This window comes from Callorhinus ursinus, unplaced genomic scaffold (assembly GCF_003265705.2).
Source record: "Callorhinus ursinus isolate GAN/ISIS: 27379988/994484 unplaced genomic scaffold, GSC_fseal_2.0 scaffold35, whole genome shotgun sequence".
Classification (NCBI taxonomy): Eukaryota; Metazoa; Chordata; class Mammalia; order Carnivora; family Otariidae; genus Callorhinus; species Callorhinus ursinus.
Genome location: NW_027397097.1, coordinates 4,319,528 through 4,463,706, shown reverse-complemented (window position 1 = coordinate 4,463,706; position 144,179 = coordinate 4,319,528). Strand labels below are relative to the sequence as shown.

At 42.9% G+C, this 144,179-nt stretch overlaps 4 protein-coding genes across 10 annotated transcripts in view; 1 reads left to right on the top strand and 3 right to left on the bottom strand.

Annotated features, from left to right (window-relative positions):
- NEU3 (neuraminidase 3) overlaps window positions 1-14,817 on the bottom strand; it is a 28,946-nt gene extending 14,129 nt beyond the window's left edge. The window contains exons 1-3 of the mRNA XM_073879713.1: window positions 14,127-14,817; window positions 9,345-9,556; window positions 2,111-3,161 (exon numbers count right to left, since the gene is read on the bottom strand). Coding sequence (XP_073735814.1) covers window positions 2,111-3,161; window positions 9,345-9,556; window positions 14,127-14,151 — 1,288 coding nt within the window. The 5' untranslated portion in view covers window positions 14,152-14,817. The remainder of the gene's footprint in view (window positions 1-2,110; window positions 3,162-9,344; window positions 9,557-14,126) is intronic.
- A 10,157-nt stretch (window positions 14,818-24,974) lies between these two features.
- On the bottom strand, window positions 24,975-50,541 carry SPCS2 (signal peptidase complex subunit 2). Its single transcript, XM_073879711.1, has 5 exons — window positions 50,383-50,541; window positions 35,741-35,824; window positions 34,333-34,492; window positions 32,556-32,691; window positions 24,975-25,749 (listed from the first exon to the last, which is right to left on the bottom strand). Exons 1-5 carry the CDS (start codon window positions 50,494-50,496, stop codon window positions 25,563-25,565), a joined length of 681 nt encoding a protein of 226 aa, XP_073735812.1. The 5' UTR covers window positions 50,497-50,541; the 3' UTR covers window positions 24,975-25,562.
- Window positions 50,542-50,620: 79 nt separating this feature from the next.
- On the top strand, window positions 50,621-112,519 carry XRRA1 (X-ray radiation resistance associated 1). 7 transcript variants are annotated; one of them, XM_025894148.2, is made up of 19 exons: window positions 50,798-50,857; window positions 53,157-53,212; window positions 56,500-56,597; window positions 60,734-60,918; window positions 64,257-64,328; window positions 65,500-65,572; window positions 68,554-68,651; window positions 73,340-73,473; window positions 85,392-85,520; window positions 86,206-86,423; window positions 94,222-94,262; window positions 97,517-97,642; window positions 104,646-104,739; window positions 105,590-105,705; window positions 107,310-107,657; window positions 110,233-110,431; window positions 111,197-111,312; window positions 111,524-111,629; window positions 112,034-112,519. In XM_025894148.2, exons 3-19 carry the CDS (start codon window positions 56,504-56,506, stop codon window positions 112,285-112,287), a joined length of 2,403 nt encoding a protein of 800 aa, XP_025749933.1. In that variant the 5' UTR covers window positions 50,798-50,857; window positions 53,157-53,212; window positions 56,500-56,503; the 3' UTR covers window positions 112,288-112,519. The 7 variants fall into 7 exon arrangements, with proteins under 7 accessions (XP_073735811.1, XP_025749933.1, XP_025749930.1 ...); XM_025894145.2 differs by having other exon boundaries at window positions 104,646-104,994; XM_025894146.2 differs by lacking the exon at window positions 64,257-64,328 and having other exon boundaries at window positions 104,646-104,994.
- A 4,165-nt stretch (window positions 112,520-116,684) lies between these two features.
- RNF169 (ring finger protein 169) overlaps window positions 116,685-144,179 on the bottom strand; it is an 82,291-nt gene continuing 54,796 nt past the window's right edge. The window contains exons 5-7 of the mRNA XM_025894158.2: window positions 140,599-140,717; window positions 123,565-123,664; window positions 116,685-122,890 (exon numbers count right to left, since the gene is read on the bottom strand). Coding sequence (XP_025749943.1) covers window positions 121,706-122,890; window positions 123,565-123,664; window positions 140,599-140,717 — 1,404 coding nt within the window. The 3' untranslated portion in view covers window positions 116,685-121,705. The remainder of the gene's footprint in view (window positions 122,891-123,564; window positions 123,665-140,598; window positions 140,718-144,179) is intronic.

Below are 144,179 nucleotides of genomic sequence, written 5' to 3'. Positions count from 1 at the left end.
GCATGTGACTGAGGGCCCTCCCCCGACTCCCTTCTTGGATGGCGCCAAGGAAGTCTTGCTATTTTCATACTCCTCATCCTTTAGACCTTGTTGGAGAAGAAAGCCATCCCCACTGTTCCTATCTCTTTGGGAGTATGGTGCTTGGGAAAGCTTTGCAGAACAAGAAGCTTCCAGTACTCAGGAGAGGGCTGCCCTTCCCCGGTTCCTCCCTGTACCACCAACTCTGCCGCCCCCTCCACTGCCCACTTGACAGGGGTCTTCTCTGACAGTGGGCTTCATACAAGGCAGCAGAGAGGAGTATGCATTATCTCCCCCAACAACTGAAGGCCCTACATGCCAGACTAAATGCGAACCCCCTCTAGCAGGCAAATGGAGCCACAGATGCCTTTCAACCAGGGAATGGCAACAGAAAGCACCTTACATTATGCACAGGCTCTCAAGAACATTTAGATAAATGTATAAATGAGTGAATGAGTGAGCATAACTGTGTACTGGGTGGATAACTTTGACAAATGGAAGAGAGGTTAAGGGAATTTTAAAAAGTCACTCTAAACCATGGACTTAAGCCTTATGCAGAAGTATGTGAAGTTAATCTCCTACTTTCATCCTGGAGGGCTCTCCCCCATATGACAGGTGCAACTGCAGCCTCCAGCCTCCTGGGCTATATTCTACAACTAAGACTCGCTCTCTGGGCCATTACTCAGCACCAAATTTAGTTATCTGATATAAGTCAAAGGTATTTCTTCTCCTAAAATAGGGAGAAAAACCAAGTCTTTCATGATCAAACTTCTGTTACAATAACAGGCTATGGGGGAAAGATTCTAAAATAAGAGCAACCAATCTAGTATCATCTGAGATACCCAGCACTGGCAAATTTCAGCCCCAAACCCATCAAACAAAGGGGCACCCCTACTTCACAAATAGTGATTGTAGTAGGTACAAAAAAATAGGCCTGATTCAGAGGTCTGGGGTCCAGAGACCTTTCTAATAAGTAAAGCAGTGGCTAGGCCAGAACAATATTCTGAGAAAAAGAGACCTGAGGAAAACCCAGTGGCCTGGCCAAGCCCTGGGACAGCTGACTCCAAGCACAATGAAGATGCAAGTAAGACAATGACATCAGGAGCTACCATAACCCCAACTTAAAGCCCAACATCTACAAACCAGCTGCATTGATTATCTTGAATTTTCTCCCACTTCTAGCCCCATAAACTGTGAGCTCTTTGAGGGCAGAGACCATGGAAAGTTCTAGCCAATGCTTTAACGTCCTAATCCTAGTACAGGAACCATCCTAGTACATGAACTTCAGGGTCATCTTTCATAGGAGTAATGCCCTCAGAAACAATAAGTACCATTATCAGGGGCCACTGGCTTTTTCTTATTTTCTCCCTAGGAAATAAGGGTTCTGGAGGAGGAAGGGAAGATTGAGCAGAGCTGCAAAGCTGGAGAAGGTAGGTGACCTCATGATTCTGTTGTTCTGCCCAATTCCTCTAAGGACAGAGAGCCTGCAGAGTTCTGAGCCTGATTAGAAGGGTGAGGGTGTGTTTGTTATTAAAAACAGAACAAACCATCCAGATCTTCCTTTGTGCCAGGACACCTGTTTGTGGCCTCACACCTGGATGAGTGGCGAGTCACTGGAAAAGATGAGTCCTCTGACTTCCACTTAGAGATCAGAGTCCTGTCAAAGACCCATGAAGCCAGGACTTGCTGATCATGGAGCATGTGAGCACTCTGCCTTTCCTAGGAATGGGAAGAAGAAAAATCACAGAGCCAATCCTCTCATTTTACAGATGGAGACGACCTGAGGCCCAGAGAGTTCAGGGGACACATCCAAGATCCCAGAGCAAGCCAGTGGCACCACTAGGACCACATCATGGTTTCCCAACACATAGTTCTTCCCACTGCAGTAACTACAGCACAATTTTCCTTTTGCTCTTTGGAGAAGTGAAAAGAGGTGGTGAGCAGCATGTTAAGTTTTTAGATTCTCTGTAGACTTCAATAACCTCTATTAACCTGGCCTCCATCATCCTGTGGTTGCCTTCTGTGGTTTCCTTTCTAAGGAAAATTGGGTTCTAAGCCAATTTTTAGTTTTCAGTTGGCTCAGAGCTCTTACCAGGGCTGCTGCAGTCCTCATTCATGTGGCTCAGGATCTCTCGGTCTGTAAACAGGCGGAAGGCAATCTGCTCACACTCTCGCTTGGTCCCACACTCAAACAAACACCCAAACAAGCCCTCCTTTTCCAAAGCAGCCAAATCAGAGTAGCCACAGGGCCCGCAGTGCAAGATCCACGGGCGGGACCAGCAGGCAGCACCCAAGGGGGTCTGGTTGAGGTAGATGCCTAAGTTGACCCTCCGCTTCTTACTGGTTGGGTGTGAGTACAAGAGCCAAGATTCAGACAGCATTCCAGCTTCCTGCTCTAGCCTCATTGCGCTGTCCAGCAGAGGGCTCTGCTGAACGGTAGGAGCATCTTTGCCATTAGGGTCCTGGTACACTTGAAGGATCTCCATGGGCCGGAAACTCACCACGCTGCCTTGGCAGCCATGCGGGGGCTCACAGAGCTGAGGGCTTAGGGCTGACCTCTGAAAGCATTCACCATGGTTAATGCTGAAAGCCTCAGCCCGGGACCTGTTTGGTGTCCGGGCGCTGCAATACAGCACAGGGTCGCCAGCCCTCCCGGTCACTTCTGCCACTTCACACTCCACTGTTGCCATGGGCTTAATGAGCCTGCCATGGTGCCATGTGGCCCCTAGGTCATCACTGTAGATCATCAGGGAATGAGGCTTGGCTTTACATGGTAGCCGGAAGCAAAAGAACCAGTAGGGGATGTAGTAGGCATATGCAGGGATGACCAGCCTCCCCGACTGCAGCTGGATGCCATGACCCGGGCCCACAGCAAATGTGGCCCAACGCTTCACCTCTGCACCAATAACCTCTTCAGTCAGGTCCCTCACCTCGCTCCATGAGCAGCCAGCGTCCCGACTGCAGATGAAGCAGAGGCGGGCCGCGTTCCTGCCTGACATGACCTGTTGACGCTCGGTGACATGGCCCCGCACACAGATGAAGAATAGGTATACGCAGCCACTCTTCTGCTCCCACACAGGACAGGGGTTCATAGTCCGATGCCCAGGTAATGTGGCTTCCAGCAATGGCTTCAGGGGTCCCCACTAGACAAGGGGAAGGGAGAGAGAGCAGGAGTGAGAGACTAATAGGAAGACATGAGGCTCATTGAAAGCATTAGTATTTTTCAGCGCTAAGAAATAACTGGTATTAAAATCTATGGAATCATGAAGTATTCACTAATATTCAATAATTCTCAAATATTACAGGATGATTTATAAAGCTGGGAAGAGGCAATGCTAGATACTGTACATGCTGTCCTCTCTGTCTAGAACACTCCTCCTCACTTTGTCTAGATGCCCAATTCACCCTCCAAACTCAAAAGTCACCTCCTTTGTAAAGCTTTCTATGCAACTCCCTCCCCCCATCCCCTCCCAAAAGCAATTGGTGGCTTCCTCTTTGTACATACAGAAGAGTTATAGCACTTATTATACTATAATCATAACTTTTTATGTGACTGGCTCCTTTCCTAGATTATGAGTCTTTTGAGGATAGAAATCAAATTATTCTAACTTTGTACCTCCAGTGCCTAGCACATGATAGGAGCAAAATAAATATTTTTTTAAAGAAAGAAAAAAGGAAGAAAGGGGGGGAAAACAAAAAGAAAATGAAGAAAAGTAAAGCAAGGCGGACAAATATGGAATTTAGGCAAATAAAGGGAAATTTAAAACAAAGATTTTTTCCCCCTTCCTCTACTATCCTGGGGAGGCAATTCATAACACTGTCATTAAAAACTCAAGCATGGAGTCAGAGTTACCTAGTTCAAAGCAGCCCTCATCACTTCCTGTGTGATCTTGGGCAAGTTACTTAAACTTACTTTACCTCAATTTCTTCATCAGTTAAATGGAAAATGTAATAACATGCTCATACAGCAATAACATGCTCACACAGGAGTTGGTAAAAGTCTAAAATGAGATAATGCCTAATCAGACAGATCACAAAGAAAGACCTAATCTCCTTAATATCTTTTAAAAAAACTGTATTAGAAATTGGTAAGAAAACTTCCAGAAACCGAACTGAAATGGACAAAAAGCAAGATCAGGCAACTCAAAGAAAGAGGGAAAAACAATTAAAATATGTTTAACCTCACATATAAAAAAAGAAAAGCAAATTAAAATTAAAATTGATGTGGTACTTTTCATCTAACCAACGGGCAACATCATAAACTTTGACACTATTCTGTTGACAAAAATCTGAAGAAACAGGCACTCTCTTATATGGACCGAAGTGCAAAATGGTTCAACATTAATGTAGGGTATATCAAAATTTCAGACACATTTATCCTTTCCCAGCATGCCCAATTCTGGGAATTTATCCGAAAATATCTCTGCTCATCAAATTAAGTATATACAAGATTACTCACTGTGGTATTGCTTGGAACAACAAAACATCGTGAACCCAAATATTCATCAGTAGGGGACTGGTTAAATGAACATACAATGCAAGAGATGAAAAAGAAAAAAGGAAGGCCTCTACACATTGAGATAGAAAGATTTCTATAATATATTGTTAAATGAGCAAAGCAAAGTACAGGCAATGTATGTAGTATGCTACTTTTTGCATAAGAAATAAGAAGAAAAATCCAGTAACAGCAAACTAGGTAATTTGAACCAAGCTTTCCACTGAGACTAGAGACGACAGATAAAACATTAAAACAATGTTGAAGATGGAACTTTAAAGAGCTAAATGCATAGAGTAAGGGTGAAACTGACGTAGACTTGCTCTCACGGCCACCACTCTAGAAAACTGGATGGCATTATCTACTGCAGTGCAATGTAAACCTACCCTATGATCCAGTAATGCTCTTTCTAGATAGAAACCCAACAAAAATGCACGCACACAGTAGCGAAAACGCATACAAGAATATTCAGAGCAGCCTGTACACAATTGTTTGGATAAACCTCAAAAATACTTAAGAAGACAAACATTAAGAATAAAGATGGGGCCACCTGGGTGGCTCAGATGGTTAAGCATCTGCCTTCGGCTCAGGTCATGATCCCAGAGTCCTGGGATCGAGTCCCGCATCGGGCTCCCTGCTCCTTGGGAGCCTGCTTCTCCCTCTGCCTCTCTTTCTCTCTGTCTCTCATGAATAAATAAATAAATAAATCTTAAAAAAAAAAAAAAAGAATAAAGATGAAAACCAGGCAAAACTAGGGGTACCTGGCTGGCTCAGTCGGTAGTGCATGTTGATCTCAGGGTCATGAGTTCAAGCCCCATGTTGGGTGTAGAGTCTACTTAAAAAAAAAAAAAAAACAAGCAAAACTAAACTCTAGAGCTATAAATCAGGACAGCAATTACCTTTAAGATGGGGGATAAGAGAAGCTTCTGAGGTGCTGGTAATATTCTATTTCTTGAGCTAAGTGATGAGTCCACAAGTGTTGGCTTTGTCAATTCACAGGGATGACATTCATGTTTTGTGCAATGAACATTTATGTTATGTTTTATGTTTTCTATTATGTGTTTTATCACTTCATGTTAAAACGTTTTCAAGGGGAGTATTAAGAATATATACTTGTATTTCTTTGTTTCTGTAAGAAGAAGCACTAGAAGGGTACATAAGAAACAATGGTGACAACCTATAGGAAGTAGGGCACTAAGAATGGGATATATACCTTTTTATAGCATTTTAGACCATGTATACCACATGAATGTAATGGAGACCATGTATACCACATGAATGAATGAAACAAAACATTTAATTCCTGAATAAATGGGCAAAACATATTAGGCAAAGCTCATATCAGAGAATCTCAGAGTCATAAGGACCTAGAACTAATTCCCATCGTATAGGTTTCCGTCTAAGCCTTCTGGATCAAGGCCATTCAGTCTCTCCTTGAACTGGTCAAGGGACAGGGAACTCAATATCTCTGGGGCAGCCCATTCTGTACCAGAGTGCCTGGTGCACTGTAAACACTTCAAACATATGTGCCAAATTCAACTTAGTTATTGGCCAGTCTAGTCAGTGTGAAGTCAGAAGTGCAACCATTCTTACTGGCTAAGAGAAGAAAATGACTTGGGCCAGGTATGTCTAAGATAAAGTTAACACAAAGCTGGAAGAAACAGTAACTGAAACATGAAAGCATTAGAATCTAAATGATCTCAACCAGCTGGAGCAATGGGACATAAACAAGCTGAGGCTTGACAGAGATAGATCAAGTCCTGGATTTGAAAATCTGGATGGAGAAGCATGATTAAAGAACAGCAAACAGGGGCACCTGGGTGGTTCAGCCAGTTAAGTGTCTGCCCTGGGCTCAGGTCATGATCCCAGGGTCCTGGTATTGAGCCCCGTGTCGGGCTCCCTGCTCAATGGAGAGTCTGCTTCTCCCTCTCCCTCTGCCCTGCCCCCACCATGCTTGCTCTCTCTCAAATAAATAAAATCTTTAAAAAAAAATAACAGCAAACATAATGGCCAACAAGCATAACGAAAGTATCACTCACTATCACTAATAATTAGGGAAATGAAAATCAAAACCACAACAAGATATCACTGCACATCCACTAGGATGATTACTATCAAAAATAAATAATAAGTGTTGGCAAGGGTATGGAGAAATTGGCACCCTGTACACTCTTGGTGGGAATATAAGATATTCAAGTCATTGTGGCAAACAGTATGGAGGGTCCTCAAAAAATTAAAAATAGAATTACCACATGACCCAATAATTCCACCTCTAGATATATACCCAAAAGAATTAAAAGCAAGGTCCTGAGGAGATATTTGCATACCCATATTCATAGCAGCACTACTCATAATAGCTAAAAGGTAGACACAAGTGTCTTATCAATGGATGAATAAACAAAATGTGGTATATACACACACAACGGAATATTATTCAGCCTTAAAAAAGGAAATCCTGTCACACGCTACCACACAAATGAACTTTGAGGGCATTACACTAAGTGAAATAAGCCAATCACTAAAAGGCAAATACTGGATGATTCCACTTATATGGGGTATTTAAAGTATCTAGAAACTTGGGGCGCCTGGGTGGCTCAGTCGGTTAAGCGTCTGCCTTCGGCTCAGGTCATGATCCCAGGGTCCTGGGTTCGAGTCCTGCATCGGGCTCCCTGCTCCGCGGGAAGCCTGCTTCTCCATCTCCCACTCCCCCTGCTTGTGTTCCCTCTCTCGCTGTGTCTGTCAAACAAAACAAAACAAAACACAAAAAAACACTTAAAATAACTAAATAAATAAAAATAAATAAAGTATCTAGAAACTCATAAAAACAAAGAAGAAAGGTGGTGGCTAGGGGCTGGGGGAGAGGGAACCGAGGAGTTGTCCAAAGGGTATAAAGTAATGGTCATGTATGATGGAAAAGTTCTAGAGATCTGGTGCACAACAATGTGCCTCTAGTTAACAATACTGCAATGTACACGTAAAATGGTTAAGATGGAAAATTTTATGTTAGGTATATTTTACTATAATTTAAAAATTTTTATAAAAGCAGTAAATGTGAAAAGGATTCAGAGGTTTGGGCTGACCGTCTACTTAATATTAGTCACCCCGCATTATGCAGCTGCCACAAAAAAGCAGATGCTACTTTACATTAGACTGAGTTAAAGAGATACAAAATGGGATAGCCACCCATTGCTGAGCTGGTCAGTCTATCCTTGGAGCCCGAAATTCAGAGTACCATTCTTTGAAAAAGGGCACGGACATTCCAGATCAAATCCCAAAGGCAGTAATCATAGCTTTCGAGGGACCAGAAAGCAAATCAAGACTGTGGCCTCACAAGCCACTAAAAGAACTGAAGCTGGTGAGCCCCCAAATCAGAACGCTCAGAGGGTATGCACACTGCTTTTAGGTACATCAAAGAGCATTCTCTGGAAAAGGGACTTTATATTATATATAGATTAAATGTCCCAGAAGACCAATAGGTGATTCTAAAGTACAGGTTGTCTCATTCCAAAAACAAAAGTTAACAGTTGCCACAGGATCAAGTTCCTCACTGGAGGAGTTGTGTAAGCAGACCCTTTATGGGAGATGACTAATGTTGAGGTCCTACTAATGTAACTGCTATTATTACATTTTACAGATGATGAAACAGACAAGAGTCAAATCCAAGGTCACACTGCCAATAAATGGTCTCCAAAGCCTGACTCCAAAGCCATGTTCTTAACCCCTAAGCTCTTAGTAGCTACCAAGGGAATACAGATCTCTGCACTGGGAAAGAAGTTAGGCTGATGATTCTTCTACCTTCGAGATTCTGCAATCAGGTAAGTCAGAGAATGAAAGTAATAAAATAGAAGGGAGAAGGAGTCAAAATGGACGCATCTGTAAATGCTTGTGACGGCTGGGCACTGAGGTTACGGGACAGGCATGGTCTGGTGAGAAGTGGTGATATTTCTGTGGGTAGAAAACCAGGGCAGGTGAGGGGGATTAGAGTGCCTATTATAAAGACATCTATGTTTGTTTGTTTGTTTACAAAAGACTCTCAAATCCATCGTCTCATTTGATCCTCACTTGAGCTGGCTCTGCAGGAGAAAAGACAAATGGGATCTGAAATAACCCTATCTTCACGGTCCCAGAGACAGCAAACACTCTCCTCTAAAGATGCAGCGAAGATGTGCCACTTAGAAGTGAGGCCTCCAGCCCCAGCTCTGCTGCTTGGGAGGCGTGTGCCTGAGGCAAATCACTAATCCTCTTTCCTCCTGTACTATGCACCTCACATAAAACACGCAGGAAGGAGAATTGTGGTTATCCTCACCCCCACCATCTGCTAGTTGTGGTCTGGAACAAGCTACCTACCTCCTGGAGGAGCAGGATCCCTCACCAGAAAACTGAACCAACAGTGCTTACCTCCCTGGCTGACTTATAAGAACAAAAGACAACGTGAATGAAAAGCACACGGCGTGTTAGTTGAATCTGAATGAACCACGGAGGCTTCTGGAATCAGAGATGGAGTTTAAAGCCTGCGTCTGTGCTTCATTATAGCTGTGTGACCTTGAACGAGTGGCAACATCTCTGAGCCTCAGTTTTCTCATCTGTAAAATGTGACTGACAACCGTTCCTATGTCACAGAGGAGCTGTTGGGGATCCAGTGTGTGCCTGGCACACAGTCAGTACTCAGTAAGTGAGAGCCATTGCTTTTACTGGTTTCTTTTTTTTTTTTTTTTTTTTTTTTCCCACAGGGCTTTTCCATCACGGACAGGAAACGGCACAAACCCTGAAGTAGTCTAAGCAATGTGCAGAGAGACTGAGGCTCAGAGTCAGATCTGGGATGAGGAGTCACCTGTACCGAGTGCCCAGTCCTCAACCCTCGCCTCAGCACCAGGTGGAGAGCATCCTCATCCCTGCTCGTGGAGCGCTTCTCTGCAAAGGCCAGGAAGGTGTGGGTGCGGGGGATGTAGAGCAGGGCTGGGATCCGGTAGGTGACCCCTCTCTTGTCTTCCTGCTGGAACAGAGGGCTGTTGAAGGAGCACGATGTCACTTCTTCCATGACCTCTGCAAGGACAGGAGGCAGCTAAATGTGTGTCCATACCCGAATGCTGCCCCGCGTACAAGTTCCGCTCTATCATCCCATTTCTGGAGATCACATACAGGGAGGCAAAGATTTACTCAAATGTTTATTTTTTTATACAAAAGGAACATCATGTTCTCAAAAGCACAAAGCAAGCAATAAGCATGCTCACTGAACAAATCTATCCTCCAGACTCTGTGGAAATCCTACATAGCCTCAGCCTGTGTCAAGTATGTCTCTCCAGGGGTGCCTGGGTGGCTCAGTTGTTAAGCGTCTGCCTTCGGCTCAGGTCATGATCCCAGGGTTCTGGGATTGAGCCCCACATCGGGCTCCCTGTTCTGCGGGAAGCCTGCTTCTCCCTCTTCCACTCCCCCTGCTTGTGTTCCCTCTCTCGCTGTGTCTCTGTCAAATAAATAAATAAGTAAATAATATTAAAAAAAAAAAAGTATGTCTCTTCAGAGAGATTCTGCATGTGCTTCTGCAAGCATCCAGGGGTATCGCCAGCCTGGATGGTTTCTAATGTCACTATCTTTGGAATTCTTAGGCCATTCGGGTAATGTAAATATAAATCCAAATCCATATGAGGAAATGCCTGTGGTTAAGAATTCTGGGGGAAACTTCTTCCCTCTACTACAGCCTAGGATATGAGGCAATCTTCTTTGTCATCTCTCCGGGTCAGTAGTGAGAATTCTTTTTGCCTAGTTCACCCCATCAAAGGGTGTGGACTTTCAAGGGACTTAGCTTCATGCAGGGATCTCAGTTCCAGTGAGGGTCTAACCCATGTGGGCCCACAGTTGCATTCACTGCAACAGCAGGTCTATTAAAGCCCAAACTTCTACGTAAGTGAGATGAGCGAACACCCAGGCAGCTGAGGTCAGGTTAAGGGGCTAACTACTCTGGTTTTCAGTTTACTCTTGGTTTCTAGGCCCCTGGGAATTTCTCTTACTTCCTTGCAATTTCAGCTATAAAGGACTTTTGTTATATTTTATCCACCATGGTACGGGTTAGCTAGCCTGCCGTAAATGCTGAAAATGGAAGTCTCCAGGTATGCTTCTCAAAGAAAATCAGGTATTCTACTTCAGAGGCCCAAAAAGGGAATTAAGCCAGACAGAACCAGGCTCAGAATTCTTTTTTTTTTTTTTCCCTCTCACCATCTGTCATCCAATCCTTCTTTTATAAATCACTTGTAAAAAATTGTCAGGCTCTAAAAACGAGGCTCAGAAAGCCTTATTCATTTATTTAATATATATTTCTGGGTGCCCACTCCCAAGTCAGCCCGTAAGGTAGGTGCTGAGGCGACAGAAAGAAATCAGAAGTCCCTGCCTTCAAGAAACCCGCATCCAAGTGAGGGAAACAGACACACACGGACAATTACAATACCATGCAGTAAGTGCCACATTAGGGGTAACCATGAGAGTGTGGAGGAAAACAGAAAAAGAGCATCAGTCCAGATCAGGGCAGCCGAGTGAGCTCCTGTCTCATATCCTACGCTCCGTGCCTTTCTGGTACATTCTCCTTTCAGATAACCAAGAGCTCACTCCCTCAACTCCTTCAGCTCTGTTCAAATGTCATCTAATTGAGGAGGCCTTCACTGACAACTCCCCTGCTCCTCCCTTATCCCCTCTCTCTGCTCCCTTCTCCATGCCACTTATCATCCGGATCCTACTTGTTTAATACATATTACAGAACAGAAGCTCCATAAAGGGCAGGGATAGGTCTGTTCTATTCACTGCTACATCTTTATACCCAGAACCATGCCTGGTGATTGATAGGCACTTGATGAAAACCTGTTGAATGACTGAATGAGTGGGTGAGCTGGATCCTAAAGGATGGTCAGCCAGTTGGGAGGTGAAAAGGGCAGAGGGAGTGGATGTGAAAAGCCTATAAAGGACAGAAAACAGAGTGAACTGTGGGGACTACTGGTTGTGTGGTAGGACTACAGTAGAGTGCAAAGGGTGGGACTGAGGGATCGGCAGAGTCCAGGTCCTGGGAGGCTTTGATACCTTATTAAGGTGTTTATCACACAGAGAGGGGGCCACTCAAGAGTTTTTGGCAGAGGACTGGCATGATCAAGTATGCATTTTAGACCAATCTCCCAGGAAGCCTCTGGGTAATAAACTGAAAGAAAAAGCTGCACTGCTTTTGGCTAGAGCCGCCTAGTTTCAATCACGACAAACTTATCCAAGAGCATATGAATGATTCATTTGGTCACTTGTTTCTGACTTAAAAGAAAGAAGAACCATGGCTCATTATCATGAGGGGACTGGGGGGAGTGGCCTCCAGAGTCCAGAACAAAAGCCTCTCCTCACTCCAATTCTGGGCACTTGGTAGCAGAATTGAAAAGCAAGTGTGAACTGTCTTCTTCACACAGTACTAGAGCACACCTCTCTCTCCTCAATTCAGGCTCTCCTGCCAGGGAGGATCTGGCTTTTTCTAAGTAAACACCTGTCCTAGAGCCAAGCTGGTTTAATGGTTAAGAACACAGGATTTGGACCACACTAGGGACTACATGACCTTGGGCATGTTATTTAACTTTCCTAATGCTTCAGGATCTTCATGTATAAAATTCAGAAGATTGCTGAGAGAATTAAGTTAAAAAGTTAAAGTGGCTGTTATAGAACCCATTACATAGTATGAGCTCAATATATGGGTTATTATTTTTAGACTTTCAATCACTACACATTCTACAGTTGACCCTTCAACAACACAGGAATTAGGGGCACTGACCACCCCCCCCCGGCAGTCATAAATTCATGTATAATTTTTGAGTCCCCCAAAACTTAACTATGAATAGCCTACTGTTGACTGGAAGCCTTACCAATAATATAAAGTCAATTAACACATATTTTGCATGTTATATGTATGATATACTGTATTCTTATCATAAGGTTAGAGAACAAATGTTAAGAAAATCACAAGTCAGAGAAAATGCATTTATAGTATTGTACTACATTTACTGAAGGAAATGCTTATATAAGTGAAACCGTGTAGTTCAAACCTGTGTTGTTCAAGGGTCAACTGTAGTTTTATTCCTTGAAATCTGTGGGTGATGATGATGATAACAGTGAACAACTCTCTTCTTAAAAGCATTTAAATCCCTCTATGCCTCTGGGAAAGATCATATTTTAAATTCTTAGAAACCCACACTTTAATTATGAGTTACTACCAACACTATTAATCATCAGTCAACATATGATTGATTATTAGTTAACATTATTAGTTAACATGAAAACAGGAATTCTCTGGGTGATAAAACTAGAGCACAGGATAGGCATGGAGTGGGGAGGTAGGACTAGGAAAAAGGAAAGGGAGAGGAAGCAGGGAGAGCACCAAAGCAGAAGCACAGCTTGTCAAATGGGACTTCATTCAAGTCCCAGCTACACTTCTGTGTGACCTTGGGCTAGTCACTTAATCTCTCTAGGTCTTGGACTCCTTGCTTGTAAAATGTGGATAATACCTACCTAAGATGACCAATATGAAGAACCACTCAAAAGTGCTTTATAAACTTTAAAGCACTATATAAGTAAAAGTATTATAGATTTTGATGTCTTCACAATTTCACTTATGGCTTTGCTCTCACTATAACAACTGGAGTCACTATCATTACTTTTTATTATTTATTAATTTTATTAATTATGATTATGCTGATCACGTTGATGACAGTGGTTATGTAACATAGATGATGACTCTGGCACTGAAACCCAAACTATTTCACACAAACCATATACTGGGAACTAAGGATAGAGAAGAATCAGTATCTTCTGAAGAATCAGAGTTCTGCTTTGGAGTTGTTCATTTTAGCCAAGAACTCAAGTTACTAATTGCTGCTCCATATGATCACCTTTCAGTCAAGTCCTCCCTGCTCTCTTAGTGGGAGAGAGTATAGTGTGGCCTGGACTTTGGAGTCTGACTTCTCTCTGTACCTCTGTTTCCTCGCTTGTAAAGGGGATAATGCCACCTATTTCTCAGCACTGTAATGAACAATGTCATTCCAAAGATGCCAGTTAATTCAGTGCACCAGGCAGCTTCCAGTGAACCCCAGAAGGAGGCCTCCCATATTTATTTACTCCTAACAACTAATATTTAAACAGCACCCATCCTTTGTCAGGCCTTTGGAGATCCAGTACTCCAAACCCCTCTCACTGTACACATGGGAAAACTCAGGACTACAGAGCGGAATAGCTTATATAAGGCCACTCAATAGGTCGGTAGCAAGCCTGGACCAAGATCCAGGTCCCCTAAGTTCCAGCTGGGGACTCTCTACGACCCCCACACCCCTCTCTAGAAAGAAGGGTTGCCCCAGGCTCAGTTCCCTTTCATCTCTAAAATGGTAACTCTAAGGTTTAGGTTTGGCTTCACTTGAAGGAAAACAAAACTAGACCAGCCAAGAATACTCTCCGGCCACGTCTGAGATCCACGCCTGAGATCGTGGCTCTGACTCAATATTCTCCCCGCGACTGGATTTCCTAAGCCCAGACGGTGCCGCCGAACCTGTCCCCACACTCACAGTGCCCCACTCTGGGGGGATCTCTGCAGTGTCGCAGCCCCGCTCACCTGCGCGGGACCCCGGCTCCTCCATCTCTCTCCGGGCAGAGCTGGGCGCCGGGCAGCCCTCAGGTCTCGGACACCGAAGCGCGGGAGAATGAGCCAGCCTGGGGAGACGGAGGCAGGAGTGGAGGGGGAGGGAGAGAGAGACTGCAGAGGACTCGGAAGCAAGCCACGAAAACTACAGGGCGACAAAACCCAAAGCGAGACGGGGAGACCGACAGTCCCCGGACGCGCAGACTAGCAGGCCGAGAAGCGGAGGCGGGGCGCGCGGAGGCCGCAGCCAACCGGCAGTTGGACTTGCGGTTGGCTGCTCCCCCCGCCCCGTGGGACGGATGCAACCGAGGCCCCGCCCCCTCGTTGCCGAGCCGCGAGCGCCCTTGCTGTCTTTCGCCTCTAGCAGCGCCCCAGAAGCGGCACGGGACCTGCCCGTTCCTCTCCGACCACCACCCGCTCCAGGGCAGTCCTGAGTTTGGTTCAGGCCCTGGGCCTACCGCGGTTCCCCCCGGCCGCGCAGCTCCCTGGCTCCGCCCCGCACCCTTCCATTTCCTCCCCCTCCCTCGCTTCCTCCCTTCCTCCCTTCCTCCCCTCAGTCCCCTAGCCCCACGCTCTTATCTATTGGGTCGCCTGTCAGTTGATAGGTATCACCGCCTAAAATTTCCCCGGACAGCCTGAGAGCCAAAAAAAAGGTTCCGGCCGTCAAGAGAGGACTCCGCAAAAAGGACGGGAGATCCAGAGCAATGGACTCCCGTCCTTAAAAAAAAAAAAAAAAAAATTATATATATAATTTTAAATGGGTCTGCATGATTATATATTGAGTGCGAAAATAATAGTGTTACAAGCCACTGAATAAAAACCCATGAATTCATATTGATATAATTAAATAAATGGAGGAGAGAGACAGCTCTTTCTACACTAGAGTTCCAATTAATAAATGCAGACTGTGCACAGACTGAACACAATGTGGTTTATTCTGAACACCTGCTTTTCTTCTGGGAGTCTGGAATTTTGGTACATGCTAGGCAGAGGGTGCCCATATACCAGCCCTCAATAAAACTGTGAGTGCTGAGTCTCTAATGGATTCCTTAGGCAGAAACATGGTACACATGCTGCATTTTCCCTGCTGGGGGGAAAGTGTGCTTAATGCAACCCCTCAATGAGAGGGAGAAGCATAAGAAATACTACACATGGATTCTTTCAGACTCTGCTGTGTCTTTTTCTCTTACGAGCCAATGTGTCCTTACTACATTGCTGTAATAAATCTTAGCTGTGAGTGCAACTATAATGCTGAGTCCTGTGAGTCCTTCTAGCAGGTCTAGGAACCTAGGGGTAGTCTTGGGACTACTACTACAAATACCATATATAGTTTTAAAACATATAAAACAGTGACATATATTAATGGACAGACATGAAGAAAATGCATAGGAATAATAAATACTAAATTCAGGGTAGTAGTTACTTGTGGGAGTGCAGAGGATACCCAAGGGACTTCGGTTGTATTGGTAATTTATCTTAAGGTGGTTCATTTTATTCTTCTTTAAATCTTATTAAATATTTCAGTTTTATTTAAAAAGATTTTTAAAATATCTTAGTTTTCAAAGATTGGCTCATACAAAATCCTAGGGTTCTTCACCCAGACTTCTCCAAACTCACAGTCACCAACTCTGTAGGCCAGTTTTAGAAAAATATCTAAAGGTGATACTGAAGTCCCAGGATCGAGTCCCACATGGGACTCCCTGCTCAGCAGGGAGTCTGCTTCTCCCTCTGACCCTCCCCCCTCTCATGCTCTCTCTCTCTCTCAAATAAATAAAACCTTTAAAAAAAAAAAGAAAAATATCTAAAGCTAATGCCAAATTTTTCTCAATTCTTCTTTGACTGGTGGTCTCAGTCTTATGCCTGAAACACTGAGTAGCAATTGCTGTCTCTGGAGGGGAAGAGATTTAAATCCTGACTTCCCACTCCCAAACTCGGTGACCTTGGCAAGTTATTTAACCTCTGTGCCTTAGGTTCCTCATCTGTAAAATGGACACGCTTGGTACTAATCCTCACTCATGGCTCAGATCAAACAGGTTTCACTTCCTATATGAGAACCTCCCAGGCTTTCATGCTCTAAAAGTTACTCCTCTTCCAGCCTTCACAGCAACTTGTACAGATGACTTCTGATGAACTTTCTATTGGCCACTGATTAATCTGACAGAGAAGGGACCAAATCCATTCTAATGGTTTCATACAACATTTAACTAGCATACTATCAACAGAACTCCAAGCAACAGGATGAGACCAATCTACAGAACTGGTCAGGAATCAACCAAGGTGGGCGCCTGGGTGGCTCAGTTGGTTAAGCGACTGCCTTCAGCTCAGGTCATGATCCTGGAGTCCCGGGATCGAGTCCCACATCGGGCTCCCTGCTCAGCAGGGAGTCTGCTTCTCCCTCTGACCCTCCCCCCTCTCATGTGCTCTCTCTCTCTCTCTCGCTCTCTCAAATGAATAAATAAAAAATCTTTAAAAAAAAAAAAAAGGAATCAACCAAGGGCCAGGACTCAACTAGCTAGAAAAATGGCATCCAAAAAAACCCAACCATACATCAAGGTCTGCCTTAAAAAGCCAGGTGGCATTCTCTAATTTCTGTATTGGCTCTATACCCAGCCTGAGGGATTAATCCAGGTACAGCAGGATGTACTCGTGATTGGAGACCTACCTTGGCCCACAAAGAAGTCGAGGGCCATTCTATCACCCATAACCACACTGGCCAGTGAGTTGAGACTCACCTGAATGCCTTCCAGGGCTGAGGTGGTATCACTGATGGCTTCAGCTAAAGTCAGGGATGAATTTCATATTAACATTTCAAATAAGATGACTCTCAAGATAGGGGTAACTTCTTGCAGAATGTGCATGAATAAGCCACCCCTCCAGAAAGCTCCTCCATGTAACCAAAGGTAGCCTCATTTTGGAGCAATCTCCACAGTCATCTGAGGGATACATGATCTAATGATGGTGCTTCCTTAAACACTTAAAGGTTGCTTATGATCCTCCCTATGGTGCAAGGCACCATGTTTTCAGGGAGGGGGGCAAGTTAATGTCTGGCTTCCACATAGAAGGTACAGTCCTGAGGGCATATGTGATACCTGTTTACAACTGTTGGGGCCTCCCAAGTAGGACCTACATCATTCAGGGAACAGCAGTTGACTGTCACTAATGAGGCCTCCTGGGCACCTGGTAGGCTTCAGAGTTCCCATTAACTTAGAATAATTGAAAACAGTCCTTATTTTTGGAAAGACAGCCCAATGGCAATTGGCCCAAACTGTCCCACAGGTACACAGTACCAACCAGGTGGCATTTGTCCACCCCATAGGAAAACAGAGCAATAGCTACTAGAATGGGGGTTAGGGAGACATCTACAGGTTGTGACGTGTTTTGCAGGAGAGGTATGGGAGCTGAAAGTGCACCTAATGTTTCTGATAGACTGCTCACTAGGTTAATGACTAAATTATGGTGACAGCCATCTAGTAGGGGATGTCAAACCAGTGAGTCAAGTTTAAGGAGTCTGCAATAGTTTGGGAGACTTGTACTAGGCCATTTTCCTTTGAGAGGAAGGCTCCAAGGACCATGTCAACCAACAAGAGGATCCAGGTGCCTGAACCAGAATTGAATGAGAATATTCTAGCCTCCTTTTGGCTAGGCTGCCACCTGGAAGTTGAAGGCTGGCCTGCGGATGCTGTTAGGGCAAAGATAACATCATGCCTAGCAATGGTCAGGGCAGAATACTGAATTTCCAGAATAAACCTACACAACGCTCTCCAGTCTCTCTCATTCTGATCATTGCACCACAAGCAGCTAATTTTACATGTCAATTTGACTGGGACACGAGGTCCCCAGATACTTGGTTAAACATCATTTTGGGTACGTCTGAGGGCATTCCTCGATGAGATTACTATTTGACTCAGGAGACTCAGTAAAGCAAAATATTTTTGCTATCCAATCTGTTGGGAGACCTGAATAGAACAAAAGCTGGGGTAAGGGAGAATTCATTCTATCTGCCTGTCTTCAAGCTAGGACATGAGTCCTTTCCTGCTTCTGGACTGGAACTTATACCATCAGTTCTCTTGGTCTTAGGCCTTCTGATTCAGACTGGAGCTACACCACTGGCTGTCCTGGGTTTCCAGCTTGCAGCCAGCAGATTATGGGACCTTTCAGCCTCCATAATCATGAAAGCCATTTTCTTATAATACATCTCTTTATATATACACAAACTATCGGTTCTTCTTTTCTGGAGAATTCTAGTACGGCAGTAAAAAGTGACTGCTTTCTGGGAACAGCCATATTCAGTGGCCAAACTGCCTTATGAAGGTGTACTGACCAGGATGAAGTAAGTAGAAATCTTTTGAGTACATTCTTTGAGTAGGCAGTCCCAACATACAATGATAGTTGATGCTTCCGGATAGAGGAGTGGAAGGTCCATCAGAGACCTTGACTATCAGCCTTCTGTTGAGTGGTTTTTGTAAGAGAAGATTCACCATTGTCAGACTGTATGTGGTCAATAAAAACAGTACCACGAGACAGATTAGTTTCAAAATCAAAACAGTGTGGTTAGAGTTGGCTGATTGATTAGAAGAGCAACACTGTAAACTGTAACCTGAAAAAGTGGCAACAGTGTTGAGGCACTACTGATAACCCCAAGAGGGAACCAAAGGTCTGATAAGAGTCCATCAGTCAGGACTGGGTGGAGGCCAGGCCTGTGCTAGACAAAGAAGACTTTTAACAGGAGTCACAAGCCTGGCCTGTAGCGGTGGCCTCTGCGTCAGAACCATCAATCTTTTACTCTGTGCTCAGGCTACGATGGTGCATGGAGGGCCATGACTGGTATGAGGGTGAATCCAGGCAATGATGGTGGCAGTCTGAGTGGTCACAGGCTCCATCAGCAACTTGATTCCCAGTTGGTCTCGTCAGAGAATGAACCCCCACGATGGGCACTTACATGTGACCCAGTTTAATAGCTGCAATTTTTAGTTTGTGGCCCCCAAGAAGGGTGTCTTTAATCTGACAGTCTCTGTCTTCCAAGTGACAGACCAGAAGACTAGGCCATTGGCAATAGCCTGAGTTAGTAAAAAATGTAACATGTCTGGTCCCTAGGGATTGTCTAGGACACAGGTAACAGTTTTCAATTCAGCCTATTGTGCTGATCAGCCTTTACTGGAGTCAGTTTCCAGAATCATCACTTGACACCAATAGCTCTTAACTTAGCTGGACCATCAGTGAACCAGGCCCAGGCATTTGATTTGGGAAGTCTCTGTGAATCAAGAGTCCTAGGGAGCCAGTGGCTTTGCTTTAGGCAGCTGAGTGGGGAATACAGTTCTTCCAAAGGAGTGACTTATCACTTCTTCACGTAAAACTAAGATGGACGGCTGGCTGCATCCCCAGAACACATCATTTCCATTTGACTAGGGAAGGTTGCTGCACATTTTGCTAGCTTCACCTCTAATTTCACATAACCCAAAATGGGGGTGTTAGGCCACTTATCAGGCTTCCATGGGTCAGATATTGTTTCAGCAATAGCTCAGTAATAGCCTCCCGGCTGTCCAATTTTTGTTTTTTTGAGAGGGAGAGAGAGAATCTTAAGCAGGCTCCACAACCAGTAGAGACTGACGCAGGGCTCGATCTCATGACCCTGAGATCATGACCTGAGTGGAAACCGAGAGTTGGGACACTCAGCCACCCAGGTGCCTCTGGCTGTCCAACTTTTTAAAAGGGTGTACTTAGTGCCTGCAAAGGACATGTAGCACTGCTATACTGGGAAATGGCCTGAGTACTCCAGCAGTCACCAAGTTTTCAACTAAAGCTGTTCATTTTCCTTTCTCTCCTCTTAGGATTCTATAGTTTGTTATACTACTCAAGTGAAGCCAGGAATCACTTCTCTATATGCAGTAGTCCCTGAATGGCAGACTTACAAACTTTCACAGTTCAACTGAGTGGGTAATTGCTACCAGTAACACATTACTGTGAAAGCCATAAAACAGTAGTAACTGAATCAGTTCAGAGGCTCCCCTACTGTCGCTCTCATTTTCCTTTCCCACGACAGACTTTGCCCAAACTTTGCCACATGAATTCAGGCACGTCTCCCCACCGCCCCCTGCCCCCAACTATGGGAACTCAAACCAGGCAATCTAAGAGATATTGGAAGGCACAGCCACCAAAAGATTATACTCCATCCCAGCAAAGAATGTGAGGACACGAAGGGAGTGGGAGAGGCTAGCCTGCAGGGAGCAGCTGGGTCAGTGGGAAGGCCTCTTCTCCTCAGACTCCTGCTCCAGGGTCAGTGCCTCCTCTTCCCTTGTGTATCTCTTGGCTCTAACAAGCACCTAGGGGTCAGGGGGATTTTTTTTTTTTTTTTTTTTTTTTGCTTGCCTTGCATTACTACCATGGATCTGCTCCACACTCCTTGGTACTTCTGACCATCCCCGTGCCCAGGGCTTCCTGTCTCCATGGGACCAAGTAGGATAGTGACCTAGATGCTTATATTCAACAGAGCTATAAAAAGAGAGTCCCTCTCCTCCTCAAAAACCCCCAGCACAAAGAACGTCTTTCCTTAAAAGAGAGGGAGAGAAGGATTAGGGGTTTACGGAGGGAGACTGACCTTGTGCCAGCAAACAAGGTCATGTATTTACTTTCATTTCAAAAGGCTACCTCCTTGGACTCAACAAACTCCGAATATATTTGGTCCATTCAAACCTCTGTATCTTTTTTGCTGACACCATCTATTTCGCCTTTGGGGAAACCTCGACTCATCAGTCACAGTCATAGGACCTTCAGCTGGGGCCACAGGCATGCTGCCTTGTTATCAAAACATCCTTTCCTCCTCCTGTCCAGAGAAGAGTGAGCAACAACCTAAGTACCATTTGGGAAATGTGTTTCAATCCTACCTCTTGCTATTTAGCCTTGAAATATTCATTAACAGGTGGGACAATGAGGGACCCTTACTCACCCGCTTGCGCAGCAGCATTTCCTCCTACCAGACCCCATTTTCTCATATTCCCTCACCGGACCCATGTCCTTTCTCTTTTAGAAAGCCATGTCTGTCAGGATCCCATCCTCGTTACCCAAACTGTCAGAGTAATCTATGAAAGGTCTGGAATTTTATCCTACTTACAACTGGCAAGTGACAGGAGACTCCCAGATCAGAGATAAGAGAACTTTACGCTTACAAGAAGCAACATGAGCATGATGTTTGTGCCAGTTCTCCATGCCCCCCCCCCCAAAAAAAGTGACTTGGGGTAGGCCTAGACAGATACCTACACATACATGCCAGGGGAATGTGTCACAGGGAAAGAACCTTGAGCTTGGGGGATTCAACATTTTTATAATGCACAGTAGGGAAACCTGCTCCTTGGGAAGAGATATTATTTCATCTCTCAAGATTGCTGTCAACAGAACACTGAGATATGTTGAGGAAGGGGTCAGGGTCTTACATTCATATGAAGCAAGAACACACAGTGGTACTCAGGGCTCATGGTAGATTGCCTCTCCTAACAGTTTCTCATTCTCCAGTGGGTCACCTTCTACAGCATTATAAACCAAATACAGGGAACTATGGGCCTGAATACTATTCAATACTTATCAGTGGTTTCCCATTGTCACAGGGTTTGTTTGTCAGAGGGAAATCTCCCCCGCCAAGGGCCAAAGCTCCCTCACAGGAGACAAGACCCACTACAAAAAATTTTGAGTTCCTTACTGTGGTCTTCGAACAGATCTAAGGTTGGCTTGATAGACTGTAGGAGGGATCTGGCTGCAAGACAACGAAACAGTTGCCATTCTTCTTTAACAAGCATTTTGTACCCAAGTCACTTCTCTCCCAAGCAAACCAGCTAAAGTTCTAACAATTCACCTAGTTTCTGCCCACAGAAGCAGGGAATTTACCTCTTCATGCTCATGTAGGTGTGTTTCCCTATAACTGCTGTCTGAAAGGAGAAACCTGCTGCCCACTCACAATGAATATTAGTGAATAACAGTGTCAGTAATTACAATAGGGCAGAGCCAAGGCTGCCAGATTAGTGAGGAAGTCCTGCCCAGAGGAAAGTAAGCAACAGCCAAGGCACCTTCTGAGCAACCATCTTTGAACCTACTTCCCCAGTCCTCCTCATCGTGACAGGCAATAATGTATTTATGTATTTAAAACATCATCCTGAGTAGAGAGCCATAGACAACACCAGACCGTCAAAAAGAACCAGGGTGCAAAAAAAGGGCTGTGAATCCCTGCAATTATTCTCAACATAGTTGTGGATATCAGAAGTCAACTGAGCACATGTATTCTCAGGCTGGGTTGTTAAGACTATTCTACTTAATAAGAGCCTGTCAGTGGGGACAACGATACGTTCTAGAAAAAATATTGTGATTTAGCAGTTTTCTCAAATGGTTTCCAGCAGGCAAAGTTTGAGGTAGGGAGAGGGGTGTCTAGCCAAGGGTGGAGATAAGGTAAATAGTCGGTGAGAGAAAGGGCTCTCAACGGAGGAGGAAACTGGACCCAGAGAAAAATATAACTGGTGTTAAGTATTCAAAGGAACTTTGCATTTTTTGCCATTCCCTCAGGTTGTTTTGAAGCAAAAAGATGGTTTCTAAAAACATATAAAATCATCAAACATCAAATACACATTAGCAGCTGAAATTTGCAAATAATGAACATTAGATATCTTTCCCCACTCTCCTCACAGTCTCATCTATTTTGGAAGACCCAAGTCCATTCTAGGCAGGTGTGAGGAGTTGAGAGCCAGGAGAATGTGATGGGTGTCAGGGTGTGCTGGTGGGAGGGGTGCTGCAGACCTACTAAAGAGGAAAAAGAGCAGCCCAGAGGCACTCAAAAGGGGCTGGAGTGACTACTGGCCAATGGAGGTGCTGAGAGCCAGCCTGAGGTGCTCTGCAGTTCCACAAACCCACAAACCCCCAAACCCATGGTGAGGCTTCAGCCTGCTCAAGTGAGAGGAAACTGTCCTAAAATACCACAAATGTGGCAGGGAGGAGGGTGACCAAATGTAACACATTGCTGGGCTAATCCACTTCTTTATTTAGAAGATCATACTGCCTCAAATGGTTTCTGGAGTCAGGGAAAAACCTTAAGAGATCCACGCAGCCTATGAAATCTCAAAGTGGGGTTTATGGGCAGACTGAAGGGATTACAACACTCATATCTTCATATTCCTAAGAAATGTTTTCTATGTGGGCATTTCTGGGAGGTAAAGAGCTTTAATCATTTCAAAAGATACATCATCTAAAACCTCTTTGACAGATTCAGACACATTCCTAGAGAAGGAATGAGATTTACCAGAGGTCACAAGTTAGAATAAAGTTGGAAACAACCCAGGTCTCTGGTCTCTCTCACTTAAGGATCTATTTTATCCTCTCTCCCAAACCCACTCGTCCCTTGGGATAGTGAAAAACTAGAAAGCAAACACACCTTCCAGTAGCGAAAGAGTTAAATTTAAAACATTTATACTGATATGGTATATTATGCAGCTATTAAAAATGAGTTTGACCTATATATACTGACAGGGAAAGTACCTAAGAAATATTAAGTTAGGGGCCCCTGGGTGGCTCAGTTGGTGAAGCGTCTGCCTTCGGCTCAGGTCATGATCCCAGCGTCCTGGGATTGAGTCCTGCGTCAGGCTCCCTGCTCAGCAGGGAGTCTGCTTCTCCCTCCCCCTGTTCTTGTGCTCTCTCTCACTCTCTCTCTTCCTCTCAAATAAATAAAATCTTAAAAAAAAAAAAAAAAGAAAAAGAAATATTAAGTTAAAAAAAACTACAGACGGTGGAAAGGAGCAGGAAAAAACAAAAACTACAGAATATATTTCAACATAATTCAGTTTTTGTAAAAAAAAAAAAAAAGAAAGAAGAAGACAAGTGTTTGTGATGTAAAGAAAAAGGCACACTTGGTATGACAGTGGAGAGGGTTATTCCCTACATCCACAAGCCCTGGGAACCCCCTAACAGTAACTCCTTCGTTGTAAAATCACGATTATCCAATTACACATTTTCGAAAGCTCCAAGTAGCTGACAGAATAGGATTATCACCTTAAAAAGAAAAAGAAAAAAAGGAAACTAGGAGCTCAGAGAATTACATGATTTGCCCAAGGTTTTAAGAATATAGAGTATAGAATCCAAGGCTTCAACTCCCCATCCAGTGAGGTTTCATAATCGCCCACTGTGTGGCACTGGACAGGGCAACATTCCCATCGGAAAATGTGATAAGCGTTAATTTCTTATAAACTGAATATAGTTTTAGGTACCAGGCTCAGTTGGGATTTTACTTTTGTAAGCTAGAGGGACAATATTTCCATAGGTTACAGGATTGGGGCAAGTGCCAGTCCTTCTCTGACTACAGTGGGAAAAGACTAGAAAAGATGCCAACTCACAACTATGGAGCCAGACAAACCAGGTTTAAATCCCAGTTCCAACACCAGCTGTGTGACAAATTATTCAACTTTTGTGCCTCACTTTCCTCATCTATAGAATGGGGATATAACAGCACCTACTTCTCAGGACTGTTGTGAGCATCAGTGAGTTAATACACATCAAGCACTTGGAACACTGGTTGGCAGGAAGTACTGAGTGTCATAATTGTTATCCCCCCAAAGCTAGCAGTTCCTCACCTACAGTTGCGCATAGGTTTCTGACCAGTAAAACTGCCTAAAAACCAAAGGAACCTATGGTAGTGAGACTGTTAACACTTGCTGCTCTGTTTCTTCCATCAAGACTATGACTCCATTTTTTCACATCTTCTTTCCTTTTATTGAAAAAAATTTTAGAAAATGGCAGTTAATAAAGGGCACAAACAAATCAACAGGGATATACTAGTGGAAAACATAGACAATATAAAATTAAAAATGCCATTGGCTTCTTTAATTGGTTAAGAGCACAAAATGTAACAGGCAGAAGGTCTGTTTTAAACAAATTAAAAAGCTGTGTTTTTTTCCAATTCTCCCGAAGTCAGATATATACACACCCACAAAAATGGTGTGTGAAGGAAAGCTGTCATACACAAGAAGTTGTATCCTGAATTAAGGGAAACAGCTGTTGAAATAGGAATTAACACAATAAAGTCAGCAACAGGTTAACAGTTTCAAAAACTGAGCCTTCAAAAGCTGCATGGCACAAAGCTATACGATATAAAGTACTGCTAGGTATGAAGGACGAAGTCTGTATGGCTGCTAGCAAAAATGCTTTTCCAGAAAAGCAAATCAAAACAACACAATCAGAAGACCAAGGCTAAAGCTAGATATCAGAGCTACAACTTCTCATATCTGAACTAGAAAATCCTATTTATCCAGAACGGACTAAAATTTCAGGACAAAACAGGGACATTTTTAACATATCTTACTTTATCCATTTTAAGTTCTGTTTCCTTCTCCCTCACCCCGAAATTCAGCATGATCCAGCAAAGATGGCTGCTTTTAGAACTGGCTATTTTATTTTTCTTTCTGTGGCAAGACTGTCATGGAGCCTGGATATTTCAGGCTCATATGCATCCATGACCAGTGTCCCGCTGTGGTCAAAAAACTTAGCAATGGACTTGGTGAACTCGGCCTCTCGCTGCTGCTTTGTTCTTCCACTGATGAAGGTCAACTTCAGAGTGTATTTGTCATCAAACCTAAGCAAAAATAAAAACCAAAGACAGAGATTCAACAAGTAAGTGGTTTTGAAGAATAGGGCTGAGCTGGCTATACTGGTGATACAGGTAACACACAGATCTTAAAAAAAAAAAAAAAAAATCCAGGGGTGCCTAATTGCCTTCAAAATACGAGTTCTGATTCATAGGTACTGCCATGTCTGCCTTATTTACTGTGTACCTCCTTTACCTTGTCATAGACTGTTAAGTTATATGGACCCCCCCCCCCGCCCACCGCTTACCTCTGAACTTTACATTTGTTATGCTAGAAGGGTCTTCCTAGTGGACACTTCTCTCTAATCTCACCTGACTAGTTCCCATTTGTTAATATTAGGGCATAAACTTTTCTGGGATACCCTTCCTAAACTGGGTCAGATTGTCTCTTCTTTGTCATACACCACACCATCAAATTGTCAACTCAAGATACTGAGCACCTAGCATATGCCAGGTCTAATGCTAGGCTCCCATGCTGTCAGTCAAATTATCTACTGAAATGATGTTTATGTATCTGTGTTCTTGACTAAACTCAAAGATTCTTGAGGACAAGAATTCAGTCTTATTTGTTTTCTATTCCTTGCTTGGCACTTGGTAAACAACCAAATTTTATGATAAATGAAGAACCTTTGTTTTCCAGAGATGTTCACCAATTCCAGGCTGCTCAGTCCTTGTTCTCTGTAATCAATCTAGTTCCAGGTTCTACCCGTATTCCAGGCCAGAGAGATCTTTAACTACATGAATTCCAGAGATTCCTTACCTGTGTCTTAAGGTACCTTGAAGGCCTTCACTATCTCTACCCATTCAAGAGGGTTTATAAAAATCAACCTCTGGCAGGCTGATGTTCCTCCCCCTAACTATGACCTCTTTGTTTCTGTCTCCATTTAATTAGGGCACATTCAGTGGCTTGTCAAGCTGTTACTACCTTTAGAGGAAGCAATTGCTGGAGCCTCTGTTCCTGCATGTTTAAAACAGGAAAACTACAACCTAGTTTTCAGGAATACTGTCATGGTTAAAACAGTGCCTATTATTAACCAGTGCTCAAAAAATCATAGCTCAATACATTATTGTCTAAGAAATAACAAGTGTTGGTAAGGATGTGGAGAAAAAGGAACACTCTGGACTGTTGGTGGGAATATAAATTGGTGCAGCCAATTACAGTGGAAAACAGAATGGAAGTTCCTCAAAAAATTAAAAACAGAATTACCGTATGATCTAGTAATTCCACTACTGGGTATTTACCCAAAGAAAACGAAAACGCTAATTTGAAAAGATACATATCCCCTTATACTTACTGCAGCATTATTTACAATAGCCAAGATATGGAAGCAGTGTCAACTCAGATACGGTGTCCATCAATAAACGAATAAAGAACATGTGGTATATATAAACAATGGAGTATTACACAGTCACAAAAAAGGACAAGATCTTGTCATTTGTGACAGATGACACGGATGGACCTGGAGGGTATTAGGCTAAATTAAATAAGCCAGAGAAAGATAAATACCACATCATTTCACTTATATGTGGAATCCAAAAAACAAAACAAATGAATTAAACATACAAAAAGCAGAATCAGACCTGTAAACACACAGAACAAACTGATGGTTGCCAGAGGGGAGGTGGCTGGGGAGATGGGCAAAATGGGGCAAGGGGAGTGGGAGACACAGGCTTCCAGTTATGGAATGGATAAGTCACAGGGATAAAAGTCAATATACTGTAACAGCACTGCATGGGGACAGATAGTAGCTACACTAGTGGCAAGCTAACTCAAGAGATGCTAAATCACTATGTTGTACACTTGGAATTAATGTAACATCATGTGTCAACCATACTAAAAAAAAAAAAACAACAAAAAACTGTTGCCTCGTCAGTTACTCCCAACCTGGATGGCTATGACTGAAAGTCCTTAAACTATTTTCAACACCTCAAAATTTTTCTCAAACTCGAGTCAACTGCTATTAATTGATTTCACAATAATCTCGGAACTTTTAGGCCCAGTTCCACTGGCAGTTCCATGGCTTTGATGGTAGGACATGATCGGATGAGTTGTGATCTGATGCACTTTAGTTAGTATTTATTTTATATTATGTAGTATACAACTTATATATTACATAATTACACAACATATAATTATTACATCTAAAATATTTTCAGTAAATATAACAATGTTATTATAGAATTATTATACAATATTTATTCAGTCATAACTTTACATGTCAGGCAGTCTCAGATGCTAAGGATATACAGCAGTGAACATAAGAGACAAAACTCTGCCTTTTGGGACTTTTACCCTAGTGTATATGAAAGAACCAACAATAGAATACAAAATATGATGTTTTATATATAGTTGACAGGAAAGGCTTCATTAAGCAGATATTTGAGCAGGGCCCTGAAGAAGAGAAGAACAAGCTATCTGGAAAAAGAATAATATAATCCAAGCAGAGTTCACAGCAAATGCAACGGCCCTAGGGCAAGAACATGCATGGAATGTCTGAAGAACAGAATGGTATGAGAGGAAGAAGCCATGGGATATAAGGGGTGTGTGTGTATTATGTGTGTGGGGTGCAGAGAACAGATGAGTATGGACTTCTAAGCTGGGTTTAGGATTTAGAATTTTCTCAGAGTGACAGGTTTGGAGTGGAGAATTGAGTTGATCTGCCTTCCATTCTAAAAAGATCACTCTGCCTGCTGTACTGGAAACAGACTGAGCAGGGAGAGCAGCTGTGGAGGTCCATGAGAACATTATTACAGTAACCTAACTGAGAGATGAAGTAGCAGAAGAGATGGAAGTGGTCAGACTGATGTACTTAGAAGGCAGAACTGACAGGATTTGCTGACAGACTACTGGAAAGACTAATAGGGAGCAGTCAAAATGAGTTCTGGACTGAGTAACTAGAAGGATGGAAGTGCCATTTATTGAGATGGGGAAAACTGGAGGGATGCAGGTTTGGATGAGGGATAGCTGAGTTAGGTTTTGAATGTGATTTTGAAATGCGTATTAGGATCCGATGTCAAACAGGAAACGAATACATCTGGGAGTTCAGGACAGAGGTGTAGGATGAAAATACAGATTCAAAGATCTTCATCATATAGATGGTATTTAAAGTCTTCAGAGTCTAGATAAGATTACGCCTAGCGAGCAAATATAGAAAGAGAAGAGGTGCTAGGAACAAGCACCAGCAGCATTTCAAATTTAGAGGCATCACAAAAGAGACCAAAAAGCAGATATTAAGAAGAAAATTAGAAGATTATGGTATCCTAGAAACCTAGTTTAAAAAAAAAAAGAGTATAACAAGAAGAGAGTGATCCACTATCAAATGCTGGTTGAGTAAGATGAGAAGAGAAATAAAGACAAGCAGATTCAAGAGAAAGTAAGAGAAGAAAAGAGGGGCAGAGAAATAAGACCATGTGAGGAGAGTAAGAGGAACAAACCCAATTTTTTTTAGTTGGGAGAAATGACAGCATGTTTGTATGCCACCAGGAATGATCCAGCAGAGAGGGAAACATCAAGTAAATGAAAAGGGAGAGAGAACCTAGTGGACAAATGGACAGAAGGCTGTAGAAAGGAACTCAGGAAGAAGCCGACTGAAGAGCACTGCAAGCAGGTAATGATGGGAGGCTTCTGACTGCTTTGATCTTCTCCGCAACAAAAGAAGCCGAGAGTAAAGATGAGAGAGGAGGGTAGGTTTGAGGACAGAGGAGAAGGTATGAAAGCTGCTCTAGGACAGTGAGAGTAACTAGACTACAGAAATGCCATGGAATCTAAGTTGGGTAAGGAAAAGTGAGACAATGAAGGAGAAAAGGGACAATGAAAAGTTGGGAGGCTCAATGGATCAAAGATGCCATTGGGGCTGAAGAACCACTAGGACAAGGGAACCAGAAAAAGAGGAAGCAATGATCAGAGACTGGGATACTCAAAACTGAAATTATTTGAAGGTAATTAGTTATCAGCAAAGTCTAGGATATGTCCAGGAAATAAGTGTTTAAGACATGGTAGAAAACAAGATGATCAGAGGAGAAGCCAGAGAACTGGAACCCATCATCTATTTGGATAATGCTCTGGAACCCATCATCTATTTGGATAATGAAATGACCAAGAATTCCAAAAGGAGCTATGTCAGAATGCCAATGAGCCAGGAGCTATCTTCAAGGAAAGAGAAGTGAATCTGTATTTAACTGCAATGAGAAGCAACCAGGGGTGGCGTAGTTCCTCGCCACAGGAAACGATGTGGCAGCTGGTAAAAATCAGCAAGGAGGAGGAAAAATCAGAATCCTCGTACACTGCTAGGGGGATTGAAAATGGTGCAGTGGTTTTTGAAAAACAGTCTGGCAATTCCTCAAGCAATTAAAAAGAGTTACCACATGGGGCACCTGGGTTAAGCACCTGACTCTTGATTTCGGCTCAGGTCATGATCTCAGAGTCGTGAGATCAAATCCCGTGTCAGGCTCCGCACTGGGCGCTGAGTCTGCTTAAGATTCTCTCTCCCTCTCTGTCTGTCCCTCCCCACCTCCCCCTGCTTGTGTGTGTGTGTGTGTGTGTGCATGCTCTCTCAAATAAATAAATCTTAAAAAAAAAAAAAAGTTACCATATGACCCAGCAATTCCTCTCCTAGGACATTACCTGAGAAATGAAAACATAGGTCCACACAAAAACTTGTGATTATTTATAGCAACATTATTCACAATAGCCAAAAAGGCTGAAATGACTCAAATGTCCATCAACTAATGAATGGATAACAAAATGTGGTATAACCATGTAATGGGATATTTGGCATAAAAAGAAATGAAATATTGATACATGCCACACCATGGATGAACCTTGGAAACATTATGCTAAGTCAAAGAAGCCAGTCACAAAAGACCATATATTCTATAATTCCATTCATATGAAATGTCCAGAACAGAGAAATCTACAGAGACAGAAAGTAGATCAGTGGTGACTTAAGACTGAGGGAATGGGGCGGGTTAATAGGGAGAGGACAGCTAAAGGGTACAGGGTTTCTTTCTTTCTTTTTTTTTTTTAAAGATTTTATTTTATTTGACAGAGACAGACACAGCGAGAGAGGGAACACAAGCAGGGGGAATGGGAGAGGGAGAAGCAGGCTTCTGCCGAGCAGGGAGCCCAATGCAGAGCTCGATCCCAGGACCCTGGGATCATGACCTGAGCCAAAGGCAGACGCTTAATGACTGAGCCACCCAGGCACCCCCCAGGGTTTCTTTTTGAGATGATGAAAATGTTCTAAGTTGGCTGTGGTGATGGCTGCAGTATCCGTAAACACACTAGAAACCACTGACCTGTACACTTTTAAGTGTGAACTGTATGGTAAGTGAACTGTATCTCAATAAAGCTGTTAAAAAAATAATACACTGGGTAGGGGCACCTGGGTGGCTCAGTCAGTTAAGCATATGCCTTTGGCTCAGATCGTGACCCCCATGTCGGGCTTCCCTGCTCAGCGGGGAGTCTGCTTCTCCCTCTCCCTCTGCCCCTCCTCCCAGCTTGTGCTTACTCTCTCACTCTGGTCTCTCTCTCAAATAAATAAAATCTTTAAACACACACACACACACACACACACACACACACACACACACACACACACTGTGTATATGAATGTACATATGAATGAAATGGAATGTTTGAATGAAAATAAAGAAATCAAGATGTTGCTAGGGTCTAGAATTCTGCCACTCTGTTTCAGGGGCCTGGCATCATAGATATATGATGGCTGAGGTCAAAAGGTAGCTGGGAGCCCTGCCAGAACTCAGCTGGAACCCCAGAAGGACATTCCGCTCCTCCTCATAGCATCTTCACAAGCTGGTAATGACAGAGGCTGTTTGGTGTTGATTCTACATTTACCTTTGTGTATGTGAATAACTGTACTTGTAATTTAAGAGCCTACCATGTGCTAGGACCTATCCCCTGTGTTTTTAGGATAGTAACTAAGAGCATGAGGTCTCGACTCAGATGTGGGCTGGAACACCTGCTAGAATTCACTTTTGGGCTCTAGGATCCTGGAAGAATTAATTAAACTCTTTGGGTCTGTGTTCTTATCCATAAAATGGGTTGTTCTAAGGTTTGAATGAGATAATGCACTTGGCATGATACCCAGTATATGGTTAATGCTCCACAGACGTTTGCTATTTTTACACTTGGTATATATACCAGCTGGCATCTTCTCAACAACTCTATGAGTCATTCGTGATCCAGTTTTGACTAAAGCTCAAACAGTTTACATGATATACAGGAAGTTATACCACTAGAGAGAGATGAGCTGGAATTTAAACCCAGTTCTGGATACCTAAAAAGACCTCAGGTATCACCTGCATGAAGTTATACCCACAGCTGGTCAGAAACACTGAAATGTGCTTCTCTGAGTTGCCCAGTGCATTGCTGCAAAAATTCCTGATTGCACAGACTGCCATCAAGATCACAGAAGACATAGAAGCTAATGGGGTTCTTCAGTGATAACTCACTTCACACCTTTGGCCTTCACAGTTCTGTACTCCAACTGGCTCAATTTATTGGCCAGAGGAAAAGACTCATTCTTCATCCTTCCACCCAAGTTCTTTCTCCCACACTTTATCCTCAGAGCACTTCTGTGATGACATGATCTCAGAAGTACAATGCTAGGGAAAACCTTCTAGACCATTCATACCCCTTACTTTGTTTTATGCGACAGGCACTATGATCTGCATGGAGTAAGCATACAATAAAATAGTCTATTGTTGAAGAGGACTCGACTCCCAGAGAAAATCCAACGGCAGGATTAAAGGATCTATGAGGATAGTCATACCTTTTGAGACTGGAGGACAGTTGCCAAATATCATCAGGATCCATTCCTGTAGGATCTTTCCTGTGGGCCACAAGAAAGATGCTCTTCTCCTTATATGAGGTATAAATGGTCAGGATCCCCATCATCACAAAATAGGTTCAGATAAAGTTAAGGAGAAAAGACACAAACATACACACACAAAGAAATAACACAAACTGACAAGCAAGGGCTACGAAAACTTCCATAATGATAATCCTAGAGAAGATAGTTTCATCTTGCTGCAAAAACACTGAAAATTTAGCTATTTTATTTTTCATCCTTGTGTATGTGTACACACACACACACACACACACACACAGTGTCTAGCACAGAGAAGTCATTACCATTATATATAAAACTGACATGATTATAAAAATAGCAAGATCACGTTTTGCTTTAAACACCAAACCAATGAAATGTCATCATGGTGGTTCTCTTGGGAGGCCATATTATTTGTAATAATGTTGCCCTCATGGTTTAAACCTCTTTGGAACTCCTTTGGGAACTGTCTCCAGAACCCATGGCATATTCTTTGGAACTGCCTTAATGGGGAAAAAATTCATACTGGGATGATTTATCTGATTACTAAAAGGAGTGAAGGTGCCAACTCTGGGACTATGATTTGTTATCAATTTGGATAATACCATTTATAATCAGGGCCTGCTTTATTAAATGGCTTGCTAGAAGAAAAATCCCCAAAGCACATTTTTAAGAAATATTTCAGGTAGCGGCAGCACTGTTAAGAAAAGTAAACTGCCTACCAAAATGATTTGTTTTAAATTAGTACAGTGCTGGCACATAGCAGACACTCAAAAATACTATGTGGATATTAAGAATAAGATAGTCTTATATATTCCAACATGAAAAGACATCCAATATATTTTTTTAAGTTACAAAGAAAAGTGCAGTATGTCCAGATTGACTTAGGGAGGAGGTGGTGGAAATCACAAGAGAACTGTTACTATGAACAAGCAGAATTTTTATAATTATAGTAATAGTATAATAAAAGTTCTCTGAATTTAGCTTTTTGAGAAATAATCAAGGTGGATAGGTAACAAACATGATTCTACTTTTATCATAAAAGGAGAGGGGAAAGAAAAGAATCTGAGAGTAGATTACATTACCAAACATGTCTCATTTAATCTTTTTAATTCTGAATGTGTATTGCCCATATTTGTAACTAAGCAGCATTCCAACGTCTCCAGTAAGTTAAGTTCTTATTATCACAAGATCACAAAATAGCTTGGATTTCAAACCCAGGTTCTCAAGCTCCAGAACAGAGTTTAATTCCATGTTATACAAGCCACACCTCTATCTCATGATCAGTATGAGCATGTCCAGTCCAGCCCTTCAGCTTCAAGGAAACCTGAACCTCCAAAATCTGATTCTTCCCTAATATCCTGGAATGAGTTTCTTGAAGCAGACCAGGTATAATGGGAATGTGGCAGGCTAGAAATGAGAACTGGGTCTCACTATAATGTGTGTTTTGCTATTAGGCACTCATACTAAGATAATGATCTCTACAATAACTGAACAGAATTAAAGATAAAATAACCACATTAAATCTCAAATATCAATGATAATAACTAAAATTACAGATGCCATAGCTCATAATGTTAAATTCTAATATTAGTGGGCCCTAGAATCAGTTTGTTTTTTGTAGGGAGCAGGGAGAATTATCAGTAGAGATTTTAATAAACAGTCACAACAGACACAAACCTGAGCATAAAACAAGCCTGAGCATAAATAAAAGGATATGATATGACACACAAAGCCAAAACAGGCTTAGATTCTGGAAAGGGGTGCATATAATCCCAAATCAAAGCCACTATGGCAAAGAAACAGGAGATGGTACAGATGGTGAGGCGACCGTCAATCAGACCAAAATTCTCCACATATTTGTACTTTTCCAGAAGTACCTAGTAAAAAGAACAAGGAATCAAGTGCACAGGATTGCTTCCTTCCTAGTACCTGCTTTTATTCTTAATTTCCATGATAAGTTATGTTAAGAACCATATAAATTACCAATAGCTCTCTCCAATCAGGATTTTACCACTCCAAGCAAAAAAAGACTCAAGCTATTCACAATGATCCCAGAGAAAAAGTTCATCAACTTCTCTTTTTTAAATTTTTATTGTTATGTTAATCACCATACATTACATCATTAGTTTTGGATGTAGTGTTCCATGTTTCACTGTTTGTGCATAACACCCAGTGCTCCACGCAGAACGTGCCCTCTTTAATACCCATCACCAGGCTAACCCATCCCCCCACCCCCTCCCCTCTAGAACCCTCAGTTTGTTTTTCAGAGTCCATCATCTCTCATGGTTCATCTTCCCCTCCGATTTCCCCCCCTTCACTCTTCCCTTCCTGCTATCCTTTTTTTTTGTTAACATATATTGCATTATTTGTTTCAGAGGTACAGATCAGTGATTCAACAGTCTTGCACAATTCACAGCACTCGCCATACCACATACCCTCCCCAATGTCTATCACCCAGCCACCCCATCCCTCCCACCCCCCCCACCACTCCAGCAACCCTCAAGTTCATGAACTTCTCATACATTTTTTTAATCCCCAACTTTTTTCCTGGGACGAAGCTAATAGTCCCCCTGCTTTTTTCTTTTAAAGAGAGAAGGGGGGGGAGGGACACCTGGATGGCTCATTTGGTTAAGAGAGAAGGGGGGAGGGCAGAGAGAGAGAGAGAATTTTAGCAGGTTCCACACCCACTGCAGAGTCCGACAAGAGGCTTGACGCGAGGCTCGACCTTACAACCCTGAGATCATGACCTGAGCCAAAATGAAGAGTCAGAGGCTTAACCGAGTGAGCCACTCAGGTGCCCCTCTTCCCTTTTTAAATAGAGAGATGTCTAATCATGAATGAATGTCCTATATTCCCTCAACCCTCTTGGCTCTAGGCTAATTAACCTCAAAAACAACAGATCACCAGCTTTCTGGAATTCAAAAATTAGAGAATTTGACAGAAGCTTGAGGTAGCTAACATTTTAACACATGTTCCCCACATTTACTGTAAGGATTTCAGAAACTGCTTTATGGCTCAATTCCTAAAACTAACAACTACAGTCATTCCAAATCACAGAAAAAAAGATCCTGCAGACGTGTCATAAGCTATATATATGCTAACAGAATTCCACCTCAAGAAAATACCTTTTTGGCAGAATCATCCAAAGAATTCTTCACAGCTGATCCATCCCATTTGTCAATTTTTACAGGCTTATCATCAATCTTCCACTGTAAAATAGAAAAGCTGTGCATGAAGAGACATAGCATCTTATTGAAAGTAAAACGAACTACTTCCTTAAGAGTGTTTAAACGCCCACCCCCTGACCCAGGCCCAAAATGGTGTCACTTAGGTTAAGACCTCAAGTCAGTAAATTAACACCCAGTACCTAATCTAAGTGCAGTTTCAACTCCCAAGAAATGTATCCTTTAACCAGTCAACAGAGGAATTTCCTGGTCAGCACTACGAAATTTACTGATAGACCCCTTCCATTCCTTAAAACAATGATTTCTTCACTAATAACTTCCTCTTTTCCACTCCCTCTCTAGCTTTAAAAATCTTTCCATTTCTGTAGCCTTTTGGAGCTTCCCTCTACTTGCTAGATGGGATGCTGCCCGATTCATGAATCTATTATTAAAGCTTTAAAATTTACTTGGTTGCATTTTTACTTAACAAGAGCATCTTCAAGCATATGTACATTTACTCCTTGTCCCCTGACGTTGGACAACTAAAAGACAAACACTTAAAAATGAAGTTGAAGGAGACAAGGTCACTAGAATCAGGTGGTACTCATATGATGTTGCCAAGTCTCCATGCTGGAAAGCTAAATCTACAAGCCCCAAACCAGAACATTTACCTGGGTTACAGAGACTACTGTGTGAACTCACATATTCCATCCTCATTTTACCCAAATGTAGGAACAAGGAAAAAAGCTCCACTTGTTCATCCTTTCATTCTATGACCACAAAACTTAGACAATTTACATCCATGAACTTTCAGACACTAACAAAATGAGGAAGGTCTCTTTTAATACATCTTTGTCAGCTAACAACTTTTATATTTTACCAGCATGTCTTAACTGTAGGAAAACAGCAAGTCCAGTGTTGTCTGTTGGAAAAAACATTTTGAATTAAAAAATCAAGTCCTATTATCAGTTAATTATTTGACTTTGGACAAACTCCATTTCAATTTCCCTCATCTACAGAGATATAGAAAGGTTTCCCAATACTGTGCTAATTAGAATCAAGTGACTGTTTCTCACATTGTTGGTAGAAATTCAAAATGGTACAACATATACTAAAACAATTTAGCACCTTGGATTCTACTTACAGGAATTTTTCTGTATCTGCATACACATGAACTAATACACAAGGCTACTCACTGCAGCAGTGTTTTTAATAGTGAAAATTAACTCACACTCAACTATAGGGGACTGGTTAAACAAACTGGTGCACCCAGATATCTTGAGAAGGTCGAGGGACAAGAGTGGGACTGAATTCTCAATGTATGCCTTTTTTGATTTTTATTTTTTTCAAAGCACTTTAAACTGTGATTAAAAAGAACACCTTTTAAATTTTTAAACACATGAACATTTTATATAGTAAAAAATGTTCTCAAATGCAAATGATTACATGAACGTAGCTTACGTGGAACAGGGTACTACAAATAATCTGATAAACCTGTCTTTTATACATCATAATGTTCAACTCTTAAATTTTTATATCAAGTGAACAAATACCATATTTCATAAAAGTTACAAACCAGCAGGCAATCCAAAATTCACTTGGCTTTAGAATGGATTTTACCTAAAGACAGAGAACTTTGTATTTATCTTTCTGATTGAGCACAAGATCAGAGATACTGTATACAAGAAATGAGACAGAATAAATACCTGTAAAAAGTAATTGAGAAGATATTAAAGGAATGCAGAAATAGAATTCATCAAACTTGTTTTAAAAATTGTGATCCTATATACTATTACGCAAAGAAAAACTGTTCTGTGAAGTTTGTTCAGTGAAAAAACATGAATTACAACAGTCATGTTTCAAGTGATTAAAAAGTCAATCAAGGTTTTTTCCCTTTCATGTATGATAAAAACAAGAATCTTCTTTGAGCAAATTACTCGTGGCAGCATGCTATAATAGTGATTCCTCCTACAAATCACACTTGACACCTAATTTTAAAAATACAGATTGAACCAAGAAGAAATTAACAGGCTTTCTACTAAATAGCTCACTTACACTTAAGTTAAGTAAACTCCATTTTGATAACAGCAAGCAAAAGAAACCTGTACAGCCAGAATTCACAATTCAACTTTTTGTGAAACAAAGTCATTAAAAAAATTCTGGAGTCATTCCAAAAAGAAAAAGCATATTCTCATAGACACTTAAGCTGCACATTACTACCTGCAGGGCATTACAGAAAAGAAACTTGCCTTTACAATTCAGAGGATAATTTATTCACAACTTCGGGGGATTAAACACAGAAGAAGCCATTACGGCAGGTGCTGAAATAGCCCTAGATCTACCTCCACAGTTCTGGTACCTAGAAGCAATCTTCAGTAAGTGGCACAGGAACATTTCTACTGAATCCCAAAGAAATTTTATTATATGATTTCTGAGGAGATGGGAGCATCATCCATTTTGAGTGCATGAAAAAAACCTCCACCCTATTTCAGAGGAAACAACATCTCTGCTGTAGTACAGAGACTTCTGGAAAAACAGGAGGGTGGACATTAAAGCGCTTATTTTTCTGATTTATTTTCTGTCATTCTCAAAACTGCTCATCAACTAAAATGTATGCTACTCTTCTATTTTCTCTCTACCTAATTCAGGGCATTTTAGAAACTTTTTTCTCTCTCTCTTACCTTCCTCAACCGTAAGTGCAAATTGCTTTCCTTTTGTAATAAAAAGGCAAAGCAAAGGTTGGCTTCTTTCATGTGGGGCCTCACAGGATAAATGATGAAGAAAGGCTCTGTGCAGAAAAGAGGTAATATAGGTGTGAGACTGCCATCCCTAGAAAGGCCTGCTAGAAAGGCTGGTGTTGGAAAGTTGGCTGGTAAACAGTCTCCTACACTAATACAAAACTTCCCCTACATGATAAGAGTGGCTCATTGTGCTTAAACTGTTTATATAAATAATGTGGTTTATGCTAAATACCAGTTTTCTTTCTAGGAGTCTGGAATTTGGGCACAGGGTAGGCAGAGGGTGCATACTTAATCAGCCCCCAGTAAAAAACCTGGGCACTGGGTTTCTAATGAGTTCCCTTGGCAGACAACATTCCACACGTACTGTTAGATCACTGTTGCTAGGGGAATTAAGCACAACTTATGGGACTCCACTGGGAGAAGACTCTTGGAATCTTGCACTTGGTCTCCTCCAGACTTCCATCCTATGGATTTTTTTCCTTTGCTGAAATAAACCTTGCCCACGAGTACAACTACACACTGAGTCCTGTGAGTCCTTCTAGTGAATCACTGAACAAAGTAGTCTTAGGGATCCCTGATATAGGCAATATATTGCCAATTAAGATATAGCAGATGTTGTAACTTCACACAGTTCCTCTTTCCCACATTCCCTCCCGCATATTACAGATACATGTATACTGGGCCCAATCAACAATCACAGGTATTAACTTTAAGACCATTGCTATTGTCAATCCCATTCCCCAGAAAGACACACTACTTTTATCTCCTTTTAACTTTTTAAAATATATTCATCTCTATAAAAAAAAATTTACATTGTTATTTCTTAATTTTTCAGTTTTTGTCATTAAATCTATAGATTTCTCACTATGAAAGAGAAAATTTAGCCATTTCATCCCCTGCCACACTCACATTAATTTTTCCTGCTCCTCCCCACCATCTTCTTAATACAGCCATTAGCAGATCACTAGTGATTTGGTCTTATATAATAGCTTAATTTTGGCTAGATCATTATTCAAACTGTATGTTATGACTATAAATGCTATTCACAGATGAGTCATGTAGCATACTAGGATTACTTTTTCTTTCCTGATAGTTTTTGTTTTCCTTGGGGCTACTGCTGTTTTGGTTGTTGTTTTTAATCAATATTATTTGTCACCAGTGTAGTTTCGAATTCTCTCCCAATTGTTTAAATCTCCTCTCAATATGCGCAAAAGTATTCAGCATTCTGTGAATTTCATCTTTTTAGAGAAATTGGTCTTGGAGCCTCCTGACCTGCTGTGATCTGGGTGAATTGCTTTCCAGGCCTGCTGAATAGCTGTCACCCCGGAATTTCCCTTTACTATTACTATTTACTATTTCCCTTAACCTCATGGGCTGGACCTCCTTTTCATAGACACCATGTTTTACTCTTTTCTTGGTTCCCTTGATCTGGTGAACACATCCTCTAGTGGCTTCCTTGAAGAATGCACATGGGAAATAAATTTTGAGACTATACACCTGAAAATGTCTTTTTATTCTACCCTCACACTTAAGAGAAATAAGTTCTCTGCAAAAATTTTAAAGTTTTATTCCATTGTCTCAACAGTTTGCGGGATTCTTAAAGCCACTCTGATTCCTGATCCTTCATACAATGCTTTTTCCCTTCTGGAAGCACTTAAACAAAGTTCTTTATGTTGTGTTATCTAAAATTTCAAGATGATGTCTTTCTGCAGATCAATTCTCATCCACTGTTAAACTGCTAGTACCACTGCTGGGCCCTAAGCAGATCCTTAATCTGGAAACCAATGTCCTTCAAATTAGAAAACTACCATTCAGGGACATTAAGTGTCACAGTCAGTAAGTGAAGCCAACAATATTACTTACGGCTTAGTTACAAATAGATTATTTAGGGCTAAGTTACAAATACGTGGCTCACCATAAAACTGTCCCATCTTCAGTGACAGAAACTTACTTTTGACTTGTCTTAATCTCTGAACTCAACCCCAAGGCAGATTCTGTTTGTGGCCTTATTCTCAAAGACATACTATAAATCAAGCTAGAACCTAACTGATTTCAGACTGACTACAAACAGATGGAGGCAAACGCACTCTTTCTTCACCCAATTAGGTGGGCCCTTATTGTGCAAAGGGGCACAATATAGTGGTTAAAAGCTACAGTTTTGGAGTCCAACCACTTTTGTTTTAATTCCCACCTTTCCACTTAATGGATGATATTGGGCAAATGATTTAATCTTTCTACAGCCTTAGTTTGCTCAATTGTAAAATGAAAATGATAAAGATATCTATTTCACATGTTACCATGAGGATTAATTATGGTAATTATAAGACACAGCAAAATGCCTAGTATGCAACAAGTACTTATTAAAAATTAGCTACCGTTGTTGCTATTAATTATGTAAAACTAATATACTGCATCATGGTTAGCTGGATTTATATAACATCTCCCTCAGTAACAGGGAGTACACGTTTTTAACGTTCTCAGAATCAGGGACACAATACAGCATCAACAGCTACTTACTAAAAAGATGTCTGAACTCTTATAAAGAAAAAAGAGAAGGAAAAGATTTATAAAATGTTAACTTTCAGTTTAAACTTAACAAATGTATACAAGGCTGAAATAATCTCACTCAATTCTTGTCCACAGAATTTACTGTGTGCATGTGTCCTATGTATTGAGCTAAATGTTTTATATACACCATCTCTTTTAATCTTTATGAAAACCCTATTAAGAACAATTACCATCTGCTATGGACAAACATTTATGTCTCCCCTAAAGTTCAGATGTTGAAATTCTAATTTCAACGTAGATAGTATGAGGAGGTGGACCTTTGGGAAGTAATTAGGTCACGAGGGTAGAGCCTACATGAGAGGGATTAGTGCCCTTAAAAAAAAAGGCAAGAGAGCTTGCTTCTACTCTCTCTCTGCTTCCCACCATGTGAGGATACAAGAAGGCTGTCCACAAACAGTAGAAGGGCCCTTACCAGAACCCAACCATGCTGACACCCTGATCTGAGACTTCCCAGGCTCCAGAACCATGAGAAATAACTTTCAGTTGCTTAAGCTACCCAATCTATGGTATTTCTGATAAAGCAAATCAAACTGACTAATATCCTCCTTTTACAGATGACGCTAAGGGTTTGAGAAATTTGCAAAAAGTGACAGCCAGGAAGTGGTAAAGCCAGGATTCAACCGAGTTTTCATGATTTCAAAACCCATTCTCTTTCTCACCTTTCCGCACTGCTTCCCACAAAGCATAAGGAAAGGAATTATTAGTCTTCAAAAACAAAAGAAAAAGACACAAATCCCTGAAGTGACAGCCATACAAAGTAACCTGATTCCTATTTAATAAGTTATAACATTAAAAAAATACTAAAAAGATTTTAATCTTGAATATGCCAAAGAAACCCACAAAATATATTTGAATTTTCCATTTCCCTCCCTTTAAAACCAACTGCAATTTAACTGAAAGTATAGCTCCGGAAGTCCAAGTTTAAAGAGATCACTTCCCTGTCAGTACCAACGTAAGAGATAAAACACTTTATCGGACCAGCATACCTGCTGCCAGACCTAGATGGCTAACCAATTCACAGAAAATACACATTCGATGGCTCTGACAGAACATTACAGACTCATTTTAGTTACGAACATCTACTGCAAATCTGCACAATAAAAAGTTCTACAAAGACATTTCACTGCAGATATGGCATTAAGAACTCCATCTTCTAAGGACTTCGGAAGAATATTAAACACAATCCAGCTCTTGAGCATATGTAAATAGTGCAGGAAGGCATTTTCTGACTTAACTGATTTGAGGATTACAGGCTTTTCCTGTTCCCCATGCATCTTCTGGACTTAAAGGCAAAAAAGGACAAAAATCCTTGGTCATTAAGGATATGTCCAGTAATACAAAATTGTCTTGAGTATGAAACAACAGCATGAACACTTCTATTTTCTTATTTTAATAGAAGTGAAAACAGAAGTGAAGTTATGCAGTGATACAGACCTCAATGAATTGCTTCATAAAGCTCCTTCACTTGACAAAGGGCAGTAAGACTCAAGATTCAATTCGCACTGAAGAGATAAGGGCTACCAGGGGTGAGCAGTACCAATAGGACCCTGCTCTGATTTAGAAAAAGCCAAGTATGGCTCTAAGAAAAACTAATACACTTTCTCTCTCCCTTCTTTGAAAGGTCTCTCCAGTTTAGAAAAGGGATATAAGCTGCAAAAGAGGAAAAGTAATAGGAGATGAGGCACTTGACAGAGGGAATATATCCTAGGTAGTCTTATTTACTATGCTAAGGGGCTTGGACTTTATTCTGAAGCAAGCAATAGAGAAAATTTTAAGCAGAGGAACAGCACAATCAAATTATGTTTTTTTTAAATGATTTTATTTATTTATTTGACAGAGAGAGACAGCGAGAGAGGGAACACAAGCAGGAGTGGGAGAGGGAGAAGCAGGCTTCCCACCTAGCAGGGGGCCGGATGTGGCGCTCGATCCCAGGACCCTGGGACCATGACCTCAGCTGAAGGCAGATGCTTAACGACTGAGCCACCAGGTGCCCCTATGTTTTGTTTTTAAAAAAGCCATTTTTAGTGGCAACCTGGTAGATGGTCTAGAAGGGAGTAACAATGGAGATAAATACATCAGATGGGGATTGATTTAGATGCAGGGCCTGAATAAGAGCAGCAGCAAGGGGATAAAAAAATTCAGGCTCAGATAGCTGAGCTATCATGTCATTTTCCAAAAAAAAGCACACAGACACAAAGAGGAGAAATACCCATTTGTATGTGCTGACTTTGAGATCTTTAAATTCTATAGTTATACTGATTTCAGAATTTTCTAAACCAAAATAAGATTATAAAAACTGATGTTAGACTCAAAAGGTGAGATTACTATTTTGAGTTGGAAATATGGACCCCTACCACCCATATTCATAATTCAAAATAAGAAAAAAAATGTTCAGGGCGCCTGGGTGGCTCAGTTGGTTAAGCGACTGCCTTCAGCTCAGGTCATGATCCTGGAGTCCCAGGATCGAGTCCTGCATCGGGCTCCCTGCTCAGCGGGGAGTCTGATTCTCCCTCTGACCCTCCCCCCTCTCATGTGCTCTCTCTCTCATTCTCTCAAATAAAGAAAATCTTTAAAAAAAAAAAAAGAAAAAAATGTTCAATCTGGGGAGAAAATAATGTCTGTCTTGAGAATGGGCACCATCACCAAATTTAGATCCGAACTCAGAAATATCATATCTCAAAGAGAGATTATAGCTCTTGGCAACATACTTTTCAATCTATTTTTTAAAATAAAAATGACCAAGAAATACTACGAAGAAAACTACTTAATAGTGGCTTATTAACAGCTACATTTATCACTGGAGTTAAGTTGTAAGTTAGAAACTACCATGTGTTAATTATGAGCATGAACATTAGTACCAACACCAGAGAAATGAGGTAAGTTGACTGGCTCTGGCTACTTAAGTCTAATATACCTATTAGATATCCATGTAGACAGGGCAAGTAGGAAGTTGGACATATAAGTCTAAGGTTCAAAGGACAGGTCCAGGTTGAGAATTCAAATGTGGAAGTCATCAATTTACAGATGGTATTTAAGCCATGACACTGCTACCTCCTTGGGATGAGTGCAAATAGAGGAAGAGGGGCTTGCCAATATTTACAGGTCAGGAAGAAAACAAAACAGTGACAATAAAGACAGAAGCAATGAAGGAGGAGGAAAACCAGGGGCAAATTATCTTCTAGAAGCCACATAAAAAACATTTCAAGAAAGAAGTGATCAGTGAGTCAAATGCTACTGAAAGTTCAAGTAATACAAAAAACTATTATTGAAATTTGACAAAACAGATCAGAGCCAAGAAATGGTGCAGGCAACAGCTAAAAAAAGGACCTGGCAGATGGAGATTGTTAACATCTGTGATATCACTGTGTTACATAATTGTGAATGACTAGTTAAGAAAATAATAATAATAGAGGCGCCTGGGTGGCTCAGTCGTTAAGTGTCTGCCTTCAGCTCGGGTCGTGATCCCAGGGTCCTGGGATCGAGCCCTACATCGGGCTCCTTGCTCAGCTGGGAGCCTGCTTCTCCCTCTCCCACTCCCCCTGCTTGTGTTCCCTCTCTAGCTGTGTCTCTCTGTCAAATAAATTAAAAAATCTTAAAAAAAAAAAAAAGAAAATAATAATTTGAAGCTTTAGAGGTTACTCAATAAACACTGTAAAGACAAAAAGAAATGAGTTTTTAAAACTGAGATATAATTCACATGCCATAAAACTTACCATTTATAAAAATGTACAATTCAGCGGTTTTTATTATCTCATTTATTACATTGTACAACCATCACCATTAGTTCTAGAATATTTTCATCACCCTATAAACAAACCCCATAACCATAAGTAGTCATTCCCGATCCCCCAGCAACCACTAATCTACTTTCTGGCCACTTGGGTTGCTTCTAAGGGTTACTGTGAATAATGCTGCTATGATCATTTGTGTACAAGTTTTTATGTATAGACATATATTTTCAATTCTCTTACTGTTTATACCCAGGAGTGACATATGCTAAGTCATATGGTAATTCTATGTTTAACTTTCTAAGGAACTAATAAACTGTTTTTCCAAGGTGGCTGCATCATTTTACATTCCCACCAGAAATACAGGAGGGTTCCAATTTCTCCACATCCTCACCAACAATGGTTATTTTTCTTTTCTTTTTAAAATTATTATTATAGCCATTCCAGTGGTATCTCACTGTGATTTTGATTTGCATTTCTCTAATGACAACTAAGGCTGAGCATCTTTTCATGTGTTTATTGGACATCTGTATACCTTCGTATGGAGAAATGTCATTCAAATCCTTTATTCTTTTAAATATTAGTTTGTCTTGGGGTACTTGGGTGGCTCAGTCAGTTAAGTGTCCGACTCTTGATCTCAGGTCAGGTCTTGATCTCAGGGTCGTGAGTTCAAGCCCCTGCATTGGGCTCCACACTGGGCATGAAGCCTACTTAAAAAAAATCTTTTTTTGTTAGTCTTTTTATTATTGGGTTGTAACATTCTCTATACAGTCTAGACAGTAGACACTTATCAGAAATATGATTTGCAAATATTTTCTCTCATTTTATTGACTATCTTTTCACTTTCTTAATAGTGTCCTTTGACACAAGAATTTTTAATTTTGATGAAGTAAAAATGAGTTTTGAGATGTTATTAAAGTTTAGTTTGCAAAACAATGTTAAAAAGCCAGCACCTTGGGGCGCCTGGATGGCTTAGTCGGTTAAGCGACTGCCTTTGGCTCAGGTCATGATCCTGGAGTCCTGGGATCCAGTCCTGCATCGGGCTCCTTGCTCAGCAGGGAGTCTGCTTCTCCCTCTGACCCTCCCCCCTGTCATGTGCTCTCTCTCTCTCAAAAAAAAAAAAGCCAGCACCTTGTTTCCTTAAACATATACACACACACAAACTACAGCAATGCCATAAAACTGTTCATCTTCTTTGTCAGAGGTGGGTTAGGGTTCCGGCATACCAACCAGAAATCTAAGCTAAGATACCACTGAAGACAGCAAAAGGAGATACATGACCTGTCTAAGGACACAGTTGATGGGTGACAAAGCCAAGGCTTGAACCTAGGTCTTCCAACCTCAAAACAGATATTCTTTCCACTACTGCAGTAGTTAGCACAGGGCCTGCTCTAGTATGAGAGGCAATGTACTAAGTAAGCTAAGAGCACTGGATTAAGAAAGAATGGGAAGCCAGGTTCTGGAACTGTAACTAACTCAATGTCTCATCTTGGGCAAGTTGCTTCATCTTCCTCTCTTCAACTGTGTCCATGTCTATAAAATGAGGATGCTGGAAGAGATGAATTTCAAAATCTCTTCATTATAAACATTTTAGAGAAACCACTATTGATTAAGCAGCACAGTTATAAACCAAACAAAAACAAACAAAAAACGCTTAATATATCAGAACCAGAAGGGATTTAAAAAGTAATCTAAGAGGGTTCTCAACCTGGAAGTAACTGTTAAAATGTAGAGAAAAGAAATAAATAAACAGCTATGTGTAAAAACAAGCAGCTGTCCAGGTTCCACCTCCAGAGAATCTGATTCAGGTTTGGGATGAGGTCCAGAAATCTGTATTTTTAACTAAAACCCCAATGGAGTATGGTGCCTTTATATGATATATGTAAAAATGGAAATGGAAAAAATATGTATCTAAGGAAGCTGAAGCCCAGAGTAACCAGCTAGTTAGTAGTAGCTATATATATATTTTGTTAAGTGCTTACTATGTGCTAGACATAGTGCCAGACACCTTTTAAGGTAAATATTATTATTCCCACTTTACAGATGAGGAAATCGAGATACAAAGAAATTTATTAATTTGCCTAAGAATACATTTCTGCTAAATGGCAGAGCCAGGACTCAAAGCCAGGCAGATAGGCTGGCTCCAGAGCCTGTGTTCTCAACTTCTAAAATATAAAAGCTCTGTTTTAGGATCAGGATGACAGTCCAGCCAGGAGACAGAAATGAAGTTAAACAGGTATGAAGTTAAAAGGGTCTGAATACAACTTCTAAAGAACACAGTTTAATACCACATTTTCACAGCCAAAACAATTTTAATAGCCTAAACAAATCCAGCCAGGAGACAGAAATCCATGTACAAGGTTAAAAGGATTTGGATATAGTTCTGGAAAGCATGGTTTAATACCACCTGTCAATTTTAATAGCTAAAACAATTAAGCAAGCAATTTTCTTTACAGCCTGCTATGTAGAACAAAATGCTTTGATGTATTTTAGGCAAAATAACTTACTGCAATGATCTAAGTTATTCTGTGATGGAGGCTGGAAGATTACATTTGCATACCTATTTTTAAGATCAGGAAACTAGAATTGCTTTGTTCTCAGTTTCATAGGAGCAGAAATTCACATCTGCTTAGGGAAAGCTAGAAGCACACTGAAGCACATTTGCATCTCTTTATTACATTTCTTCATGGCAAGTGAAACTACAGCTGCAGGAAATAAAAACCCTCCCGAAAAAAAAAAGACAAATAAAATTAAAGAGATTGTAAGATAACAGCCTCTCAATCCCGAAGAGCAAAAGCTTCTCTATTCATTCAGATCCTGTTCCCCTGAGAATAACATTTTCCCCATCTTCTCTTCCACAGTACCTTCAGCTTTCAGACAACTAGAGGCAGTTTCTCTAGACTGAGGGGGCAGACCTGAGGGGTTTTTTTCTCTGCTAAATTTAATGTTGCAAGTACTTATTCTGTGTTGATTGCCTCAGAGAACTATAAGGACCTTTCATGGGAAACTGGACAAATACAAATTGGTAGAAAAATATAAGACAGTATGTCATATAAATGACAGCTTAATTCCCATACACAATAAATGCTAGAGAATTCAGAGGAGGAACAACTTGATGTAAAGCTAAAATGAAGTTTTCCAAGAAAAAGCACCTAAAAAGATCTTATTTTCTATCCTCTATGTCCCTCACACCTTGGTTAATTCCGTCAAGTGCTCCTTTGAGAGGCCTTTTCTCTACTGCTGCTACTCAAGTTGGGGTTCTCATTGCCTGGTCATTCTATTTTTATAGCTGTTCACAAAGAACACTTAACCAATATTGTACAATTTAATATTTACAAGTCCATAATACATATGGGAACCCACATTATTTACCTAAGGAAATTTAAGTTCAGTAACATCATGTAACCTATCCAAGGCCATGTGGATTTTAACAAACTATACTAGAACTTTTTGTCTTTCTTTTTATAATAAACCCTACACACTAGAATGGTATAAGGCCTTTTTCAAAGCTTTTAATTTCTACCTTTCCAAACTAATTTTCTGAAAAACACTTTATATAGCCTCAAAAACTTTCAACAGCTTCCTACTCCAAGCAATCCATGCCCTCTTTAATCTGATTCTACCTTCATATCACTACAGGTCTCTTAGAGAACAGTCCAGTCAACTCACTACCTGAAACATCAGGCACCATCGGCTCAAGGAAATTCTTAGGTAGTATGCCATCCTTCTCTCCCAAAATAAGGTCCCAGCTCCACTCTCAGACATGAGGTATTCCCCTGGGGCCCTCACCCCCTTATCAATTAGCTCTCAGGGATCATTCTCTCTCTCATTTCAATTTCTGTAAAAAGCACACATCTGAATACACCAAATACCTTTAATATTTGAGGTACCTCTGTGTCCTATAATCAGCTATACTGAATACTTTCTGACAGTAGGATTCTTGATTTTTTTCCCTCTGCTATTGCATATATGTATGTAACATGTGTTACAGAGCTCATTCATGTATATCACCTCATTTGATTCTCCCCAAAACCGTACTATTTCAGATGAAGGTAAGCTTTGTGAGGTTAACTGACTTGCCAGTCTTCATACAGTTTGAAAGTAGCAAAGCCTGTATCTTTTGATCCTCAAATCTAGGTTCTTTGAATAATGCAATGATGCCATATATTCTTCAGTAAAGAATGCCCATGCTTAATGTTCGCTGGTGATGATCCAAACGGAGGAGACAGCAAGAACAGTCAATGGGACAGGATAAGCATAGGCTGTGAGATGACCACCAGCAGAAAGGCAGTATTTATGCATGAAAGTAAACATCAATTCCCAATACTCTCCCATGTCTTGAAGCAATTTACCATTCCAATCCCCAGAACTTGTTCCCCTCTCTTAAAAATGGTTAGAGTTGAGAACCATGTGATTCAAAACCAATGACACCCAAAAACAGAAGCAAAAAGACCTGGATCTGAACCCCTCAATATGATCACATATTTGTTTCTTAGGCACCTATCACGTGTTAGGCACAGGATGTCTGAAAGCTGCTTTCCATTACAGCAAAAAATCCTACTTACTATATTAATAGCCCCCCACGCTTAACATTTCTCATCAAATTGGCCCATGGTCCTACAATGAGAGAACTGGAAGGGACTAAGGGTACTTTAGGCTAAGTCCCTCACTTTACAGTGGCAACATAGGGAGAGCAAGCATATTTCATGGTCACACAGCTAGCTAATTAGAGGCAGAACCAATACTAGGACCTACATCACCATACAATTGTTTCTTCCAAGATGCTCTGCAAAGGGCAAGAAGAGCCAACTGAGCACAGTTTTCTTTTTTTCTTTTCCTTTAAGCCTCGTTGCTAGGACCGCGGTTTAAAAAAAAAAAGAATGGATGGGCGGAGAGGGAAAGGCTAACTAGAGCAGGCAGCAAGCTCATGAATCCGAGTCACTTACTGCACTTGGTGGCAGGCAGAGGGGCAAAAAGAAGGGGAAGGGTGAAGAAGGAGAGGGAAAAACAAAATCTTAGAAGCTTCCTGTCAGCTCAGTAAGGTAAGTAAATACTCAAGTAAATTCAGTATTCGGAGTATCGTGATAAAACGCCTAGAAACTTCAGTAAGCAAAAGGTCAAGGAGCACTTGGAAACTGTAGCGAAACCCAGCGTGGTGGTCGTGATGGAGAGTTTGGGGACTACTGACTACGAATAGCTGCGTTCATTCCTTCGGGCTTGTTTTCCCCGTCAGTGAAATGGGCACATCAACTGTGGCCCCCAGCACCTCCGAGGAAAAGTGACGGCTGCACTGAAATACAGGAATAATCAAATTATCCTAGGAAGCTGTGATGGCCAGCGTTAAGGACCAAGCACACTACCAAGAAGAAAAGAAGGCCTGAAGAGGAAAGAGGAAAGAGGTGGGGAAAGACCGTACTACACGCGCCGGTAGGGTTCCGAGGGAGGACCAGAAGAGGTCTACCCGCTGAGAAGCCACACAAGAAAAGGGGGGCGGGGATGGGAAGGTGGGTTCGCCGCCTCCCGGGCCTCCCCAGGTCTCGGCTGTCCCCAAGAACCGGCTCCTCACCTTGTCCAACAAGCCGCTGCGGCCACTGCCTGTCCCGCAGTTGGGACCACCGCCGGCCCCACTACCGCCTCCGCCACCACCAATCCTCCCGCCCTGTGTAGACGCCGCCGCCATCTTGTCTGCCTCTGCGTCTCCCTCCCCTCCTACTTGTCCGAAGCCGATTGGCTGAAGCTGACGGCGTGACGCGCCGCCCGGAGTCCGTCGGGATCCGTAGTCCGGGGCTGGCTGACGAGAGGCGACCAGCGGAAGTGGCCGCGGGGCTTGCCGGGACTTATAGTAGTTAGAAGCAGCGTCCACCGGTTGCTGCCTACATGGCCTGCCGCCGCTTCGCGGTTACCAAGGAGCGGAGAAGGTAGTGGTAGGCGCCACCGTGGAGCCGCTCCGAGATCCCCGGGAGTCTCGCAGGCGCGCATCTCGCGTTGCCGGGACGCAGCCTTTGCGGACGCCTCGGAGGCGGAAGCGACGACGGAGGCAGGTGCGGCTGGAGACTTAGTATGAGTGAGGGATTAGAGTCTCCGTTGCCCTAAAAGTTTCCAAAGGGCCGCAGGAGCTCGTTCTTCATCCGTCCTAGCCCTTTTACAGCACTTACTGGTTATTTTCTCTGGTGACTGTCAACTAAGGTGTTAGTAATGTTTTCGTGTTACAGAGAACTCACATTTGCTTAGTGTCTACCGTCTGAAAGGCTGTGTACCGTGTACGTTTATATTCATCTTCTCATGTAGTCCCTTAACAGCCCAGTCAGAAGAGAAAACTAAGAAATTTACCCAAGGCCGGATAGCATGTATCAGAACCTGGTTAAGAAGCCAGGGGGTTTTAATCCCCTGGTATGTTCCCTCTGCCACTCTGTTTTTAATCGTTTTAGGATGTAATAGTATTCTAGATTTTCATTAATTCATTTTTTTCCACGAATTTTTTTTTTTTTTTTTTTTTTTTTTTTTTTCAAGTTTTTTTTTTTTTTTTTTTTTTTTTTTTTTGAGAGAGAGAGAGTGCGCGGGGCGGGGGGAGAGAACTTAAGCAGGCTCCACGCGCAGAGCAGAACCCGACTCGGGGCTCGATCTCACACGGGACTTGATCTCACAGGGGTCTTGATCTCACCACCCTGAGATCATGACCTGAGCTAAAACCAAGAGTCGGCTGCTCAACCACCTGAGCCACCCAGGCACCCCTTTTTCACAAATATTTGTTGAGCACCAACCAACATTGCTCAGAAGTACTAAGGGGTACTGGAAGATCAAGAGAGACCTGTTCACTACTCTCTTGGAACATCTACTCTAGTGACCTAGAGTTATCACATGACGGGATTATATTATACCATGATCTCTTACATTGAATCACTTGTTTGTTTTTTAATCACCATAAATACCTAAGTGTCAAAATATTGAATAAATACTGAGTGCTTACTATGTAGCAGTCACTCTTCTGGGCACTGGGGATATATTCCTAAATAATAAAATCTAGGCAAAATACCTGTCTTGGTGAAGCTAACATTCGTGTGATAATAATTATCACTACTATTAGATGGGATTTCTTCACTTCTGTAAGTCAATCCAGTCAGATGCTCCAATAGCTTTTTGCTGTTTATCTTCTATACTATCCTCATTTTTCAAGACCCAGCTCTAATGTCACCTGCTCTGAAACCTTTCCTGATCCTTATTTTTTCCTTCTTTGCAGACAGAATGAAGAACTCCATGGCATTGTGTTTATGGTTCAGTTTAGTTCAGTAAACACTCATTGAACCTCTTCAATGGGCCAGATCCTGTATGAAGTGCTGGGAATAAAGATATAGGTAGGACCTAGGCTTGGCCTTTGAGGGGCTCACAGCCTGGGATTGGGGGTGTGAGGAGTGGGGAACAGACAGGTAAGCAGGCCATTGTACTACAGTGTGGTAGAGTGTTTCCATTAAGAGGTGGGCTGAGATGGTAGCACAGAGAAGGGTCAACCTGAGGAGGGGGAGATACAGGAAAGCTGTCTGTATGAGTCAGGCAAAGAAGAAGTGGGAGAAGTGTCATAGGCCAAAGGAATGGAGCAGCACATGTATGCAAATAAGCACCATTACTCTGTGTGTGTGTTGGAGCTGGGAGACATTACAATTAGACTGAGATTAGCTTCTTCAACTTTGAGATAGAGACCCGAGGTAGCTGAAGCTAACTAGGCAGGCAGCCTCTAAGTCTGGAACTTGGACTTTCTTTTTTCCACCATGCAGATAAAGTTCATACTTTCCTTAGGGTTACTTTCTAGACAATGTAACATCAGGATTGTGTGCCCTTCCTAGCTCATTAATTGTATATCCACACCTTCTCACCTGGTATTCTTCATTGGGAACTGGAATTTCCCAGTGGATTGTGTCCGAGTCTATATGCCCTCCACAAGTCTGAGTCTGATTCATCTTTTATATATGTAGAGCAAATATCTTTTCCCAGATTGTGTCTTATCTTTCAATTCTATCTTTGCTGTTTTATCGTAGATTTATTTTGTATTAATGATCCTATAAAAGATCCTTCCTGATTTGTGATTTGCACATGTTATTTAATCACTCTAGCCCCACCCCATCATCACAAAATTACTCCCTTGTTCTACCTTCTTCCCATCCATGTTTCTGTCTCTATCTCTACATCTCTAGTTATCTATTTCTGGGATCTTTAGTTTTGTGGGGTTTTTTTAGGCCCCAGCTGAGACACATTTTGGAGGCAAGGGTCATAGTAGGATGTAACTAATGAGAAAGTTCAAGAGCTCTGAATGACAGGCTAAGAAGGAGTGTAATATCTGTTTTACAGGTGAAGAAACACAAAAAAAAGGAAGTCAAGGGGTCTCTCCCAAGGTCAAAGATCAAGTAAGTACTATGCAGATCAGAAGCAAGGTCCTCATATTCTGTAAGTTACTGAAGTCTTCTCCCAACAGTCATCATCTCTGACATTTCCCAGCCAGCTATTTACTCATTCATTCACTCACCTATGTAGCAGGTAGGTGTGGTTGGTCACAAGAGAGATTTCCTGAAAGACAGATTGACTATTGATCTTTCCCCATCCATCCATCCTTCTATCCATTCACCTTCCTGACACATTTTTAGTGAATTCTAGGTTCATTGCTAGGCGCTGGAATTACATAGGTGAATAAGATATCATAGGACCCATGGCAGGTGAGAAATTGGTTAAGGGAAACAATTATAATAAAGTGATAAGCACTATACTAGGAGAAGTATAGGGTATTGTAGGAACATATAGGAAGGGCATTAACCCTTTTGGGGATGGTAACAGATCAGGAAATTCACAGTGCCCTGTGTTGAACCAAAGGAGATACCAACATCACCTATTTATTCCACAGATAATTGTGAATCTGTTATGTGCTAGGTGCTGTGTTAGGTACTGGGAATAAAGAAATGAACTCTATAGGTACTCTCCTTCCTTTAAAGGAGTTCAGAGTCTAGTTAGGAAGATCAGAAATATGAATAAGGACCCTTGGGCCCTGGGAGTACATCATATCCTTCATTTGGCTCACACATGTTTATGGGTTATTTCCTTTGAGCATTCCAGAGGTGGAAGAGAGATGGTGAATTGGATATGTTTCCAGACTTGGAGGTTCACAAACCTTTGAAGGAACCCCTCCATGATTATTAGTAACTTATGAAGTAGAAAGGGCTCCAGCCATGAAAGAGGTATAGAAGAAATACTCCAGTGCTTAGCCAGAGTAGCAGTTATTTCCCTCTGGAAGGTTCAGTGAAGGCATTGTGGAGAGGGTGGCATCTGGACTGGATCTAGAAGGTTTTTAAAAATTTATTACCTCATTTAATTCTTACAATAATTCTCCAAGGCACAGGTTTTTATCTTCATTTTACATGTGGGAAATTTGAGGCACAGAGAGGTAAAGGGATTGCCTAAGGTCACTCAGCTTAGTGGCAGAAACTAGACTCAAATTTAAGCCTCTTGTCTCCAAAATTGTTGCCCTTCCTACTGCACCACTCTACTTTGCGTATTTGTCACTTCCAGAAAACATTTTCCCAGGACACCTGATCCTATCTCTCTGCTCCTTCCTTTCACTGAATCTCATTCCAGACCCTCCATTTCAGGGACCATATCCTTGCCCCAGCCAGGGACTTACAGGTTCCCAAAAATCTGCCACCCCAAATTGTCTGCATCTGTTCCAAAGCAGATCTGGGAATGGTTGGATCTCTTTATTTTTTTAAGAGTTTATTTTTAAGTAATTTCTATACCCAATGTGGGGCTCAAACCTACAACCCCAAAATCTAGAGTCAAACACTCTACCAGCTGAGCCAGCCAGGTGCCTCTGGCTGGATCTCTTTTTTCTTTTTTTATAAAGATTTTATTTATTTGAGAGAGAGAGGGCATGCACGCACAAGGGAGGTGGGGCGGGCAGAGAAAGAAGGAGAAGCAGACTCTTGATCCCAGGACCCCAGGATCATGACCTAAGCTGAAGGCAGACACTTAACTGAGTGAGCCACCCAGGCACCCCCTGGCTGACTGGATCTCTTTGAGAAAAATCTCAAATCTCTAAGAGCTCAAGTTTTAAGAAATTTAGATCTTTGATTTATTCCTAACAGAAGTAGCATTTGAACTGAATCTTTTTTTTTTTAGGAGAGAGGGTGGGGGGAAGGGAAGAGGGAGAGGGGGAGGGAGAGAATCTTTTTTATTATTATTTTTTTAATTTGAGAGAGACAGAGATAGCAACAGAGATAGAGTGTGTGAGCGGGGAGAAGAGGGAGAAGCAGGCTCCCTGACATGGGGCTCCATCCCAGGACCCTGGGATCATGACCTGACCTGAGCCACCCAGGTGCCCCGGGAGAGAGAGAATCTTAAGCACACTCCATGCTCAGTGTGGAGCCCACTGGGGGGCTCTGTCTCACAACCCTGAGATCATGACTGAGCCAAAATCAAGAGTTGGGTGCTTAACCAACTGAGCCACCCAGGCGCCCCTGAACTGAATCTTAAAGCATGAGATTAACCAGGTAATGATGGAGAAGGCTATTTTAGGCCAAAGGAACAAAGGCAGGGAAGACTGAATGTGTTTGGAGAATAGAAAATGATTCTGTAAGCCTGATGGGCAGGGCTGACTGGAGCTAGAAAGGTTAGGACATGGGACTCCAGAGGCCTTCAAGAGCAGGCTCAGGTTGCTCAGTGGGAATCTGATTAGAAGACTGTTGCAGTATTCTAGGTGGGAGATGGTAAAAGATTTAATGAAAACAGTGAGAGATAGAGAAAATTACACTGGAACAGTTTTCCTGAGCTGGAATTGTCTTGACTCAGTGACCAGTTGATGGAATCCCATTTCACCTAGCATTATTTTTGTCAGACCTCTCTTTCTAAAGCACAGCTTGGGTCATGGCTTTCCCAGCTCAGATACCATCCATGGCTTTCAAGTTACCTACCAGGGGAAGTCTGAGCTCCTAGCCTGGCACTGAAAGCCTTCAAGAGCAGACACCATCCTTTCTGTCCAGCCTTATTGTCCCAAACTCCCAAACACACATCCTTCTCCTTCCTGGATCAGGTTGTTTCTTTACTGCACCAAATGTGCCCACTACTATGCCCTTAGTCCTGTGGCCCTTTTTGTTTGGAATGCTTATGCTTTACTAGCAAACTCAGTTCATCTCTTGAATATTATTTTCACAACATCTTGCCTAAAAACGTGAGCGCCCTCTTCCCTGAAATCTGTTAAAACAAACGACATTTCTAGTGAGCATTTAATATGTAGTAGGCACTACATTTATAACTTGATCCTCTCATCTGTCTATTAAAGTAGATGTTATTACTCCCAATTTACAGGGGAGAAAACTGAGGCTCAGAGGGTAGAGGAACATTCCCAGTCATAAGAGTGAGGGAAGACAGTCAGGATTCAAACCAGGTCTGTCTGTATCCAAAGGTGTTCTGTATAGTGTTCCACTGAGTTAGGACTGATTTGAACCAAAAACCTGGGCCTTGGTCTCCCTCTTCATTCAAAGGGCCAGCCCATTTCTGAAACAGGGGAGGGGCCTCCTGGGCCTCGGACTTAAGGTAGATGTAGGGTATGGTGGTCCTCCTGGTGGGCTCACAGGCCACATTGGGTGAGAGAACTATGCTGCCCCTTCTCAGCGCTTCTACTTCCTCACTTTCCTTGCTTGACTCTCAGGGAGATGGCCTCCTCACGAATATACAAGCTGGATAATGGGAAGCCTTACCTGAACAACTGCTTTCCAGCCAAAAATCTCCTTCGGATGCCAGACGAAGGTCAGGTGACTTCTCAAATTGATACCTTTGCTTAGTGGCTACATCCATTCCTTCCTCTCCAACCCATTTATTCCCACTACCCAACCCTGTCCCTTCCCATCCATCTTCCCTCAGCAGCCTCAGAGAGTTTTCTAAAGTGCACATTGAACCACAGTGTCCTATTCTGTTCAGTGACTTCTCATTGCTGACTCCTTTACCTGATACTCTGTGTTCACAGTCTAACCTCCCCTTATTCTTTGCCACAACCCCATTCCTTCACCTATGCCCTATTCCATAGTACTTTCTTTTCACATAGCTTGTTTTATTTGCCCAGAATATTCCGGCTATCATTCCAGTTATCCAAACTCTTTCCATGCCACAAAGCCCAGCTCTTTTTCCAATAAGTCCTGTCTAGCTACTCCAGCCGTCAGTGACCATACTCTTTTGTGAGCTGTCTTCCTCTCTCTGTTTCTTATTTGTTGAGTAATCATATTCTGCAGGATCCTAAATAAAATGGCTAAATAAAATGACTCTGCTAAATAGTTTTTCAAACATTCATCTAGTTAAAAACTCCCTTGGGGCAGGGACTTCTCACAACACTGAACAGAGCTCTACAGATGGAACGCTGCCGAGAAGTATGAGTTCACTGGATTAGATTTGTTGATTTGAAAGGGTAGAGCAAGGGGGAAATACCCCTTGTTTACTCTAGATGAAATGACTTGCTGGTTACTCTGTGGAATATTGGAAGAACTTTCTCCTCCAGTCCGTCCTCCCCACCTGTTTAAACCCTATCGTGGAGCTCTCAGTAGGAACTCATGATTTCATACCCACGCCCCCTTACACACACAGATGGACAACAGAAATAAATACAGCCATGTGCACCTGCATGTGTTAGTATATATATGTATATTTCCTAGTCCACTGAGTGCAATGACACCTCATTCACAAATAGCATACCTGGTCCCTAGATTTTGGTTTCTGGATACAATTCTCCAATAAAAAGAGCCAGGGCTCCTCAGAGAAATAGTTGTTTCCAGGTTTGAGGCCAGAAGAATACAAATTGCACCTGGAACATCGTATAGTGACAGGAAGTACAGAAGTGCTCAGAAAAATGATGAGTGCGTATCAGAAAGACATAGGAGCTAACCTGAAGGAGCTCCCTATGGCCAAAGCTGGGACAACCTAAACAACAAAATAAATAAAGGTAGAATTGGGTTGTAAACTATACAATAAATAAGTATCCGTGAGCCCATATTGATACAAATAAATATTTGAATATGTAAATAAGTGTAGGAGAAGGAACAACTCTTCCTACAGTAGAATTTCAGTTAATAAATGTAGAAGGAATGAAGGAAATAGAAAATCACCGTTAAAGCATCACAATAATAATTTTGACAGGTAAGAAGCTTCTGTAGATGTCGTATCAGGCTTCTCCAGCAAAATAGAACCAATAGGATATGTATTTATATCCTACTCATTCTGTTTCCATATTCATATGTGTGTACACACACACACACATTATCTGTTTTAAGGAATTGGCTTATGACATTATGGGGGCTGGCAAGACAAATCTATACGGCAGGTAGGCTGAGAACTCAGGAAACATCTGGTACTGTAGTCTTAAGGCAAAATTTTTTCCTCCTTTGAGAAACCTCAGTTTTTGCTTTTAAGTTTTTTCAACTGATTGGGTGAGGCCTGTACACATTATTGAGGATAGTCTCCTTTACCTAAAATCAACTGATTGTAGATGTTAACCATATCTATAAAATACCTTCACAGCAACACCTAGATTAGTGTTGGATTGAATAACTGCTTACCACAGCCTAGCCAAGTTGACATAAAATTAATCATCACAGATGCTAGAATTAGTGGGTCAAAGTATGATGAGAAAGAGGATATTCGCATAGTCTTAAAGTATCTTTATTAATTACAAAGGGAAAAAGTGACTTTTCAGTAGGGAAAGTAGGCCGACACCACCTTAACCAGGTGATCAAAATTAACATCACCAATCATCAGACATACTGACATCACCTGCTGTCTGATAGGATGCGCTGACAAGGGCACCGCATCAGTTCTTTGATAGTTTTGCCAAAGTACAGAGCCTTAATCTAATTATGGGAAAACATCAAACAAGTTCAGATTGAGGGACTTTCTATAAAATAATGGACTAGTACTCTTCAAAAGTGTCAAGATCATACAAGAAAAAAGGAAGACTGAAGAACTGTCACAGATTGGGGGATTCTAAGAAGACATGACAACTAAATAAAATGTGAGATCCCCCTGGAACAGAAAAGGGACATCAATGAGAAAACTAGCAAAATTCAAAGGGCTATGGATTAGTTACTAATATTGGACCAGTGTTAACTTACCACCTTAAGTCATATTATGATTATATAAGATATTAATATTGGGAGGGAAGTGGGAGGATGGGGTAACTGGGTGATACAGTATATGTTAATTTAAATTTTTAAAAATTTATAATAAAAGATGTTAGCATTAGGGGAACTGGGTGAAAGCTGTACAGGAACTCAGTATTATTTTCACAACTTTTCTGGAAGTCTAAACTTACCTCAAAATGAAAAATTACGGGGGAGAAAACGTTCCGATGGATACTCTTTGTGCTAAAAGCCTACCCCAGTAAACTCAAGGTCCTTGTTCTGGTCCTGTAGACTTTTTCTGATCTGACTCTGCTGACCTCCCCAGCCTCATCTCTTTTCCCTCACATTCATCTCCAGACAACAGTCGGGGCCTTACTTTCTCAACTTGTTGGGAGTTTGGGCACCAACTCACACTGGAGTCTCCAGGAGTCAGGGCTATTGGAATAGAACAAAGGTCCATGACCCAGATGGGGGCAACCCTGGGAAATGGAGTGTCTGGAATCTCAGGTCCAGAGTGGGAATGGGAAATGACTCACAGCAGACATAGGGTGGGAGTTGCATCCAGGAGTAAGGATTGGCAGCTGTGGTCAGGTGAGCCAGGGCAAGCCCCCAAGGCAGAGGTAGTGGGCTATGAAGGCAAGGAGCCAATGATCAGAGGCACCGAGCTGGCTCCAACAACTCTGTGCTGTTCTGTATCGTTCTGATATTTTATGCTTCTGGATACTTCTGGTGCTCTTCCGTCTGCCAAGGCTCCCTATTTTTTCCATGTCCATCTAGTCTACCTTAAACTTACTGGATCTAGCTCGTGCCCTAGGCTGGTAGCTCCCCTTTCTGTGCTTTCACAGCACCTCTTCTATTATTAGGCTCCTTTGAGTCAGGGCCTCCATCTTAATTCATCCCCATAGCCCTAGTTCCTAGCACAATGTAGATGCTCAGAAAATGCGCACAATATGGTAAGCTCTGTGAGGCCTTGGGACTACTGAGGTGGATCAATTGGACAAAATCTGCTCTGAGGGGCAAGACAATAAACAAGTGAAAAAACAAAATACTTACAGATTGCAATGAATGCCTTGGAGTAAAAAAACTGATGCAGGAGTGAACAGATTCTAGAATGTTGTCATGATTCTTGTTAGGTGAGCTTACTAGTAAACCTTATATTCTTTTTTGCTTACATAAATTTTCAAGTTCTTTCTACAGTGAACATGTATTGGATTTTTTAAAAGTTCCAACTGTCCTATCATTCTTACTGAGCTCCTAATACAACCTTTATGCTATAGTGATGGGATCCAGGATAAGGTCTAGCAAGATGGAGCCCGTTGAGTTGATGCCACTCATTTAGATGCCAAGAGATGACAAATGGGAGAGTAGTAAGCCGCATAGGAAAGAATAATCAGCTCTGCTGAGGAGAGTCAGAAAAGGCAGAATAGGAAATACTTGATTTGGGGTCTTGAAGGAACATTAGCGTTTGGAGACAAAAGTGTGGAGGAGAGAATTGGGCAAGTCATTCCACCTCTTTGAGTCTTAGCCTTTTCATCTGTAAAATGGGGACAGTAACATGTCCTTCACTGGGGTTTGGGGCCAATTAAAGGAGAGAGCTATGCAGACACCCCCCACCCCACCAGCAGCAGCTGCAGCTGCAGCAGCAGAACAGTATCTCATGCATATCAGGTAATGAGGAGCTATTTTTGGTTTTGGTATTATAGGTAAATATTCTGTAAGCACACAAGTTGTAGCTTTAGAGGGGTTTGCTCCTCCTCACTGTTCTGATCTTCTCAACAGGCCGAGGACACTGGTTAGTGGCTCGGAAATGTAACCTCAAGAAGAAGCCCAAGAGTGTGTTTGAGGCACCAGCTGAGGGTCAGGAAAGCCAGAAGAAGGTTTCTTCTGAGGTCCGGGGGAAGAAAGCGTTTCAACAGGAAAACCAAGAGGGCATTCCTGGACATGTGCTGGACCGGGCTTTTCTGGTGAGAGTAAATGTATCCTAGAATGGCTGGCAGAATCAGCTGATGACTGTCTTGGTTGGGGACAAGGACTTGCTCTGTTCCACTCTGATACCATGACCCCCAACCCACCCCCAAACTATTAGAGTGATCTTGGCTAATTGAGCACAGAGTGATGAAGGGACCCAAAGCTTTCTTTACATCCACCTTGTGAGATAGGTATTATTTTCCCTATTATGTTGTTGCCATTGTGAAGATGGGAAAACTGAGGCCCCGAAGAGGTAATTTGCCTTGGCCATGGTCCCACAGCTAATAATTAGAACTCTGTCTATTCAGGATTAGAACTAGTCAGGATGAGAACTCTGGTCTACTGACTCCAAAGCCTGTGCCTTTTAGTATATCAGGTAAAAAACTTTTAATTGAGCTGGAGAGGCAAAGGAGTAGGTCCAGGGAACAGTAAAGTGAAAATTCCATTCCTGCACCTGGTAGGGGGTAGAGATTCCTGTTCTCCTCTGGGGAGATTTTTCCAGGAATGGGAGAACTAGGGAGATTCTACACTCCACAACCTTTGTCCTTTGGTTTTAGTATCTGGCTAAAGTCTGGGGGAGCCGATCAGATAGTACCCAGTGTCTGGGGCAGGCTTCACAAAGAAGACTGGGGTGGCTGTATTGGAGACCAGCCAGGTAATTTCACATCTGCTCTTTTCAATGCCTCGGTGGCTTGGCAGAGAAAGACATATTTTGTAAATTCATATTAATGTCCAGTCCAGTTCGCATAGTTCCCTATGAAGAACTCTCTGGCATCCTGCTTTGTTCCCAGACTCTGCTTATGGTTCCCAAGAGGTGGCTTTCTACACAGATCAGACGTTGAAGGAGAGCTTTGAGAAGGCAGCTTTGAGGTAGCAACTCACTTCAAGTGGGTAGTGTAAGCTTTTTGCAGAGTCCCATGGTGTGTCCTTTGTTGTAATGTCCACTTCTCACTGGGGGTGCGGAGGACCGAAACAACAGTATTAAGGAAGGGCAGAAAACACTTACCATAGTCTTCTTTTCCCTTTTGTTTCCTACAACATATACATTCCCACATTAACGGAGATGGTTTGTCATCCACGTGTGGCTTTGTATACCAGAAGCAACAAGAGTGTTTCTCACAGTAATGGGATACCTGCTTACCTGCTGCATAGTTCCACTTGAATGTTTTATTGGCACCTCCTAGTGAACTACTGCACCAATCCCCTTACTCCAAGTCCCAAGGCATACCTCTTTTCTAGTGTTTACTATACTGCCTCAGTGATGGTGCTATATCCAGTCACCGGGCCAGTAATCTGGGGTTATTCTTGACACTTGCCTGTCCCTCACCACCCAACTACTGACACTACCAAGCCCTGGCACTTTTATTAAATAGTTGTCGAATCTATATTCTTTTCCTCATCTCCACTGCCTCTACCCTATTCTGGGCCACCATCATCTTTTATTAGAGTAATTCAGTAACTTCCTAACTAGTCTGAATCAACTAGGATGCTTTTATTTCATATAAAAAGAAGCCAGAGGCATTGTTTTTCCAGGGTAGGTTAATTTACTGTTAAAGGCCTAGGTTCCTTCATCTTTCTGCTCTATGTGCTTAGCATGATAACTTGTCTTCTTGGGCTAATTGCCTTCCTGATCCCAAGATGGCTGCAGCAACTCCGGTCATCACATATAAAGGATAATATCCAAAGGTACAAAAGGGATTGTCACTGTCTTATGTCTGTTTTTAAAAGTAAGAAAGAGCTCCCCAGAACTGGCCTCCTATCCCCAGCAGCCGGTGTCTGTCTGATTGGCCAGACCTATATCATATGTTCCAACAGTCATTAGTTAGGGGAACATAACCTCCAAGATTGGATTAGACTGCCAGGACTTATCCCTTGGAGCTGGGGCCTAAGGACACATCCACTCAGAAAAATGGAATAACGTTGGGGTTCTTTAATAAGGAAGTAGTAGAGAAGTTGCTTTAGGGAAGGTAATTAACAATGTCTGGTGTATTGGTCTCTTCTCATCCTTTCTATGTATATCAGACAAAGCAATTTTTATAAAATTGCTATCAGCTCTTGCCAAAAAAAAAAAAAAAAAGTCTGTTAGCTTTCCACTGACTGTAGAACAAAATCCACACTCCTTTACATAGCCAGTAGGGACCTAGGTGATTTAGTGGTTGCCTCCCTGGCCTTGTTGTTTTTCACCTTCTCAAAAACACCTGGCTTTTACCTGTCTTGATAGCTTTCACTGCCTGCCACCCACTTTCATGGGACCAACTCCTACTTAGCTTTTGGGTCTCACCTGAAATATTAGTTCCTCAACTAAATATTTCCTCTCCTCCCAAATGAGGTTAGGACCTCCTGTTATTGTCTCCCATAGCTTCTTGAATTTCTCCTTTAAAATATTTATCACATTTAGGGGTGCCTGGCTGGCTCAGTTGGTAGAGCATCCGACTCTTGATCTCGGGGCTATGAGTTCAAGCCCCACATTGGGTGTAGAGATTACTTAAAAATAAATAATAAATCTGTAAAAAATATTTATCACATTTATAAATACTTGTTTCCTACTTGGCTTCCATGTTGTTGTAAGTTCTATGAATAGAATATAATAAACACCTAATTCCATGCCTAAACATGATACCATAAATAAATGATAAACAGAAAAAAAAGAATGAGGTTTGGTTAAACAGAAATAGAAGCTCCAACACTGAGTTTTCCTTTAACTTTTTACTTATGAGGGGCAACATATGGTAGTCAAAAAGAGCACAGAGTTTAATGATAACACATTTGGATTCAAATCATCTATCACTTACTAGCTGTGGGAACTTCAGCAAGGCACTTTATCTCTCTTAACCTTATTTTTCTCATTTAAAAAGGAAAAATGATCATACTTATGTTAAAGAGTTTAGTTAGGATTAGAAGAAAATGTATTGATGTATTTAGCACAATACATGGCCCAAAGCAATACTTAGTAAATATTTAGTGAATAAAAAGAGAACAAACGAATGAACAAGCAAATTATTATAAACATGAAGAGATTGGTAAGGCTCCAGAAATACAGATTTTTTAAAGAGCCAGGTAGAAGAAGCGGGGCTCAGAAAAGACAGAGAAGGAACAGAGAGGAAGGAATCCTCCTACGAACCCTGTCAAGTCAGTGTTACTATCCCCATCGTGCCCCTGGGAAGCTGAGAGGTGGAAGAGCTGAGGTGGCAGCTCTATTCTGAGTGACTCCCAAAGCCCATGCTCTTTGCGCTGTACTAGTCCCCCTTTCTCAACAGGGAGTCATTTGTTGTCTTGGCCAATTATACAAACTTTCTTGGGGCCTTGAGACCTGACTCTCTGCACTGTGTTCCAGCTGAAGCACCATTGTGTGAGGAAGCCATCAGACCTGGTCAACATTAATGTGAGCGGCCTGAAGTTCTCCAAGGTAGGGCCAGCCAGCAGAGATGTGATTGGGTTGAGCCAGACCTGAGGTGGCTCCTGGCTGTTTGTCCATTGTACCTCCGGAGTCCCTGAGGACTGGGGGGATGGGGTGGGGGGGCGTTAGACAAAGCTTCACTGGGTAGAAACAACATGCAGACACAATATTTTGCTGTGAATTTGCTATTGCCATTGGTTCATGTGAGGTGAATTAAAGGAAGTAGCACTATGGGAGTTGGTTTGAATTTGTCATAGACTTCTGCTGGGGTGACACTGAGTTCCCATTAGAAGAGCCTATAGGAGTAATTTCTCTCAAGTTTCAGTGTCAGGAGTGGTAATGGTTCTCCCAAGATGCTGGTTTGTTCTTATACACACTGGGTGACTCATGTAATGAGTCATGTTTCTTTCTTACATTGGCTAATAGGTAGCTTGAGCCACATTTGTGGCCCCCCCATTAGCAAATATATATGCAGGATATTATGCCATATGTTTTTGGTTTATAGGCCTTCCATGGCATATGAAGAGAGATTGGTGGTATAAAATATACAGCAATTAAAATAAATAAATCAGTACCACAAGTAACATAACGTAAGTAAATCTCAAAAGATCTAGGTGTATCAACACAAGTAAATCTCAAAAACATAGTGTTGAGTGGAAAAGGCGGGTTGCAGAATGACAGTATGATTGCATCTAATAAAGAGTTTTAAAACTTACAAATAATATTATATATAGTTTATAGATACACATATATAGAATACAGGTATAAAACAAGTATGAGAATGATAATCACCAGTTCAAGATAGCTGTTATCTGTGAAAGGGGGAAAAGAATACAATTGGGGAAGATTGTGGGGATGGGGGGGCGTGGTCAACTCTTTAGTATTTTATTTTTTTAAGGAAATTTGAAGCGGAGACAGCAAAATCTTCATATAAAGGTGGACAGTGGTTACGTGGGTCTTCAGAGTATCGTTCACTAAACTTTTCTGTACATTTGAACTATTTCATAATAGAAAAAAAGCAGCAGAAAAGCCATTCTGGCCCTTAGCAAGTGGGTGTACTTTGCTAAGAATATAGCTTATCCCTGTAGGTCTTTGTGCCTTCTGACAGCAGCTCTGGAGCTTTGGCAAGGCCTCCGGGCAGGGCACTAATCTTGTGTTCTTTTGAAATGCTTTCCCACAGGCTAAAGAAAAGGACTTCAGGCATTTTCATTCGGTGATTTACATCAATGCCTCAGAAAACCTGCTTCCTCTAGGTAAGCTTCTCAGCCAGCACAGCCAGTCACTCCTGTTAGAACTTGCCTGTCAGTCCATTCATGACTGGCTGCTCATCTCTTTTTTAGAGTGCCGTAGGCTGGGTGCCGGAGAACGCCCAGTCCAGGATTTTGGCCCAGAGCTGGCACTACCTACTTAGAGTGTTTCTCTCTGAGATGCTGCTTCTCTGTCTGTAAATGGAGAGAGTTCCCTTCCTTTCTTCCTCCCCAAGGCAGGATGCCTAGTAGGCTGAGATGAGAGAGGTATATGAAATTGTTTTTAAGCCTGTAAGAGCTCCTACAGGAGCATAATGTCTTCTCGTTTATTCAGCAAGTCCACAGCGACCCCTGCTGGTTGTCAGGACTATGTGCATGCTTGGCTTTTAGAAACGCATTAGTGCCTGTTTTGGTGAGCTCATAGTTTGGTGGGAAAGATGGGTTCAGACACAGACAATTATAGCAGAATACGGTAAGTGCAGTGATAGAGGGAATCATAAAATGCTATGCAAGCATATAAGTGGGACACCAACCCAGACCAGAGTGTCAGGAGACACTTCTGAGGAGAGGGACACCTAGCTGAGACCGAAAAAATGAACAGGAATTAGAAGGTATTTCAGTCCAGCGGAGCAGATGTGGGACAGCAGTGCCTGATCAGGACACTGAAGAGGGCTCTGTATGTTTGCATGGGATGTGAATAGGGGAAAATGGAGACCAGAAAGGCTGGCAGGGACTAGAGTATCAAGGGCCCTGACTTGTTACTAATCCTGCAGGCAAAAGAGAGCCTTGAAAGGCTTTTAAGTAGAGAATTTCAGTGGGGGCCGTGAGGAAGGTGAATGATAAGAGAAGTGGGGACCAGGAAACCTGGGAGATGATTTCATTTTTCCCAGGGGCGGGGTAGGGAAGCCTGAGCCAGGCAGTAGGGGTGAGGGTCATTGCAAGAGAGATTCAGGAGGAGGTAGAAATAACAGGACTTGGTAGCTGATGGAGCCAAGGGCATTCACTGCAAACAGCACTAGAGTTTGGGGAGAAATAAGATGAGTTCAGTTTTTAGTGGTTAAGGTTGAGGGGTGTTTTTAAAGAAGCTTGTGACACAGTCCCTTCCCTTGAGGAAACAGTACAGTCTGTCAGGAAGGTGGGCTTGAAATACAAAGGCCAATAGGCATATGAAAAGATGTTCAACCTCACTAATAATTAAAACAGCATCAAAATCCTATTTTTTGCCTGTGAAATACTGGCAAACGTGAGAAGGACCGATTGATGACAGCCAGCATTGATGGGGAAACGGATGTTCTCACATTCAACGGGCAGAAGTGTAATAAATTGATGCAACGTCTTTGGAAGACAGTTTGGCAATGTCTGTTAAAATAGTTATTGCCTTTAATCTAGTAGTTTCCCTTTCAGGAATTGATTCTACAAAAACACACTTGTATGAGGACGTTCATTGGAAACATCCTGAAATACCTACCAAACAGTCTTTTTCATGGGCTCTACTGAACATTCTGACTCCCAAGACCACCATAGGCCCCACTTGACACCAGAAAGCTCTGTCATTCCACACAGTATACCTGCAGCACAACATCTGCAGTTTCTCTTCAGAGGAGTCCTCACAGCAGTGCCTGTAGCAGCAGTCCATGCAGCCGTTTGTGGGCCATTCTCTGCAGCCCCCTGCTCAGGTCCAAGACAATAAGACTGTCCTTCAGTAGATATAGGAGCCACTCTGGCTTAGAAGGCTCATTCCCCACAGAAGCAAATAGCTATTGTAACACTCCATAGACATAGCTCCCAGAGTCCCGGCAAAGGACATGACTAATTATGGGAGTCACCACACACGGGGAAGCCCAAAGTTATGGCACCCCTTCAGATGTTTGTAGTTCATTTAGAGTTTCCCCTAGTCCAGATGTGACTTGCCAGTCTGGCATCATTTTTACCATAATAATATTGCCTAACTATGGTAGCATACCGTCTGTTTCAGATTACCAGGGAAAGGGGCTAGAAAGTTAACCCAAAGTCCAATTCTCATGCAGAAGAGAAGTGTTCTTACTTTTTATCCAGATAGCCCAAAGGCTATCAATAGGGGAATGGTTAAATAAATTAGGGTATGTCTATAATATAGAACATAACTCAGACATTATGCAGATCCTTATGTTTTGACATGGAACAAGCTTTTTTTTAGATTTATTTATTTATTTGAGAGAGACAGAGGAAGCACAGGGTAGAGGTGGGGAGGGACAGAGGGAGAGGGAGAGCAGAGTCAAGCAGACTCTGCACTTAGCGTGGAGCCTGATGCAGGGCTTGATACAGGGCTCAAAGCAGGGTTCAAAGCGGGGCTCAAAGTGGGGCTCAACTTGTGCTCAATCTCAAAATCCTAAGATTACAACTTGAGCCGAAACCAAGAGTTAGACACTCAACCAACTGCACCACCCAGGCACCCCAACATGGAACAATCTTTAAGTCATATTGTTAAGGGAAAAAGGCAAATCACAGTACGATATGTATGGTGTGATTCCATTTGTGTAAAAAGATGTGTGTGTGTTTCACTGTACACGTGAGAAGAATTCTGGAGTATTATACATGAAATTTTCAATGGTTATGTCTGGGTGTTGAGATTAAAGGGAACTTTTGTTTTTCTGTATTTTTTAACTTTTTTTGGTAGGCATGTTTTACTTTTATAATAAGGAATAACAAAGATAATTTTTAAATGGGCTTTGGAGTTAGACATAGATTCAATTCTTGGCTCTTTCACTTCCCAGCAATTCCATTTCTAGCAAATCACTTATCCTAGCCGAGCTTCAATTTCCTCAGCAGTAGAATGAGAGTAGTAATCCCTATTGTTCAGGGTTGTTAGAGATTTAGAGGCCATGTGTACAAAGCATCTGACCATAAGCTTGGCCTAACCCAGTGGGAACCCAGTAAATGACCACCGTTAACATCTTTCTCTTACATCCTTCACAAGTAGCTGATTCTCTCTTTCTCCTCTCCTGTAGAGGCATTTCATACATTTCCAACCTTAAAGGAACTGGAGCTTGCATTTAATGGAATCAAAACAGTCTATGTGAAATATGGAGACTTTAAGTTCTTGGAAGTAAGTTGGAGGTAGGGAGTTTTTGGTGCCCACCTGTTTCCCTGTAAAAAATGGGTATAGAGGTCTCTACTGATTATAACTGTTGGGAAGGAACTCTCTGAGCCTTTACAGCCAGACTCCTGCTTCACAGCAGCCCTCTGCAGAGGGTGGTGGGGTTGGTGGTGATGATGAGGGTAGTGGTTGTGAGTAGCAGCAGTGGCAAATAGGTGAGACTGTATCACACCTATGGCCATTGTACATGGTCCTGGAGAATAAATGCCAAACATCATTCCAAAGGAGTCTGTGCAGAAAATTGAGTTTAAACGGAGTACTTTAGGAAGGAGAGTTTGAGGGGAGATCTGGATCCAGTGGGGGTTGAGGAGCCTTGGAGATTAAGTGCGAGGCACAGCAGATCAGACCAGCTGAACTAGAGGCATTATGGACTGATGCCAGAGACCCATCGTGGTCCAAATGAGCCAGATTGGCTCCAGTGGGCTCAGGTAAGGGAGGCTAAAGGCCTAGTCTATAGGCCCAGAGGTGACTGTGAAATAAGATAGGAATCCTATGTGTTCCATAGCACACTCCTGACATTTGTACATCCATAGCTGTTCTCCAAACCCCAGATTCAAAAATACGGAAAAATTTGTTTGCATTCTAGGCTTTCTCCTAAATTAAGTTTCCTATAGTGATGCATTTTCTATGCATCTTCTCATACTTCAAGTTAATCACCTCTTCAACTTCCATGAAAACTTTAGGGCCATTTTTCACAAAGCAGCAAAGCTTTTGCCACTCCCTGAAAGGCAGTGCATGCATGGAGATTAGAGTTGGAGCAAGGTTGTGGGGCCAGGCATCTGGCCAGGCTCATTCACTGGGTAAGGGGCTCTTCCCCAGGTGTTGGCCTTATAGTACAAGTGTTTTAGATTCAAACATTCAGCAGAATGTCTGTGCGTCATAAGCCTTGGGGTTGACCGCAAAGAGTTGGTAACTTAAATTATTTATCTGCCAACATCAAGGGCATCAAGGGTCAGCCACTCTTCACAAAAGCCTCACTTAACTTAGTCTTGCCAGAGAGAGAGAGGGTTCTTCCACAAGAATGAATCTTTCAGACTTGATGGCCTTTGTATGCCAAAGTTTTAAAAAGCTTTAACTGCTTGGGGTGGCAATCTTCTAAAATGGATTATATGTCCTTTTGTTCTTAAAACATGATATCCTAGATGTAATGGTAACTTCTCTCCGTGGTTTCAAGTCATATTGAGGATAGGGGTGACTTACTATGATTTGGAACAGGAGTTGTCCTCAGATTTGTCCAATAAGCAGAGCCCTTGAAAGTCCAATAAAATAGAGTATAAACTGACAACAACTGGTGTAATTTTTTGCTATGTTAAAAAAATTTTTATGCTAGATTTTAATATAAACAGTGGGAAACAGATTCCAGATGCTAGAGATACAGGTAGCCATTTCCTTTACCTACAGGCCTGGGAGCTTCTTATGAACTTCCATTTTTTTGTTATTTTACTTTTTAAAAAAATAGTTATTTGTGTTATGCATTGTCATGCATTGTGCCAGGCATCTTGTCTTCCTCACCAGTACTATTTGAAATCCCGATTTCAAGTGTCCGTGGGCCCTGGGGAGGGGACATGACTCTGACCCCACAGCTGACTAGCTTGGATCTACTGATTGATTATGATTGACTTAGATGCCCTACTTCTTAGTTTGATAGCTTCTGATAAAGATTATTTATCAGGCAGACCCAGCCTTACCCAGGGGAATTTATTTACATAAGAGAGCAGACCAAAGTCAAGATGCTGAATATAAATGAGAAGAGGAAATCTCTTGGCTAATCATTGGTTTCTATCTCTGTGATTTACAAGGTCTCTCTAAGAAAAAGCATAAAACTGTCAAAAGTCCTGAATTTGCAGTTCACAGTAATGAATACTTTGATGTATAATAAAACTTGATATGACTCAGCAGATGCAGTAGGTTAGGAATCTTCTGTTCTGTTCTGTTCTTGTTTGCCAGAAAGGCTGCCACCCAAGGAGCAGAATTCTTCAGTCAGTTTAGAAAAACTTAACTTTGCCATGATTTGATTTTCTGCATACCGGTCTGAAAAAGGCTCTGCTGGAGCCCTGCCCTGAGAGTTAGAAGACCTTGTTTCTTGTCTTGGTTCTGCCACTATTTTGACATAGCTCCTTGGCGAAATCACTTCCCTTCTCTGGGACTTAAGTATACCCCTCTTCAAATTCTGGGTCAGCTCTGAAGTTCTGTGACCTGTGATTCTAAGGCTATTCATTTCTTTGAGCTGCCCTTAATTCTGTGGAGAGCAAAATTGGCCCCAACATTAAGTAGCCAAATCAGCGAGGACAAGAGTCAGCAAACTTCTTCTGTAAAGTGAATATTTTAAGCTTTGGGGTCTGTATGGTCATAACTAGTCACAACTGTCATAACAAGTCAACTCTGCTGTTATAGAAGGAAAGCAGCCATAAATACTACATAAAAAAATGAGCATGGTTGTGTTCTAATAAAACTTTATGATGCTGGAATTTGAATTTCACATAATTTTCACACAGCAATCTTCATTTGATCTTTTTTCAACCATTTAAAAGTGCAAAAATTATTCTTAGCCCACGGGCCGTACAAAACAGGCGGCAGGATGGAAATGGCTGAGAGGTGTTAGTTTACTAGCTCCCAAGCTAGCACACTGATGCAACAGCTCAGTGTGGTTGGCATGGAAAGTGAAACACAGCAGAGTAGTGATAGATAAGCCCGGAGAGGTAGCAGAAGAGAGACTGTAGGAAGCCTTGGAGGCCTCACTAAGGAGTTTGAAGTATCCAGTGGATGATTGGTATGGCCACTACATGAATCATGAGCTGGAGGGAACAGAATGAGAGATATTAAGGAGACAGAATCCATAGGTCTTATTGACTGCCCACATATGGGTATGAAGGAGAGGATTTTCCCACCTTTATCTACGATTATCTGAGCCAGCTTTCTATGTCTTCCTCCTTGAAGACTTCTCTCTTTGCCCCTGCCAAGTGGAATCACCCCTTTGTGTGAACTCTCAAAACTTGGAATTTGCTGATGGCAGCATGAACTCAGCACTTCTTTGGTGCTTGGCACCTTTCACGGCCTGCCCAGTCTTATCAAACCCTTTGTTAAACCACGGACTCTAGTCATACCCAAGCTATTTGCAGTTCTTAGAACAAGGTAGGCTACCTCCTGTCTCCCGGCTGCACTGCCTCTTTTTGCCTTTAACAATTTGGTGAATACCAACTAGTCTCTGAAGACAGCTCAAGCGTCACCTGCTCCGTGAAGCCTGCTGGATCCTCTGGTAGAGCTGACTGTTCCTTTCTTTGTGCTTCCATTGGTCTGTGTTCAAACCTCTATCCCAGCAGCATTGCTACTTAGTAGCTGACCAGCTAGGTTGTGAGCTAACAGAGGACAGACTGGTACAGAGTAAGCCTTCAGCACACATCCCTGAATGAAGAGATGGTTATAACGATGACAGCCAACATTAACTAAGCACTTACTATGTTACATAATTTCTCATAATAATACATTATTATTTTTATTTTATAGAAGCTCAGGTTAGGTGATTTGCCCAAATCACACATTTGGATAGTATTTAAACTCAGATCTACAGAATCCATCAATTGATTACTACAGTGGAGTCAGACCAAATTCAGTCTCCTCTGGCAGTGACCTAGAGCCACTTGGTTATAGTCTGACTATGTAACACTGATATGGTCAACCAGCTGGGTAAGATGCTGAAATGCCCCCATTCAATAGGCTTCAATGACTGTGTGTGGAGAGAAGGGGAGGAAAGGAAGCAGACTTACACATAAGAGCTAAAGTGAGTGTGTAGAGAGGCCCAAAAGAGAAAGAACAAAGATTGGGTTTTATATCATTTATCCCAGGTGTCTTTGTCTTTGCAGACAGAAACTCAGTTTCCTGACTGGCCCCTGACCCAGTGAACTATTTCATGAATCTAGGTGGCCAGTTAGGAAGTGGTTGATAGTGATAGTTTCGGTCATTGCCCTCATAAGCCAGTTCATTTCAGCTGATTTTTTATATGCACCTACTATGTACCAGGTCCTATGCTAGGTTACAAGGGTATAGTGATACAGTAGTATGGCCCTTGACCAGGGAGTTTATGGTCTAGCTTACCTCTGTGTGCCAAGACTATGCTAGGCACATCCATGTACCAACATCCCTATTCCTCAGATGTATATCTACCTATCAGATACCTAGTTGACCATAAGAACTTTCCCTAGAAAAAGCACTCAAATTCAGGGGAGAGAGAGAGATTCCATCTGGTTGGTGAATTAGGAAAAGTTTTATAAGGAGGCAACTTTTGAGTTGGCCTTCTGGGGCTTAGATTCAGATACATGGAAAGGGAAAAGCTCCCCTGTTTGAGTAAAAAGCTCAAGCAAAGATCTCTAGGTGGGGTGGTGCAGGGAATGGGGAAGGAGTCACTTTGGTCAGCTCCACAGGATAAATCAAGATTTGCAGTGGGAGCTAAAGCTAGCAAATAGGCCGGGAACTGACTATAGTAGGCCTTGAATGTTAATCCAGAGAGAGTCAAGGTTTTAGGTTTATGAGTGATGGGGTTGCCTAGAAGGTTAAAAAAAATAGTTAGCTCCCACCTCATGTATGAGCATCATTGTCATGTGTAGTGCTTCCGTTCTCCCATCTTTTATCTTTGTACATAGTTCCTGGACCTTTCCTTCAACAGCCTGACTGCAGAGGCCATTTGTGATCTGGGGATTCTGCCACACCTCCGTGTCCTGCTCCTCACAGGCAATGGGCTCACCTCCCTGCCACCCAATTTGGCTGTCACAGAACAGTAAGTTCTACATCCTAGGATCCATCCCATTGTTCCCTCATGAACCTTTGGGTGCAAGTATGCAAGGAAATAGCCCAGAGCAGCTCAGAAGTGCTATAAAGACAGTCTGTGAGTGCTCAAAGCAGGGAAAATGCTGCCTACTGAAGCTCCTAGGAAAGGCAGTCATGGGAGTGGGGCCCCAAAGAATGATTAGGCCTCAGATGGGTGTCTTCACACTCTTCTATGCTGTTAGGAGACATTCAGGTATCTAGTAAGTCACTTTCCCTGTCTCTGATTGGTCATTGGTAAATTGTGGATATTGCTTTTGCCAGACTCTTCCTCTTCACAAACCTACTAAGCTTTGTATGTTCCCATTCTGCACCTTGGTTCAGGCTATGCCTTCTGACCAGAATGTATAATAATGCTAATGCCATATACATAGTGCTTACTATGTGCCAGACACTGTTCTCAGCACGTTATACATATTAACTCATTTAATCCTCAAAACAGCCCTATGAAGGAGGTGTCCTGTTATTATCCATGTTTTATAGATGAGAAAATGAGGCACAGATATGTTAAATAACTGGTGATAAGTGACTGAGTCAGAATTTAATGAGGTCCATCTGACTCCAAAGACCATGCTTATGACCAATACATTCTCCTCTTATGTGGATTCTGCATGTATTCCAAGGGCCTGCTCAGACCCTTCTCCTTTCCCTATCAGAAGCCTTCCCTGACTGCTTTAGACCATACTTCTTCCTCCCTTCTCTAAGCATCTGTTGAATTTAATGTTTTCCCTCTTACTTTAGAAGTTTATATATTCTATTGTGACTTAGGTCTCACAAATATGTACGTATATGTAAATAATAGATAAATTGATGATATACATATAGTCTCCCAAAAGGATTGTGAGCACTATGAGGGCAGAGGCTCTGTCTTAGTCATCTTTGATCTGAAGCACCTGGATGAGGATCCAGTGCTTTTGCATGTAGATATTCAAGGGATGTTAGCCAATTTAGAGATGGTGAAGGCGAAAGTCATGGTGATAATGTTTGTTGTGATGATGGCAGATGTGATGGAGTTTATAGTGATGACAGTGGTTGGTTAGTTACCCAAGGGGCTTGGATAATAGTAATGATCATTATGTTAGGGATTTCATTAGGCTCCTTTTGTTTGCAAGTGACAGAAGTCAACTCAAACTAGCTCAACCAGAAAGGGAATTTATGGGGCACCTGGGTGGCTCAGTCGGTTGAGCATCCAACTCTTGGTTTTGGCACTTGGGGTCATGGGATCAAGCCCACATTGGGGTCTGCACTCAGTGGGGAGTCTGCTTGAGGATTCACTCCCTCTCTCTCTGCCTCTCCCTCCATTAGCATGTGTGCTCTTTCTCTCTCTCTAAAATAAATAAATAAGTCTTTAAAGAAAAAAAAAGGGTATTTATTGGCTCACATACCTGTAAAGTCCTAAGGTGAACGCTGGATCACATATGGCTGGATGCAGGTGCACAGGCTGTTGTCAGGGCTCCGCATGCATCTCAGTGTATTTCTTGAGCATGCGTGTAACCTCTGTCTCGTCTTTCTCTCACTCGCTTTCTCAAGCACGTGCACACATCTTTTTTTTTTCCCTTGGTGTTGGCTTCATCTTAGGCAGGCTTTCTCTATGACCAGACACACATCAGTCAGGGTCTAGTCAGGAATATAAAAACCACTTGAGGTATTGCCAATTGAGGGGATTTAATTGTTTTTCATGGGAAGATAATAGTTGGCATTTTATTATGGAAAATTTCAAACACACATAGAAGTAGTGTCAATGGCAAAATGAACTTCCATGTACCCATCACCTAACGATTATTGCTCAACAGTTCTGAGGTCACAACCAATCCTGTTTCATCTATACCCTCCCACGCCCAACCTTATTCTTTTTTTTTTTAAGCTTTTATTTATTTGACAGAGCGAGCAAGAGAGCACAAGCAGGGTGAATGCCAGAGGGAGAGGGAGAAGTAGGCTCCCCGCTGAGCAGAGAGCCCAACATGGGGCTCAATCCCAGGACCCTGGGATTGTGACTTGAGCTGAAGGCCGACGCTTAACCAACTGAGCCACCCAGGCACCCCACTTTAAATTATTCTTCAGAAAAATCTCAGACATATCCAGCCATAAATGAATACAGCAGATTCATGTAGTTTCATCTGTAAATAATCCAGTGCATACCTCTAAAAGATAAGGACTCTTGAAAACAATCAGAGTACCTTTATTCCACCTAAATATTAGCAACAATAAATAGAGGGAATTGGTTACATAGGCAGTGGAAGGGCTGGAAAAGCAAGAAGGAAGAAGGTTGATACCCAGAGATCAGATGCCCCCACACTCCTGGACTGGGGCCCACAAGCCTGTCCCTACTGCTGGGCTTTTAGAGAGGTTGTTGCTATAGTTCTAGACCTGCTGTAGATGTGCTGCCTCAATCAGGGCTGGAACCTCCACCAGCACGGATGCTGGTGCTGCACTGGTGCCGCCAGCAAGCTGTCAGTAACAAATGAGAGCGTTGCTTCTCCCCTGTTCTGGCCTTCCAGTCTCACCAGTCCCTCCCTTGGCAGTATCTCACTGGAAGCCAAATGGAAAGTGGTCTAGGAAGTGTAGCTTAGGGGTGGCCCCTAATAATAGCTAGCAGAACACAGAGGAAAGGAATAAAGTTCAAGAGCAAATAGGCAGATGACTGGTGCCACCCAACCCTTGGAAACCCAACATCTACTGTCCTCTTTCTCTCCATATTTAATTTCCTTACAGCACGAGCAACCACAATATGCTTTCATTTTATTTTACTTATTTTTTTTAAAGATTTTATTTATTTATTTGAGAGAGAGAATGAGAGAGAGAGCATGAGAGGGGGGAGGGTCAGAGGGAGAAGCAGACTCCCCGCTGAGCAGGGAGCCCAATGCGGGACTCAATCCCGGGACTCCAGGATCATGACCCGAGCCGAAGGCAGTCACTTAACCAACTGAGCCACAAGGAACTTTATCTCTCCCACGAAGATACTTTCACCCTCTTCTATAAAGGGATGAGACACCTTCTATTGGGTCACTGTATCCATTTCTGGATGATATTATTTTCTCTTCTAAAGCAGTCACCGTGCCAAGTGGATATTTTATAACCTAAAAACTAAGTTGCAAAGTCATTCACCACTAGCAGTTTACACACACACAACAAACAGGGAAGAAAATATGCATATTTGCTATAATAATCTTTTTTTTTCTTTTAGGATTTTATTTATTTATTTGAGAAAGAGAGAATGAGAGAGAGCACAAGAGGGGGGAGGATCAGAGGGAGAAGCAGACTCCCCGCTGAGCAGGGAGCCCGATGCAGGACTCGATCTGGGAACTCCAGGATCATGACCTGAGCCGAAGGCAGTTGCTTAACAACCTGAGCCACCCAGGCGCCCCTACAATAATCTTTTCTTAACTGGTCAGGAGGCCATAGTACATATTTATGAATCCTTCCTCCATCGCCTACTTAATGTTTCCTTCTCCCTTATCTAGCACCTTGGCTGTTTGGGCTCTTTAACTGGTGTGATATACTAAATGATCATTCCTAGAGGATCAGAGTTATGAACGCTTTTTTATTGGGTTGTGGTAGTCTTCTATTAATGCTTTTTAAAATTGTGGTATCATACACGTAACATAAAATTTACAATCTTAACCATTTAAAAAAATTTTTTAAAAATAATCTCTATACCCAACATGGGGCTCAAACTCATGACCCGGAGATCAAGAGTCAGGTGTTCTACTGACTGAACCAGCCAGGCGCCCCCTATCTTAACCATTTTTTTTTACTTTAAATTTTTTATTGTTATGTTAATCACCATACATCACATCATTAGTTTTTGATGTAAGTGTTTCATGATTCATTGTTTGTGCATAACACCCAGTGCTCCACGCAGAACGTGCCCTCTTTAATACCCATCACCAGGCTAACCCATCCCCCCGCCCCCCTCCCCTCTAGAACCCTGTTTGTTTTTCAGAGTCCATCGTCTCTTATGGTTCGTCTCCCCCTCCGATTTACTCCCCTTCATTCTTCCCCTCCTGCTATCTTAACCATTTTTAAATGTACAGTGGCATTCACATAAGTACCTTCACATTATTGTCCTACCATCACCACCATCCGTCTTCAGAACTCTTTTCATCTTGCAAAAATTCCATTAACTTTGACTAATGGACATGACACTTCTAGGAGGAACACCTTATAATTCCCTGGATTCCAGTCATATTTCTTTTTGTCCTCAAGGTGTAACAGCAATCATATCTACTTTTGATAATCAGTATCAATCACCCAGCTAATATAGTAAGCTCCTCTTTTTCTGCCTATTGGTTTAGTGGATTGAGGAACCCAAGTGGCCAGTAGCAACTAGTTAAAAGAAACTATTCTTTGTGTCCCCTGTAAAAGTATTCCTCCATAGGCAACTAAGACCTCTACTTGCAGGAATGGAGGCAAAAATTCTGCAAGTGGATGATTGTAAGAGGATCTGTTCTCATTTCCTTCCATTAATTCCTAGATCCTAAGTTCTGGTTATGAGAAAAACAGCATCAGTATTGGTTGCTGGTTTATGTGAAACCTTATCCTATAAGTAGTCAGAGCCCCAACTTCACAGGGAGTAGTCTCCTAACTGGTGTAATAAATAAGTTGTTAAAAAACAACTTTACCTTTCTGTTAGATCAGCTACTTCTACATGATGGGGTATATGGTAAAAAAAAAAAAGTGAATTCCATGTTTATGGGCTCATTATTGCACTTATGTGCTATCAAATGTGTTCCACGGTTCGCAGCAATGTTATGTGAGTTACCAGGATAAAGAATAAGACATTCTGTAAGTCCCCAGATGCTGGCAGAATATCAGGGAATGTAAATCCATATCCAAAATAAATGTTTATTCTGTAAGCAAAAAAAAAAAAATCACTGCTCCTCTTATGAAGGAAGATGCCCACTATAGTCATCCTCCCACTAACTAGATGGATGGCTAATTTTTTCAGAAATGGTGCCATGTTAGGGGCTCAACATTGGCCCTGCTATTGGCAGTTTGGGTACTCAGCAGGGGAGGTAGCCAGATCTGCTTTGGTCAGGGGATGTGTGTAGCCTCCATGCTTGTGCTAAGGCCATTTTGCAAGCACTAGGGTATCCGAGGAGAGAGGCCAACTGACTTCATGGAATGGGTCATCTTATCCACCTGGTCACTGAGAGTCTCCTCTAAAGTGGATAACCTTTGGGAAGCATTCACATGGGATGCAAATAATCCTCATACTCTTCATCCATTCTGAGAGGTTCAATCACATAATTTCCCCTTAGACCTCCCTGTCAGCAGTTGTACTTTTTTTTTTTCCAAGCTTGGACTATTCAGCTAAACCATCAGCCACTGCCCATGAATCAGCATAAACCAAACAAATAGTCAGATATATTGCTCTAAGTTTTACCTATTGGGAGGATTTCTCTTCCCTTGTCTTTCAGAGTCACCCCCGTATAAAGTAATACTGTAATATTCTATTTTTAGTGTCAACATATCACGCACAATCATTTGTAAACCCAGCTAGGGGGTTTTCTCCTACATCAGCTGCTCATAGAGCCTTAGTTGTGCATTGATGGAGAGGTAACAGTACAGCAGGAGTAGGCATCATAGGAATCTGAGCCATATTCATTCACACAATTTTCCCAGACTTGCTTGAGCTGGATCTCACATACTGCTTTCACTTGATGAGGGAATTCTGCTGCACCTTCAGTTCGTGATGAGCCACTCAGGTCACATGGTCACTTCATGTTCCTGTGATCAGCTGTTCAGTCTTCACCAACATGGGGTAGTAAGCCAGAAACCATTTTTCAAAAGGAAAATAATTACCCACAGAATAGAGCATAACTTTGGGGTGCCTGGGTGACTCGGTTGGTTAAGTGTCTGCCTTCAGCCCAGATCATGATCTCAGGGTCCTGGGATGAAGCCCTGTGTTGGGCTCCCCACTCGGCAGGGAGTCTGCTTGTCCCTCTCCCTCTCCCTCTGCTCTTCCCCCTGCTCATGCTCTCTCTCAAATAAAAAAAGAACAGGGCATAACTTTGCTCAAAAATTATTCTGCAGGGGTGTCTGGTTGGCTCAGTTGGAAGAGTGTTTGACTCTAGATCTTGGGGTCGTGAGTTCAAGCCCCATGTGGGGTATTAAAAAAAAACTTAAAAAATAATTCTGCAATTGGGGCCTATAAAAGTCTCTATTCATAGAGAGACCATGTAACTATCCATCTAACCAGGACAAACTTAAGAGGGAAAAGGAACACTATTAATTATTTTGGGATAACAGGTGAAAACCCAGAATGTCCTTGAAAACTAGGACGTATGGTAACCCTGTACTATACAGCACACCTATTTGCCTTAGACATTTAGAGCACGGTTGGACCTGCTGAGTCATATTGCCCAATGCCATTGGCCAATGACATAATGTCCAGAGAGCAACTTGAACTGCAGTTGGACCTGTTGCAAAATCTTGTCTTGCTCTGGGCCCTACACAAAACTGGCATCCTCATGGGATACTCAGTAAATGGATCAGAACAGCAGAAATGTTTTATGCATCACTTCCCAAATCCAAAAAGGCCAACAAAGCTTTGTGCCTTTTTCTTAAGTAAGAGGTGGTACAAGGTAAAGGACTATGTCTTTCACATTGGAGGTATGCTCCCAGATACCTGGACATCAGGAAAATTAATCAAGGTGATAGTTCCTTGAATTTTTGTGGGGTTTCCCTCCATCCTCTGAAAAACATGCATCTTACTAAATCATCTAGAGTATTTGCAACTTCCTGCCCACCAGGTCCAATCAACATGAGGGTCTGTGGAATACCAAAACAGATTGGCAATAGATGTGTAATAGATTATGATAGGCTGAAAGAGTTGATATGGCCCTGAGAGAAGAGGGAAAAGATGTACTGTTGTCCCTGTCAGGCAAAAGCAGACTGCTTCTGACAGTTCTTGTTCATCAATAAAGAGAAAGAAACATTTGATGGGTCCTTAGCTGTGTCCCAAGTGCCAGGGGCTGTGTTAATGTACTGTAGTAAGAAGAGTCCACATGTGGGGCAGCAGCTGAAATTGGAGTCACCACTTGATTGAGTCTGCAGTAATCTGTAGTCATTCTTCATGATCTGTCTTCTATGCAAGCCAAATAAACAAGTTAAGCAGGAATATCATAAGACTCAATATCCTTTTACTGTTCTTATCTTTAGTGATGGCAGTAGTCTCTGTAGTTACCTCAGGGATGCGGAATAACTGTAGTCTTACTGTTCTAGCAGCAGATTTCCTGGGGTTTCAATTTGTCCCTTCCTTCTGTAATGGCCGTCACTTTGTTGGTTAGTAAACAAAGGTGTTTCTTCTGTCATTTGCTTAGTATGTCTATTCTAATTATACATTCAGGAACTGGGGAGATAACCACAAAGTAGGTTGATGACTTCACTGGGTTCATTCATAGGCTAAATTTCCATTCTTCCATAATCCCCTACTTTGAGTGATAGACCACCATACCTTTCATATCCCCAGCCTTTAGCACCAATTTGCAGATATTGTCTAGTAATCCTTGAAAGGCCTGGTTTCGGACTGTCTGATAGAATTTTCTGCAATGTTGGCAATGTTCTATATCTGCATTGTCCAATATGGTAGCCATCAGTCAGATTAAGCACTTGAAATATCAGTGTGACTGAAGAACTGAATTTTTACTTTTATTTAAGTTTAATTGTTTTTAATTTAAATGTAAATAGGAAACTGAGTGAGAGGCTGTGACTCTCCCTTTGGGCAACTCAAATCATTTTTATTCTCACCAGCTCTAGATTTTTTTTTTTTGATTGTATGGTTCACACATAATTATTTGAAGCTAGTCTTCAGTCTCTGCAAGGACCACACTGTTTCTAGGTCACACCTCCCCCTAGGATTTAGTTCTTCATTGCCCTAACTTAAAGCAAGTTTATCAGGAATCCCCTTCTCTGGTGCACCCTGGACTCTTGGCCCCTAGACTAGCAAGGTTGTCAGAATCTCTGCTCAGCATCTCAGCCTCTCTGCCACTTCTGGAGTTAGCAGATAGCCCTAGGGGAAAAGAGACCCCAAGTGTTGCAAGATCCCCTTTGATGTCCTTCTTTTTCCAAATCTTAGCCCCCTAATTTCTCACAGCTTGTTAGTTCCCAGATGCCTTAAAGAAAATTGTTTTTAATATATATATTTTGTCTGGATTTTCTAGCATATACTCAAGAGAGAGTTGGCCCACATTATTTAGTCTGCAATACCATAAACCTTTCCATTTATTTTGGCCAGGTGCCTAGGGGCACTCAGTATGGAACCATTTTAAACTAAACTAGCCTGGATAGTCTCTGAGCCACTCAGATGATACAAATTTGGGCTACAGTTTTGCAAGAGGACCAGTCTGCCCTCCCCCTTCCCTTCTTTTCATTCCAAGGCAGTTTTCCCCTAGCTGTGGGATGAGGAGCATGGGTTTAGGGCTAGTTCTCGCTCTCCTGAGTGTATGTCTCTTTAGGATCCTACATTGGTATAGGGGGTCTCCAATTACATGCTGTTTCAACAAGATCAGCAAGTGTCTGAAAGGCAAATGTGGCTTCTTATGCTCCGTTTCTGTCTCTGGATTTTTAGATTTTGGCATACTACTGCTTTACTGTCTTCACATCTCTTACATGTTTTTAAATGAATCTTTTTTCTTTTTAGGTTTTATTCATCATTTTAGTTGTTTTCAGTGGGAAGCCTTGTTGCATAAAGTAAGGCAAGGTTCCACCACTGGGTATTTCTATTTCCTTATATATAAGATGGGGAGAATAAATGTACTCCTACTTACATCAGAGTATCAGTTGAAATAATTGTGCTTTGAAAGCTGTGAGGCTCCAAACAAGTATTACTGTTATTCTCTTCCCACTTGTGTGTCCACACTCAAAATGCTCTGTGGATTCCTCTTCTTTGGCAGCCTCTTCAATGTTGATAGTCCTCAGTTGTCCACTCTCAACCCACTGTTTTTCTTAATTTTTATAATCTTTCTTCGTGGTTTCATCCTTTCCCAAGTCTTCTTTATATCTCTACTTCACATCCCTCTTCTGAACTATGAGCCTGTATATTTTACTTAATCATACCAAGGTCATCACACACAGGCCCATGCCGAGATCTCTTCCTCCTGTGTCCCTGGCCTCAGTGACGGGAGCTACTGTCCATCAACTGTGCAGTTGTCCAAGTGAGAAATGTGAGCATCAGCCTGTATTCTTCCCTCCCTCACCCTGCACATCCATTCAGTCACCAGAGGCTATGAATTGTGCTTCCTAAATGTTTCTCAAACTTGGCCCTTTCTATTCCCTCCTGTTTAATCTGGCTGTAGCCCATCAACACAGCCCCTGCTACTTGGGATACAGCTAAGGACATTTTTCTTTCTCTTTATCACCTCCCAACCCACCCTCTTTACCATTAGCCAGAGGGATGTTTCTAAAAGGCGCCTCTGATTCTATCACTGCCCTGCTTAAAGTCCTTCAGCAGCTTCCCGGCGTTCTAAAGATAAACACCATTAACATTGATCACAAGGCTTTTCATGACCTGACTCTGCCTGCTTCTGCATCCTCCTTTCTCTTCACTTTTTTCCATTTCACCACATACCTCATCTATTCTGAACTATTTGTGTCTCCATTTCTGGATAGATCACATGATTATGTCTGGGTGAGTTAGGGGGATCATATCTGACCTACTCCATCATCAGCCTGCCCTATTACTTGTTTGGATCGGCATCTGAGACTTTGGGTCTCCCATGAGGCCTATTCCCTGCCCCCCTTGGACCGCACAAGTCCCTCCTCTCAGGCTTGACCTGCACAGAGCAGAGGGGGATGGTTACCTTCTTTTTTCTAACTACTGTTTTCCTCAAAATGTCACCTAAAGGAGCGCCAGCTTTTTTAGCAGCCACATCATAAGTCCTCTTTTACACAAGTGAGTTAGGAAGCTACGTCCGTCTCCCTCTTCCTGTGTTTACGTGGTGGGTTTTCTGTATCTTATCATAGAAGCTGACCTAACATTTTCAGGGACATTAGAGCTTGCTAAATTTCATCTGTTTTACTGCAGCTCTTTGTCCAGCCTGGTCAGCAATATTTTTAGCCTCATGCGAAGTCTTACAATGTAAAATAAAAGAAATCCTCTTTCATCGTGTAGATAGAGGAACTGACCAGGACCAGAGATGCTCAACACCAGCTAGAAGTCACCCAGCAAGCCAAGCAGCAGCAGCACCAGAACCAGAGCCCAGGGCTGCTGACCCGCATTCCCAAGCTTCTTCTAATAGGGCACACCAGTTCCCATTCCTGAATCCAGTCACTGGGGCATACTCTTAGCTTCTAAACAAATCAGTCAAATCTCTCATTTTTAAATGGTATTAATTCCTTTTGCCAAGAGAAGGTATGATAAAAATAGCACCACTCTGAACACCTGGAAACCTCGGCCTCTCCATACTAATAGACTCCTGACACTTCAAAGAGCTCTTCTCCCAAAACTGCCCTGGGAAGGACCCAGTGGGAGAGCCTGATGCTTTCCTCTGAAGCCTTGCATCTTGTCCTCCTTCCCCACCTATTGACTGCCCCCCTATTTTAAGACATCTGTTTTAGAGACAAAATGAAGCTTTTTATATGTTATAATTAGGGTGAAGCTTTTAAAAGGCAAAACACTGTAACTTGTCACAAGAGACAGGACAGAGCCAGCTTCTCCATTATTGGGTATAAGAGGAATTTTTTGAAGGCTTATTTTTTAGCTCTTTCATATCTGACTGGAGTAAAAAGATTGGTCAATTAATTATAAATCAACAGAGCTGCTGTGCACCCTCCTGTAATTCCTCTCAGGTAGAAATTAAAAATTTAGTGCATGAAAGTTGGTCCTTTCAGGAGAGGAAAAGAATCATCTGTGACCTTCAAATACCATGAACTAAAGGATTCTTCTTTCCTTCTCAGTTGAGTGTTTATTTGGGCATATGGAGGGGAGAGAGTTGGAGGGAGGAATGAAAACATGATTTGAGTCATCTGCCTTTGTGTACTTAAAAAGAATTACCTAGGGGCGCCTGACTGGCTCAAATGGTAGAGCATGTGACTCTTGATCTTGGGGTTGTAGGTTCGAGTCCCATGTTTGGTGTAGAGATTACTTAAATATACAAAATCTTAAAAAAAAAAAGGTTAAAAAAATAAAGAATTACCTAGTTCTCATCCACCTGGGCACATAAATGAGGCCACGTTAATGGTAGTACCTACAATGCCACCACTTCCTGCCCCACCTGTGTGATTCAGGATCTCAGCCCATTAAATTCCACTCTCAGGTGTTTCTGGGACTCCCCAGAGAGTTTGAGTTTTAAAAGAGAATTCTCAACTCCTTACTGATGTGTGCATTTTATTAAGTCTCTTTAGAGGAGAGCCTCACTGCGGCCAGCCTACCTTACCCCACATGAATCAAAGCTGTGGTCCCTGCCAAGGGCTCTGTTTCCTGATGCTCCTATGGTTACCAATCCTTGGGGTGATGCAGCATACCCAGGAGTCTGACCTGACCCAAAATTGTACAGTATTCTTTCTGCAGAATGTTTTCCCTCAACTCGGTCATGCCTCATTCATTCTGGTATTTTCCGTGAGCATTACTAGTGCCCCCCATCCTGCCCCAACCCCGTCTCACTGAGTCCATCTGTGAATGTGTGCAGCCTTTCTCCATACAGAAGACTGATGTATGAGTGGGATTCGGGGAAGGGATCAGTTGGGGGGGACCTTTTGGTCCCTCTCTGCAGGGACATCTCAGGGGCACTAGAGAAGTTCCCAAGCTGGTTATGCCTCTTGATTGATTCCCTGTCCTCCATCTCTATTCCTATCCCCATTCCTACTTCCTGGGGATGGTGGAGTTTGTCCCCCGCCCTTGCTCATTACCCAGGATCCTTGCACTCACAGGGAAACATCTGTAACGTCACTGACAAGCAGGAGGTACATCCTGAAGTTCCCAGCGCTGGAGACACTGATGCTGGATGACAACAAGCTCTCCAGCCCCAATTGCTTTGCCAGCCTGGCCGGGCTCAGAAGGTAAAGCCACCATCTCCTCTCTGCAGGGCCCCCTACCACCCCGAGCCTGGCCCACACCCTCGTGCTGCTCTGGAATCCAGAAGGCCTGGGTTTAAATCCCAGCTCCACCACTTATCTCTGCTGTGTGGCCATGGGTGATTAACTTCTCCCCTCTGAGCTTTAGCTCAGCCATAAAAGTGGGGCATCAATAGAACATTTCTGATCAAGTGACTGTATTAGAAGTGGCAAAGAGAAAGGAGGGTAAAAGGAGATATTACCAGAGATAGGCTCCTGACCCCTGATAGAGGGGACAGAAAAAAAAAATTGGAATCAGAAAGATAAGGTTAACTACTGAATTCTACCTATTTGATTAAAGTAATGAAAATGCTGGCATTTAAATGGTTAAGCTTTAGATCCCTGGAAAATTTACTTTGGATTCAACTGCCATTTACTGAATACTACTTTGTGCTGGGCCATTTATATTGTCTTATTCATCTCCATAGGAACCTTGAAAGGTTAATGAATATTATCCCCATTTTAGAGATAGGGATATTGAGGCCCAGAGAGGGTAAGTCGCTGGCTCAAGGTCACACCAGAAGAGTAAGTGTCCAAGCCTGAATCCATGTTCTTTCCCTAAAGTTGTTTGGTAAATGCCGCTGAGGTATCATTATTGCTGTGATTCTGTATTCACTTTCCTTAATTGAAGACTGAAGAAGTTAAGCCTGGACCAAAACAGGATTTTCCGGATCCCATACCTACAGCAGTTTCAGCTCCGAGACGGGTCAGGGGACTGGGTTGGAAGCAGGGGGAGTCCCCAGAAAGAGCCCCATTCCATGAGACAGCCCAAGCCGTGGATGTTTGAGGTCTCAGACGAGCAACCAGATTATACTGTACTGCCCATGAAAAAGGATGTTGACCGGACAGGTGAGTGATGCCCCTTGTTCCAGGGACTCAAGCCCCATGGTGGGAATAAGCTTCTGAGAGCTTATTCTGAAAGTCTGTGGCTCCCTGAGGAGCTGATGTGCTGAAGCTGTTCGGCCTGGAAAGGTGGAGGTCTCCCATGAATTATTTCAATGACTTCCTAACTGATTCTCTGTTAAGATACTTTTAAAATCCAGTTAAAAGTAGATTTTTAAAAATCTCAAATAACAAGAAACTCAGAAGTAAGACTTTCCAGAGATGGCTAATTCTGGGGTGCACTGATATTCTCAAGGGATTCAGGTTCTTTCCATCTTCTTTTCTGCCATCCTTGGCCTGCTTGCTTGTCCTTGTAGGCTGGTCCCCATTGAGGTCTCAAGAGCACTACCATGGTGCCAAGAACTGTATCCAAATGGCAACTTTAGAGACAGAAAAGGAAAGGAATGTCACCTTTATTATAAACCAAAATCTCTATTACATGAGTATGTTTCTGGATTATATATTCTGCTTTACTGATCTAGTTATCGATTACTGTTTTCTTAATATTTATTTTAAATTGAGAAGTAACCAACATAAAGTAAAAATATAGAAATATTGTGTATAGCTTGAATTGTTACATACATACATATATCCTTCTAACCACCACCCATATTACAACATAGAACATTTCCAGCATCCCATGTGGTATCCTCCTGATTAGTACCTCCTCCAAGAATAATCACCACTCTGACTTCTATCACCAGCTATAGGTTTTGCCTGATTTGAAATTTATGAATACTGAATTATACAGCATGTGCTCTTTTGTGTCAGATTTATTTCACTCAACATTATGTCTGTCCGATTCATTCATGCTGTTGCATATATTGGTAGTTCACTATTTTTCATTTCTCTTATGTATTCCAAGTTATTTATCCTTCTTACTGTTGATAGACATTTTGGTTATTTTTAGTTTGAGGCTATTATGGATAAAGCTACTATGAATATTCTTTTACCTCTTTTGGTGGACTTAAGCACTCGTTTCTATTGGGTATATACCCAGGAATGGAATTGTTGTGTCATAGAGTATAAAAGTATGCCTAACATTAGTAAAAACTGCCAAGTATTTTTCCAGTGCAGTTGTACAGTTTTGATCCCCATATTAAGGTAAGAGATTTCATTTCCAGTTGTTCCATATCCTCATAAACACTTGGTAATGTCAGTCTTTTTTTTTTATTATTATGTTATGTTAATCACCATACATTACATCATTAGTTTTTGATGTAGTGTTCCATGATTCATTGTTTGCGTATAACACCCAGTGCTCTATGCAGTATGTGCCCTCTTTAATACCCATCACGAGGCTAACCCATCCCCCGACCCCCTCCCCTCTAGAACCCTGTTTGTTTCTCAGAGTCCATAGTTTCTCATGGTTCATCTCCCCCTCTGATTTCCCCCACTTCATTCTTCCCTTCCTGCTATCTTCTTTTTTTTTTTTTTTTAACATATAATGTATTGTTTGTTTCAGAGGTACAGGTCTGTGATTCATCAGTCTTACACAATTCACAGCACTCACCATAGCACATACCCTCCCCAATGTCTATCACCCAGCCACCCCGTCCTTCCCACCCCCCACCACTCCAGCAACCCTCAGTTTGTCTCCTGAGATTAAGAATTCCTCATATCAGTGAGATCATATGATACATGACTTTGTCTGATTGACTTATTTCACTCAGCATAACACCCTCCAGTTCCATCCATGTCGTTGCAAATGGCAAGATCTCATTCCTTTTGATGGCTGCATAATATTCCATTGTGTGTGTGTGTGTGTGTGTGTGTGTGTGTGTGTGTGTGTGTGTACCCATCATGAGGCTAACCCATCCCCCCAACCCCCTCCCCTCTAGAACCCTTAGTTTGTTTATTCAGGTTCTTTCCATCCTCTTCATCCGTTCATCTGTCGAGGGACATCTTGGCTCTTTCCACAGTTTGGCTATTGTGGACGTTGCTGCTATAAACATTGGGGTGCATGTACCCCTTCGGATCCCTACATTTGTATCTTCGGGGTAAATACCCAGTAGTGCAATTGTTGGGAGATACGGTAGCTCTATTTTCAACTGTTTGAGGAACCACCATACTGTTTTCCAGAGTGGCTGCACCAGCTTGCATTCCCACCAACAGTGTAGGAGGGTTCCCCTTTCTCCGCATCCCAGCCAACACCTCTCGTTTCCTGACTTGTTAATTTTAGCCATTCCGACTGGTGTGAGGTGGTATCTCATTGAGGTTTTGATTTAAATTTCCCTGATGCCGAGCGATGTTGAGCACTTTTTCATGTGTCTGTTGGCCATTTGGATGTCTTCTTTGGAAAAATGTCTGTTCATGTCTTCTGCCCATTTCTTGATATTGAGTGTGATAAGTTCTTTATAGATTTTGGATACTAGCCCTGTATCTGATATGTCATTTGCAAATATCTTCTCCCATTCTGTCGGTTGTCTTTTGGTTTTGTGGACTGTTTCTTTTGCTGTGCAAAAGCTTTTTATCTTGATGAAGTCCCAATAGTTCATTTTTGCCCTTGCTTCCCTTGCCTTTGGTGATGTTTCTAGGAAGAAGTTGCTGCGGCTGAGGTCGAATAGGTTGCTGCCTGTGTTCTCCTTTAGGATTTTGATGGACTCCTGTCTCACATTTAGGTCTTTCAACCATTTTGAGTCTATTTTTGTGTGTGGTGTAAGGAAATGGTCCAGTTTCATTCTTCTGTACGTGGCTGTCCAATTTTTCCAACACCATTTGTTGAAGAGACTGTCTTTTTTCCATTGGACATTCTTTCCTGCTTTGTCAAAGATTAGTTGACCATAGAGTTGAGGGTCTATTTCTGGGCTCTCTATTCTGGTTCCATTGATATATGTGTCTGTTTTTGTGCCAGTACCATACTGTCTTGGTGATTACAGCTTTGTAATAGAGCTTGAATTCCTGTATGAGTCCTAGCAGTTTTGGGGTGAAATCTTTTGGGTTTTCCACATAAAGTATCATATCATCTGCAAAGAGTGAGAGTTTGACTTCTTTGCTGATTTGGATGCCTTTTATTTCTTTTTGTTGTCTGATTGCTGTGGCTACGACTTCTAATACTATGTTGAATAGCAGTGGTGATAGTGGACATCCCTGTTGTGTTCTTGACCTTAGGGGGAAAGCTCTCAGTTTTTCCCCATTGAGAATGATATTCGCTGTGGGTTTTTCATCGATGGCTTTTATGATATTGAGGTTTGTACCCTCTATCCCTATACTCTGAAGAGTTTTGATCAAGAAAGGATGCTGTCCTTTGTCAAATGCTTTTTCTGCATCTATTGAGAGGATGATATGATTCTTGTTCTTTCTTTTATTAATGTATTGTATCACATTGATTGATTTGCAGATGTTGAACCAACCTTGCAGCCCAGGGATAAATCTCACTTGGTCATGGTGAATAATCCCTTTCATCTATTGTTGGATCCTATTGGCTAGTATTTTGGTGAGAATTTTTGCATCCATGTTCATCAAGGCTATTGGTCTGTAATTCTCCTTTTTGATGGGGTCTTTGTCTGGTTTTGGGATCAGGTAATGGCGGCCTCATAAAACGAGTTTGGAAGTTTTCCTTTTCCATTTCTATTTTTTGGAACAGTTTCAGAAGAATAGATATTAATTCTTCTTGAAATGTTTGGTAGAATTCCCCTGGGAAGCCTTCTGGTCCTGGGCTGTTGTTTGTTGGGAGATTTTTGATTACTGCTTCAATTTCCTTAGTGGTTATAGGTCTGTTCAGGTTTTCTATTTCTTCCTGGTTCAGTTTTGGTATTTGATGCATCTCTAGGAATGCATCCATTTCTTCCAGATTATCTAATTTGCTGCCATAGAGTTGCTCATAATATGTTCTTATAATTGTTTGTATTTCTTTGGTGTTGGTTGTGATCTCTCCTCTTTCATTCATGATTTTATTTATTTGGGTCATTTCTCTTTTCTTTTTGATAAGTCTGGCCAGGGGTTTATCAATCTTGTTAATTCTTTCAAAGAACCGGCTCCTAGTTTCATTGATCTGTTCTACTGTTCTTTTGGTTTCTGTTTCATTGATTTCTGCTCTGATCTTTATTATTTCTCTTCTCCTGCTGGGTTTAGGCTTTATTTGTTGTTCTTTCTCCAGCTCCTTTAGGTATAGGGTTAGGTTGTGTATTTGAGACCTTTCTTGTTTCTTGAGAAAGGCTTGTATTGCTATATACTTTCCTCTGAGGACTGCCTTTGCTGGATCCCAAAGATTTTGAACAGTTGTGTTTTCATTTTCATTTGTTTCCATAAATTTTTTAAATTCTTCTTTAATTTCCTGGTTGACCCATTCATTCTTTAGTAGGATGCTCTTTAGCCTCCATGTATTTGAGTTCTTTCCGACTGTCCTCTTGTGATTGAGTTCTAGTTTCAAAGCATTGTCTGAAAATATGCAGGGAATGATCCCAATCTTTTGGTACTGGTTGGGACCTGATCTGTGACCTAGGATGTTATGTATTCTGGAGAATGTTCCATGGGCACTAGAGAAGAATGTGTATTCTGTTGCTTTTGGATGGAATATTCTGAATATATCTGTGAAGTCCATTTGGTCCAGTGTGTCATTTAAAGTCTTTATTTCCTTGTTGATCTTTTGCTTAGATGATCTGTCCATTTCAGTGAGGGAGGTGTTAAAGTCCCCCACTATTATTGTATTGTTGTCGATGTGTTTCTTTGCTTTTGTTATTAATTGGCTTATATAATTGGCTGCTCCCATGTTAGGGGCATAGATATTTACAATTGTTAGATCTTCTTGTTGGATAGACCCTTTAAGTAAGATACATTGTCCTTCCTCATCTCTTATTACAGTCTTTGGTTTAAAATCTAATTTGTCTGATATAAGGATTGCCACCCCAGCTTTCTTTTGGTGTCCATTAGCATGGTAAATGGTTTTCCACCCCCTCACTTTCAATCTGGGGGTGGCTTTGGGTCTAAAATGAGTCTCTTGCAGACAGCATGTCGATGGGTCTTGTTTTTTTATCCAATCTGATAGCCTGTGTCTTTTGATTGGGGCATTCAGCCCATTTACATTCAGGGTAACTATTGAAAGATGTGAATTTAGTGCCATTGCACTACCTGTAAGGTGACTATTACTGTATATTGTCTGTGTTCCTTTCTGGTCTATGTTACTTTTTGGCTCTCTCTGGTAATGTCAGTCTTTTTAATTCTACCTGTTTGGGGTAGGTATGTAGTGGTTTCTCATTTTGGTTTTAATTTGCATTTCTTAAGTGACTAATGATCTTAAGTACCTTCCATATGTTATTGCTCACTTTGATATCCTCTTTTGGAAGTACCTATTCAAGTCTTTTGTCTATATTTAAATTAGTTATATGTCCTTTTCTTGTTGATTCGCTTGAGTTCTTTATATGTGCTAGGTACAAGTCCTTTGTAGATCTATATATTACAAAAATCTTTTCACAGTCTGTAGCTTGCTTTCTCGTGTACTTAAGGATGAATTTTGATGAATAAAAGTTCTTGATTTTGATGAATAAAAGTTCAGGTCAATTTTTTATGGTTAGTGCTTTTTATTTCCTGTTCAGGTATTTTTTGTCTGCTTCAAGCCATGAAAATATTTTCCTATATTTTCCTCTGGAAGCGTATTTTAGTTTTTATATTTTGATCTATGATCTATCTAGAAGTTTTGTATATGATGTGAAGTAGAGTCAAAGTTTACTTTTTTATATGGGTATCTAATTGACTCAATACCACTCGTTGAAAAGACTATATCCTTTTCCCCACTGAGTTGTAAGTGAGGTATTATGGTAAGGTGGGTTCTGTATGTGTCTAAATTATTGTAGCTTTAGGGGTGCTTGAGTGGTTCAGTCGGTTGAGCATCCATTTCTTGATTTCGGCTCAGGTCATGATCTCAGGGTCGTGAGATCGAGCCCCCCATGGGGCTCTGTGCTGGGCATGAGCCTGCTTGGGATTCTCTCTCGCCCTCTCCCTCTGCCCCTCCCCCCCCGATCGTGCGCATGCACTCTCTCTCTAGAAAAAAAAAAAAAGAAAAAAAAATTACTGTAGTTTGTTACACATTTTGAGAACTGATAGTAAAGTTCCTTAGCTGCATTGTTGTTCTTAAAAATTGCTATAGCTATTATAAAGCCTTTGCATTTGTATATAAATTTTAGAATCAGCTTGTCAATTTCCACACAAAATCCTGCTGGGATTTTGATTAGAACTGCATTGATCAGGGGCACCTGTGTGGCTCAGTCAGTTAAGTGTCCGACTCTTGATTTCGGCTTAGGTTAGGATCTCAGGGTTGTGAGATTGGGCTCTGTGCTGGGTGTGGAGCCTGCTTAAGATTCTCTCTCTCCTTTGTCCTCTGCCCCTCCTCCCCTCCCCTGCTCACTCACTCTCTCTAAAAAAATAAAAATAAAAGATAAAAGAATTGTATTGATCCTGTAGACCAATTTGGAGAGAATTGACATCTTTACAATATTGAGTTTTCTAATTCATTAAAATAATATATCCCACCATGTTTTAGGTCTTTTAAAATTGTTCTCATCAGTGCTTTGTAGTCTTCAGTGGTGAGGTCTTGCATTAGATTTGTTCTTAAGTATTTGGTCTTTTTCAATGCTATTGTCAGTGGTGCTGCTTTTTTTGTATTACATTTCCACTTGTTTGTTGCTAGTACATAGAAATTTTGAACTTGTATCCAATAACCTTTCTAACCTGAGATTATAGGGAGAGGATGTACGTTCAGGCAGAGTATACATGGCTCATCTTTCTAGATGTAGGGCCTGTCTCCCCAGGGAGTCACTCTTTAGCAGCCACACTTGCAACCATGGCCCATCCTCTTGCTAACTCCTACTTTGTTCCTTGTACAAATCCATCCTCCAATCCTTTCCAGACGTTTGTCATAGAAGTTATTTGGGCCATGTGATGCTCTACCCCTCTTATTGTTTACTTCGTTTTCATGTAACTTTTATCAGTATAATATCATTAACATGTGGAAGTATAATATCGTTTTCATGTAACTTTTATCAGTATAATATAATTAACATAACATGTTAATATCATTAACATGTAACTTTTATCAGTATATTATTAACATGTGGAAGTATAATATCACTAATATAACCTATTAGCCAGGGCAATGGTGAGTAGTGCCTGCACTACTTGGATCCAGTCCAAGAAGGTTCTTTAATTTATGGTTGAACTCTGATGTTTATTGGCTGATCTCATTCCGATGATGCCAAGAATGAAATCACTCCACAACCTCTTCCTTACTCTACTGTGCTGCTGGTTATTCTTAGTATCTCTCCTGAATTCACTGTCTTAATATATTCTATTTCTACTCGCATAACAAAGAGTACTTTCAAATCCTTTGACAGAAAATCTTTTATATACATTTCTCTCTTCTAAGACAGTTGGTTTGCCCTCTCTGATCAGTACTGTCTGCCCGCCCAGTAGTACTGAGGCTAAAAGAGCTTGCATGTTGCAAAGTCAGAAGAAAGGTCAATGTGGCTGAAATGTAGTGAGTGAAGGACAGGGTGGCATGAGATAAGATTGGAGAAGTTAGGTGGGAGCCAGATCAGGCAGGACCTCAGAGGCCTGGCCAAGGAGTTTTGATTTTATTCTAAGTGCCACTCACCACCTGACAGGTATCACAGCCAACTCCTCCTCCCAGTTAGAGTGAGAGATGAGGACCAGTGAGAACCGTGCTAGGGGTCACCCTCCTGTACACAGTGGATGGGAGACCCAGACCCCAGCCTCTCTGGGGGCAGTCAGTGCACTCACCAGACTTTATTCTGTTTCTCTTTTGTTTCAGAGGTTGTGTTCTCATCTTACCCTGGATTTTCAACCTCAGAGGTAGGAACTGCCTATTTTATATTTGTGTCCTTAAGTTAGAACATTCATTTTAAAAAACAAAAGTAAGCTAATGAAGCTATGAGAGGCATTTATATATATCACACTGAAGAAGCCCGTTCATTGAAGAGATATTTACCGAATACCTACCATGTGCCTGGCACTGTGCTGGCCTGTGAACATACAGTGGTGGACTAGACAGTCAGGTCCCCGACCTCACACAGCCCACAAGCTCACTTTCACTGTTCTCAGATGTGTGCAGTCAGAATGGTTGCTGCCTTAAGTGATCAAACTGGCATTGAAGTGAGGCAGCCACCAAGATGGAACCTTGGGGCTCCCTAGTAAGGGCCCCCAAAAGCTACACTCATCCTTGCCAAATATACCACCATCTAGGGTCTGATCCTTGGCGTCACAGGTTTAGATGCTTGATTTTTGGACAGAAAATTGGTTTTTCTCTCAGGGTTAGATGCTTACTAACCAAGCTCACGAGGACTGATGCACTATTGATTTATTCATTTACAATAAGAAGTATAAGTACATGTTTAGCCAACCTGCATCCTTGAGAGGCAACTCAGTGTACTCCCTCCCCACTGATAAAGCTAGGTGAGAAATTATATCATTTAACTATTGCCACATGCAAACCCACCCAAGAATTACAGACTTAAAACAATAGCAATTTATTATTTCTCACAATTATTTGGGCTGGTTAGGTGTTCCACTGGTTTTGCCGGGGCTCATTCATGCAGCTGGCTGGTTCTCTAGGGCCTGAGTTCATGGACACCTGGTATGGCTCGGCATCTATATGGAGTCTTTTTATTGTGGACTTCTTTACAGCATGGTGGCCTTAGGGTTCCAAGAGGGCAAGAGTGAATTGCAAGGCTCTGGAACTCAAATGGTGGCCCTTCTGCCACATTCTGTTGGTCAAAGCAAATATTAAGTATGATAGGGCAGTACAATTCTGATGCTAGCTACCTGTAGATAGCACAGACCCCACAGGTGAAGGGCACATTTCCCAACAAGACTGCCCTCACTTCAGACACTAGCTGCAAGTTTGGGGGTCCCCAAACTATCAGCACTTATGACAAACTGGCTATAAATATTGGAGTTCACACAACCTCCTCAGGCTCAGTAATTTACTAGAACAACTCATAGAACTCAGGAAAGCACTATCCTTATGATCACAGTTTTACTATAAAGGGTACAAATCAGAACCAGCCAAATGAAAAGATAAATAATGTGAGGTCCAGGAGGGTCCCAAATGCAGAGCTTTTGTGCCCTCTCGCTATGGAATCTGGGTGTGTCACCCTCCCAGCACATCTGATGTATTCACCAATCAGGAAACTCACTCAAGCCTCAGTGTCCGGAGCTTTTTTTTGGAGTTTCATTACATAGGCATGACTGACTGAACCATTGGCCACAGGATTGAACTTAATCTCTAGCCCAGGGGTCAGGCTGGCTCAAAACCCCAACTCTCTAATAGCAGGGTTGTCTTTCAGGTGTGGCCAGCCCTCATCCTGAGTCGTCTCATTAGCATAAACTTAAGTGTGAACCCAGGGCTCATGAATAACAAAGACATTCCTATCACTCAGGAAGTTCCAAGAGTTTTGGAAGCTCAATGCCAAAAACCTGGGAGAGAGACCAAATTCTTTATTATACCACAGCCAGTCTACGTTCGAGGGCATAGAGACACAGACTCCACCTCTGATTGAGAGGAGCACCAAGGTCACACTGCCGAAGGGCATACATACGGCATAGAGGGGCTTGGGGGCCGTTAAACAGTGGGCCACAAAAGTCAAAGAGAATTGGTAGGTTGTTCAGTGCTCAGATCCCAACGCTCTGGCATCTGAGCATGTAGACAGGGTGTTAGATGGTGGAGACTTATAGTGGCCTCTTTCTGTAAAAGTCAGGTGTGTATCCCTCATGCCTTCAGGGCAGGACACTCATGCCCCTGGACAGTGCTAGATACCCCTGAGCCTCACTCTCTGGCTCTTTCTTTTCTGTGCGGCAGTCTGACTTGGCCCCTTCAGGTCACACAGCCTTGTTCCAGATAGGGAATTGCACGGTGGAAGAGAATGCCTTACCAGACTGCCACCGCTTTCCACTGTGGCCTCTGGCAGATTGCATTTGGATCACCTGGAGGGGAGAGTCACAGACATGCACAAGCACCATCACTGGTTTTTGTTTTACTCTCACCCATGACTCACCTGTCCCACTTGTGTGGGTGTCTGAGTTGGACCCCAGGAGGGCACAAAATACTTGGCTCCGAGTAGGCACTCCGCTACTGTTCACTGAATGAACAAGTGAAATTTAAGTGACTCGCTCAAGATTACACAGCAATTAATGGAGCTTAGAACAGAATCTAGTTCATTTGAACCCAGTTATTAGCCCAGCATCTCACCCTGTAATTTCCTCTAGTCCCATCTAACTCAAGGAATCAGTGAGTGAACTGAGTCAGGCATGATTAACCCAGTACCTTCTATTTTCTGCTTAATTAAACATGTTGATCCTGAGGCAGGCTGGGTTGTGCTGAAAAACCATGACCCTGCAAGTGACATGGGTGCACCAGGTCACATTCAGGCCTGAAGGCCTGCTTGAAGTCATCCAGGACTTAGCTCTTGATTTATCCTGGACTGAAGAGCCTCCATTGTAGGATGTTAGCTAGCCCATCAGACCAGGTACTCAAGGCTCAGGTCACTCGTGCTCTCCATCTCCCCACTAGGAAAAGTCCCCTTTAAAATGCAAGCACCCGCTCAGTCAGAAGAATGTGCTGGGGCCCTTGATCTCAGGGTTGTGAGTTCAATCCCCATGCTGGGTGTGGAGATGACTTAAAAATTTAAAAATCTTTTTTAAAAAAATAAAATGCAAGCACTGTCCTTTTGCCTTTTGGAGAAATTTTAGCCCAGCTGTAAAGAAGGGCCTTTTCAGGATAAGCTGTAGGGCAGAAAGTGGGAGGTGGAGGCAGAGAACTTCTGATGTCTACATCACTGCTATATTATCATTTGGTATCAGAGCACTTGAAACCTGAACTTTGGGTGATGGGGAATTAGCACATCATGTGACCTCAGAGAACTTGGAACCAGAACTCTGGGCCCTTGGTAACATCTCCCATTATGACCCTAGATGTCTCTTTTGGCCAAGCCTTTCTAGAATGGTCACTTCTTTCCATTACCCTTCATAGAAAGGGTCTCTTGGTCCTTGACAGCATTCAGCTTCTTATCATCAGGACACTTTGACAATAGACCTTTTTTCCTTCTAAGGCAACCAAGGTATGTGCACTTCCTCCCATATTCGAGATTCTTCCCGTGAAGTCACTGAAGGCCAGGAACCAGACGCTGGCCCCGCCCTTTCCAGAGCTGAGGTACCTTAGCCTGGCCTACAATAAGGTGACTCTTCTGCTTCTCTTCCTATTTCCTCAGGGGCAAAGATGGGAGGATGGGATGCAATCTGCTCTGGCCTGAAGGCCAGCCCTATAATTCCCCATTACAGATATGTGGGCTCAGGAGTTCTCAGGGTGGGGGAAGTGGAGAGAGTGCAGACCAAGGCCGAAGTCCATCCATTCAGTCACAGATATTTATGTAATACCATGTGCCAGACCCTATCCTGCATACTAGGTACACAGCTGTGCAAAGCAAGATTGGGCCTCTTGCTTTTTGGAGCTTATCACCCCTAGGGAAGACTGGTACAAGACAAGTGGTCTCAATATAAGCATGCCTAGTGTTAGGAAGAAATTCACAGTGCTATGAAGTATATGACAGGGGCAGTCTAACCTAATATTTGGGATCAAGGAAGGTTCTCAAGAGAATGGTTTCGTGAGTGTGGTGAGGTGAAGTGTGAGGGGAAGAGTGAATTGGGAAATGTTCTAGCCTATGGTAACAGCAGATGTAAAGTCCATGGGACAAATTTAATGTGTTTTTCCTTCATGTTTTATGTTAGCATATTTTTCCAGTAGCCATGTACTGTTTGACTTCTATAGACCCCACCAACTGAGCTCTACTCAAGTCTGAAATGTAGGCAACTTTTAAGGTACTCTGCTTACATTCCTTCTAAGGCAAGCAGTCGGTACAGCCAAACTCCTCAAGTGTTTTTCTTCCTAAGAGTTTTATCATTTTAGCTTTGACATTCAGATCTTTGATCCATTTTGAGTTTATCTTTATATGTGATGTGAGACAGGGTCCCACATCATTTTTTTATATGTGGTGGATATGCAGTTTCCTCAACACCATTGATCAGAAAGACTACTCTTTCCCCCATTGAATGGTCTTCTCACCCTTGTCAATAATCAGTGGACCATAGATGTATTATGGGTCCTTCTTTGATTCTTGAAATTGGTCACTTGTGTCTTTTATTGAAAAAACTAAACTAACTGCTGGTTTCATTAGATTTCTCTACTTATCTATTTTCCCATTTCATTGATTTCTGCTCCTAACTTGATTTCTGTCCTACTCACATGAGTTTAATTTGTTCCTCTCTTTCTAGTGTCCTAAATAGTGTAATTTTAGATCATTGACTTAGACCTTTTTATTCTTTAATATAAGCATATAAAGCTATAACTTTTTCTCTAAGCACTGTTTTAGCTGCATCCTACAAATTATGATTTGTGTGTTTATTTTTATTCTATTAAACTTTTCAAAGTCTTGTTGTGGTTTCTTTTACTCATGCGTTGTTTAGGTAAGTGAAATGCTTCGTTTCCAAATATATGGAGATCTTCTAGATGTCTTATACTTATTATTTCTACTTTAATTCTGTTGTGATCAAATAACATAACCTGTAAGATTTCATTCTTCTGACATCTATTGAAACTTGTTTTATGTCCCATCCTATATTCTGTCTTGGTGAATGTTATGTGTGCACTTAGAAAAAAATGTGTATTCTGCAGTTTTGAGGAATAGTGTTCTATAAATATCAGTTAAGTTAAGGTGGTTGGCAGTATAACTCAGATCATTTCCGTACTATTGTTTGCCTCTTTGTTCTTCCAGTTATCGAGAGCAGAGTGTTAACACCCCCAGTCATGACTGTAGGGCTGTTTCTTTCTCCCTTTAGTTCTGTCAGTGTCTGCTGCGTGTGTTTTGACGTTTTACTATCAGGTACATAAACATCTAGAATTTTTATATCTACCTGATGTGTTGATCCTTATATTATTTTGACTTGTCTCCCTGTGCCTTGAACAAAATTTCTTGTCTTGCTATCTGTCTGGTCTGAGTTTAATATAGATTCTTATGCTTGCTGTTTGCATAGTCTCTTTCTATCCTTTTACTTCCAGCCTCTTTGTAGCTTTGTCCATCTGACAAGAGATGTCCAAGTCCATCTCTTGGGGACAGCATATAGTTGGTTCTTGCTGGGCCGCCAGAGCACTTTTCGCTGTGTTCCTGCTCTGTCCTCGGCGTGCAGCCTTCCCCGTGCTCCTGCACTTCACAAGGGTTTATCTCCACACTTGTGTTCCTCTCTCCAAGCAGGAGACTGCTTTTGCTTGTTACTTAGCGCTCGCTTGTCTCGTGGTAGAGGGCCAAAGGGAGGGTCCAACCCCACTCTTAAGTAGGCCCCGGGTTCCTGTGTCTCAAGGATGGGCCTTCTCAGTGGTCCTACCCCTCCGCAAGCAGTCAGAGACCTCTCAGGTAGTGGGCCCACGTTGGTTTCCTGCCCCTACCCCAGGAGCAGCAGGTTTTAATTTTTCCCCTCCCCCAGACGCAGGGCCGTGGCCCTGACAGGGTTTGCTCACCTTCCTCAGAAACTTAAGGCTTTTGTTCTCTAGGGAGAGGGGTGGCAAGGCTTCCTGCCTTTCTGATAGTGGCAGGGGCTCTTCTCCTCCAGGCCTATGCCCCAGGAATGGCTTTCTCCAGTCTTGCTCCCTGGGTCCAGTCTTTTGCATACAAGTGGCCATGAATTCTCCTCCTCTCTGCAACTCTTGAGAGTTCTCTTCTACTGTAAGAGGCCCACACTTAGCCTTTAGTGGCTCATTAAAATGTTTAGCTCATTTCTTCCTAGTTGCTTCTATGGCACTTGCCATCTCTTCCTCCCATGTTCTGCCACATGGGAGCCAGTGTCCATGGCCCATCGCTCCTTGGAGGTGCCCATCTTTCCTTAGATTCCAGTCCACATGGTTGCCCTGAGACCTTAGCTCTCTGGGAGATGCAAGAAAAGTTATGATGTTATAGTTATTCTTTTTTCTTGTTGTTAGGAGGGGAGCAATACTTTCCTTTTTTTTTTAAATTTTATTTATTAGAGAGAGAGCATGAGTGGGGGAGACAGGCCAAGGGAGAAGGAGAAGCAGGCTCCCCGCTGAGCAGGGAGCCTGATGTGGGGCTCCATACCAGGACCCTGGGATCATGACCTGAGCCTAAGGCAGCTGCTTAACCGACTGAGCCACCTGGGCGTCCCTACTCTTCGTTTTCCTATATGCTTACTTGAGTTTTTAAATTATATTTTTCTTTATGACAGTTATCACCTAACATATATATCTTTTTCTTTATTGTCAGTTGTTTACTGCCAGAATGTAAGTTTATTTGAGAGTAGGACTTTGTTTTGCTTATAACTATAGCCTCATCATCTGGAATAGCACCTGATACATGATAGGTATTCAGTAAGTTTGTTTGATGAATGAATGATGTTTTGATCCCATCAAGGAATACTCATGCTACCTGTGTTGAAATTAATATTCAGTTTATTAAAGTTATGAATTTTAAAACCAATTCTGTGTTCAAACAGAACTTAAATGTCTAGAATATCCACTCAAATCTATTAAGTTTTGTGTCAAAAGTAAAATCATTGGGGTGCCTGGGTGGCTCTGTCGATTGAGGGTCCGACTCTTGATTTTGGCTTAGGTCTTGCTCTCAGGGTCCTGAGATCAAGCCCATGTCAGGGCGTGCAGCCTGCTTAAAGTTCTCTATCCCGGGGTACCTGGGTGGCTCAGTCGGTTAAGCATCCGAATCGTGATTTCAGCTCAGGTCGTGATCTCAGAGTCCTGGGATTGAGCCCTGCATTGGGCTCTACGCTCAGCAGGAAGTCTGCTTGAGGATTCTCTCTCTCTCCCCCCTCTCTCTGTCCCTCCCCCAGCTTGTGCACATGCACACGGTCTCTCTCAAATAAATAAATAAATCTTAAAAAAAAAAAGATTTTCTACCTCTCCCTCTGCCCCTCCCCCGGCTCACACACTCTCTCTCCCTCTCCCTCTCTAAAAAAAAAAGTAAAATAATCACTTTCATTCAACCTTTAACTAATATTTACTTAGTTCATAAATTTGACAGATTAAGTTGTATTTGCCTTAACCCAATGAAATTGGACAGAAATATTAAGTTGTCATTGGACCCTGAATTTATTATCATTGGCATTCAACTCACCTTACAGGGATAGGCTAGCGTGATGGCCAGATTTTCCTCACTACCTCAGCCAGAATCCTAAGCCCATATCTTTCAGCTGGGACTTAATTTCACAGAAAATATGACATCCGTGCCATGGGTATCTTTCAACTTTCTATCAGTTTTAATTGTAACTTTCTTCAACTTTTTAGTTGCCTGATTTGGATGGATGGAATTTTGCATCCTGACAAAATTAAATTTAATTCTCCCTCCCCCATTCTGTTGTGAGTGCTTCTTGACCACCTGAATTGCGTATAAGAGACTCTGCACCCTCTTTAGCCACCATTTTATAGTTATTTATCAACACATATTAGACTTCTTTGTAGGTTCATCCTCCTTCCCTCCTTCCCTAGAGTCTAGATAAAAAGTCAGCAAATGTTTTCTATAAAGGGCCAGATAAATACATTACTCTGTCACTACTACTCAGCCGTGTCCTTGTAGCACAGAGGACAATGTGTAAATGGATGAGCACAGCAGTGATCTGATGAAACTGTATTAAACGGACGGGGGGATGGATTTGGCCCACAGGCGTTATCTGCCGACCTTGGTTTTTGTGTGGCCTTCAAGCTAAGACTGATTCTTAGATTTTTAAATGGTTGAAAAAATCAAAAGAAGGATAATCCTTCATGACACATTAAAATGATATCAAATTCAAATTTCAGAGTCCATCACTAAAGTTGTATTGGAAAAGAGCCATCACACTTACGTATGAGCTGCCTCTGGCAGTTTCCGTGCTACAGCGGCACAGTGGGGTAGTGGCAACACAGCCCGTGTGGCCAGTGAGGCCCCAAGCGTTTACCGTCTGGTCCTGGATAGAAGACGTGTGCCACGTCCTGGTCCTGGACGGAATGTGCCACGTCCTTGTGTTGGTGAGCAGGTGTGCCAGCTGCTCAAGGCCCGTGTCCCGTCCCTCTCCTCTCACTCTAGACTCTCTCCCTGAGATGCCTTCGCATACCCCCTGCCCACGAACGGTGGCTCGCAGATTTACAGTTCCAACACAGAACCAGTATCCTGTGTACCCCAGACCAGTGTACCCACTGCCTCCCTGAATCTCTCCTGGGAGGTCTGGAAGGTACCTCTCAAGTACATGTATCCAAAGTGAATTAATGATCTTCAAATTTGAGGCTCTTCCATTGCCCCGGATCTTAGAGAAGAGCTCCATCACGCCAAAATGTGGCTGTCGTCCTTAACATTTCTCTCTCCTTTACGTCCCTACTCACCACGCATATCTAATCTGTGACCAAATCTGGTCATATGTAGGTCCTCATATTTCTGAAAAGCCACGTATTAGGTCCCCAGGGACCAAGATCTTTCTAGCTTTTGTCTGACCCTGACTAGCCTCATTTTCTCTCTACTGTTAATCAAAGTGGCCTTCTTTCCGCCCCCCAGCTGGCTTTCCCCCTCCTCGCTGCGAGGTCCTTCTTGCGTGGAGCACTTCCTCTCCACACTGGGTGGGGCACGCACCGGGAGCGGCTGCCACACGCTTTCAATTCCCAGGGACCTCCCGCAGTAGAAGTCTATTTCTTGCTTTCACAAAATCCACTGTGGGTATTCCAGGTGGGCTGGGGGCCTCCCATGTGATCTTGCAGAGACCCAGCTCCCTTCCAGCTGTGGCTCTGTCCTCCCATAGGGCCTGAAGGGGATTTTACTCGCTCCTCTGCATCTGGCAGGTCGATGTCGGAGCACGGGAGGGGGGTGAGCAGCATAGAGGGTCACTCAGGAGGTTTCAAATGGGCTGTGCCCAGAAATGGTCCCTTCTACCCTGTTGCATATGACCTGAGTCACATGAGCACATCTAGTTGCCTGGGAGGCACAAAGACAGTCTGGTTGTGTGCCCAGAAAGTAGAACAGTTTCGGTTAATACAGAGGTTTCTACGCTGTGTGTTCTGTCCCTACCTCCTCACCCTTCAAACCTCAGGGAAGCCTTCCCTATCTCCCTGCGTGGACCAGGGAGATAGGGAAGGACTTCCCACGCCCTCTCTCATGGCACTGATTACAGCTGCAGAGCTCCCATCCTTCCTGTTAGGGCTTCAGTGCCTGTGTCCCCCCAGGCAGCACTCCTTGAGGGCAGGAGTTCTAGCTGTTTTGCTCCTTTCCAACCTAGTGCTTGACACATGTTGGCATTCACTAATACTTATCGATTGGATGGGAATAGAAAGATAATGGATAGGTTCATTGCCCAGTGGGCATCTAGTGCTACCCACTGGGGCTCCAGAGGAAGGCAAACTGAAGGGCCCTCCCTCTCGCAGTCCTCAGGCCTTATTGCTTTCCACGGGTCCTGAGTCTAACCCAATAATGTTCAGGGTGCCCAGGCATCTGAAAGGCCACTGCCCCACTCGTGGCCCCTCTGATACTGTTCTGTTGCTAATAGACACCCTCCCCGAGGATGTTCCAGCCACTCTGCTCAGCAAGGATTGGGTATTATTCACCCTTCAGAGGTTGGCCTCACGGGGGTAGAGCAGCCTCTGGGCCCCAGACAGCCGGGAGGTCTTCCTTATCATTGGCTCGGCTTATCCCTTAGATGAATGGGTACCCCCTGACTGCCTGCCCCCTGCCCATCCCCAGCTCAGTGCCCAGAACAGGCCTTAATGAAAGAGACCATCAGGAGTGCTGTTGACAGACGGACAGGGTGTGTAGAGGTTGCATTGAGGAAGGTGAAGTGCCAGACAAATTGTATCCTGAAGTCAAAGTCATTGCCCTGCCAAACTTCCAGACTCTTTGTGCTTGTTCCTATTTTGTCACCAACATCTCCATTCCTTGGTCTTGGCTACATTTCCAGTGTGGAGAAAACAATTCTTAACTTTCAAATGTGAAACAGTGATGTGGAATTTCAGACAGGATCCTGATCTGTGGGTGTGAGCAGGTGAAATCGCAGGAGCAGACCCTGCCCAGCACTGAGTCCAGTACAGGAGCCTCACGTCCCGGGCCCTACCCCTGCCCTAGCAAGCATGTAGCCCCGCGGTGTGGGGCCTGGCAGCACTTGGGCAGAGGTGGGGCGGTGCCAACCTGAAGCTTTTCCCCGTGTTCCTTACAGATCGCAAAGGAAGATGCCATCCTGCCAGTAGCTCTTTTCCCGTCGCTCTGTGAGCTCATCTTTCATAACAATCCTCTGGTGGCCCATACACGAGGTATGGTGCCCACAAACCTGCGCCCCCACCCCGGTGCCCAGGGCCAGTGTGGGCACCCTCAGCCCCACCTCATGGATGCTGAGCCCCTGGGCTCTGCCGTGGGTCATGGGTGGACGTGGTTCATGGTGCATTTGGGGACGGAGAGAACCACAGATGTTGCTGACCATCTGCCATGTACCAGCTTACCTGACAGCAACCTTGTGAGGTGGGCGTCATTGTCCCCATGCTCAGTGAAGGATGCTGCGGACCAGGGAGGTTCATGATCTACCCAAGGTCCCACAACAAGAAAGAGGCAGAGCTGGGAATGGAACACAGAATTAGCTAGATCCTGCATGAGATCTTTAAGTGACACCTGTCTTTGTAGAGCAGGTCTGTTGTGACCTCATTTCCTACTTCCCAGCTGGGGAGGGGCCTACGGGGGAGGCATGGCCGAGCAGGGGAGGGGGATGAGAAACATAAAGGGTCATGCATGAGGTTTCAAAGGGGCTGTGTCCAGAAATGGGTGCTGCGTCATGGGTACAGTGGGTGCTGCATCAGCGCTATACCTTGAAGGCATCTTAGAATCCTGGGTCCTAGAGTAACACCAGCAGAGTTCTCACCCTTGCTTTGCACTACCCTTGTGGCCTTGGGCGAATTTCTTAACCTCTCTGTGCCTCAGTTTCCTCACCTATTAAATGGGAATAATATAGGTACCTACCTCCCGGGGTTGGTGTGAGAATGATGTATTCATTACATAATAATGATGTATTACTGTAAGTTAATACATGTCTGGCAGTTTGAACAGTGTGGGACACATAGTAAGCCCCCAGTAAATATCTGCTAATAGTAATCTTCCCCATCATGGCTCCAGGGGTCCCTCCACTGCTGAAAAGCTTCCTCCAGGAGCGGCTGGGGATCCACTTGATTAGCAAGAAGATAGTAAAAGCCAAGCATCATATTTTGATGCCTCGGAAGGACTCGAGGAAGGTAAGGCCTGCCAAGCCCGGAGGAAGTGGAGCCTGTTTTACTGCATGTGAACTGACCTGGGGAGAGAGTGCCCTTCCCCACTCATCATGGATTTCTTCTGTTAGGTCTGTGGTACTAGCATTGTCTTCTCCTTTCCGTGTCTGTTACACACAGATACACCCAGAAGGGACAAGACAGTCAGAGGGACCCAGCTGCCAGAGTAGGGAGAAGCTGTGAAGGTCATGGAATCCTACCCCCAACTTTGACAGAGAAACTGAGGCCCTGAGAAGGAGCTATGGAGAAGTAGGGGAGAAATCAGTCTGAAGACCCGGGGATAAGCCCGGCTTCATCACTTTCCACAGCTGCCTGAACCTGGGCAAGAGCTTCACTCTCTGAGCTTCAGCTTCTCAACTCCAAGCCTCCCTGAGCTGCTGAGAGGACTGCATGAAGCAACAGATACAAAAATATGTTATAAACCCCCAAATCCATACCTGTGCAAGTTCTAACCACCTGTGGGAGTCATGGATGGCTGCCAGGCCTACAATACACATCTCACACATAAGGAAGCATTTCCTTATGTTGAGAGCAATCTGACCCCCCAAACCAACCCCAGCCGGTGGTCTTAGACTTACCTTCTGGGATGCCATACAGTATCACAAGGATTGCAGAAATTTCTGTGAAATGCTTCTCCCTCCTGAACTTTAGCCTTCCTATAACTAAAAGCTGGACTGGGCATTCCCCACCCAGCTTATTCCCTTTCTACAGTTCCCTTTCGGTACAGTTATTCTCCTACCCCCTCTGCAGCCTGTCACTGTCCAGCCAAACTCTAGTCTAGAGGCCTTAGAGGACCAGCACAGAATTAAAAGCCAGAAACAGACAGAAATTCAAAAGGTTTCCATCATCTTCCCCTTGTTTGTTGCCTCCTCTAAGGATTGGAGTATCTCCTTCCCATCAGCCAGCCTGAGAGGGGCACAATCAGAGTGAGCCAAATGCTAAGTACATAATCCTCTGTCCCAGAATGACGGGCTTTCACTAATTAAGGAAGCTGAGAATTTCAACAGGAAAGTAGTTATTTCCTCGGTTCTGAACCCTGAGAGAGATTTGCCTTATGAAACTTCACTTAAGGTATAGGGACCAGTATCCTGAAAGGGGCTTGGTGCTGCGGCCTTCTATAAGAGACAGGACCATCTCCTCCAGGTCTTCCTAGGAGTCCCTGAAGAAAGTCGAGGGCACCGTGTTAAACCTTGATCAGAAGAAGAAGGCTGTTGAGAGCCAGAGTGATATGATCAGGGATGTAGAGTGAGGCAGAAATCGGGCAGTCCAGGCTCCGCCACCGAATAATCCTGTAACCTCGGACAATTCATCCTACGTCTCTGAGCCCTGGCTTCCACTTTTATAAAATAAGGAGAATTATTTCCTGGGCAGTTTAAGGTGTAAATCAAGCAACATCTGTCATGTACAGGCACATTGTAGATGCCCAGTCAGTGGGATTTGGCTCCCTCCCTCCCCGCTGTGAGCCCTCATCCAGGACCCTGATCACGGTACCAAGTAGCCTTAGTCCGTGAGGTCCAGAAGGAGAGATTCTGATTAGGAAGCAAACCAATCTAGCCTTTCTCCCATGACAGGTGAAAACCCAAGTCCCAAAGGTGCCAAAGCGGCCTCTGATTCTCCATCACCTCCCTGTGACCACAGTCCAGTCTCCCTCAAAGGAGATCCCCGAGTCTGAGGCATGGCCGACTAAAGAGCTCTCCGCTGCCAGAAGCAGTATTCTGGAGTCACAGATACCTATCGAGGGCGTGGAGGGCCTTTCCCTGTCCCACCGGACCTTCGTGCCCCTGCCTCCCATCTGCTCTGATTCCACCGTGTACAGTGAAGAGACCATGTCCCACCGCAGCAACAGACCTGGCCACCTCAGCCCGGAGCACCTGTCAGACGAGGACACCAGGAGCATGGAGTCCATATTCTTGACCCAGGTGCCCGGTCACCCCCCGCTCCCCTGCCTTGTTCCTAGCTCCCAGAGGCTCCTATACAACCTTGGCATAGCTGGCTTGCGGTGGGCAGCCAGAAGTGAGTCCAAGACAGGTCCGGAAATTAGAAGGAAGCCCTCCCCCTCCCCCCCTCCCACCCCCGCCAGCAGGCCCCGCAAGCCCCTCCGGGAGCTCCGCTGAGCCAAGGCTCCTGGTAGGGATACCCATGGAGACAAGTCATGGTCCTGTGGCACAGACAGCATCTGGGGTCTGGCTGGGGCATGGTTCTGACCAGTTTTTCAGAAGGGTTTGCTGCTGCCTCTGCCTATCTGTATAAGGTCACATCACTTCTGATGCTGCCTCTAAGTCCTGGGAATACAGATGGCCAAGACGAAGGTCCTGCCTTCGAGATGTCCTCAGTCTGATGGGGGAGTACAGGAACAATGCATGCAGTCAGTGCCGAGACTAAGGGAAACCCAGGCGCTGGGAGCCTGGGGGAAAGAAGGATCCTCTGCCCAGACCAGGAGGGCTCCTGAAAGAGGTTCTAATGAACTGAGCTTTGCAGGCTGAGTAGGCAGTGACAAGGTGAAAACATGGGCAGAAGGGCATCCTGCGCAGAGCAAACAGCATGAAGCAGGCTACAGAGGACAGAAATTAAAGTGGCATGTGCAGAAACCACAGATGGTTTAGTGTCTGGGCGGCAGACAGGTGACACATAGGAAAAGGGAAATAGGAGGCTGGAGGAGCTGGTAGGGCCCCGCGAGCATTACTATCGTACCACTGCCTTTCCTCAGCTCCCCACCTCCCATCTCACGCCTCCAGTCTGCCAGATCTTTCCAAGATGCACATGCATACATTTATGCCTGACTCCATCCATCCCTTATTCCACAGATGACTTAGAGTGACATACACATTTATACGGTATAAAACTGTCTTTATGAACTCTATCAGAACCTTTTAGAACAAAGCAGAGTATAAGTAAATATTTAAAAATGAGCTTGAAAAAAATAAAATGAGCTTGAGAAAGTTGGACGAAAGGAAAATATGGACAGGAAAGGAAATAAGGTCTCTGTCACTCTAACCTGCTCATCTGCCCTGCTGCTCTCGTAACAGAGGTATATTGCCAAAATGCAATTCTGGGCTTCCTAGGAGCCAAAGGAATACAATCAACTGGGAGTCCCCGTGATGGGAAAAGCTTTTCTTCCCCTTGCCAGATTGCCCAGGCTGTGACCTCCAGTGCAGTGTGGAATAGAAGCAGAAAGAGCAAACATGTTTTATTCCTGATCTCAGGGAGAAAGCTTTCAGTCTTTCACCATTAATTCTGATGTTAGTTATGGGTGTTTTTCGTAAATGTCCTTTTTTCCTGGTCGAGGAAGTTTCTATCCCTAGTTAAGTGGGGTTTTTTTTTGTCACGGAGGGGTGTTAGATTTTGCCAAATGCTTTTTCTGTGTGTACTGAAATGATCATGTGGTTTTCGTCCTTTATCTATTGGTGTGTCACATTGATTTCCAGATGTTTAACCAAGCTTGTCTACCTGCAATAAGTCCCACTTGATCATGGTATATAATCCTTTTTATAGGTCGTCAATTTGGTTTGCTAGTATTTTTTGAGGATTTTTCTGTTTCTGTTCATAGGGATATTGGTCTGTATTGTCCTTCTGTGATGTCTTTCCTTAGTTTTGGTTTCAGGATAGTAACTGAGAGAATGAGCTGGGAGTGTTCCCCTTTCTAATTTTTGGAAGAGTTCGTGAAGGATTGGTGTTAATTCTTCTTCAAATGCTTAGTAGAATTCACTTGTGAAGCCATCTGGCCCTTGGCTTTTCTTTGTGAGAACTGTTGAGATCTCTACTTGTTACAGATCTGTTCAGATTTTCTATTTCTTCTTAGCCACAAGCTCTCATGAAGGGTATGAATAACATCCCTACATGAAATACAGGTCTCATAAATATGTTTCTTATAAAACCCTTAGGGTAGGCTAAAAATGTGAGTTCAGACAGTGGTCACTCACCCCCTTAAAACTCCTCTGTGGCTTTGCCATTGCTGTGAGGATAAAGAAAATACAAACAAAAACAAAAGAAACACCCTCAGGTTGGTTTTTAAAAGTCCTTACTGATCTGAGGCCTGCTTACTGCTCCAGCCACCCATCTCTTCACAGTACACCCCAAAGATACCAACTTAGAGTACCGCCAGATCCACCTTGCCGGGTCTTACATGGGTGGCTCGGCCCCTGCTCTTCCTGGCCTGCGGCAAGCCTCTCTCCCCAGCACTTGTAGCCCCTGGGGATGGGGCCATCCTGCTTCTTCAAGACCTCGTGCAGGTTAAGGCCTCATGAGGAAGGAGGAGCTTCCTCCTCCAGGAAGCTTCCGGGCCCCGCAGGCGGGGTGAGGGCTTCCTGGGCTCACCCAGAACCTTTGTGCTCCCTTCTCCTCTGGCCTTACCAAGGTGCACAATCACTGTCTGCTTTCACGGCTGCCCTCTCTCACCCGGTCTTGGTTCTTGCCCTTAGCGGGGTCCAGGGTGGGGATCCACACAGAGCTGATGCTTAGACATGTTAATGGAAGCTGGTTTTCTTTTGGGCACAGGTGGGTGAGCTGCCTTCCTCCATCCTCCAGAGGGATGATTCATCCATGAAGGAGGAAGAGCAAAGACCACCCCACACAGCTCCCAGAGAGGTAAAGAGGGCTTGGAGGAAGCTCCCAACTGCCTCCCTTCCCAGCAAGTACCATGGCTACGAGGAGCTGCTGACAGCCAAGCCTGATCCAGCCTTTATTGAGCCAAAGGGTATGTGAGGGGAATGGCTCCAAGACGGGGGCCCTCTCCACAGCCCAGAGCAAGTCAGGGCAAAGCTAAGGCTGGTGGCATGCCTCACTTCCAGACCAGGATGTCGTCCTCTGTCAAAGAGCTCCTGAAGGTGTCCTGGTTTGGAGCCTCCCATATCAGGACCCCTGGCCTGGGCCTTCAGTGGACTTTGAGGCACCACGGCTGTTCCGAGATTCCAGCCAGTCTAGGCCTGGCTGCTCTGGTTGGAAAAGTGTCTCCAGGAAGGGTCTGATGAACAGCTACCCAGACTGGCCAGATTCCTGAGCTCCTTCCCAGCCCAGCTGAGCCCCAGATTGAACATCCCCAATCCTCTCTCTGTGGTTTAAGGCAAGGGGGGCAGTGCTCCCTCCGAGCCCCTGATTTCAGACTGATGTGTTAACAGTACTTGTGCTTTCAAAGGAACTGGCACTCAGCTGTGCTCTCTTGGGGGTCAGTCCCTGCAGTGTAACCCACTGTGTTTAATGGGGTTACCCTGGGTTCAGTCCCTTTCCCCATTCTAGTGCTACTTTTCCATTAGGATCCATGCACCCAGGGGACGAGTATTCACTGAATGAATGATGGAGGTTCTGGCACCGCAGCAGATCAGGGAGAGATGGGGGCAGTGTGTTCCTCTTGGGGCCTCTCAAATCCTTTCACCCAGGGCTGCTGGGGCATGAGAAAACTGGGGGAGGCATCCAGCAGATGGAGGAAGAGTACCTTGCCCCAACCCTTGCCTTTCTGCCTTAGGAATCCAGAAGAATGCACAGGCCCTGCAGCGCATGCTGAAGTGCCCCCTGCTGTGCTGCTCTTCCAAGCCCAGGCTGGGTGCGCTTCAGAAACACTACATTCCCAAGGAGAAACGGGTACACGGTTCAACCCCACCTGGTTGCGTGTGTGAGTGGCTCCTCGGGAGCCCCCAGGTAGAGCCGTGGCTGTCACCTCACGGCCTTCTGAGGGCTGTGCTTTCCCAGTGCCCCCAGGTGCTCTCCTGCATGTTGCTGCGTCTGTATGAGGTGAGGCCAGGAGAGGCTGAGCACCGGACTGGGGTGACAGGCTCCTCTTACCTTGCGTCAGGCCCAGAGGATCCCCGTTCCACCGCCACGGAAGACTCGAGCCCAGCTGCTGGATGACCTCCTCGTCCGCATGCGGGATCCCCAGAACATTACAGAGGCTCCACTAGGTACAGCTCTGCCCGTCCCCATCCCCGTCCCCGTCCCTGTCCTCAGCGGCCAGAACCCGAGACAGAGGGAAGTTTGCTCATCTGCCGGGAGGAGGCGGAGGGCCCTTGGCGTCTGCCCCCGCCCTGCCCCCGCTGCAGACAGAGAAGCTGAGGCCTGCCTGGAGCGAGGCAGGGAGTTGCCTAGAGTCACACAGCATGTTACAGACCACAACTAAGGCCTGCGGTAGAATCAGCTGGCTTCTTACGGCCCGGAGCTGGGGAGGCCATTCTCAGTCCCCGTAGCATCCTCCTTTCACTCCGTCCCACTTTTTGGGGGTGGGAGCGCTCTGGACGCAGTCCCCACTGCTTTGGGCTAGGGGGGCCCCAGAGCGAGTTTGGTGCCCCTTGGGCTTCTCTCCCTGCAGGAGCTGTCCTGCACCAGCGGACTGAGCGGCGGCTGGTGAACCAGAAGCAATACCTGGAGGCCAAGCGGCTGCTGAAGGAGTTCCAGGCCCGCTACCGGCAGCTGGTGCGCTACTCACTGCGGACGGTGTTCAGGGCCACAGCGCCACCCCCAGGCCGCCCAGCACTGAGCGAGGGCCAGCCTAGGTTCGGCCGCTTCCTTGAGTTCATGGATGAGTTCTGCCAGGAGCCCATGGCCAGCGACTCGAAAAGCTAAGGGCTGTGCACAGGGCCATGCGCACTGCCCCGCCTGTGCCCGACACCCTCCCAGGGCTCCGTGCCCTGGACCGTGCCTTGGGGCCAGGTGGGCCAGGTGCAGGCCTCAGACCTCGGCTTGGCCTTGCCTGCTGGCCACAGAGAGTGGGGAACTGGTCAGGACCTCCCCTCCCTAGGCTGGGCAGGACCCAGCACCTGGCCTGGCAGCAATAAAGAGTAGGTGCATAGAGCAAGGTAGCCTGCATGTTTTCTTGTAGATCGGGCCCACCTCCCGGGCCAGACAAGGATCCCGGCTGATGCACACATCCTTTGGGAAACCTGCCTGAGTTGCACCTGTCCAACAGAGCTGTGATGAGCACTGGGATGGAAAACAAGGGGGTTGATGGAACAGAAAAGCAGCACAGACTCTAAAGCTCAAAGAAGTGAACTAACCCATCCACAGCCAACAAAGTGTGCATGTTGCTGGGGTAGGGGGCAAAACTGAGTCCTCCAGGCCCCAGAAAGGAGGCTTTATTTTGTTGGGCAGCTTTTCCCATGATGAGGGCAAATGGAGAGGAGGGAGGAGAGAGGATCAGGAATTTCCTTATCAGATGGTGATGGCCACAAAGTCGTGACAGGCTGAGGGGAGGGCTTGCATGGTTTCTTAAGGTCCTCTGATCCGGGATACCAGCTGAGGTCCCATATGCAAACAAACACTGCGGCTCAGGAACGGATCCTGGGGCTGTACAAGGTCAGCCTGGGCTCTGGTTCTGGCCAAGGTAGCCTGTCGGGTTGCCCCATTTTGTGACTGTCCAAGAAACAGCACCTGCTACAGAGATGGATCTAGAGAAGGCCACTGGGACTGAACTCCAGAGATGCACATTTGGGAATGGTCTCCCTCTGCTCCTAAGGCTACTCTCCTGGGGGTATCTAGCATTCAGACCTGGGCGGCAGGCATGCAGTTCCCAGGGCCCAGGAGTCAGTGGCACAAGGATTAAGGATCCTCAGCAAGGCACAAACTCCTCCAACTTCAGTTGCCATTAAGGTGATCTTTGAGCTAGAATCTTGCCTTGCAGCCATGGGTCTGACAGAAGCCTGGTGGCGTGTCTGCTTATTGCGAGTGTGAGGCTATTAGGGCATAGAAATAACTGCTCATTCTCCTACTTGGCCACGCAGTCTCCCACATGTGGCCAGTGTCCTATTTACAGCCAGCTGCGGTCATACCAGATGCACACATCTGCATTCCCACAAGTCACACACACAGCCACATGGCCGCACATGTAGTTACAGTGTCAGTTACATCACAGTGACACAGGCACCCAGACGGGTACACGTGGTACAGGCTTATGTGGCAGTGACACTTGCAGGCAGGGTGTGTTGCTGACTCACCACTTGGATCTCCTGGGTCCCCAAACCCCCTTTTCCCTAACATTAGGAAGGAGAATCCGCCCCAACAGTGACCCTGTAAGCCATGCTGGGCTCCAGGCTTAGAGAACTGGATTGCACTTTCCAGCCAGAAACACTTACCAACCATAGGCTCTCTGGCCTGAAAGGCTCCTGGGAACATCCTAGCCCAGCCTCGAGACTGGAAGCCTCTTGCTGTCCCCTAACCGATCGTTCAGCTCCTGCTTGCACCCCTGTTGACAGGGAACTCACTCCCTCCAAAGGCTGTCCCGTCCTTTGTTGGTAAAGCTACCAGGCAGTTCTAGCCACTGGGCTGGGGCTGTCTGCCTAAGTCCCTCGGTACACCTAGCGCTGCTGTTTGCTCAGGAGTGTATTGGCTCCCTCCGCCAGGCCAGGCCAGAGCCCTCCACCAACGTAAGAACATCCCAGGGAGGTGACACCTATCCGGGCCAAACGCTATTTAACTTTCTCAGTTATTCCACATAAGATAGCATCTGAATAAATTAGTTCCTCTCCTAGTGCCTGTTTGAAGTATGCGAGGCAGGGTCTCACACCGTCTCCCCATCCGCCCTCCCGCGCAGGCGAATTGCTGCATCTCTGGAAGCCATACAAACATTTTCCAATTGTGTCCATTCTTTTCTATTTCCGGAGTGATCTGGACTTAATCACATTACCAGGGCTTGATTTTTAACCCTCTTATTTACTATATGATAAAGGGCAGGTCATTTAACCTTACCCACAGCGACAATGCGGTTTGCAATCTCTGTGGGTCCTTCTGGTGTTAAAAGCACACTTTGAGGGCTCTTGTGTGAGCAGATTTCAGTTGCTTGGTTTCCTGAGTTTTATCCTTTTTTGAAGAGACACGAACTAGTCCTCATCTCAATGAGTAAAGCCTCTGACTAGAATTGTCAAATGAACATGAATTCATAACTAATCAAGAAAGTCTTTTGGGCGGCATCTGCCCTCCCTGCTGCAGGCACAGTTACTCTCCCCAGCACATCTGCCACTAGAGGCTTCGACCCCCTGGGCTGCTTTCACCCAGCACTCCCCTCCCTTCTTCATAAGCAGATGGGAAGCTGGCTGCCACACTCTTCTGAGCTTTCTCCAACCTTCTAGTGAGCAAACCAGAAGAAATGATTTCTCCCACCACTAATTCTCCAAAACTAGGTAGGGCCATCCTGTTCTCCTAGCCACTTATCCAAGATGCCAGTAAGTCCCTGAGAGCTGGATATGGCCGCAGGAGAGGGAACTGAGAACTGATTTAGATGCAGACTGTGTCTCATGATGCTTGCTGCTGCAGGATACCTCCCACCCCTATGGTGGGTGCAGAGGGAAGATTCTGGTCTCTGTATCCCTGGCAGGCCCAGTCCAGAAGATCCAACCCAGAAAGCAACTGGAACCTTAAGAGTTAGCCAAGACCAGAGTGGGAGGATGGCAGCACCCTGAGTTGACTGAGCTAGGGCAACAGGAAAAGCAATCAATGGCTTTGCAGTCACAGGACTCAACTTCCAGGCTATGTTAGGGCCAGAGTTTCCCATCTGTAAATGAGGGCACCCCCTTCACCACACCAGGCTATCGGAATCCATGAGTGCAACATGGAGGACATTTTCTGTTACCTTAGAGGCCAAAGAACAATCAGATTCTGTTCATATACCTCTAAGCAGCTGCCTTGTTTCTTGCAAATCATTTTAAAGACAGTCCTTTGGAAGAGTCTTGGGCCAGATTTCAAAGGTCCCTTAAGTGCTGGTTTACCACGTACGGCATGTCTTGCATCAGTCCTTCAAATTGTTTTTACACATTTAGATGGGACAGCGATACATTTGTTCTGTGTTTGATGAGAAACGGACACCAAAGGGATTTTGATGAATTCTTGAGCAGTGCTTCCAAAGCCAAAATCAGATGTTTTCAGTATAGCCCCAATATGCAAGGATAGTCTCATCCTGTACATTCGTTCTTTTCTCAGACTCTTGTGCCTTCATTAGGAGTCAGAATGGTTGAATAGACCATTCTTAACTTAGACCTCAGACACAGCACACCACGGAAACCCCATCTCGCCTCCTAATTTCTCCCACCATTCTGAATGCCAAAACAAGACATTCCAAAGTGGGGCATCTCCCAGAGCAAAGACCGCTCCAAAAGTCAAACACACCTAGTCTCAGCCCAGATTTGCCTGTGATTGCGCTCTAGAGGTTAAGACTTTGACTAGAAACAGAATATTCACTTTCATGAGTTTGCTTTACTATGTGTTCAACTTGGGCCTCTCCTCAAGCAGGCAAACACACACTGAAGAACGCACTCTGGTACTGTTTAAACAAACAACACATCGTCCCATTTGATTCTGTGCCATTTCTTTGTTGGCAGAAGCATCCCTGACAGGGCCTGCCCTGTTCTGGGTCTGTCTTTGTCAAGATGCTGTTGGTGATGAGCTGGAGAGGAGGCAGTCCACAAGGATCCAGGCCCCGTCTCCAATTCTAATGTAGACAGCAGGTTGGAAACTAATATACATCCCATTTTCTGTTTCTAGGTGAGAAGAGGAAAGGTCCTAAGGACAACTGTGTGTGTAGAAATTGAGAGTAAACAGCACATCAGGAGAAACAACAAAAACAAAACCATTAGGTGGCATTTAAGATAATTTTTTCCCTCGAGTAGTTCTCCATTCTCTCCTCAGGAGTTTAAGTGTTCTGCTGCAGGCGAAGGGCTGGACCCACCGACGGAGGGAGGGGCCCTGCTCCCACTGGTGGCATAGTTGGAGTGGAGGCCACAGGGCCACCCAGGGAGACTCTGACCGCTGCCCTCCAGACCCAGGGCCCAAACAGCTACTCTTCAGCTCTAAAAGCTTGATCTTTGAGGAGCGCATTGCCTGTTTTTACCGATTACGTGAGAGGGAAGAAGACGAATAAGCCTGGCCTTAGGTCGGCTTTGTCCAACTAGTTGATAGAAGACCCCAGAAAAGGCAGAGAGGGAGCCTGCCACCCTTATTAACAAGACAGTAAGGAAGCACTTACTCACAAAGCGAAGTGTGTAAATATTTTTCTTAGGAAGAATAAAAATACTGATCATACATAGAACAATGTGCACATTCAGTCTTGGCACTTTTTCTTCAATTTAACCAATCTCTAAGCTGGTCGTGACTTCTGCTTATGTCTCTTTTCTCTGTAGAACAATCCTTTTCAGAAAGTTACAGTGGATAACAATTATGTGAAAGATGCATTTTCTGTATCGTCTTTGGAGGAAAAGCTATTCAGCAGCAGCTTTCCCTAGAATCTCGACCCCCCCCCGAAAAAAATACCTGTGTCACTGATTCACAAGAATTTATAAGCAACTATGCTTACTTCTAAAAACCAGGCCAAAAGACCACTCTATAGGTTGATGGGGAAAAGGCTGGCTGAGAAAGATTTAAGTCCCTAAGGAGTTCTTGATTTTTCAAAGAAAAATGAAGAGCTGGCTGGGTTTTAACCCTTTGTGGTTAAAATGATGACTATTCCAATCAAAAAAATATATCACTTCCCAAGACTCCATATTCACATTAGTCACATTGTGGGGTTTTCCCTATTTGGGTGTGTGTTCAGGGGATATAAGTATATTTTAATTCTAACAAAAAATTTGAAAGAAAAAGCTATTAAAACAAAAAGCCTCCTGTATCATTTGGGTGTCCTCATTAGCAAATAGTGTGTGTGTGTGTGTGTGTGTGTGTGTGTGTGTGTGTGTGTGTGTAATTTAAACGGACTATTTAGATCCTAGGAAACTACAGTATAAAATAGGGCACAGGACACTGGACCTCACGTTCCTTATTTCTTAGAAAAAAATGGGCAGCAGGTGGGAAAAATTTGATCTGAATGATTTCCATGCCCTTTCGAGCTATATAGCATTTTATGATTATAATCCAGCCTTCAATTTTTCTTTCTTTCCTCTCCTGCTGGTTTTCCATCTCAGTGAAAAGCCAGGCAGAAAAAAGGAAAAGGAATCCAAAGTTGCTACCAGCTGTGGTGAGAGGTCTGGTTGCGAAAGAGGTGAAGAGGTCAGGGAGTTGGGATGTGGGCCTCCTCTGACCATGTCAATGATCCACACCCTGCCTCACTTCCTGGCGCTGATGTAAAAGCTCTCCTGAAGAGATTATTGTCCTGTGTCACTGGAGGAGAAAATTCATTCTCCTCTGGTAAAATTACTTAGGAAATGGAAAGCAGTGCTGCAATCAAATTCAGAAATACTGATGGGAGGGGTCTAAAATGTTCAACGCAGCCTGCCAGATGCTGGAAAGTATCTTAAATGCGGCCATCCAAGATGGTCACTATGAAGAAGCAGAACTCCAGCCACACAGACATTCAAATACATTCCATTAGAGACTGAGCTCCTCAAGAGCAGGGACTGTCCTTTCCATCCTGTATCTCCACGACCCAGTACAGGGTTGGCACAAGTTCGAAGCTCAGGAATGTCTGTTAAATGGAACAGAAAGGGCGAACAGCACAGCCTTCGGTCATCAGTTTCACCAGTCAAGCACAGTGGCAGCTTCCCATCTTAGTCAGTTTGTCACTTTGTAATCTGACAGCAATTAATTAAGCAGCTTTAATCTCTTAAGGGCATTTTTCTTTTAGGGAAAATGAACAAAAACAAAAACAAAAAAACCACCCCAAACCAAGAAAACCAGAAGGCATTCATCACCAGTTCTTCCTCCAGACAAAAATCTAAAACTTAAATTAAAAAAATAAGAAATGAAGCCACTTACAAAAGGTTTTCCTGGGAAGCTTCAGCCACGATGAATTAACCTTTTAAAAAGAGGCAATTATATGAAAGGGTCCAAGGTCTGGGTGCTTAATCCCCTGATTTGACACCGACCCAACAGGCCCCGATGACTCCTTCCAGCAGATACAATCAATAGGTCACGAATATGTTGCCAAAGATCTTCCCCACCCTATGAGAGCCCCCTTCTCAGGGCACCACAGAATGACCTTCATCCTCCAACCTCTCCTAACTTCCCCTTTAATAACAAAAAACAAAACCCACACACACAGAGAATGCATATACACAAAGAGCAGAGCTCGTAGGACATGGGAAATTTGTATGGTGAATCAGATTCCAATGATTTGTGAGAAATGTCTGTTTTGTGAACTAGCGTCTCTCTCGTTCTCCCTCCCCAACCCTCCCCATCACTCTGTTTTCCCTTCCTGTCTTTCTCTTTCTCCAAATAATTCATGTCAACAATGCCATCTGTGATAAACTTCACAAGCAAGCAAGCAAGCAACAGGACACAGACGTTTTTCAGAAGGAGAAAGTGTTCAGGTGTTAGTTAAGTACGGGAAGCATCTTAAAATACAGATAATACCTTAGTGGTTTTTTCCTCCTCCAAAGCCAAGCAGATGAGAGGGTAAGCCCTGTCGCTCCTTAACCTAAACTGCTTTGCCTCCACAGCAAGGACTACTGCTTGGCCGGAAGTCTGCAGAACAACTGTCAGGGACCCTCTAGACACAACAGGAGGTGCAAGCGGGAAAGTCCGCAAGCTAGATCCAGCATTTGCAACACTCACTTCACAGGAGGGAGCTTTGCGCTCTGCACCCGAACCTAAAATTCCTTGCTACTGCTATGCAACTCCTTAAAACAAAAGTATGACTTTGGGGAAATATTTAAAATATATATCTTTTTCTATTAAAAATATTTATCTTTTCTCCAAAACCAAAAACCAGTTCCAACTGAAACGTGTTTTTTAAATGACTGGAGACCTAGACGAAAGATGGCAAGTGGAAAAAAGAAGCTTCTTTGCTACCACTGAGCGGACGAGCCTCCCGGGGATGTTCGCTCAGACCAACGAGCAGCTCTAGGAAATGGCAGGACCTCGGGCGTTCTCTAAGGGCCTTCGTTCGGTGAGTCACCCTCCCCTTCCTCCACAGACCAGCACCGGCTCTGCTATCCCGGGGACCGACCGTCCAGCAGCCTGTGGAAGCCTGTGTGGCTGGCAGGGCCTGGAACCGAAGTGGTGTGAATAAAGAGGAATGGCACGGATGCATGTGTTTTAAATACACATCTGCACGTGTGCACACAGAACACAGAACACATACATTCAAGTGAGGGACCCTCCCACCAAAGCAGTCACCGAGGAGGTCCCACATATCTCAATGAGGACCAAAATGCTTACGACATCTCTGGAACTTCTCCCCGGGAGCTGTTCCTGAGCAGCACGAGGAAATGGCCCGTATGCCAACTAACGACTGCTTGACAGCTACAACTCGTTTGTAACTCTGAACCCCTCTGGCCCGACCTTCTCTTCTAGAGGCTTCGAACAGCTTCTGACTAGTTTCAGACTTAAAATTCTCCCTCCTGTAACCACAAAAGAGTAAAGATCTGCCCCGAGAAGAGGGGGCAAAATTCTCCTGAGAGGAATCAAAAGAAGGTGATACGGTAAATCCCTAGTGATCAGGTGAGTCACCGTTCTGGATCTTAGTTTCTGCCTTAGTAAGAGGAGGAGGTTGGAAAAGATGACCATTAAGGTCCCTTCCAATTCTAACATTTTAGGAGTCTATACTTCTAGATGTTTCTAGATGTTGAGGACAGTTCCAGAAATGTTTTTGCCAATGGCAACATCATTGGAAAATCTATGCAGTATCCTGCTGGAGCCACTCAAGGGGGACAACGTACACTGGGATATATAAGCTCTAAAACCTTTGTTGAAATGCCAGTCACATGACTTTATAGTAACAGCTCGTACATGCACAGGGAATGCCAGCCCATCTGAGATTCCCTAAAATCATCTCTTAATCCCTATTCTCAATGAGCCCAGACGGGCAGAAGCACCAAGCACCACCAGGGATGCAAAAGACACATGGTGTCAGCTCCTAAGGAAATTAAACCCCAAAGGTCCATGGGACTGAATTTACCAGCTGCATCCAGCTAGATACCTTGTTTCCATAGTATGGAGTTTCAGCATTGCTCTTGCCTGACTTCTGGGCAAATTTCTGGGATTTTAGATCAACGTTGCAGATAACCCTTGGACATGTGGAGAGTAATAACGAAGTTCAACTGTAATTTGTCTCACAGGGCGGAAGCCCCCTCCACCCCAAAGAAAACAGAAGGCTGTAAACTGTAAAGGTGGTGGTGGTGGGGGGGGAGCAGGGTGGATAACTGCATAGTATTTATTTATAGTTCCCATCGATCTCAATTATCTGCCTATGGATTTTACACAATCAGTATTCAAATGCTCAGCCAGCTTTCCCTGGGCTCCCGTGCGTGGCATGCCCTTGGGTTGCTGTCCATTACGGCAACCTGTTCAACCTGTTAGTGTGGAAAATCTCTGGGATCTGTTGTCAGGAGCCCTAACGGTCAGTCTGGGCTACGCCACTTAGTGAATGACAGGACCTGAACGTCTGCCCTGCAGTTCCAACATCATCGAAAACGGCGCTGATACCACTTACATGTTAGCGCTCCTGGGAAGACCAAACTGAACACTGACCATGAAGGTGGTCTGTCGACTAGACAGCACATTGGTCCGATGTTACTTTTTACACAGGGAAGGTAAATTAACTTTTGTAGGAGGGTAAACTCAACTGATTTCATTAGGTATATTTACTTGTGGCACAAGTAAGGAGAAGGGGGAACATGATCTTCTTGGATCTGTCAAAGAGCGACACTGACCCACTTCTCTGAGAAAGAGGGAACTCCCTTTTATCTGCAAGGCTGATTTAAAATAAGACCCTGGTGAAAGAAGTCAGGAGGTCTGTCAGTTTCAGAAGGTATCCTCCATCTCCTCTACCATCTCTAACTCTGGCCCCTGTGCTCCTGAATCTCATTCCAAGTGGGTGCTGCCAGACTTGGCCCAGACGCCCTCAGGGGTGGGTCACTTAGGGGTGAGGAGTGCTTCTGGCCGTGGTCACCGGGAGGCAGAGACACAGGGCCCTTGGACAGAGACCACAAAGGCCCTGGAACCTCTCAGAACCATAGCAGACAGTGTTTTGCCATGAAAAGAAACCCAAAGTGAGAACACTCAGCTCTTCAAGATAAATGATCAGGCCCACAGACCTCTTAAAAACAGGCCACATGTTCCTGGGGCGCTACTTGGCCCCGGCCACATTGCTGGACCGTAGGAGATACTGATCCACGCTTCCTTTCCGCCGACTCCCGGTCCGCCTCTCGTTGTCGAACATGCGCTGCAGCTGCAGAGCCAGCCGCCGGTCCTCCTCCTCCTGCTGCAGCTTCTGCTCCATCTCCCGCAGGCCCGGGGCCCGGGAGGCCGGGCCCGCCTCCCCACCGCTTTGCCGCAGCTTCTTAAGGGAGCCGTTTTGTTCCAAGTGCTTGGTCTTACAGTGCCTTTTCCGGCCCCGGCGCAAGGAAGGAAGCGGCTCCTCACCTAGGCTGTCCACCAGCACACCATTGGGCAAATCAAAATGATTCGCCGTCTTCAGCTGCTTCTTTGTTTTGAGGACCCCCCCCAGAACACTATTTTTGGGCAGCACTGAATTAGCCACTGGGATGTTCACGGTTGTGCTCATACAGGTTTTGTCTAACTTGGCCTCTGGGGTGGGCCCCGGCCCTTCCTCCTGCTCTCTCTCCAAAGAAGTCCCACTGGCTCCCACTCGGGGTTCTGAAGAGCAGCACGTTTCCGATGGGATCTCAGAGCTCCTTTTACTCTCGCTGCCCTGTTCGGCTTTAGTTTGGCTAATGGAGGGGACATAATCGAGGTCGGTGGGGGTGGGTCCGGCCCACTCAGAGAGGGCCTGGCCCCCGGCCAGTCTCGCCTGTAAAGCCAGAGGTGGCTTTTCCTTGCTAGAATGGGTCACCTCAGACACTACTAAGTCTTCCCCTGTTTCTGGAGCCAGGGAGGTGAGGGTGGCTTTCGAAAGGGTCTTTTTGATCTGCCGCTCCTGAAAGATCTGTTCCCACTTTTTGAGGATCCTTGGACTAGCCTCGTAAGAAGTCTGCTTCTGCAGGCTTCTGTTGAGGTTGCGGGGTGTTGATTTGATGATGAGGGGACTGAGCACTCGGCCATCGGGGAGTCTCTTGGGAGGAGTACACGGTGAGCAGACAATGGGCTTGAAATGGTTTAGTTCCTCGGAGATGCTATCATTGCTCTCCGGACTGATGGAGCGTTCTGGCTTATGCAGAGAAGCCAAGGATGAGAGGGAGCTGAAGGGGAGACGTTTTTCCACTGTTAAGTCAGGGGCTGAGAGGCAACGATTGTTCTGGGTGGACAGGAGGACGCCGATGATGGGGTTGGAGGCTGGGGTCATAGCCGTAACCTAAAAGAGGTTAAAAAGATTCTATAGACATACATACAGACATATTTTTTTCTCTTCACAGTTCCTTCAAGATGGTAGAAGGACAGCAGGGGAAGGCTAAGAAAAGGGATCAAGGGTGATGGGAGCCTAAGAAATGGGAAAATCCCTAACCTAGAATGCACACCATCTGCAGAAATTCCTACACACCTGAAACAATTAATAAAATTGAAAACCTATAGGGAATAAGACTGATAAATCACTGAACTCTAACTCTGAAACTAATAACACACTACATGTTAATTAATTGAATTTAAGTTTAAAAGAAAGAGAAAGAATAGGAAGGGAACAGAAGGGAAAAGGGAAGGAAAGGGAAAGGGAAAGGGAATGGAAAGGAAAGGAAAACCTCTAGGGAAAAAAAACTCATCTAGAACTTTCAAAGAAGTTCTTCTCCTGGTCCTCATTCCACCCTTCGCTACTAATTCAAACTCTCTTCCTTCACATCTATTTGCAAACTTCTCCAACATAATTCAATTTTTTTTTGAATTTGTGATTATCTTATTATTCAACTTTGTTTTCTACTCTCCAACTAGGATCCACTGTGCCTCTGCCCATCTGGAATAGGTCCTTTCATGGCCGTGTGCAGGGAGCCACCGGATGGGAGCGGAGGGCTCCAGAAGCCCGTGTCTGAGGTGTACCTTGGTTTTGCTGGTCGGGGCTGCTCTGAGTCTGCTCTTCACTCTGTCTTGAGCAGTGTCACTGCAGCTCTGACTCCTCTCCACCTTGGAATTTAGGTTCCTAAATAAATAAGTAAACACAAGTCCAAGAGTCAAAAGTAGCCCATATGCCAACTAAGGAAAAAGAATGACAATCTCTTCTGTGCTTTCAAAGCCACCTGCCAAGAAAGATGATTCCCCTGGGCAGCTACAATAGGAAATGAATTAGTTTATTAACAAAACTCGTTCTAAGAACAAATCCTGTCAAAAGAGGAAAAGCCCTCCAGAGAGGACATTTGGTTTAAGCCTTTGTTTCCAAACTAGACCCTGCTTAAATGATAAAAGGCCAATAGCTGTTTCGCTCATGCTTGGAGACATGTAGGGATAATTCACCTTCTTTAATAGATTGGATCCCATGTTAAAATCACCTTTACAAACAACACATTTTTTCCTTTTATTCGGCCCAAATGTCTCCTCAAGCAATCTAAGTCAGCCATGAAACAAAAGGACTTCCGAAATACATAGCAGTGCACTCAATTTTTACACAGGGAGTCAAAATTAAATGCAGTCTCTTCCTTAACTCATTACATTTGAGCTTCCAAAGGCCTAAATCCTGGTAATTTAAGAGATTTCAAGAACACATGTTTTTTTTTTGTTTATGCATGCAACATTATAACTTTATAACCCAATCCAAACCCACAGTACCCCTATGATAACATTAATCTTACTGTGTAAAGAATTATATGCAGATGACTGTTACCTACCCCATTGACAACGGGGTCTGTAGGAATTTTTTTTTTGAATTTGTGATTATCTTATTATTCAACTTTGTTTTCTACTCTCCAATTTGTGCCTAACACACGTCCAGTGAGAATGATGCTTTTACCAATGTGTACAGCTGTTACTTTACCTGTGCTGCCACTCTATTCAACAAGCATTTATCATACACTGCCCATATGCCGGTTACCGAGGAGCCCCATCTGGGCACTGGGCATGCGGAGAAAAATGAGATGTAGCTTAGGGTCGTCAAGGAATCAGAGTGCAGTGGGGCAGACAAATAAATAATTCAATATAATACCGTGAAATGGTACAATAACAAAGTACGTCTAGGAGACAGAATGGCATAAAAGAGGGAGTTATGGATTACCTGGGATGGAGTGAGAGCAGGGTTGGAAAAGCCTCCCTGTGGCATGTGCACTTTGAAGGGTAAATAAGAACTTGCCAGAAGTCAGGGTGGATGCGGATGATCCCAAGCAGAAATTATTTCCTTGAATGATTCTATTTAGCTTTAGAATGAAATACATCATCATAGCTACTCTTTTGTAGCAAAAGATCTACTTTTTTTGAAGTTTCACTATGCCAGGATTAGCTCAGAAAACTTACAAAGGAGGAAACAAGGTGCGTTTCGGGGTGTCTCTCCTCCCCCCACGTCTCTGGCAAGGGCCTGTCCTACCTGCTCACGTGGCTTCTCAGCCAGCATTTCTGCACTATTTCTCCCGTTCAAAACCCTCTCATCCTCTCTATGTCTCCTGGCCACATCACTTTGCGATACGGTTCCAGCCGGCTGATCTAATCTATGCCACAGTATCAACAGGAGAATATGGTGGCCAACCTGCATCGTATGTCTGAACTTTACCAAGAAAATTCAACACTGAACCTAAGCAAATAATGTGAGCATTGTACTATCTAGTGGGAAATGTATTTTGGAATAGTTCAGAAACTTCAACATCACTCTATAAAGGCAGCTGCTTAAAAATCAGCTTGGTTTGTATTTTACCTAGAATAGTACTGAAATTCATTTGCATTCCCAGAACTCACACAAACTGTCAGTGGTGTAAACCACCCAGAAGCAAACTGGATAACAGATTAAAATGCTGGCGTGAACAACATATACTTTGGGTCAGGAGGAATCAACATAGGGCTGAAAGAGAAAGCATTTCTATTTCAAATGTATGACTTGTTTGGCATCATTCCTTGGAGAAACCGTAGATATTTAGAGAAAAAGATTTTCTGATCAACATAAGAAAGAACTTTATAACTTTCATTAGAGCAGTTCACAGATAGCTGCCTTGGGAGATACTGAACTCCGTCATTAGAGGTGTTCGAACTGAGACTGGACCTATACTTTAAGGTCCAAATATTCCATAATTAAGAATGAGCTGAATTTAATTTTTAAAAACAGGCTACATATCCATATTGGCAGCAGGAGCAGAGTCAAGTTTAAAAATGCTGGCTACATGCCCAAATTATCGGATGTACAAATAGCAGTTACCTATTGCTGGGGAGAACCTCTTCTCCTCTCATGCCCCCTAAACTCCATTTTGGAGAAATGCAAGGAGAAAGGAAAGACCCAGAGAAGAAACCTGTACTTGCAGACTCGAGCACACAACAAGGACACCCAAAGTAGTTTCTGACCATTTAAAATCTTTCTGGCAAACCTTGGTATGGCTGACACTGTCACTGTCTCTTCCATTCGCTTGGTCAGCCAACTCTACTGAACACCAACTCTGTGCAAAGCATGAGAGACAGACTGATGAAAGATAATCTTTTTTTTATTTTTTAAGATTTTATTTATTTGACAGAGAGAGACACAGCGAGAGAGGGAACACAAGTAGGGGGAGTGGGAGAGGGAGAAGCAGGCTCCCTGGGAGCCTGATGTGGGCCTCGATCCCAGGACCCTGGGATCATGACCTGAGCAGAAGGCAGACACTTAACGACTGAGCCACCCAGACGCCCCTGATGAAAGATAATCTTGACCCACGGGAGCAGCCAGTCACTGAAGTCCACCATACATGTCACAGAAGTGCTCTAAGAGAGCAGTAATTGTACAGCTAAACTCTCCAAGCATTTCCTTCTAAGAGCTGTACAGTTGTAGCCCTTACATTTAGGTATCTGATCCAATTTGACTTCTCTGTTCTATTTGGTGTGAGGTTGGGGTCCAACTTCATTCTTTATTTAGCATGTGGATAACCAGTTGTGGTCCCAGCACCCGATGTGAAGAGACTATTCTTTCCCCGACTGAATAGTTTCTTGGTACCCTTATTGAAAATCAACTGACATATGGGTTTATTTCTAGACTCCCAATTCTGTTCCACTGATTGATATATCTACCCCTATTTCAGTATCACACTCTTGATTGCTTTGCCATAAATTTTGACATCAGGAAGTGTGAGTCCTCTACTCTTGATCTTTTTCAAGATTGTTTTGGCTGTTTGAGATCCTCTGCAATTCCATATGTGAATTTTAGTATCAGCTTGCTCATTTCTGCAAAAAAGGAGACTGTAATTTTAATAGGTATTGCAGTGAATCTGTAAAACAAGTTGGGGAATATTGCCGTCTCAACAATGTTAAGTCTTCTAATCCATGAACACAGAGGGTCTTTCCCTTCATTTAAGTCTTCTTCAACTATTTCAACAATGTTTTGCAGTTTTCAGTGTATAAGTCTTACACCCCCTTGGTTAAATTTATTCGTAACTATTCCATTCTCTTTGATGCTATTGTAAATGGAACTGCTTTCCTAATTACATTTTCGGATTGCTCATTGCTAAGAGTATAGAAATGCAACTGATTTTTATGTGGTGATTTGTGTCCTGCAACTTTGCTAAATTTATTAGCTTTAGTTTTTTCAAAATTCTATTATTTTTAGGATTTCCTATGAATAATATCATGTCATCTGTGAACTGAGATAGTTTTACTTCTTCCTTTGCAATCTGGATGCTTTTTCTTTTTTTCCAGCTTTATGAGATATAATTGACACATAATATTGTATACACATAAAGTGTACAATATGTTGTTCTGATATACTCATGTATTTTGAGATGATTACCATAGTAGGGTTAACACCTCCATCACCTCACATAATTACCATTTCTTTTTTGTGGTGAGATCATTTAACTTCCAAGTATACTTGAAAGCAGCTTTCAAGTATATAATACAGTATTGTTAACTGTAATTACCATGCTGCACATAAGATGCCCAGAACTTACAACTGGAAGTTTGAATCCTTTGACCAACATCTCCCCATTTCCTCCACCCTCTGGCAACCATGTTTCTCCTTTCTGTTTTTATTATTTGAATTTTTTAAGATTCCACATGTAAGTGATATCATACAGTGTGCATCTTCTCTCATCTCACTTAGCATAATGTCCTCAAGGTCCATCCATGTTGCTGCAAATGGCAGAATTTCCTTCTTTCTCATAGCTGAATATTCCACTGAGTGCGTGCGTGCGTGCGTGCGTGTGTGTGTGTGTGTGTGTGTAGATACCACATTTTCCTTATCTATCCATCCATAGAAGGACACTTTGAGTGTTTCCATGGCTTAGCTATTGTGAATAATGTTGCAATTAACATGGGAGTGCATATAGCTCTTGGAGATCCTCATTTCATTCCTTTGGATATATACCCAGTAGTGGGATTGCTGGATCATATGGTAGCTCTATTTTCATTTTTTGAGGAAACTCCATACTGTTTTCCATCCTGACCGTACCAGTTTGCATTCCCACCAGCAGTACACATGGGTTCCCTTTTCTCCACATCCTCACCAACACTTATCTCTTATTCTCTTGAGGATAATAGCCATTCTAACAGGTGTGAGGTAATACCTCACTGTGATTTTGATTTGCATTTCCCTGATGATTAGTGATATTGAGCATCTCTTCATGTACCTGTTGGCCATTTATCTTTTTTTTTTTTAACATTTTATTTGAGAGAGAATGTGAGAGCCCAAGTAGGAGGAGTAGCAAAGGGAGAGGGAGAATCAGGCTCCCTTCTGAGCAGGGAGCCGTATGTGGGGCTCGATCCCAGGACCCTAGGATCATGACCTGAGCTGAAGGCAGATGTTCAACCGACTGAGCCACCCAGGTGCCCCGTTGGCCATGTATATGTCTTCTTTGGAAAAATGTCGGTTTAGTTCCTCTATTGATTTTTCAAATGGGTTGTTTAGGAGATTTTTGTTATTGTTGTTTGGGTTTTTGTGTGTGTGTGTGTATGCTATTGAATTGTGTGAGTTCCTTAAATATTTTGGATATTAACCCCTTATCTGACAGATGACTGACAAATATTCTCTCCCACCCCCCAGGTTGCCTTTTCATTTTGTTGATTTTTGCTGTAAAAATGACTTTTAGTTTGAAGTAGCCCCACTTATTTCCTTTTTTGCTTTTGTTGCTTGTGCTTTTAGTGTCATATCCAAAAAATCATTGCCAAGACCAATGTCAAGGAGCTCTTCACCTATGTTTTCTTCTAGGAGTTTTACACTTTCAGGTCTCATGTTTAAGTATTTAATCTATTACAAGTTAGTTTTTGTGAGTGGTGTAAAATAGGGGTCCAATATCATTCTTCTGCATGTAATTATGCAGGTTTCCCCATACCATTTATTGAAGAGACTGTGCTTTCTCCATTGAGTATTTTTGGCTCCCCTGTCTAATATTAGCTGACCATACATGCACTGGTTTATTTCAGGGCTCTCAATTCTATTTCTTTGGTTGATTTTTATGCCATACCATACTGTTTTGATTAATATAGCTTTGTAATATAGTCTCAAGTCAGGAAGTGTGATGCCTTCAACTTTGTTTCTTCTCAAGAACAAAGGCTATTTGGGGTCTTTCGTGGTTCCATACAAATTTTAGGGTTGTTTTTGCTATTTCTATGCAAAAGGTCATTGGAATATTCATAGGGATTGCATTGATATAGACGGTTTTGAGTAGTATGGATTTTTTATTATTAATTCCTCTGCTCCATAAACACAGGCTAGCTCTCCATTTATTTGTGTCTGCAATTTCTTCCATCAACATCTTACAGTTTTCAATATACAGATCTTTCACCTTCTTGGCTAAATTTATTCCCACGTATTTTATTTTTTGGATGCTATGGTGAATAGGGCTGTTTTATTTCTTTTTCTTAAGATTTATTTGAGAGAGAGAGAGTTGGGGGAGGGGCAGAGGGAGAGGGGGAGAGAGATTCTCAAGCAGACTCCCCGCTGAGCGTGAAACCCAAGGCGGAGCTTGATCTCACAACCCTGAGATCATGACCTGAGCCAAAATCAAGAGTCAGATGCCTAACTGACTAGCCACCCAGGTGTCCTGGGGCTGTTTTCTTTCTTTTTCAGATATTCCATTGTTAGTGTGTAGAAACATAAGTGACTTCTGTATACTAATTTTGTATCCAGCAACATTACTGAATTCATTGATTAGCTCTAACAGTTTTTCAGTGATCTTTAGGATTTTCTATATATAAGATCATATCATCTGCAAACAAAGACAACTGTACTTCTTGCCTTCTAATTTGGTGAGAATCTCTCTGAGTTTGTTTGGTGACCTATGGGCTTCCTAAGCATAGATATCCAAACCTCTCCCCCAAATTTGAGCAGTTCTTACTTCTTTAAATAACTTTTCTGCTCCCTTCTCCCTCTCCTACTCTTCTCCTTCTAGAACTCTAATAATTCACAAATTGTTTCTTTTGATGGTAACCCAGAGATCATATTGGCTTTCTTCACTGTTTCTCATTCTCCTTTCTTCTGCTTGATCCATTCTGCTATTTCTTTTTTAAAGATTTTTATTTATTTATTTGACAGAGAGAGACACAGCGAGAGAGGGAACACAAGCAGGGGGAGTGGGAGAGGGAGAAGCAGGCTTCCCAGCCGAGCAGGGAGCCCGATGCGGGGCTCGATCCCAGGACCCTGGGATCATGACCTGAGCCGAAGGCAGACGCTTAACGACTGAGCCACCCAGGTGCCCCCCATTCTGCTACTGATGACCTCCATTGCGTTTTTCTTTTTATTCACTGTATTCTTCAGCTCAAGAATTTTCATCTGGTTCTTCCTTAAGATTTCTCTTTGTTACACTTATATTTCTTTTTTTACTATACTGTTGTCCTGATTTAGTTGAATTGTCTTTCTGTGTTTCCTTGCAGCTCACTGAGCTTCCCGAAAACAGCTATTTTGAACTCTTTATTGGGTATATCACAGATCTTCATGTCTTTAGGATCCATTACTGGAAAATTATTATGATCTTTTGATGGTGTCATATTTCCTTGATTTTTCATGTTCCTTGACATTTTGCATTGCTATCTTCACATCTGAAGTAGCAGTCACTTCCTCCAGTCTTCATTAATTGCCTTTGGGAGAGAAATATCTTCCATCAGCCTTGGTAGGGATTCTGAGGCTTGCTCCTTGCTTCTTGCTCCCTCTTGTGGCAGAATTCTTAAGCTTGTATGACTTCTCTTGATCTGCAACATACCAGGTCAAGTGCTGACAGCCTCCTTTTTGCTTTTCCAAGGGTGGCACTAAAGCTCAAGTTTGTGGTCTCTCCTTTGCCCACAGAGTCTGACTGGCCTTCTACACATGCTCACTAGTCATCAATACTTGTTCTCACAGCCACTGGGAATATGTACAGGAAGTGGGCTACAGGGTGGAGGTGTGAATGAAGTGTGTGAAGTGCTGGGAGTGCCTGTGGGTCAGGTGGGAGGATCCACAGATGAAGATCTGGTTATTTACTTGAGATTTTTCTTCATTTTAAATGCAGGCCTTTAAAGCTATAAATTTCCCTCTAAGAACTACTTTTACTGCATTCCAACAGTTTTAGTATGGTGGGTTTCATTTTCATTCCTCTCAAGGTATTTTCTAATTTCTCTTGTGATTTCTGTTTTGATCCACTGGTTTTTTTAAAATGTATTGTTTAATATCGACATATTTGTGAATTTTTCAATTTTCCTTCTGTTATTGACTTATAGCTTCATTCTACTGTGGTCAAAAAAAGATATTTTGTATTATCCCAATCTCTTAAAATTTATTGAGACTTGTTTTATGGTATAACGTATGGACTATTCTGGAGAATGTTCCATGTGTACTATAATAAAGTGTGTGTTCTGCTGTTGTGGGCTAGGGTGCTTTCTATATGGCAAGTCTATTTGATGTACAGTATTGTGCAAGTCTTCTATATCCTTGTTTACCTTTCATCTGTACATTACATCCATTATTGAAAGCGGGTATTAAAGTCTCCAACTATTATCATTAAAATGTCTACTATTCCCTTCAATTCTGTCAGTTTTTGCTTCATATATTTTGTGCATCTATTATTAGGTGTATATGTGTTTACAATGATTATATCTTCTTCTTTTTTTAAGTAATCTCTACACCCAACGTGGGACTCAAACTCACGACCCAGAAATCAAGAGTCACATGCTCTACTGACTGAGTTAGCCAGGTGCCCCATATAATGGTTATATCTTATTAAGAGATTGACATTTTTATCATTATGCAATGCCTGTCTTGTCTCTTGTAATAATTTTGTCCTCAAGTCTACATTGTCTGCTATTAGTTTAGCTACTCCAGCCAGTTCTCTTTTGGTTACTGTGTGCATAGAATCTCTTTCTCTATCCTTTCATTTTCAACCTATTTTTGTCTTTGGATCTAAAGGGAGTCTCAGCATATAGTTGGATTTTTTTCTTTTTTTGAGAGACAGAGTGAGGGGGAGAGGCAGAGGGAGAGAATCTTAAGCAGGCTTCAGGCTCAGTGCAGAGCCCGACACAGGGCTCAATCTCACAACCCTGATCATGACCTGAGCCAAAACCAAGAGTCAGACACTTAACAAACCGAGCCACCCACACGCCCCTATTTGGATATTTTTTTTTTAAATCCATTCTACCAATCTCTCTTTTATTTGGATAGTTTAAGTTATTTACATTTAATGTAATTACTGATAAGGAAGGACTTACTTCTGCCATTTCACCATCTGTTTTCTATATGTCCTATACCTTTTTTGTTCCTCAGTTCTCCATTAATGCCTTCTTTTGTGTTAGACATTTCCTGTGTACCATTTTGAGTCTCTTCTTATTCCTTTACTAAATATGTTGTAGTTACTTCTTAGTGATTGCTATGGGGATTACAATTAACATCTTAATTTACAACAATCTATTTTAAAATTAGTATCAATTCCATTTCAATAGCATACAAAAGCTTTCTTCTATATAATTCTATTCTCTCCCTTTTACGTCGTTATTGTTACATGAAAAGCCACAAAAATCATGATGGTAAAAACATCTTATAGCCATAAACATATTATTATTGTAGTATTTGGTCAAGAGAAGAGGCTTCAAAATACTGGCTGAGAATAGTCAAGACTAGTGAACTTGATAATATTTTTAGGGTTGGAAGAACTCAAACAACATCTTCACGCAAAAATAAAAGAAGTAACTACTCTCACTACTTTGTGCACATCTACTTCTGTACCCCCAAACCCTTGTACTATAAGACATAGTGGATATGTTTAATAAATTTCTTATAAATGAACAAAAATAGGCACAGAAACACTTCTCTCCTCCTTATGAAAAAAAGAGAAAACTTCAACATTTATTAGGAATGTAATATCTGTCAGGCACTGAGCTGCTTTAAATATATTATATCTCATTTAATACATACAGAAACCCTATGAAATAAGCATCATCATCCTCATTTTACAAAGAACTGAGGGACGTGATCTTTCAAGGTCACACAGTTGTGAAGCCAAGATTTAAACCCATACCTCTCTGATTCTAAGCCTGTGCTCTTTCTATCACAGCATACTGATCTTACATCATTCTACTCTACTCTGCCATAGAACAGACCCAGCACATCTAGGGAAGCTCTCTCTTCCAAACACATAATGAAGTCATAAACAAGAGAAAGCAGCATTGTCTGAAAGGCAACCGGCTTAAAATTTCCATTGCCAAGAGACCAGATGGTTTCTGGGATGTAGAGTTAGGCTAAAAATACCCACAACCACAATGAATCTGACTTAAAAACAAAGAAAAGGAGGGGCAACCAGTATAAACATGCAGCTGGAAAGCAAGAAGATTTAATGCTTATAAAACACTGCTTAAAGGGTTTTCAAATGGCAATACATGATACAAAACATTAGCTAGCTCATGCTCTCAACTGTTCAATCATCACTCTCACATAACCAAACCACATTAGTTTTTTAATTAAACTCTCAGGTCAGGTAGAGCTAAGTTCCATCAAGAAGCTAAAGGCTGGAGAGGAGCCTCCTTCTAGCCCCTAGCCTGCATGTATGAGCCCTCCCAACCACCACCACATACACACATACTTGAATGAAGCCAGGAGCCTCCTTAGGCCCAATTGTAGTTGCCACGCACCCAGAAATAGGTGAGATTTTGTTATAATCCTTCCTTTATATATTTATGATCTGGGTTATCTGCCTTGTGTATTCTTTTTTTTTAAGTGTACAGTTTAATGGTTTTTAATTCACAGTTATAATCACTACCACAATCAATTTTAGAACATTTCCATCACTTCAGTCCCCTCAAATGGCAGGGTAACTGGACAGGTTCTTACTTACCTCTGTTAGAACAAGGCAGGGTATAAATTAAACAAACAGAAGGAAGGCAGTTTTCCTTTGCAAAGGTAGATCATTTCAAGACCAGGTTCCAAGTGCAGAGCCTTTGGTCACAAGGGGTTCTGACAATGGTTTGATGAGAAAGCACATAGGTTTGAAATAAAGAGAGACCTGAGTTCAGTTCCATCTCTGTCACTCTAATGAGGTGAGAAGCTCTTGGGTGAGTGACTTAACGTCTTTGAACTGCATTTTCCTTAGCTGCAAAATGGGAACAGTATTATAAAACTTGGAGGATTAATGTGAGAACTAAATGAAATGAGGAATGTAAAGTACTCAACATGACAGGAAGCACTAGAAAAAAGCTAGTTCCCCTGACGCAGAGCCCGACAACTCACCAACCCGCCCTCTGAAAACTAGCAGGTATTTCTGTCCTGGTATAGCAGAGACATTACTGACACCTATAAATCCTGCCCCTCTCCTTAAGTTCCACATCACTTCTCCTTACGCTGGCTTCCTTTTTCAACCAGATTCCACGACTTTTAACAAGATTTGTCCTCTTAATAACAAGGCCATCTGCTTGATTTGTTTCAATTCCTTTATCCCTCCCCAATACACACAGACACACACACAGACACACACGCGCGCGCGCGCGCGCGCGCAAAGGACATGCCCCAGGCCGTCACCAAGTCTGTGGCTTCTTATAACTCACTACCTCATCTTTCTCTCACAGTCTCCTCTCCCTCATGGCTACTGTTGGACTACTTCCCACATACAACTTGCTAAGTCTAATCCTTAGATTTTTACAGAACTTTCCAACTACCCTCACCCCCTTTCTTTTCATGCCATGGCTTCATTCTCTCCACTCCTTAAAACTGTGCTTTAAGCCACTTCTAGATGCTTCACTTTTAGAGGTCGAAAAAATCCTAAGAAACCACCCAGTACAAATCCCTGCCCAGCAGATCGCCATAACAAACCTGCATTTTACACAGATGAGACAGAAGGGGATCAACTGAGTTTACCGGAGCTCACACTGCAACTTTCCCACCATCTCCCTAGACTAGCCTCCCCACCCCCACCTCTCTGGCTTTGCCTCCTTTCACCAATTCCAGAGCTAGTCCTCCAATATCATATCACTCCTGTGTCTGTTTGGTATCTGTTACCTGAAAGCATCTGTATTTTCATTTGTTCATTTTAGGGAAGAGGGACAAGTCTGCATATTTTAATTTACTCCAACACTGACTGGGCATGCATTTAATATTGCTGAGTCTGTCAGTCGCTGTCTCTCTCTCTCCTCCAACACACCTTATAGTAAACACCTTAGGTCTCTTTTGATGTGTCCCACTCTGAACCAGAGCCTCAGGCTAAAAGTATTTGGACAAAATAATGTAGTTCATTTCTACTTAAGACTTAATTACTACTCAGTGGGAAACATTTTTCTCTTATAGAATCTATAAAAAGTATCACCATAAGCTGTTGTTAATGCATTAGAAGGCTAAAAGCAACTTTATAATATATGAGCCTTATCACTGTGGTCACTAGACTCCCCATATCCCAAATTAATCCTATGGAATCTAGTCCATAAAACAGCCACCTGCCAGTCTGTTCCTCTATATAGCTCCCAGAGCCCGCCCTCCTATGCTGCAAGTTTGACAATGGATTCTTTTTTTTTTAGATTTTATTTATTTATCTGATAGAGAGAGACACAGCGAGAGCAGGAACACAAGCAGGGGGAGTGGGAGAGGGAGAAGCAGGCTTCCCGCGGAGCAGGGAGCCCGATGCAGGGCTCGATCCCAGGACCCCGGGATCATGACCTGAGCCGAAGGCAGACGCTTAACGACTGAGCCACCCAGGGGCCCCTTGACAATGGATTCTGACAAAACTCCAGTTTAACCCACCCACAGGCACAAGACCTATCTTATTCAAACATTCCCCAAGTATTTATTGAGCCTCCCCTATAGGCCAGGCGCCTCCCTAAGCACTGCAACTATCAAGGTGAAAGATGCTGTCCCTGCTGGCAAAGAATATAAAGTCCAGCGGGAAGACAGGCAGAGGCGGCAGAGGGGTCTATACGAAGGAGATGGGGGGCAATGGGGTAAGAGTGGAAAGAGCCCCTAACTATTCTAACTCAGATCCCTACTATTCTAGCTATCTACGATTTGGCAAACCATCTTCTCTCTCCAGGCTTTAGTCTTCTCATCAATAAAACAAAAGAATTAGATAATATTTAAGATCCTTTTCAGCTCTAAGAGTCCACATTTTAAAAGAATATAACAAAAGAGTGGCAGTAATAGTCACTGAACTTATCATGTGCCAGTAATCTTGCTAGGCGCCATTTACGTAAGATATGATTTTGTATGGAATGGCAATACGGGCAATACTGCATTACTATTTTTTTGTTCTTCATTTTTTAAACTGGAAAGAGGACAGATGGTTGAATTATATCCCTTTTTATGATTATGCCCTATTTCCAAGAAAAATCCATAGTGACTTACTGCAAAAATACATAAAGACTCAGCCTTAACGGAGGATAGAGATCACATTAAGTAATAAATATGGGAAAAGTAAACCAAGGTTTGTTGTTGTTGTTTTTTAAATTATAGGCCATGTTGGAAAGTCATGATGATGGAACTAAAAACCCTAATTGTAAACCTCCTGATAGCGAAAGCAAAGAGGAAAATGCAAGTGGACATGTAGCCTTTTGAAAAGACACTACCTCAACAGAGAAAGTTTTTCCAGGCTGAGTTTTGGAAGAATTTGCAACCAGGTTTTTTGTTTGATTCTAGTGAGGAAGAAGGGAATGAGGGGTGAAGGGAAATAAATGTGAACAAACAAACCAGTTTCTCAATATATCAAATAGAAGTTTAACTTTACAATGATATATCTTATGGTTCAAGTTCACTTTTTTCAATTAACATATACTTTGTGATTAACTTAGGAATGATCTTGGATTAACTATTACTCTATCTGCCTACTCGAGAGGCATTTCATTTTCAATAGGACTGTACAATTTTAGGAATAGTGCTTTAAAGCCCTCTTTGCTTTGAATTTTTCACATAAAGAGAGACTGGGTTGTTGGCAAGACTCATAGCCAGAGTCGATTAATGGATTCCTTCCAAAATAACCAATCTATCAGGCCTACTCACTCTTACCTCCATGCCTTTGGGCTTAAGAAAGAAACATTTATGAAGTAGATAAGTAAAACAAATGCAGATTGATTTGATTTAAATACAGTTGTAACAACTTCCAAAGCTTTTACATATGACCTCTCTTGAGGAAAAGAACTTACGAGAAAACCTATTCTTCTGTTGTTGCTTAACACATGGAAAAAAATGCATTTGAAATATCCAAAAACTATTAAAAATGCTAAGACTTTTTTTTTAATGTGGTAAAATATATATAACATAAAAGACATCATTTTAACCATTTGAAGTTTACAGTCACACTGTTGTGCAACCATCACCATACTAATTATTTTTTAATATATCCATAAGCTGCATCCCATTGTGTTAGAGTAGGCAGTTAGTCAGGCTTTAACAGGTCAGCCAAGAGGGGGTGTGTGTGTCGGGGGGTGTGTGTGTGTGTGTGTGTGTGTGTGTGTGTGTGTGGACGCGCACATCATGGCTCACTACCACTATTAGAGACCCATCCTGGCTGCGCTCCAAAAACAAAGCCATAGAAGCCAGATCAAACCAGACGGACCCAAGACAAAGAAGGCCAGAGATCCTGACCAAGTAAAGAGAAAAGGTATGAAACACTGCTCCCAAGAAATCCCCTCCCCAAGGAATAAGTATTCCACCCCGTAGTGAACAACTGTCAATAAAAGACAGAAACCCAAACCCAGGATGCACTCTCCCTGAGCTTGCCTGCTCTCATATCTCAAGAGTGGACTCTCACTTTCATAAACTTTCCTACTTGCACACTCAACTGTTGTGTCCGGTCTATCCTTGAATGCTTTCTTGCAAGGAGACCAAGAGCCTTCAGCAACATCTTTGGGATGGGCTGGGTCAAGGCCTTAGGGCCCTGGAGTCTCCCCAATTCACCTGGCAACAATTTCAGCATTAACAAGTCCATATTGGGGGCACCTGGATGGCTCAGATGGTTGAGCATCTGCCTTCGGCTCAGGTCATGATCTCCAGGTCCTGGGATTGAGCCCCGCGTCGGGCTCCCTGTTCAGCAGGGAGTCTGCTTCTCCCTCTCCCTCTGCCTCTCCCTCTGCTTGTGCTCCCTGTCTCTCTCTCTCTCAAATAAAGAAACAAATCTTTAAAACAACAACAAAACAAAAACGAGTCCATATTGTTTTTCTAAGTATTCTCTAGAACTGAAATTTAAATATTTTCTTATCTAAGGAAAAAACCTGTTGACTACATAAGAGAGGCAATTCACCGTATTACCATAATCGATTTTCCGACCTAAGGTTTCCATGACATCAGCAAACTATGTCCTAAAAAGATATGCCTACCAACCAAATCCAATGAATTGTTCTAATAACTGTACTAATAACTGAACTCAGTCCGCAACCTTGGATATTTGGAAAAAATGCTGAAATGTGTAAGATAAATTGCGAACACCTATTAACAGTACAATGTTATGCGACTCTTTTCCTATAAAGTAGTCCCATTGTGGCTCAATGACACAGAGTAAGGGCAAGAGTGGGCCAAGGAGCAGGGAAAGAAGATGTATGATAGAGATTCCAGAACCACACATAATTAAAAGCAAACCCCAGGGCACCTGGGTGGCACAGTCGGTTGGGCATCCAACTCTTGGTTTTGGCTTCGGTCGTGATCTCAAGATCGTGGAATTAAGCCCTGCATCAGGCTCTGTGCTCAGCACAGAGTCTGCTTGTGATTCTCTCTCCCTCTCCCTCTGTCCCTCCTGCTCGTGCTCTCTCTCTCTCAAATAAATAAATAAATCTTTTTTAAAACTTTAAATTTAAAAAAGCAAACCCCTCCGTAAAGGCTTTATGTTTTACCATTTAGAAAGAATTTTCTAAGTTCCTTGCTAGGCATTTCTAAGTAATGAGATATGAACCTGCTACCTCCTTTATAAGAATGAATTTATAAGAGTAGAGATTGGAATTGGTGATAGCTAATTGGGGCAATTTGGCCTCGGCATCATATTTGGATTTTAATAAAAATTTCTCTTTTTTCCAAGTCATTTCAAATTATGAGATATTAATTAATCACAGACTGTCTAAAAGCAACATTTATTTGTTTTAGGGAGTATTTATTGTGACTTCATTGGAATGAATGATATGATCTTTTTCTCTTGTCAGCAGATCTCTCTCATAATCATTAAAATATGCCTGCTATAAATGGGGGGAACTCCATATATACAATCAGCAGCTGAAAAATTCTTAGTCAAGCAATCTTGAATTTTTTAACTTTAGAGGGCATCTTCAGTTCAAGCTCACATGCACAAGGTAAGAGTTTCATCTTTACCATAAATGGAAAGTATGCTGGCTTACATCTTACTTATTGGGTTCTGATTACATCAATCAAACCTAAGTGGCTACAATACAGTGACCATTAAACAAATGTCAAATGAATGAATAAATACTCCAGGAAAGAGCCTTCCTGGAAGAAGGAGTTACCATTACCTAGAGAAGGGGAGGCATTTAAGGGAAGGTGGGCGGTTAGTGTATGTTACTCTCAGAAATAACAGGAAAATCAGACTGCTCCAAAAGAACACATACAAAAAAGATTCAGATATAAAAACTGCATCAGGGATCACAATACTTCGTACTTTATAACATTCTTAAGTTGGAAGCTGTTTGGGGTCACATTTATTAGTGATTAGCAATAAAAAGCCTCAAAATAAAAGAATAAAATAAATAGCTGTATGGCCACAGGGGCAGCAAAAAAGAGAGATCTACCTTATGGGACTGCTGGGAAGGGGGAAAGGAACCCCAGACATAAGGGTGAGTAATGCCAGCTTTAACCAGAAACAGACAACACAATGGCATAAGATGATGTTTTTTCATTTTATATTAAAACAGAGAGCATGGCACACAGTAGCTGTTCACAGAATGTCTGCTGAATGAATGATTCCTTCCGACCATCCCTCCTCCACTTCTTCTTCCCTTCCTCCTATTTATGTACCCCTCTTCCTTCCTTCCTTCCCTCTCTCCTGTTTTTCCTTCCATCCTTCCTTTTCCTTCCCCCAGTCCCTTCATTATTCCCTCCGTCATCCAACATCCCTCCATTTCCTCTCCCTCTTTTCCTCCCCACAGCCTGCAAAGTCTAAAGGATCAAGAAATTCCTTGACAAGCGTCTTACAAACCTTTCAGTTTGTCCTCTTGAAACCTATTCAAGATATATTTTAGTTCTAGGCGTTGAAAATAAAATGAACTCTGGCCTCACTTCCTACTAAGAGAAAAAAGTCCACAGAGAGAATGGATGGATATTGTTAGCAGAAGCTGTCTTTGTGGTTCCCTCCAAGGACAGAAAGGTCACACTTCGCAGCACAGGAATTAGCATATTCCTACCCTGAGGACGCCAGAAATAGGTAAAAATCACTTTTAGATCAGCCCCTTGTTCCTAACGGATATCTGAAAACCGATCCCCACGTCGTTCCCCCTTTCCCACCTCCCCGCAAAGTGGCTGCAACAAATACTTTTGCTCCCCACCCGAGTCCCTTTAGTCTCATACTCCAAAACGAAAGAAAGCGACTGAATTCAGTATCAGTCTCTTACCCTGCCAGGAAAGCTAAGGAGTAGGAGTTGTTCTTGGAAACAAATGCCGAGCGATGGGTCTGTGTCATCTTTCCTCGGGAAGGTTCTTCGTTCTCTGAATCTGAGAGGCGCGCAGGACACTGGCAGGAGACAAGGGAGACACCACTGTCTGTTTGTCTATTGTTTCACAGCTACTGTAGGCCCTGTCTCTCACGGAGCACCCCTGTTTCCAACTGCCTCTTGGAGATCCCGATCTGGGCATCCCAAATGTAGCTCAAACTTAATATACCCAAAATTCAATTCACTCTTTTCTTCTCTAAGCCCCGCTACCAACCCGGCTGGAAGCCTCAATGTCATCTCTGACTCTCTCCTTTCCCTTTCTTCAAAGTCACAATAACACTGTATGGAGGTTCTGAACACACCCAATACTTCTCGATACTTTATTTCATTTGCGCTTAATATCAGCCCTATTAAGAAAGGATGACCTGTCTTCTTCCGGTGGCAAACTGAAGCTCAGAATAGTTAATGTGCCTAAGACTGTAGAGTTAATAAGTAGCTAACACTAGGGATCAAGAAACACTTCAATCCAGAGTGTCCATCTCCAAGCTGCCTCCATGGCGGTTCCACTCTACTCCTAAAATGCGTTCAGATCTAACGCCTTCCCAGGTATACTCACTGCCACCGCCTCTCCTTAGATTCTCATTCTCTCGCGCCTGGACTGCTGCAATCACCCACTTACTGGTCTTGCTCTCGCCAGCCTTCCTTCCCTCTAATCCTACCGCACTACCAAGCACACAGATAGAATCTTGTTACTCTACTCTCCGTGTACCATCATAGCCTTTCAAAGTCTCTCTTCTGGGCACGCTATTCCCTTTGCCTGTAACTCCTATTCCACATTCTTTGCCTAAAAAATACTCATTGGCCCTTCAGGGGCATCTTATATGCCACTTTCTCTGCAAGGGCTTCTAAATACCCCTAGAGTCAGCTTTTTCCATCTTGTCGATACTCATTCAGTTACCTTCATTTTATTTTAGACTCTTTTTGAGTCTTTCAATTTACATTTGAAGTTTCTTTATACGCACTTAGAAAAGAAGTCTAGAAGGACAGTTACCAAAATGTTCATAAGGGTTATCTCTAAGTTGTTGGATGATGAGCAATTTTTCACTTTCTCTTTGCTATGACTCTAACTGTTATACCAAATTGTTTTCCAATAATTCACACTGTTACTGGTATTAACTGTACCAAAACAAATCATAAGTTGTCATGTCTTTTATTTCCACTCCAAACTGATAACAACAGATGGTAGTATCTTCCTCTAGAATAAGCACTTTCTTCCCTCCATTTGAATTCAACTTGATGAACATGAATCAAACACTTGTGATATACAAGATACTGTGGGAGATTTTAAAATAGCTAGGACACATTTCCCTTACTCAACAAACTTATAAATCTAGTAGATAAACACAAGTACACAAGCATAACATAATGGAGAATGAAATAAGTCCTGCAAGTTTACAAAGTTGGGAGGGGAGAGAGTAGATGGGAGGAGTGGAGAAACAAGTGAGGAATCCCTACAGGTTCCAGGACGGTGACTGCTTTCGCCCTGGCTACGGAGGGATGAGGGGATGAGTAGCCTTTCAACAGGTAAGCAGAGTGGCATTTTAATTAGATGAAAATGCAACAGCGAAGACTCTAAGGAGGAAAAGCATAAAGTTATATATTTGGGGGAACACAAACAGCTCTGTTCCCTAGAATTTAGGGGCATGAGTAAGGATGGGAAGATCAGTTAGAACAATACTAAGGACCTGAATGTTGGGGTAAAGAATTTTCATTTAATTCCATAGGAAATGGGGAATCACCAAGTCTTTTGGTGCAGGAGAGTAAAATGATCACTTCAGCTCTAATCATATTGTTCTCTATATAAAATACAATCCTTCAGCTGGCTTTCCACTGAGCCTCTCTTGGAGGCTCTCTTTGGTCCCAATTTGAATGTAGTCTTGGCAGACTAAATGAAATTCTTTTTCCAATACCAAAAACTCTTAAGACATATTTAAAGCAAAATCAGAGCCCTTTAAAAGTCCTCAAAAAAGACAAAAGCAAACAGAAAAAGAGGTACAATCACAAAAACCTAAAACTTCACTCAATGTGTTTTTGCATATAAAATTTTGTGAAACTACTGCAAAAAAAAAAAAGTCTGAGGATTTATACTTCCTGATTCCTTTTAAGATTACAATTACGAAAACAATGAATCGTGGATCACTACATCAAAAACTAATGATGTATTGTATGGTGACCAACATAACATAATAAAATTAAATTTAAAAAAAAGATTACAATTAGGTTACCATTCCTTTCAAGATTATAAAATGCTGGTAGTGGCAAAAGAAAAAATAATTAGAGCCATTTCCTGGCCTTGACATGAATTAATACTAGAGATCATTTCCTAGAGGAAACTTGGATCTGGCAAGGCCAAAAACAGCAGGTTCTTTCTATCAAAGGACCCCAGCGGAGGGTAAGCTCTCTTTGTCAAGATCGGCTTGTCCTAAAGAGAAAGGTCCTTCTGGGTCATTTTGCCTAAGGGATCTAAAGCACAGCCCTATTGGGGTGAAGAGGCAGAGTTGTAGTCTAGAGATCACAGACCACAGTTGGGGCTATTAGTCAGAAAACACACTGTATGCACAAAGTTATCACATTTTACTCTTGCCTTCTTAGCTAAATTGCATCCTCTCCAGTCTTTTCCCTTTTGTAGTTCCCAATGAACAGAGCATTAAGAGTACGCAAGCATTTCATGTTTGTTAAGTTGAATCTTTTAGAAGGGTGAAACCCTCCAAAATGCAAGTGGTTACTTTTAACAAGAATTAAATAATAACAATTATTATTGTTATAACTGGGATCAAAAATACACAATTGACAGGCGCAAATACCATGGATCCAAGAAAGCTTAAATAATTTCATTTCCTCAAGTTCAGGAAAAATGCCTTTGCAAAGAGTGAAGCAAAAGCACAGTGAAATTAACTAACCTGGCCCAAGTTGTACAGTCTGTTACAATGCTGGGACCTGTTTAAGGGGCCGAATCCTGGTGCAGAGATTTGGTTTTCCCCTATTCTATGTTGTCTGTCTTATATACAGTAAAGCTTTATTAATCCCAGCTAATTAGAAAGTTAACCTGAAATACTAACAAGTCTAAATCACAAACTAGTTTAAAAGATAATGACTCTAAAGCTATCTTAAGTACACACAGCAAGCCATAGAAAATGTCTGATCCAATATGATGTACTAAAGAAAAAAACTCAACTGTAATTATCCATTTGAGTATCCAGTGGGCCTTCCAAAAATGCTTTCTTACATACATTAAATATACCACTTATAACCTTTTCCAGTAATTCGCTTGGTAAATAAGTAATGAAAAAACTTCGGGCAAGATTTGGCAAGATTAGAAGCCTAATTAGAGTTAGTTTAAACTAAGTAATCTAATATTGAAGACCTACCTTGTATCTAGCACTGTGTTGCTTAAGGCATTAAAAAGAATAGAGGGAAATCAAATACAAGCTTTAAGGAAACCTAGTTGAGGATATAAGATGTACAAAACTCAAATGTCAAGT

What these genes read in the sequence shown, in the direction of transcription:
- SPCS2 (XM_073879711.1), bottom strand. Translation starts at nt 50,496, where the DNA reads ATGGCGGCGGCGTCTACACAGGGCGGGAGGATTGGTGGTGGCGGAGGC. An exon ending in TTTGGCTTTGTGTGTCATAT is followed by an intron (nt 32,692 to 34,332) that starts CATATCCTTTTA and finishes ACTTTATCTGAA; the next exon opens with CCTATTTTGTGATGATGGGG. An exon ending in CTGTCCTCCAGTCTCAAAAG is followed by an intron (nt 25,750 to 32,555) that starts GTATGACTATCC and finishes ATTTTTGCTTAG; the next exon opens with GTTTGATGACAAATACACTC.
- XRRA1 (XM_025894145.2), top strand. Translation starts at nt 56,504, where the DNA reads ATGGCCTCCTCACGAATATACAAGCTGGATAATGGGAAGCCTTACCTG. An exon ending in AATTTGGCTGTCACAGAACA is followed by an intron (nt 73,474 to 85,391) that starts GTAAGTTCTACA and finishes TTGCACTCACAG; the next exon opens with GGAAACATCTGTAACGTCAC. An exon ending in ACATTCCCAAGGAGAAACGG is followed by an intron (nt 111,313 to 111,523) that starts GTACACGGTTCA and finishes ACCTTGCGTCAG; the next exon opens with GCCCAGAGGATCCCCGTTCC.